Genomic DNA, 144,179 nt, shown 5'->3' with positions numbered 1-144,179 from the left:
AGAGTGTTCTTTCAAAAAAAAGAAAAAAAGGAAAGAAAAGAAAAGAAAAGGAAAAAAAAAAGATTTCTAAAGTCTCTCTGCCAGAAAATTAATAGGTACTTCCCATTCCCAGAAAATCCATTTACTTCCCCCAGGACCAAATGCGTATAGTGTGCTGGAATCTTTTCATGAGCAAACGTAGGTCTGGTACAGAGACAAAGGGTCAAGCTGCGGGGTGGTCATAGAAAACAAATGCTAGGATCTTGCAGGCCCAGAGTCTGGCATCTCCCTCCTTGTCACTCAGCCCAAGGCAGAATCAAAAACCACCTGTACCACGAGAGACGCGTTCAGTGTCACTATTGACACAATGGCAACCTACCACAAAGCTTCCACCCTGGCTCACTGGGGGCTTGCTCCTGAGAAGGTAACAGGAATAAGGACCAAAGAGGATGATTAGATGATCTCATTAAAAATTGAGGAACGTTAAAAAAGATCAAGAGATGAGAGACGTACAATTTTGCTTTACGTATAAGGAAATAAGACCCAAGGAAGCCTTTCTACCTCCAATCAATCTGGAAATCATCCCTCCAAAATCATAAGAAATTTTTTTAAAAAACAGCTAGGCAAGATATAGAGGTGGCAGTCCTATTATACTTAGAGGAAAATGGCAAGTTTTAGGCTCATGTAAATGGGAAGAGAAGCCATCCAAGACAGTAATTACTTTATAGCACTAACCCCATCAAGAAGGCACCACCCTCATGACATCATTTTAACCTAACTACCACGAAAAAGCCCTACTTGCTAAAGGCATCACATTGGGGGTTAAGGCTTCAACATATAAATGGAGGGGTGGTAGGTACAAATACTCAGCCCATAACAAAAACTGAGTTTATGGGGGCCATTTTGTTCAAAACTGGAAAGTCAGCAACATTTGAGGTGCAGAAAGAAATAGTTATCTGCAATGGATAGTGCATAGATTTATGGAAGAAAATAGCTACCTTGGACCTTGAGCAGTGAAAAAGAATGATACAGGAAATTCCATACACCAGTGACATGACAAAGCAGAGAGCGTTCCCTTATCTGCAACTGGCTGAAGGTTCTTATTAATGCATTTCAAAGCAGAGCCCCATTGTATATTACTTATAGGTTGTTAGATATGATTATACTTTACTAAAATGCTTTTTGTTGTCATTCCATGGTGTGGGTTGGTCCTCCTCCATCATTTCACATTTTTATCATTACCATTGCAAAATCATGAGTCTATAAGCATTCCAGGCATTAACATTATTGCATACTGGAACGAACTGAGCCCTGCCTGAAAATTTTAAGTGACATTCTGGTGTGTTGAATGGACAAACCAGGTACACAATATCCCAAACAACCCATGACTTTGGCCAAGCTTATTGCAACTGGAACATCCAACATCCAACACATTAAACTCATATTCAAAGTAAAGCCTTTCAAGATGAACAGAATACTAATTCAAAAGGATTCAAGATGCTGTGAAGATTTGGGAATTCAAGACAATGGGAAATACTAAAAGCAAAAAAGGATCTATTGGCTTGGCCAAAAAGTTTGTTCGGGTTTTTCCATACCATCTTTTTTTTTTTTTTTTTAACATCTTTATTATCTTATATATCCAACATGATGGTTTAAAAGACAAACCTTAGAGAGAACAGATTTTGGATAAGAATGCAAATAAAATGAAATTACAGAAAAGTGTGTCCTCCATTAGAAGGTGGCCCAGGAGACTTGTCCTCCTCTAGGCTTACTGCCTATAATTTAAGAATAATTAACATGTAAATTTAAATAATTATTATGGGGATGTATGAGTGTGGGTCTCTATGTGTGCTGTTTGTGTGCGTGTACCTGCATGTGCATGAATGTTCTTTGCAGTAAAGAAGAAAACACAAAGAGCTCAACATCATTAATCATTAGAGAAATGCAAATCAAAACTACAATGAGATATCATCTCACACCAGTCAGAATGGCCATCATCAAAAAATCTAGAAACAGTAAATGCTGGAGAGGGTGTGGAGAAAAGGGAACACTCTTGCACTGCTGGTGGGAATGTGAGTTGGTTCAGCCACTATGGAGAACAGTATGGAGGTTCCTTAAAAAGCTACAAATAGAACTACCATATGACCCAGCAATCCCACTACTGGGCATATACCCTGAGAAAATCGAAATTCAAAAAGAGTCATGTACCAAAATGTTCATTGCAGCTCTATTTACAATAGCCCAGAGATGGAAACAACCTAAGTGCCCATCATCGGATGAATGGATAAAGAAGATGTGGCACATATATACAATGGAATATTACTCAGCCATAAAAAGAAATGAAATTGAGCTATTTGTAATGAGGTGGATAGACCTAGAGTCTGTCATACAGAGTGAAGTAAGTCAGAAAGAAAAAGACAAATACCGTATGCTAACACATATATATGGAATTTAAGAAAAAAAAAATGTCATGAAGAACCTAGGGGTAAGACAGGAATAAAGACGCAGACCTCCTAGAGAACGGACTTGAGGTTATGGGGAGGGGGAAGGGTGAGCTGTGACAGGGCGAGAGAGAGTCATGGACATATACACACTAACAAACGTAGTAAGGTAGATAGCTAGTTGGAAGCAGCCGCATGACACAGGGAGATTGGCTTGGTGCTTTGTGACAGCCTGGAGGGGTGGGATAGGGAGGGTGGGAGGGAGGGAGACGCAAGAGGGAAGAGATATGGGAACATATGTATATGTATAACTGATTCACTTTGTTATAAAGCAGAAACTAACACACCATTGTAAAGCAATTATACCCCAATATAGATGTTAAAAAAAAAAATTAAAAAAAAAAAAAAAAAAAAGAAGAAAACACAAAGAAAAGTGACCAGAAAGGAAAAAAAAATTGAGAGGCAGAAAATTTTTAACATTTAACAAATCTTCAAATAGGTAAATGATATACAGTCATCATATCTCTTCATTTTGCACATCTGATGACAAAAATCAGTATTATTTGATCCTAAACAAGATACGATCACGCTTTATCAGTCTGTCACAGAAGACTATTAACATAGATATATAGCAGGGTGAAAAATTTTTTCCATCTGGCACCAACATGTTTCTTAGGGAGGCTACAGTCTTGGTTTAAAACAAACAAACAAACAAAACCCTCTGATAAATATTTGGGGAAGGAAGCTAAAAATCTTAGGGCATGGCTTGCTAAAAGATAAAGGATCAAAGCATATACTTAAACTGCTTTTAAGAATAAACAAACAGAGCAGAAATTTCAGGGACAAGAGAAATGGTCAAATGTCTGCAATCAAGTTGGAAGAAAAGACCTTTAATAAAGGCCATTATTAAAATGAATTAATAAATTTTATTGCTTTAGTACAGTTTTAGATTTAGAGAAAAATTGAGCAGATAGTAATAGAGTTCCATATATTCACCCCTCACCTCTGCATGGTTTCTCTTATTATCAATATCTTACATTAGAATAATGCCTAGCATTTGTAATATTTATCATTAATGAACAAATATTGACACATTATTATTAACTATAGTCCATAGTTTGTATTAGGGTTCACTTTGTGTGTTAAACATTTTTTGGACTTTGACAAAAGCATAATGATGCACATCTATCATTACAGTTCCATACAGAAAAAAGTTTCACTGCCCCCAAATCCCCTGTGCTTCACCTATTCATCCCTTTATTCCTACCCTTCCTCCCACCCCCTCCCAACTTTTTACAAGTGGATATGGTGTCTTACTCATCTTGGTGCACCTAGTACACCTAGCACTGTACCTGATTTATAGTTGCCACTCACATGTTCTTAAAATGAATCCAACTCAATTAAACAAATGCAGGCTTAAGGCAGGTCTTGAACAGTAACAGTAAAGAACACGAGGGAATTTGAACACCAAAGGGATCAGAAATTGCTCCAGGTCAGGTCCTCTGGAAAGCAGATGCCAAACCAAGGTAAAAGTGCAGTAGATTTATTGGGAGGCAATGCCTAGAAACGATTGGGGAGAAGAAGCAGAAGTAGGCAGGAAAGTGTTTAAATCACAAAGCAGGTTCATTACCTGTGAGAACAGAGAGAGTAGGAAAGAAAACTAGATAGGAAGAGCCTCAGACTGAAGTGCAGCTCTGGGATCCCAGCTAGCCCAACATGCAGCTCCAGAGCAAATAATCCATCAGAGGATTTCCACATTGCACAGAAATGACCAGGCCCTTTACCTTCACCATGCTTATGCACTGGTTAGCGCTGCTTAGGGAGAGTGTGTCTTTGGCTCCAAAGCTGCAATGGATCCTGAAAGCAATGCAACAAGAGGCTGTCAACTGACTATCCTTCATTTGATAGGTTCTCTCTCGAAAAGAGATCTGAGAGACACCTCACCATGACTGCCGCAGACACTTAGCACAAGAGAGAAGAGCTAGGCAGCTTCGTCTTTATCCAAAGGCAATTCTTCATGTTGTGGTTTCATCATGTTGTTGAAAATACTCTGGATTTCAAAAATTTCAGAATAATACATTCTGAAAGTTGCATATATATAAATATGCTCCTTAACTAAATACGAATGTATCTATTGTTTTGAATTATGACTTCCAACCTCCTTAAAATAGAACATTAAGAGCTACTTGCCTGCCACTCAATTGCCAGGCAGTTTTCCCACCCACACTGCCTGAAATCTACCCATTTATCTATTCCTTCATTAATTTTTATGCGTGGGAACTTCTCTTGGGTGTTCACTTTCTAAAACTGGAGATGCATACATTTACTTGAAGATTTTCAAAGTTGAATATTTATGAAAATATGTCAATGCAAAACATGTATTATTAGCAGGATTTAAACTAGAAAGAATGATTCCATTTCTATTGAATAGATAACATCTCTTAAAGTTCCTAAACAAGGAAAAAAAGAAATCACGTAGTTTTTCCAAGGAAAGCACATGGATAGTGCATGCAATCTGTGAAACTATATTTCTTCTCTTTTAGTACTTCCTACATTTCTGTTTTTCTACCAGCTTTTAAAATACTAGATATGGCTCAAGACACATACCTAACTTAAAGCATTTTCTTACAAATGTTTCAATGGCTGTCATGGAAACTGCTGAGAACAATTCATCGTAAAGATCTGGCATTAATGATCATATTTGAGGTCCCTTGCCCTGGAGGATACTCGACAGGTATCCTCCAGTCGACCTACCATCTTTTATAAAAATCCTCTGAATAGGATCATTTGGTTGAAACAGTTATATAACACAAGACTCTAGCTCATTATACAAACTAAACAAATGATTAAATTAGTCTAAGATCATTTATATTAACTGATCTCAAAACACATATTAAAAAGTAACTTTCTAGAGATAGGTTCAAGATGGCAGAACAGAAGGAGGTGTTCTCACTCCCTCTTACGAGAACAACAAAATCACAACTAACTACTGAACAATCATCGACAGGAAGACACTAGAACTCACCAAAAAAGATACCCCACATCCAAAGACAAAGGAGAAGCCACAAGGAGATGGTAGGAGGGGGGCAATCACAATAAAATCAAATCCCATAACCAGTGGGTGGGTGACTCACAAACTGGAGAACACTTATACCACAGAAATCCACCCACTGGAGTGAAGTTTCTAAGCCCCACATCAGGCTTCCCAAGTTGGGGGTTTGGCAACGGGAGGAAGAATTCCTAGAGAATCAGGCTTTTAAGGCTTTAATTGCAGGACTTCAACAGGACTGGGGGAAACAGAGACTCCACTCTTGGAGGGCACACACAAAGTAGTGTGCACATCGGGACCAAGGGGAAGGAGCAGTAACCCCATAGGAGACTGAACCAGAACTACCTGCTAGTGTTGGAGGGTCTCCTGCAGAGGTGGGGGTGGCTGTGTCGCACCGTGAGGACAAGGACACTGGCAGCAGAAGTTCTGAGAAGTACCCCTTGGTGTGAGCCCTACCACAGTCCACCATTAGCCCCACCAAAGAGCCAGGGAAGGCTCCAGTGTTGGGTCCCTTCAGACCAAACAACCAACAGGGAGGGAACCCAGGCCCACCCATCAGCAGACAAGCGGATTAAAAGTTTTACTGAGCTCTGCCCACCAGAGCAACAGCCAGCTGTACCCACCACCAGTCCCTCCCATCAGGAAACTTGCACAAGCCTCTTAGATAGCCTCATCCACCAGAGGTAAGACAGCAGAAGCAAGAAGAACTACAACCCTGCAGCCTGTGGAACAAAAACCACATTTACAGAAGATAGACAAGATGAAAAGGCAGAGGACTATGTACCAGATGAAGAAACAAGGTAAAACCCCAGAAAAACAACTATATGAAGTGGAGATAGGCAACCTTCCAGAAAAAGAATTCAGAATAATGATAGTGAAAATGATCCAAGACCTTGGAAAAGAATGGAGGCAAAGATGGAGAAGATGCAAGAAATGTTTAACAAAGATCTAGAAGAATTAAAGTACAAACAGAGATGAACAATATAATAACTGAAATGAAAAATACACCAGAAGGAATCAATAGCAGAATAACTGAGGGAGAAGAATGGCTAAGTGACCTGGAAGACAGAATGGTGGAATTCACTGCTGCAAAACAGAATGAAAGATATGAAGACAGCCTAAGAGACCTCTGGGACAACATTTAACACAACAACATTCTCATTATAGGGGTCCCAGAAGGAGAAGAGAGAGAGAAAGGACCTGAGAAAATATTTGAAGAGATTACAGTCAAAAGATTCCCTAACATGGGAAAGGAAATAGCCACGCAAATCCAGGAAGCACAGAGAGTCCCATGCAGGATAAACCCAAGGAGAAACATGCTGAGACACATCATAATCAAATTGGCAAAAATTAAAGACAAAGAAAAATTATTGAAAGCATCAAGGGAAAAATGACAAATAACATATAAGGGAACTCCCATAAGGTTAACAGCTGATTTCTCATCAGAAACTCTACAAGCCAGAAGGAAGTGGCATGATATACTTAAAGTGCTGAAAGGGAAGAATCTAAAACCAAGATTACTCTATGCAGCAAGGATCTCATTCAGATTCGATGGAGAAATCAAAAGCTTTACAGACAAGCAAAAGCTAGGAGAATTCAGCACCACCAAACCAGCTCTACAACAAATGCTAAAGGAACTTCTCTAAGTGGGAAACACAAGAGAACAAAAGGACCTAAAAAACCAAACCCAAAACAATTAAGAAAATGGTAATAGGAACATACATATCGATAATTACCTTAAACGTGAATGGATTAAATGCTCCAACCAAAAGACACAGGCTTGCTGAATGGATACAAAAACAAGACCCATATATATGCTGTCTCCAGAGACTCGCTTCAGACCAAGGGACACATACAGACTGAAAGTGAGGGGATGGTAAAAGATATTGCATGCAAATGCAATGATCCACAACCTATGGGATGCAGCAAAAGCAGTTCTAAGAGGGAAGTTTACAGCTATACAAGCCTACCTCAGGAAACAAGAAAAATCTCAAATAAACAATCTAACGTTACACCTAAAGGAACAAAAGAAAGAAGAACAAACGAAACCCAAGTTAGCAGAAGGAGAGAAATCAAAAAGAATAGAGTAGAAATAAATGAAATCGAAACAAAGAAAACAATAGAAAAAATCAATAAAACTAAAAGCTGGTTCTTTGGGAAGATAAAATAAATTGATAAACCATTAGCCAGACTCATCAAGAAAATGAGGGAGAAGACTCAAATCAATAAAATTGAAATGAAATGAAATGAAAAAGGAGAAGTTACAACAGACACCACAGAAATACAAAGCATCCTAAGAGATTACTACAAGCAACTCTATGCCAATAAAATGGACAACCTGGAAGAAATGGACAAATTCTTAGAAAGGTATAAACTTCTAAGACTGAACCAGGAAGAAATAGAAAATATGAACAGACCAATCAGAAGTAATGAAATTGAAACTATGATTAAAAATCTTCCAACAAACAAAAGTCCAGGATCAGGTGGCTTCACAGGTGAATTCTATCAAACATTTAGAGAAGAGCTAACACCCATCCTTCTCAAAGTCTTCCAAAAAATTGCAGAAAAAGGAACACTCCCAAACTCATTCTATGAGGCCACCATCACTCTGATACCAAAACCAGACAAAGATACTATAAAAAAAGAATATTATAGACGAATATCACTGATGAATAGAGATGCAAAAATCCTCAACAAAATACTAGCAAACAGAATTCAACAACACATTAAAAGGATCATACACCATGATCATGTGGGATTTATCCCAGGGATGCAAGGATTATTCAATATATGCAAATCAATCAATGTGATACACCATATTAACAAATTGAAGAAGAAAAACCATATGATCATCTCAGTAGATGCAGAAAAAGCTTTTGACAAAATTCAACACCCATTTATGATAAAAACTCTCCAGAAAATGGGCATAGAGGGAACCTATCTCTATGTAATAAAGGCCATATACAACAAACCCACAGCAAACATCCTTCTCAATGGTGAAACACTGAGCGCATTTCCTCTAAGATCAAGAACAAGACAAGGATATCCACTCTCACCACTACTACTCAACATAGTTTTGGAAGCCCTAGACACAGAAATCAGAGAAGAGAAAGAAATAAAAGGAATACAAATTGGGAAAGAAGAAGTAAAACTGTCACTCTTTGCAGATAACATGATACTATACATAGAGAATCCTAAAGATGCCCCCAGAAAACTACTAGAGCTAATCAATGAATTTGGTAAATTTGCAGGATACAAAATTAATGCACAGAAATCTCTTCAATTCCTATACTAATGATGAAAAATCTGAAAGAGAAATTAAGGAAACACTCCCATGTACCATTGCAACAAAAAGAATAAAACACCTAGGAATAAACCTACCTAGGGAGACAAAGACCTTTATGCAGAAAACTATAAGACACTGATGAAAGAAATTAAAGATGATACCAACAGATAGAGAGATATACCATGTTCTTGGATTGGAAGAATCAATATTGTGAAAATGACTATACTACACAAAGCAATCTATAGATTCAACGCAATCCCTATCAAGTTACCAATGGCATTTTTACAGAACTAGAACAAAAATCTCAAAATTTGTATGGAAACACAAAAGACCCCTAATAGCCAAAGCAGTCTTGAAGGAAAAAAACAGAGCTGGAGGAATCAGACTCCCTGACTTCAGACTATACTACAAAGCTACAGTAATCAAGACAATATGGTACTGGTACAAAAACAGAAACATAGATCAATGGAACAAGATAGAAAGCCCAGAGATTAAACCCACACACCTATGGTCAACTAATCTATGACAAAGGAGGCAAGGATATACAATGGAGACAAGACAGTTTCTTCAGTAAGTGGTGCTGGGAAAACTGGACAGCTACATGTAAAGGAATAAAATTAGAACACTCCCTAACACCATACACAAAAATAAACTCAAAATGGATTAGAGACCTAAATGTAAGACCAGACACTATAAAACTCTTAGAGGAAAACATAGGAAGAATCCTCTTTGACATAAATCACAGCAAGATCTTTTTTGATCCACCTCCTAGAGTAATGGAAATAAAAACAAAAGTAAACAAATGGGACCTAATGAAACTTCAAAGATTTTGCACAGCAAAGGAAACCATAAACAAGATGAAAAGACAACCCTCAGAATGGGAAAAAATATTTGCAAATGAATCAAAGGACAAAGGATTAATCTCCAAAATACATAAACAGCTCATGCAGCTCAATATTAAAAAAAACAAACAACCCAATCCAAAAATGGGCCGAAGACCTAAATAAACTTTTCTCTACAGATGGCCAAGAAGCACATGAAAAGCTGCTCAACATCACTAATTATTAGAGAAATGCAAATCAGTACTAAAATGAGGTATCACCTCATACCAGTCAGAATGGGCATCATCAGAAAATCTACAAACAACAAATGTAGGAGAGGGTGTGGAAAAAAGGGAACCCTCTTGCACTGTTGGTGGGAATGTAAATTGATACAGACACTATGGAGAACAGTATGGAGGTTCCTTAAAAAACTAAAAATAGAATTACCATATGACCCAGCAATCCCACTGCTGGGCATATACCCAGAGAAAACCATAATTCAGAAAGACACATGCACCCCAATATTCATTGCAGCACTATTTACAATAGCCAGATCATGGACGCAACCTAAATGCTCATCGACAGATGAATGGATAAAGAAGATTTGGTACATATATACAATGGAATATTACTCAGCCATAAAAAGGAACGAAATTGGGTTATTTGTAGAGACGTGGATGGATCTAGAGACTCTCATACAGAGTGAAGTGAGTCAGAAAGAGAAAAACAAATATCGCATATTAACACATATATGTGGAACCTAGAAAAATGGTACAGATGAACCGGTTTGCTGGGCAGAAATTGAGACGCAGATGTAGAGAACAAACGTATGGACACCAAAGGGGGAAAGCTGTGGGGGGGTGGGTGTGGTGGTGGGATGAATTAGGAGATTGGGATTGACATGTATACACTAATATGTATAAAATAGATAACTAATAAGAACCTGCTGTATAAAAAATAAATAAAAATAAAATAAATAAAAAATTTTAAAAAGTAACTTTCTAGAATGAGTTTCACAAAGTAATGAGAAAAATAAGCTTGAGGTTTTATTCAAGCTGGTATTGTGTTAGTACCCACTTTGTTTGTTTAATACTTATAAATAAAAGTTATCTTTGATTAAAATGAAACATATCCCTCAAGTAATTATTAGTAATTATATGAAAGTTGTGTTTACTGATACCCCCCAAACTTGATTCTCTTTTAATGTTTTCCCTCCCAGTAAATGGCATCTCCATTCAGGAATACCAAGTTCTATTAATTTTATCTACAACATATATCACTATCCTCTCTTCTTCACTACCACAACTCAGTCTAAAAAAATATTATCTCTTTCCTGAACTGTTGCAATCATTTCTTAAATAATCTCATGCTCTCTTGCTATATAATTTCCAGATAACAGCCAGAGTGAAAAATTTTTAATGCAAATTTATCATCTCACTATTGTTCTTCAAACGCTTTATGGCTTCTGTTTACAGTTAGAATAATCTGAAATCTTACTCTGATACCATGCCCTGTGTTGTCTCCAGCATCCTTTCCCACCTTTCCAGGTCATCACTGGTCTCTTGACTTGCACCCCATTTTTTTTCTCCTCAAGCCTTTGCCCACCCTATGTTTGCTGCTTTAAATTTCTTTCTCCCTTTCTTTTCTGTAATGACTACTATTTATCTTTTTGGTCTCAAGGTAAATATTGCTTCTTCAAAAAGAAAATTTTCCCTAGCAAGGAAGATTGCATTATTGGCCTTAGCTATTCTTCCCTCTCTGCATCCATGGTCTTGCTGTATCCTCACTGTGGCAGAGAGCATTCCCCTGCCTTTGACTTTGGACTTGGCTATATGACTTGTGTAATAGTGACCGTGCTTCAGCTGTGAGCCTAGGTCTTAAGAGGGCTCAGGGGGTATATCAGTCAGGGTTCTCTGGAGAAACAGGACTACTAGAGACAGAGAGAAATTTTAAGAAACTGGCTTATGTGATTGTGGGGTCTGTCAAGTCCAAAATCTGCAGGCTGGAAACTCAGGTAAGATATGGTGCTACAGTCTTAGCCCAAAATCCATGAGCCAGGCCAGTAGTCTGGAAACTCAGGCAGGATTTCTAAACTGTAGTCTTGAAGCAGAACTTCTCCAGAAAACTGCAATTTTTGCTCATAAAGCTTTCAGCTGATGGTTGAGGTCCACTTATGTTATAAAGATTTTTTTTTATTAGTAGACTTTATTTTTTAGTGTCTTTTAAAAGATAGACTTTATTTTTTGAGTTATTTAGATTGACAGAAAAATTGAGCTGGTACTACAGAGTTCCTATATGCCCCTCAGGCCCTGGTTTTCCCTTTTATTAACTTCTTACATTAATATGTTACATTCTGGGGAAGTTTGGGATTAGCAGATGCAAACTATTATGTAGAATGGATAAACAACAAGGTCCTACAAGGATAAAAAACAAGGTTCCTGTTTAGCACAAGCAGCTATATTCATAGTCTTGGGATAAACCATAATGGAAAAGAATATGAAAAAGAATATATGTATGTGTATAACTGAATCACTCTGCTGTACAGCAGAAAATAACACACCATTGTAAATCAACTATACTTCAATAAAATAAATTTTTTTTAAATGTGCTACATTTGTTCCAATTAACGAACCAGTTGAGGCATATATTTACTTAAACATGAGTTCTCATGTCTCCAACTCTAATCTCTTATCACATGAATCATTCTAGCCTCCTCCCTTTGTTGTAACCTCCAACACCAACAGTGAGAAACCCACCTCCCACCGTCTGCTGTCTCTAAGTGTTCACTTCCAGTATACGTGAACAGCAGTTATCAGAATTGTTAACCTGTACCCCCATGGGAGACAACGTTATGAACTAAAGTGCTTATATGCAGTACTTTTTGCCTTTAGTCTTACAAACTCTGTTTATTTCTAAAATTGCTTAGGTTAGACTTTTTACCCACCCTCCTCACTGAGGTTTTTTCATGCATGTGTAACTCTTTACTGCATTCTTTACTAGAATTGCCTGACCTCCAGGTAATTCTTTTTTTTTTGCACACATTAAAGTTCATTCTTTGTGTTGTACAGTTTTAAGGATTTTGACAAATGCATAATGTCATGTATTCAAGATTACAGTATTATACAGAATAGTTTCACCACCCTAAAATCCCTTACACTTCAACCTATTCATTACCCTCTGACTCCATCCTCCACTGAACCTCTGGCAAACACTGACCTTTTTATTATCTCTATAGTTTCTTTCTTCCAGAATATAATATAATTGAGATCATACAGTATATAGCCCATTCAGACTGGCTTTTTTTCACTTAGCAATATGCATTTGAGTTTCCTCCATGTCTTTTTGTGAGTTGACAGCTCATTTCTTGCCGCCGAATAACATTCCACTGTATGGGTGTACCACAGTTTGTTTAACCATTCACATACAAAGAACATACTGTACTTCCACTTTTTAAGTGATTATGAATAAAACTGCTATAAACATTTGTGTACAGGTTTTTGGGTAGACATAAGTTTTCAACTCAATTGGTAAGTATATAGGAGCACAACTGTATGATAAGACTATGCTGAGCTCTGTGAGAAACTGTTTTCCAAAGTGGCTGACCCATTCTGCATTCCTGTCCGTAGTGAGTGAGAGTTCCTGTTGTTCTGCATTCTTGTCTGTACTTAGTATCATCAGCTTTTTCAGATTTTAGCCATTTGAATAGGTATGTAATAGTATCTCATTGTTGCTTAATTTGCAATTCTCTCATGAAAAATTATGTTGAACATCTTTTCATATGATTACCTGTTATCTGTATATCTTCTTAGGTGAGGTGTCTGTTCAGATCTTTTGCCCATTTTTAATAGAGTTGTTTGCTTTCTTATTGTTGAGTTTTAAGAGGCCATTATATATTTTGGATACAAGTCTTTTATCAGATATCTGTTTTGCAAATATTTCACCTCAATATATTGCTTGTTTTTTCATTTTCTTAACAGTGTCTCTCACAAAGCGAAATATTTTAAGTCTGACTTAATGTTCTCATTGCTATTCAGTATTATGGCAATGGTATTTGATTAGTTTTCAGTTTTGACCTATTAAAATAAAGCTGCTATGAACATTCCTGTACATGTCTTTTGGTAAACACACGTAGGCATTTCTATTGAGTACATACTTAGGAATGGAACTGCTGATTCATAATGGATGCATATGTATAGCTTCAGTAGCTACTGCCAAAAGTTTTTCAAAAGTGGCTGTACCAGTTTACATTTGCCTCTTTAGTGTACAGTTGGCAGTTGAGCACAGGGCTTCATAAAACCTTCCGAGACCTCTAATGTTCAGCCAGGTTTGAGACCCACTGTTTAAGAACTCCCCAGAAGCCTTAACTGATCGATCCAGATTCTCCATTCTATACTGTTTCTCAAGAAATTCCTGAAAATCTCCACATCAATCCTTGGCCTTTCCAATCCTGGTTACCACATAGCTACTCTTTGTCACTTGTCACACACACATACACACACACACACCATCACCACCACCAAGTAGTTATATATTTTTTTAAAGCAGGACAACATCATGTATTTCCTGATTTTAACATCTCTAAGGATCTCCACCTCCATTTATATTTTATTACACCTACGCTGTTTCATGGGTTTCCCCTCAAATCTCTATAGATTTAGGTCCAGACACAGTGTAAATTTTCTAGGAAGTTCAAACAACCCCTCGGTCTGCCACCTAAAGTTGCCCTCAGCTGCCGTAGGCTTTGCCAGTTGGGACCCACTGGCCCTCATACAGATCCTGGTAGACAAGGATTTGCTTGTATTATATTTTAGAAGGGCACAGGTACAAGACTGGATAAACAATCATTGATTTTTTGAAAACAGCATTAGGCTGTGTTCTCCCTGTGGCTTAGCAACAAGACCATGCACACGTGGAAGGAGCATCACATGGAGACTGAAGCCCGGAGCTTGGAGACACAGCTCACGGAAATGAGAAAGAAGGTCAGATGCTGCTCAAACTCCATATAATAAAATTTTGTTTTAATGGTTACATTTCTAGGAATCACATCCTTGTTTTGCAGCAGCTGGGCACCAATCTATTTCTCTGAAGTGAATTAGCAAGCAAAAAGGAGTATTCTTCCTATAGCAAGTGGAAAAGGAAAATGATACGCAGAAGCCCCCAGACCTAAGCTATTTTTCCCCCAAACTCTTTGAGGGGGAGAACAGATAGCTTTTACTACAGAGATAAATGGTATGTTGGAGCTGGAATGAGGTAGATAGACTACATGGAATTTTGTAGAACCAAGTAGTACTGTTCTAGAGTCGAACCTATTGACATCAGTGCAAAAGAACATACAAAATGTATTTATAACCTCATAAGCAAATTGTAAGAGTGTTGTACAAACTCTTGCTCCCAGTTTAGTACAGACCCATAGCTTTCAAGATTGACTTGAATATGAGTCCATCTGCCCTTCCCCTATTTATCCTTCCACCTGCTGTGTCATCCTGTCTCACTATTCACTTTCCCTAAACATGCTATAGATTTCATGACTTTGTGACTTTTTCATGCCATTCCCTTCCATTGGAATGCCTTCCTCCCTCTTCTCATGCTTCATTTTTATTTCCCCCATTTCTACTTTTAAAAACCAGCTCAAATGCCACCTCTTCCAGGAAGTCTTCCTTAAATTTTCTCAGTATTACAAGGCATGTATTTCTTTTTTCCCCAATAGTATTTCTTTACAGTTCTGTTTAGTACTTATTGTATTTGGCCTCAGTTTATGTTTAGTACATTTATAAGTACCTTCATGTATTACATGGTAATCTTTTTAGGGGCAAGATTCTACCTTATTTATTGAAACTTTATATTCCTCATATCACCTGGACAATACCTTGGACATAGTAAGTGCTATACAAACTTGAATTATATTTGTCCAAGAAAAAAGAGAAGGATTTATGGAGGTTAATCGTCTCAGATAATGCCTTACAAAAACAAAAACAAAACAGGAGAACACGAATCATCTATTGGAGTACGGGAATGGCTTCCTTTTATAGTTACTTTCATAACCACTTCCTGTAGCCGTGGGATTTCACCTATGCAGTATTTTTTCTTTCCCGAGTTTCGACTCCATCTCTCACCAAGATCACCTAGTGCCTGGCAACTCCCGATTTCATGAGAAAAAGCTTTTCCCAAGGCTGAATATAAAAAGAGAAGAAAAGCTGGCATGGCTTGAGGAAGGGGTGATGGAGAGGAACTGAGATAATCCAACTTCCCCATGATCAGAGAACACAGAGGGGAGACTTGATCAAATGTGTTTTAATGGGATTTAGATTTATTTTGTCTTGATTAATCCCTGGAGGAAATAGGCTTCCATTTCTGTAAAATAATGATGTTCTTTGCAGCACCTGCTGCCAACCGGCAATCCACACGTGCAAGGACTCTCACATGGAGAATGGCCCACATCTCCTTCACCAATTCACCCCCCTCCACCCTCCAAGTCCATGTGAAAGAACAGGCACCAAAGATTCCATGGCCTAAATCTGTGCTATTTTATTCCAAAGAAGGATTAGGGCAATAGCCAGAAATTTTCCACTGTATCTGGATAAGTGTTAAGGAGAGAGAATTACAGGAGTCTGAGTAACTATTCAGTGGCTTATTTCCTTAAACGTAGGTTTTATTGTCTGCTTTCTCTTGCGCCTGGGAGAGAACATTGCTCATGACAGGGGTTCTACAGAGTTTTGTTAAAAGTGTTGATTTATTTGTTTTTTGAACATTTATTTCTCTGTTGATCTGTGGATCTATCTATTAAATACTCCCCACCTTTGTCTGTCTAAATTGTACCCATTATTCAAATTACTTTTTCTTCATGAAATCCTCTTGCCTGACTCTTAAATCACTTAAGAAAGAATTCTTAGTCCTTAACTGAGCAAATAGAATGAGGTTTGAGGTTCTGTTTGACCTCTCCAATTGCCTCATTTATTTGCCTGTTGCATCCAAACTTTGAGGAAATGATTAATTTGGACCAGTGATTCTCAAACTTGACCACATATTGGAATCACCTGGAGAATGCCAACCCCCCCCCTAGAGTTTCTGATTCAGCAAGTTTGGTGTGAGGTATGAAAATTTGCCTTTCTAAAAAGTTCCCAAAGGATGTTAATTCAGCTGGTCTAGAAACGATTCCTTGAAAACCACTGATTCAGAGGAACCTTGCTACAGCACTAATGTGTGTCAGCTCAATTCTTCTTTTTAAATGTCTCTCTCTCTCTTTTCCTCTCTCTTTCTCTCTCCTGCTTATCAGACCCATAAGATCCTGGATATATATAAATCTTCCTACTAGAGCGTCACATTTCTCCCCAGTCTGGTTACTGCCTACCTTTGCATTTCTGGGCAGATGGTCTCCTGCTACCCTATCCAATCCTACACCAAGCCCTACCCTCTAGCTATGCTGTGCTTTTTGTGGTTTCCTGAACATCTGCAGGGCTATTTCAACTTCTTTGCGCATGCTGTTTCCTCTAGCTGGAATGCTCTTTCCTGCCTGACAATTTCTTTTTTAACCTTCAAAATTCAGCTCTTACTGCATCTTTCCTAATGGTTTTTTCTAACCAGCATCCCTGCCCCACCACCTCCCTCAACGCTGTTCTTTCTGACCCTCTCCACGTTTGCACACATGCAGCTGACTGATTTGCTTCTGGCTGCCACATGAGAGTATCTACCTCCCTTTGCACTCAACACATTATTTTGTCATTTTTTTAAATGCCAGCCGTCTCCAACTGAGTATGAGCTTTGGGGGGGGCTAGGGTGATGTCATAAATTTGGGGGGGAATAGCCAATAAGTATTAATATGAATGAACATCTGAGGTTTGATATGTGTTGCACTCTGCTCTCATGAAATAAGAGGATGAGGGCCAAGGAGTCATGATGATTAATGGGCAAGAATCCTAGAAGGCATGGTTGTGAAGATTAGGCAAAATGTTGACCAACTCCTTGAACACTCATGGTTGTAAAGGATATGGCTATAAAGTGTGAGACTGTGAGAACAGTTTAGAGAAAAGAATAATGCCTCGAAGGACACTGGAAAGAGCAAGGTGCTCCTTGTTCTGTGGAGCTCTGTGATGGCTCCTTAGTAAGCCAGAAGCCCTGTGAACTGTATTGGATTCTCTCCAGAAGTCACCTTTCTTGCTTCACGGACAAGCTTTCCATTGATGCAGTTTTCTTCAAGGGAGGCTTGGCAAGTGCTTAAAAAGAGTGCCCTCACCTTGGCTCCAGAAATCCCACTGAGAGAGGACACACAAAGAGAATAAAGATGGGCGGAGTACACAAACTTGCAATACTGGATTTGGGACAAGGGCTATTCATCTCTTCAGAATTCCCCGGGTTCTTCCAATGCATATTTAATGATATTAAAAAGAACATTTCCAGTCTTTGGAAAATGGAGAGCTTCCAAGTCAGCAATTTTCCTTTTGGTGTGGAAAGTGCCAAAGAAATAACTACACTTACCAGAGGTCCAAGAATTTCCCCTCAGCTTAAGAGAACTTGTCAAAAAGGCAACATGGTCCTTTTGTCTTTTCAGTAGAATCCTTGTTGAAAAACAGCACTCACATTGGAGCCATGTTTGGCTGCATGGCTCATGGCAAGACCAAGACCGGAATGGGGAGGATTTGGCTGAAATGGGGAGGATTTGGCTGGAATGGGGAGGATTTGGCTGAAATGGGGAGGATTTGGCTGGAATGGGGAGGATTTCTGTGGAGGCGTCCACACCCAGTTTGTGGATCTATTCCTGCAATGAGTTTACTAGGACTGAAACACAGTTAAATTCCTAAGCTGCTGCACGCAGTGACCTTTTAATGCATATGCTTTAGTCTGAAGGAAAAATCTGTGCAGGGAGAGCCTGAGAGCAGATTTTAGATGGAGCAGGGCAGAGGACAAGTGAATATAGCTTGGAGAGGAAGAAACACTATTTGGGGGAAAGCTCAACCAGAGACTGGGATTAACAGAGGGAAGTGTTTTAAGTGGTCCTAGGGGTACAAAGGGCCCATGCTTTCTTCTAACATACTCCAAATTCCTATTTGAAAACTGGCGATGATGACCACCCGCTTACCTTTTCGATTTCAGAAAATTTTTTGTTTACACAGGGAATTATCTTCTCCACTATTGCCACCATTTTTCTTCCTGGGACCCAGTTTAACCATTAAGTTCTATAATTCATGATTCTTCAGGAGAAAAAAGCAAAGGAGGAAGAAATATTAAGTATGGGCCAATTCCTTTTGCTTAGTTGAATTTTGGTCATGGTGGGAGTTTGTAGGGGATTGTAAGAGGTACATAGGATATTATAAGTGATAAGGGTTTTAGCTCTGTTCTAATCTTCCACCTTTACATTTTATAGATGGTTTCAGAAAAGTATATGACTTATTCAAGGTGACTGAGTAAATAGTGGGTGCACTTAAACTAGTCAGGGAAAATCTTGGACTCAGTATCCTGTAAGGTTTGCATTAGAACTTTAATTTGTATTGGCTTAGAGCATTCCACAGCAAGATGGCTTTGAGGAATGGGGTGAAGGGACCTACTCTGTCCCATTTGGGTAGTTGTTTCCAAAGCCAGACTTTGCATTCCCTTTGTCACACCCTGCTTCCTCCACTTCAGATGGGACAGCCCTGGCGATGCTAAAGGAAGATGTCATTACAAGTTCACCACTTACAGGGGGTGCTCTCCTTTGGAAAAAGTCCCTTAAAAGCTCTCTTAGGTACCTGGTTGGTATTAGATCAGGAACACTGCTGCCCCTAAATTTCTCCCATGAAAGTAAAGGAAGTGATTAATCTATCTCCCCTCCCATCTTTGGGGTGTTGGGTTGAGGCTGTTTAAAGACCATATAGTTTTCAAGCAGCTCAGAATTCCTGCTCATTTCTCTCCCTTCCCCCTTCTGAGCATCCCTGAAATCCAAGGTAGCTGTACAGGCTGCTATTCTGTCATGATGCACGTCTTCCCTACCTGATTCACCAAAACCCAGTGCCATGGTTGTGTCGCCTGCCGAGTCTGCCACACCCTGCTCTTGCTTGCAAACAGAAACCTGGCTTTTGAGATAGCACAGCTCAGCGTGCTCACACACATACACACACATCTTTCCACAAGGCATGGCTCCTCCAACTTGCTTGACCCTCTTCTTCCAGGATCCCTTTAGGGGTTTGGGAATGGTAATTGCAGTTGTCCAGAATGAATCACAAAGATGGCTGTAACGGGGAGCTGTGGCTAGGGCCCAGGAGTGAGCTATCTGGAGGATCCTGAACCCTCTGCTCAGCAGCCAGGTATAGCTCTGTTGTGCAGGAGTAGAAGAAGGAAGGTGGTTAAGACACTTCACCATCCTCTTCCTTCTTCACCCTCAGGAGTTATTGAAGTTCTCCCACACAGGAAACTTTTCTCAAACTAGGGCTCTAAAGTGGGCCCGTGATATATTTTTAAGATATATCAAAAATATCAAGGGTTAGCAGGTGCTTCATCTGCAATATCAGGAGAGAGCTCATTATCATTGGGGTGGTGCTGGTACTTGTGAGAATTCATCAGAGGAGAAGCTGGAGAATCCCTTCTCCACCGCACAGCTATTGAAAAGGTCTCCCTTCTTTGCCTGAGACAGACCATAAGCACCATGATCACTCCCAGGGCTGCCAGCTTATTTGCCTCTGGCCCACAGGATGACTGTGATTAAATTTCATTATAAGTTCAGTTTCCAGCTCTGGAAGTTTTGGGCTTTAGGTAGGCCATAAGCTTCAGCTCCATTAAAGGGTTTTGAGTAATGTGCACTGGTACTGAATCACAGTAGATTTTCACACATTCATAATTTCTCTTCTGAAGCAGCACATACTCACTGTTATCTCTGGATAAGAGGAGCAGGGAGAACGACAATGTAATTTAACTCCTTTCTTCTAAGAGATGAAAGCAATTTGTGACCTAATTTTTTAAGTATCCTGAACTTCCTTGAGGCCAAAGAAAAGCACACTGTCTTGAAAGGCTGCCATAAGGATCAAACAAAGAAAGGAAATCTATCTCCACAGCCCCCAGACCCCCCCGCCCCACCTCCAAGTACCTGTGAGCAGCACTGCAGGTAAGGGCCAGAGTTTGCTTCACTGTGCTAGGCCTAGTGGTATACGTAAAAATACAAATAATTATGCATATAGGAGAGTTGACTGAATCCTTTTATCATACTGGCTTAGTTTGTTACAAAACAGGTCATTTTGGTTCTCAATATGCCCTGAGTTCCTTGTTAGTGAAAGTAAGCAAGACCTTACTGGGCTTTCCCAGGGACAGGGAAAGACCCCTGTGTCCCTCCCCTCTTTTTTATAGAAAAGCTTTAGTATCCTAGACTTTCCTCCAGTTCCAAAGGGCAAATTTAATCAGAGAAGTGAGAAAATGCAGAAACAAAGAAAGTCAAACAAGACAAAATAATAATAGTTTAGCCATAAAACAAAGTCAAGGACCTTTAGTTCCTCCTCAAGGGCTATGGATACTATCCTGAGCCATACCCTTGAGTTGTTTTGCAAATATTAAAATCCCTGTCAGGGAAAGACATTAACTGCATGATGACCACCAGCACATATACCAGAGAATAGCTGGAATCAAAAGATTGATGGTATTAACTCTTGAAATGCCACCTGGTTACCCCACCACTAACCAATGAGAAGAATGTCCATGAGCTGATCAGACACAACCCTCCCCCCAGTGTTGCCTTAAAAACACTTCCCTGCAAATCATAAAGGAGTCTGGGTCTTTTGAGCATGAGCTGCCCATTCTCCTTGCTTGGCCCCATGTTGGGCACCTTGCAATAAAGACTGTACTTTCCTTCACCACAACCGGATGTCAGCAGATTGGCTTTGCTGGGCATCGGGCAAGTGGACCTAAGTTTGGTTTGGTAACTTTAGGAGGATGTCTAACTCACGTGTCAGTTTCAAATCATGGACAACAAATAAAGGTTAACAATGAAATTGAGTTACCAGAGGAAGCACAAACCCATTTAAGATTTGGAGGAAAAACTTAAAAAGCTCTTCCTAGATCTATGCCAAGCCAGGGATAAAATAGACAGGAAACCTGATATTTCAATGAGTGACCAAGGAAGCCCAAATGATGGAGCCTACACCCCATACTCATACCATTCAATATCTCAAGCCAGACTGACGTTTGAGTAATTGATTTTCCAAACACCTAAATGCAGCAGGGCATTTTCAGCTGGGGTCCATATGATCTTTATTACCCCTCTTCCACATACATTTCCTTCTCAGTTAAGTCTGCTTCTGTTGGTAGACATGGGAGTTTTTGCTGTGTAATGGAATAGAGGGAGAAATTTCAGTTAGAGAAACAGGGGCATGGGAAAGAGAGAGAGAAACAGAGAGGATGGTGTAGAATCTTTTCCTTTATTTCTTCATCCTTAAGAAGGCATACTCTAACTTCATCAACTAAGATTTGCTGTTTTATAGTCAAGGGATATTACTACCTGTAAGGAGGCACTCTAGCAAAATCTATTCTTTTTTTTTTTTTAGGCTGTGTTGGGTCTTTGTTGCTGCACAGGCTTTCTCTAGTTGCAGTGAGTAGGGGCTACTCTTTGTTGTGATGCACGGGCTTCTCATTGCAGTGGCTTCTCTAGTTGTGGACCATGGGCTCTAGGCACACTGGCTTCAGAGTTGTGGCATGCAGGCTCAGTAGTTGTGGCTCACAGGCTCTAGAGAACAAGCTCAGTTGCTGTGGCACATGGGCTTAGTTGCTCCGCAGCATGTGGGATCTTTCTGGACCAGGGCTCGACCCCGTGTCTGCTGCATTGGCAGGCGGATTCTTAACCACTGCGCCACCAGGGAAGTCCCACAAAATCTATTCTTATCTTTCCATTTTGCAGGAGGCCTAGAAAGAAGGAGGACTCCATGAAGGTCAGACAGCTCCTCAGTCAGAAACCAAAGTTAAAAGCATCTTCAGATTTCTACTTGTGAGCCCTCTCTAAGGCAGCATCTCTCTTCTCAGGTGCATTTACAACAGAAATAGGGACTCTTATAGGCCAGAAAATCCTTCAGCTCCAAAGAAATGAAATAAAAACTATGGGAGTTCAATTAGTGACAGAATAAGGCAGAGACATTCGTATTCTGTCTACACTAACGCAATTTAGTAGCTTCTTAACGTGCTGGTGAAATGGCAGCAAAACCCTCTGGAACAAATTGTTCTGTCTCTACCCCTCTTCCACTCCACCCCTCCCCTGGGTGTGGGTGTCTGCAGCTGTGTGTGGACCACCTGGGTGTGGGTGGCTGTAGGTGTGTGTTGCATACTCACCACTCATTCTCTATTTAGTGTTATTAGAAACTCCTTTCTTTCATAGTCCCTACTCCAACAGGGGTGTTAAGGAAGGTGAACCCCAGCCTCTGAGTCAGGACCCTTCACACTAATGTTTAATTGACTATGGATTAAAAGATGTGTGTTTTTACAAAACCAAAATATATACGGCCTGAACTAGAAAACAGCATTTTTGAACCCCACAAATTCTAATAAATTTCATACAAGGTGAGCAGGGATGAAATAACAGATGTGCAGCCAACTAGTTATTTCTACTTGAGGATGGTCTCACCACTCCCTCTCCAAACCAAAACTGTTCAGTGTTAGTAAAGCTAATTTGATCTGAGTTGCTATGGGAACAGAGAAAGAAGTTGCTAGAAATGCAATAATAATTGCTGTCATCTGAAAGGGCAGCTCTCTACTTCAATATCCTCCCATATGTTTGCATTAAGCTGGTATTAGCAAATGGGTTTCAAAAGTCATTCTCATGCAAATTGCTGAAAGGAAAACTTGAAGTGCTGGGTGTTGCTCTACTGAGCTGATTTGCTAAAGGAAAAAATTTCCACTGTTGTTTCTGGATTTGAATTCTTTTTGCAGTCCTGTACGACTGGGCGGCCTGGCAGAGGATCCAAACATTCACCTCTCTCCAAACACGATTCTCTCACAGTCTGGGTCAGGCTAGAAGCTGCACATTTGCATGTGGTCAGAGTGTACAGCTTGGTTTTGCATGCTTGACAGACACTGGAAACTCCACCCACCGGCATCTTTACTCAATGAAATGCTTATAGTTTAGAGGAGGTAGTGGGGGAAAGGGTGCCCATGGATACAGGGTTCAAAGAATCAACAGAACCAGAATCACAAGCCTGAAGAACAGCCTTTGGGGATCAACTGGCCCCTTGCTATTCAACATATGGCCCATGCACCAGCAGCATTGTCATAACCTGGGAGGGGGTTAGAAATGTGGAATCTCAAAGTCCACCCCAGACTTACTGAATCAAAATCTACATATTAACAAGATCCCTAGGTGATTAGTTTGCATATTGAAGCACCGTTCTGGTCCAACTTCTTAATTTTACAGATAAGGCGACTAAAGTCCTGAAAAAGAGAAGTGACTTGCCCAAGTTCTTGCTGAGGACCAGTAACAGAACCAGAACAAAATTCCATTATCTCTAAGGGTGAGACTTTTGCCACTACTCCACACAGCTTCTCAGAGGCTGTGGTTGGGGCAGGATGTTAGAAGTGGCATCTATGAATTTCTAGCCTTGTCCCTAGTTGTACGCCATCCTAGGCAATGTCCCTTCCAACCTTAAATTTGCATGTATTGCTGGTCCTGGTGTACCCAGATTGGCCAGTTTGAACACCAACTTTGGGAGTGCTCCACTGGCCTATGCAAGTAGCTGGTAACAGTTCCATTCAAAACTGAAAGGAGGGCTTCCCTGGTGGCACAGTGGTTGAGAGTCCACCTGCCGATGCAGGGGACACGGGTTCGTGCCCCGGTCCAGGAATATCCCACGTGCCGTGGAGCGGCTGGGCCCGTGAGCCATGGCCGCTGAGCCTGCACGTCCGGAGCCTGTGCTCCACAACAGGAGAGGCCACAACAGTGAGAGGCCTGCGTATCACAAAAAAAAAAAAAAAAAACTGAAAGGAAAGGCTAGCTCTAGTCTTTGCCCTTCCTCTCTCCTCTCTCAAGGCCCCTATTAGGGGACAATGGATAAGTCATTGTGAATTACTCTAAACAGGAACACTTCTCTCATTTTCTGAAAGCTGGAGGCAAAGCTTTTTCCAGATAATAATATGAATAAACAAGTGAAAATGACAAGCATGTAAGGAGGTGTCAAATGCTTTCTGCCTTCTCAGGACTCACAAAGCAATGCTCTCTCTAGGCTGGAGCAAGTCTGGGTTCGTTTTCCATGTTTCCTGTATGAATCAGTTGGGTATCGGTGGGTATACACTGTCATTGTTTTTGCCCCTCCCCTAGCACCCCTACTGCATCTCACCCAAAGATGAGTCTATTAGAAAGTGACATGTATCCTGTTTCTGCATACTAGAGCTGCCTGAGAACATAATAATTTGCTGTAATTCTCAAAGCCTGGCATAAGCTTTGCTTCCTCATTTTTATTGCCCCATTTCTCACACACATTTCTGCATTGACTGTTCTAGCCTAGTTAATCATCACACTATTCCCTGCACACAATTTATTAATTCCCGGTTCCCTACTTTTGTTCTAGTCATTTATTTCTGATATCTATTGCTCCATAACAAATCATCCCAAAACTTAGTGGCTTAACACAAGAAAATTTTATTCTCTCTCATGGTTTTATGGGTTCCCTGGGTCTGCAACTGCACATTTATACTTCACATCAAGTCTGTTGGGTCTGTAGGCATCTGCTGTTTTGACTGGCAGCAGCATTCAAGATGGGTCATTGTATAAGCCTTGGCAAAGGTGGATGGAGAGCTGGGCTTTTTGGAGTGTTGGTAGAACTGGCCATGCCCCCCTCCCCTCTCTCCTCTCTCCCTGTGGCTTCTCCAAGTCTTCTTGCTGGTAGGGTAGGTTTTTTCCATGGTGACTCAGAGCTCTCCAAACCACAAAATTAAAGACACCACACCTTTTTAAGGCTTAGTTCCTGAACGGACACAGCACTACTTCCACCATATTCTGTTGGTTAAAGTGAATCACAAGGGAAGTGCGGACTCTAGCAACCACAGGGTTCTCACAAAGCCCTCTGGAAACACCCAGTTTCCTTCCTTTTGCCAATGGCTGCATCTTACCTTCTTCAAAACTAAGAGTTTTTACAGGTGAATTTCAAGAGAGTCTATCGATATTCAGAAATTGTATTTTTACACAAATTTTGAGTCTTGATGCATATGTACACTTCTCTGAGGTAGGAGCCCATGCTTTCATCAGATTCTCAAAGGGATCCTTGATCCAGAAAAGGCTACATCACAGGAAATCCTATACATCCTTCCAAGAATGAGTCACATCTGATTCTACATACCATCTGCTCAATATTTATGCCTTGATGTGAGTCTCTGGAGGATACATTGTAAGTGTTCATAGTGTATCTCATTAACTAATTTTGAAATTCTACTGGGCAAGAATCATATCTGTTATTTATTCCCAGAATCCCTAGTTTTTAACACAGTCTTTTAAAAGGATAGATGCCATATGAAGGTTGCAGGTTGATTTCCTATGAAGGATTTTTCTGGATCTTGATGTAAGCAGAACATAGATGTAACACCAACCACCACTAGCATCTTTCTTATTGACTATTTGTGTCACTCTTCTCAGTGTAAAAAGCTTTCATCTTTTTATTTTATACTTATCTAATTTGATTCTCCAAGTTCAGTGGAGCAGATGTTATCATAATGTTATTTTGCACTAAGGAAACTGAGGCTTGCATAATCTGTCTCAAGAACTTAGAGCTAGTTAGAGAACAAACAAGTGCTGAAGTCCAACTTTCCTGATTTCCACTCTCCCAGGCTGTGTGGCATAAACCTCAGTGATGAGTAGGAGGAATGACAAGAGAGACAATGTGAAAAGCTAGGAGGGTAAGAATTCAGACGTTTGGAGCAGAAAGGTAACTTTGGAAATTGGCAAGTGGAATATAGTTTAGTCTTCCTAAGAAAAAACAGAGATGGTATTGTGTATGGACAGAGCTGACTTCCCATCCCTTTTCTGCTCCATCCTGGCTATGAGGCCTTGAAATGTCACTTCACCTTTTTGTGCCCCAATTTTCTTAGCAGTCAAGCCAGTGGAATGAACTAGAATAGTGGTTCCCATACTAACTGAGCGACAGAATCACCCAACTTCTTAAAATATACATGTCCAACTCCTATCTCAGAGATATGGAGTATAAGTCCGCAATTGATATTTCTAAAAATCTCCTAGGTGGTTCTGATGATCTTGGGAACCCTGTACAAGATAACTTACAAGATTCCCTTCAGTCTAGTGACTTGAGAAATGTAGAAACCCTGGTGTGGTAGGAAGTGGCTAGCTGTGCACCAAACCCATTTCCTTTTCCTTCTAGACACACAGCTAGTTGGGTTTGGGCCTAGATGGGCCTAGATTATTTCCCAACTTCCCTGCCTTAGCTGCGCTTAGATGTGACCATGTGACTGATTTCTGGCCAGGGAAATTTTGCCTAGTCCACAGAACTCTCCTGGGACACCCTCCACTTTTTATTTCCCCTATCTGCTGACTATCGCTCTTTCCCAGTAGTCAGTGCCCAAGTCAACCCTGGAAGCCATGTATTAAAGGTGGAAGACATTCTGTTGGCCTGGGTCCCTGATTGACTTGTAGAGTTCCTCTGCAACCAACTGGGACTTTTAATGAATAAAAAAAAAGACTTGTGAAATTTTAGTATTTATTTGTTACAGCAGCTAGTAATTAGTTACCTTAACTAATACACAAGAGCATCTTAATATAATCAAATTTTCCTTAATAACTGTTTCGATTTGCATTTCCCTGATGATTATTGACGTTGAACCTTTTTTATGCACCTGTGGCCATTTGTATGTCTTCTTTGGAAAAAAAATATCTGTTCAGGTCCTTTGCCCATTTTTTAATTGGGTTATTTATTTATTTATTTGTATCATTAAGTTATATAAGTTTCTTATATATTTTGGTTATTAACCTCTTATCAGATACGTGGTTTGCAAAATATTTTCTCCCACTTTGTAAGTTGCTTTTTCATTTTATTAACCATTTCTTTGATTTGGGGCCTACCAAGCCTCCACAATTCCTTTATATCTATCTATCTATCTATCTATCTATCTATCATCTATCATCTTCTATCTATCATCTATTTATCTACACATCCTGTTGGTTTTGTTTCTCTGGAGAATCCTGACTAGTTCAGTATCCTTGGTGCCTACTGTAATGTGTGGCCCATGGTAGATACTCAATAAATGTATGTTTGAATTGATGAAATAGCTCATTAATTAACTGTACGACATGGGTGACAGCTGGTATTAGAGCCTCAAGAGGAAGTGGGCAATAAATGGAATGAAAGAGTCATGGGTGAGTCTATGGGATACCCTTGATCAGGAATCAGTTCCAAGGTTCATATGCCTCCACCCTGATAGTTTGGGCCCAGAAAGTTTGCCACACGCCCTCTAAGCTTCACCTCAAAAGCCCTGGCTTGGTATCACATCAGAATCCTGGGGTTAGGCTCTAGATTCCTGTACATCAGTTTGCAACCATGTCCCTGTAACTTTCACTACATGGCCATACCTACCTGAGTGAGTTTCTCTGTTGGTACTTCCCACTTTAATTCTCTATAGGGCTGGAAACTTGATCAATTCTGTCATCTAGGCCCAAACCCAATGTCTAGGTCTTCAAGTCTTTTTCTTCGGTGGATTTCCCTCCTCCCAATTCCCTTAGCCACTAAGTGGGATTCTTAATTAACCCACATGGACCCTCAATCCAAACCAAAAGTCATTATCTACCAGGAGGTAAGTAATGAGACTGGATATCTCATGTCTTCTCAGATCAATTTGATTCTGTATCAGCATACTTCTGAATTTGAGCAAAGGTTGCTAACACAGATCTTTGGACACTGTAATTTAAAATACTGACCTCTCTTTAGGGAATCTCAATTCCTCCACTATAAAAGGAGTCCTCTCTGGGCCTTGGGATTGATATGGTCTAAGCCGGTGGTTCTCAACCTTTAGTAAACATGAGAATTACTTGGAGAGTTTATTAAACAACAGGTTGTAAGCCCCACTGCAAGAGCGTCTGGTTCAGAAGGTGGGGACTGTGGATTTGCATTTTTTGTAAGTTTCTAGGTAATGCATATGCTACTGCTATGGTATGGGGACTACATTTTGAGAGACCCTGATCTAATCTGTGGACACATATGATAATAAAAATTTATCTGAGCCTACAGTTTCCATTTATATTCTGTTCAGTAATGTCCAGGGTATGATGTCATCCATTTCTGTTCTGTACTTTTTACCCAGAAGAGAGAAGTTAGCAATCCCATCCCCCCATCCTAACCAAACAAACACACCACACTTAGATACTCCTCTCTTTTCCAAAAAGAAGGAGAGACTCCTGGCAGTCAAATGCCATATCAGCCCTCTACTTTTCATTGCTATTAGAAAACTATGATGGAAGAGTTAAGCAGAAAGGTCAATAGAGTGGACTTTCCAGAATGGGGAAATGAGTGTAAATGTTACCCCTTTGCCTCTGACATGAAATGGTTGACTGTATCAGAATTTGACAACTGTGCTCATGTCAGATTATTTGGTTCTTAATAATAATTTAACCAAATATATCAAGAGCTAATTTTCTTAAATATTACATCCAAACACACTTATGCACCTGGAACTAATTTTATGCACCTGGAACTAATTTTATTGCCAACGCTGTAGAAGAGAAGGGTTTCTTTATTCCTTAATAAGCATATTTAGTTGCCCTCTTATTTTTCTAAAACTAGGGCTTGCAAATCCCTGTATTTGAATTTTTAAAATTTCCTGAAAGTTTTTTTAGAGGCTTGTAGACTGATAGACTCTTCACGAATAAAAAGGAGGAAGTGAAATGGGTCCAGTGACACGCCATTATAGGACTTTTCCTTTTCAGGCTTAAGGTCATCTTGCAGTGCACAGAGTATGCTTTAGGGGTAGTTATTGTCCCTTGCCCCTTTAAGGGCTCAGACTATCACGAGACTGTTGAAAGTATTTATCATTTGCATTGGGAAAGGTTAATGTATTCCTTCCAAATATAAGCTTCTGTTTATGCAAAAGCATGTCTCTCCCATTAGCCCTGCCAGAGCTCTGGTCCAAGCTTAGATTTGAAAGCTGATGAATTCAGGTAGACATTAAAGGATTTCTGGGGCAGAACATGCTCTGTTAATGCAATAGGCAGAAGTCTTATGTAGTCAAAATCATCTGGAAGTGAATTGGTCTTTATCAAGTAGAACATTTAGATTACTATTAAATGTTCCTGCGCATTAGCGGAATGGCAGTTCTGCCAGATATTTATTCAAGCAGGGACTCTTCAGTCTCTCTTATGTAGGCATCTAGGACAAGGGAGTCTGCCAGACTTGTATGATTGCTTGTTAACAGAGCTGTCAGCCAGCTCAGAATGATTTGTGGTCCTTCATCACACAGGTCCCTTTCCAACAGTCCATGGATAAAGACAGGGGGCAAAGGAGCCTGACACACACTTTACAGATGGGAAAACTGAGGCATGGTGGAACAGAGATGATTTCAAAGCATCAGTTATGATTTAAGATAGAGCCAGCTTCCATAATTTTTGTCAGTTGTCTCTGACAATAAGGATTTGAGAACATGGTCACTTTACAGGCATGTAGTGAAATCCACTCAACAAAGTAAGAAACTAAGGTTTATGGAAATTAATTCACAGTGCTTAAGACATATGGCTGGTTAGAAGTAGAGTCTGGACTAGACCTAGCTGTCTTGACTTCTAATGCAGTGCATAATCATCATTTTTCTTTCTCTGGGCTCAGAAAATGACCACGTGAAAGTTATTCCCAGTCACGAGAAGGACTACTTTATAATTAAACAGACATCTTTATGATGTGATTTAAAGAAGTGCTGGGTAAAACCCTTGCCCCAAATACCTATCCTAATGCTTCTTAGTTCATCACTGGAGTTTTACCCTTGAGGTCTCAAGGCCTTCTGTTCTCATGTCTCTTTATGCCAAAACTTTAGGAAACCCAAGTCTTATCAACTCTTACCTTAATCCCTGTTAATAATCCGTTTAAAGAGCAAGACTCTAAAGGAATAAAATTGGGACCAATGAGGGACACCCAATCAGAGCCCAAAAATATATAAGTGGGGCCCAAACAGACTCTTCAAGTTCTATCAGGATTGAACAGCTCTTCCCTGGTTCAAGCCCAGGAACTTCATGGGATGTGAGAGTCCCTGAGCAGAGTTTACTGTAGACAACTCTCTCCCCCTACATATTCACATACATCCTAGGGTGTAAACTGGTTAAATTATTATCAGGGATATCAAGGGAAAACACTTGCCACTAAAGAGCAACGTGAGCTGTGGATGTGGAAAAAAGAGGGCAGTCTTTTGCTGAAGGAGCTTGACAAGGTGTTTATAGACTATTCAATTCTGTTTTACTACAAATTAACTAACTCCTCTTTTCCCCAGCTGGATGCCTCTCTAAATCCAGTTATCTACAGCAAAAGTGTCCCATCAAGTCACAGCACACAGCATCACCCCAACTGGCTATATGTTGGATTTGCTGGGCACATGAGTGCTCACATATTTCTATAGGATGGATCAGGATGTTAGGGACACCTTTCTCTTTCTGATTAAGTCCCCAAGCATTATAAACATTGAGATGACAGAGTAAGAGGCAAAGTCAAGTAATAATATAAGCATAGGAATATAGACCTGGATTCAAGTCCAGAATCCTCAACTTATTAACTTAGTGATCTCACTCATGAACTTCCTTCAGTTAATTCTTATAAGCACTTAAAATATCAGTCACTGTTCTCAGTACTAGTGCCCAAATTGACATATCTCTGTTTTCTCACGTGTAAAATGGAAATCATTTATCATTTTATTATCACTTTGCATTACCATCTAGGGATTAAATGAAGTAACGTGACATCTTGATCTATAGTAGGCATACAGTAAGTGATAGCCATTATTTTGGTTGGGCACATTATTTCACCCTTAGAAGTGTGCATGTGTGTGTGTGTGTGTGTGTGTGAGCGAGAGAGACAGAGAGACAAAGAGAGAACAGAGAGACAGAGAGAGATAAGGGATGAAACTATCAGAGGAGATATTTGTGGACCCTCCATCAAATTGTCTTCTATGCCCAGGTTGAACATTTATTTGGCAGAAGCCATTAAATAATTCTTTCTAGATCATTGAAGACTATTTTCTATTCCATTATTATCACATGTGATTAACCAATCTGAAAGCCCAAATTGAGGATTTCAATGGGATTGAACTCACTTCCAGATCCCTTGGGCTCTTAATGACTTTGTTTCTGAAAATGGGGACCCAGCCTGCTCATTTCCCATCATCTGACTCTCTGGTTCTTACTATTAAGTAATGAAACAACCTGGGAAAACACCTGTGATTCTGGTCACAGGCAGAAGACATCTGATTCCTTCTTGTTTGGATCACTTTCTCAGCATCCAGTTGATTTCCAGGAGCATATCTCTTCCAGGATGTGCAAGACCCTGGGACAGAGTATTCTCTCTCATCACCCTGCTAATGAGGTAAGTGCAGCAAGTTAAGAGGCAGCTACAGCAATAACAACAAACACTCCAACATGCATTTCCTCTAATTATCCATGTTTGTATTCTTGCCAATTTGAGAGAGATTTCTGTGATGAAGCAAGGTCCCATTGCTTTTCCTCTCCTCTCCTAACTCCAGCCTTCTAAGGAATATCTATAACATTACCTCCTCTACTGGCAGGTTTTTGCCACTAATTAAACCATTTTTTACTGAAGGCATTGTGGGCTAACTTGGCCATCTGGATCCCATCTGCTGGCCTTCCAGAGACCTAGAGGGCAGAGTGGGGGGCCAGAGTTTATCACTGACCTTCATCTCTGATACTTTGCATCTTAGTGAGAAGGTCAGCGATAGAGAGGACACTATTAAATGTCACTTGTGGGGCAGGAGAAGCTCTCCTGGCATTTTTATATGTAATCAATTAACACAAGTTTTTACAATAGTCTAATGTCATGTAGATCCTAAGGGTGGTATAAAAACGATATATGGCATGGGGACTGGCAGACAGAGAGAGAAAAAGAATAAGCGCAAAGCCTCTATGAACAGGGACAAAGCCTCCGAGAACAAGAGGATCTGTGTGGTTTTGCTGCTATGCTCCCTATTGGGCACCTTGTAGAATACATTGTAACAAGAGTTTTACAATATATATTCTTTATTAACACCTATCAAATGCCACATAATTCTCATAGATTTCTTTAATCCTGTAAACCTAAATGTCAGCCCCTGACTGTCTTTCAGTTCTCCAGCTTGATGAATGCTTGTCTTAACATTAAGAAAAAATGACTTGAATATCTATCTTAAGTCTATCAGGAAATTCAGTCCTTCTCAGTATCTCTAAGGATTCTTGAGGTGTTTCTATTTCTTCCTGGTTCTGAGTTCCTTTTCCCAAATAATGTATTTGCTATTGTCTTGCAGTTTATTATGAAAATTAGCAAAAGTATGCAAAAGAAAAGAGTAACAAACTGTCAGGGGTCAATCACCTAGCTTCAGCAATGGCCAATTCTTGGCTAAATTGATTTAATCAATATCCCCCACTTCCTACCCTAACTGAGTCATTTTAAAGAAAATCCCAGCCATAAGATTATTACCAGAAATAGTATTGTATATATGTATAAATATATATATATGTATATATATATAAAATGTTTTATTCAATGTGTGTGGTGAACAGACTCTAAGGTGGCTCCCTTGATTCCCATTTCCTGGTGTTCACACCCTTGTGTGATCCCCTTCCCTTGAGTGTGGGCAGGATATATGATTTAATTCTAATCCACAGAACATGGCCAAAGTGACAGATTGTACATGATTAAATAATGTAAGATTACAATATCCATCTTCCTAGGAGACTCTCTCCCTTGCTGGCTTTGAAGATGCAAGCTGCCATGTCATGAGCCTTCCTGTACAAAGGGCCATATGGCAAGGAACCAAAGGTGGTCTCCAGCTGACAGCCAGCAAGACACTAAGACCCTCAGGTCTGGTGACTTGCCAGGAACTGAATTCTGACAACATTTACATAAGCTTGGAAATGGACCTTACCCCAGGGGAGCCTGAAATGAGACTCCATCCCTGGTGGACACCTTCATTATAGCCTTTCAGAGAACCCAGCTGCTGTATTCATATTTGACCTACAGAAACTGTGAGACCATAAGTGCATGTTGTTTTAAGCCTCTAAATGTGTGATAATTAACACATTATCATATATATAGCACTAGTTAAATAATACAGTATGCATCTCTAAAAGATAAAGACTTCTTTTTTATCACCACAATAACATTACCACATCAAAAGATAATTCCTTAATGGCTTTCCTTGATGACATCTTTCCTTAATGTGATTAAGTATCCAATGCTCTCCAAATTTCCCCAATTATAATTTTCTCATACAGTTGATTCATAACAATCAGGATTTAGAGTCCACATGTTACTTTTGGTGGTAATGTTTCTTAAATCTCTTTTATTTTGGGGATTACCTTTCCCTCTTTTTTTCTTTTCTTGACATTTATTTATTGAATAACTGGGTCATTTGTCCTATACAGTTTCTCACTTTTGGAATCTAATCTCACTTTGGAATCTCACTTTTGGAAGCTAATTGCTTCTCAGCAGTGTTAACATGGTCCTTTAGCCCCTATATTTCCAGTAAATTGACTCAGAGGAATGATCATATTCTGATTTTTTTTTTTTTTTGAGGGTGTAGGATTACTTCCTACATAATGCTGTGTATGTCTGACTGCATCATCTGGGGAAATCATAATGTCTAGAATCCACTTTTTTGTGATGTTAAGAAAAATCACTGGGTTCAGGTGTTGTCAGCTTGATCCATCCATAATAGTTTTTTACCAACATTTTATTTAAGAAGTTTAGCTGCCATTGATGATCATTGCCTAGATTCATTATTGCATTATGGTCACAAAACAATAAAAATAAATTATTGCTCTTCACTCCATTGCTTTCTTTTTTCATGTACTTCTCTTTCCTGCACCACTTTGCTCTCTCTATAGGATACCATCCCAGTGCCTTCATTTCCCATAATCCTATTGACTCAACGTTGTGAGTATGTAAAACTTCAATGAAGTTCAGGGTAAGATTGGTGGAAGAGGAGTTAAATTGCAGTTCAGCAAAGCAAATAGCTTAAAATTAGAAATTAGGTATCTCTGTTCTTAAAGCCTTTGCTGTTACCTTATTCAATGTTTAGTGATGGTCTCAACCTATCAATAACCAGTGTTGTAGTTGGACCAGCCCTTGTGGTTCTGATAATGTTTGAAAAATGCCCTTCAGCAGTAACCATCAGGAAACATTGAAAAAATAGAGGTTTATTGCTTACAAGGCTTGGGGCCACACAGCAAGGTCACAGGTAGAGAGAGCTAGAGAATGCACATGGGCTTGGGGTTCTACTTTTATTGGATTTGACTGTAGGGGAATAGAGTTTCATGGACTCACTCTTTTTTTTTAATTGAAGTATACTTCATTTACAATATTAGTTTCAGGTGTACAAGATAGAAATTCAATGTTATTATAGATTATATTACTTTGTTTAAAATTATTATAAAAATAACTGTATTACCTGTGCTGTACAATATATTCTTGTATTTATTTTACATATAGTAGTTTGTACCTCTTAATTCCCTACCCCTATCATGCCTTTCCCCCTTCTCTCTCCTATCTGGCAACCACTAGTTTATTCTCTGTATCTGAGAGTCTGTTTTGGTTTTGTTACAGTCATTCGTTTGTTTCATTTTTCAGGTTCCACATATAAATGGCATGTTATCATACAGTATTTGTCTTTCTCTGTCTGACTTATTTCATTAAGCATAATACCCTACAGGTCCATCCTTGTTGTTGCAAATGGCAAATTTCATTCTTTTTTATGGTTGATTAATAATCCATTGTATACATATACCACATCTTCATTATCCATTCATTGGTCGATGGACACTTAGGTTGCTTTTATAACTTGTTATTGTAATTAATGCTGCTATGAACATTGGGGTGCATGTGTCTTTTCAAATTAGAGTTTTTGTTTTCTTTGGATATATGCCCAGGAGTGGAATTGCTGGATGGGGAAAGGACAGTCTCTTTAATAAGTGGTGCTGGGAAAACTGGACAGCTACATATGAAACAATGAAATTAATACAATTTTTCACGCCATATACAAAAAGAAACTCAAAATGCATTAAAGACCTAAATGTAAGACTAGAAATCATAAAAATCCTAGAAGCAAACATAGGCAGAACACTCTTTGACATAAGCTGTAGCAACATTTTTTTTGGAACTGTCTCCTAAGGCAAAGGAAACAAAAGCAAAAGTAAACAAATGGAACCTAATTAAACTTAAAAGCTTTGCACAGCAAAGGAAGCCATCAACAAAATGAAAAGACAACCTACTGAATGAGAGAAAATATTTGCAAATGATACGGCCGATGAGGGTTAATATCCAAAATATATAAACAGCTCATACAACTCAATATCAAAAAACAAACAACCCAAACAAAAAAAGGGGCAGAAGACCTGAATAGACATGTTTTCCAAAGAAGACATATGCAAAAGATGGCCAACAGGCATATGAAAAGATGCTCAACGTTACTAATCATCAGATAAATGTAAATCAAAACCACAGTGAGATATTACCTCACACCTGTCAGAATGGCTATCATAAAAAAGACCACAAATAACAATGTTGGTGAGGATGTGGAAAACAGTGAACCCAAGCACACTGTTGGTGGGAATATAAATTGGTGCAGCTACTATAGAAAACAGTATGGAAGTTCCTCAAAACATTAAAGATAGAACTACCATATGATCCAGATCACTCTTTACTGGTGAATTTAAATCTTAAAAGTGGGAAATTAAAACACAGGAAGAGAAAAAAAAAAAAACCAAGTAGTTCAAATGGTCAGTTTTTGAAATCAACCAAGATCTCTTAAAAAAAAAAAAGGGAAACTCAGTGTGGGCATGTTGCTGGCAAAGTGTTTATTTGAGATAACTTTTTTTGAAGTGGATGCCTTTTTGAAATCAATGTCTCAGCAATTAAATCTTAATCAGGCACTTGCATTACACACACACACACACACACACACACACACACAAACAAACAAACAAAAACTGTCAGGACTTAAACTACAATCCACCCTGTGATGCCCAAGCATTAGAGTCAATGGTGAGGACACTAAGTGCCTGGGTAGTTGATATGCTAAAAGCTGGGGTAGGGCATGCTGTAACCTAACCTATAACCTATTTATACATCTAAATAGATTATAGTAGCAAATTTTGTAATAATTATACAGGCAATAGTCTGAAGTCCAGTCTGTAGTCATTGTTCCAAACTTGAAAACTAAGTTAGTGATCTCAGGGGCCGTAGGAATCTAATCAAAGATTTGGGTAACATTGTGGAATACTTTAACATCTTGGGTCATCCGGTGTGAGTAGGTTTGAACCTGTCCTGAGTTAGTGGATCACTCCATATCTCACTGAACCAATCTCTTAATTCTGAGAATAGGTCAGTCTGGTTAAACTTGTGTCTCACTTCAGAAGGCAGTGATGCAGGTGGGCTCCCAAAGTTAGGCATATATGGTAAAGTATTTACTTCAGGTTATTTAATAAGAGGCATTTCTATGGAAACAAACAAACAAACAAAAACAATGGTTAAATGATTGGAGCAGACCATAATCCCAGTTTCTGAGTTCCGAAGGCAGCCAGTTGAGAAGATTTTTAGATGCCTGGCTTGAAGAATTTTCAGATGGAGTGAGGGCAGGCAGTGACAGTTTGATAGACTTCTCTGATATGTAGTTTGAATGTCTCTGGTGATCTCAGTGGTCCACATAGCAACAACCGTGAATATTGTCCATAGATGAGCTATTGTGGAGATTGCTTTGAAGTTTATCTCAAGTTGTTCAACTTTACCTTGCTTGGTTTGGGAGAAATGTAGTTTTAGTTTTTTAGTAATTCCAAGTCAGAAGGTTGGGAGAAAAAAATTGGAAATGTTAGTTTGGATAATGGTAGTGAAATACTGCAGGAAACTAGAAAAATTCAGGACCCAGTCCAATTTACAGGTAGACAATAAAACTTCAAGACAATTAACAGAACTAGAATCTGATACCCCCAAGTGTGCCTTATAGTTTCTACTGAAACACAAGTTTTCTCTCTAAAATTATTTCTATCAAAGATAGCCATAGTAGGACTACTTTGTTTGCAATATGTTTAGTTTCAATAAACTTGGCCTGTTTATTTACATAAGTAGAGCAAGAATAGCTTTTGACCATATAGGATCTTATATTCCGCTTTGTTAAAATTTTTCAGATTAGACTTTTAAATGCCTCTTGAGGCTAGAAAGCCAAGACAAAGACTTGCTATCAGACTCACCTGCAATACCTAGGCGAATTTCCCTCTTTCAAAGCCCCGCAAATATCCTGAGTTTCCTGCACCTGCCAAGAAGTGACCTTCCTTACTCACTTGATAAGGCTGCTGGGAACCCTCTAAGGAAGGTACCAGGCTGTTTTTCCAAGGGGCCTTATGGTTCCATAAAGTCAACCTTAGCTCCTAAAAGCTGTCTGGTCATATCTTAGTCTATGCAAATCTCTCTCAAAAATGACATCCCAAACAAAGCCTTGGTAATATAATCAGTGTTTCCAATTGTGTCCTGTTAATGGAGCAGACTTTTAAGATTTGTATTTGTTCTTGACCAGCAATCTTAAGGAGGATGTGGTTTAGAGTTTGGGCAAGAGAGCCCTTTTAGCAGTTTGTATTTTAAAAGACCTTTCCCTCTCTTTTTTTCCCTTCAATTTCAACAGAGTTTTAGTTACCCCCTGGGGTAACTACATTTGAAAGACATGATAAGATTTACATTTTCAAGGACCTGAGAAAGAAAATGGAAGTTTTCTCCTAGGAGTTTTAGTGCCTTTTGAATGCTTTTGGCAGTCCCAATAAAATGTACTAGGGCCTCTCTGTGACTGGGGGGGGGGGGGGGGCCCTGTAACAATGATTCTCTGAACTCAAGGTCAAATGGGGCCTCTTCAGGGCTGGAAATGAAGAAGGAGTCATTTGGGTCACTATGAACATGGAAATAAGCCAAATTGAACCAAATTGAATTAAATGGGTTCATGCCAATTTTGTGCAGCAGGAGATGGGCTTCATCTTTATGTTTTCCATTCACCGTGAGCTTTAGCAGTGATTATTGTGATGGAAGGATGGTCACATGCCAGGCAATAAATATCCAGGTGAGGAGAGAGAGGGCTCTGGCACAAATATCAGTGGTTCTCAGAGCCTTTGTCTTCCCATTTCTCTCTTCCTCCTCCACTAGAAGCCTTGATAACACTGTCAGCTTTTCCCTTAGCAACGGGCATGCCTTGTGATGTGTGTTGTTTAGTTTTGTCCTATTCAGGGGAAAGCCAGGCTTAGGATCTCTGGTATCTCAGAGGCAATACGTATACCGCTTAAATGGATTTTTCTTTTTTAAGTTATAGACTTTAGGGTCTTTAGAGATACTGGCCAGTTGATGCATTCTGGCAGCTATGCAGAGCCCATTCCAAACAAACAAAACCCCTGCAATAGCTAATTAGTTCCCCTCTCTCCTTCCTGCTGCGTAAAATATTCGACAGGTTTTAATTTCAATTAAAGGATAGTTTCTGATCTTAGTTTCTGTTCTCTGATTTTACCCTGTTACCTTAATCTGATGTAATGTTACTGGAAATTTTTGGATGAGGTCACTGTGAGTCCTCTTTGTAGGTAGCCAGCTTCCTTTCTCAGGAGTCCCAGGATTGGGGTTTACCTACACTACTGTGATATGCAGCAACACAACACGGGAGATTGGACCCACAATATCCCATCAGGTCAGGGCATGAAGAGTGACGGTAGTGAGTGAAGTGGTGACACAGAAACCGTAGACCACTGTTATATTTTTGTGGTGCCTTAGGTTTCTGTCTGCAAGGCTATTTCACTGTTCTGTGTTAGGTCGTATAATGTGGGCATAGCCGGCTGACTCAGTGGTGGCACGTGGAGGTCTCCCATCCTCCTCTCCTATAGGAATCTTTTCTTCCTGACTTTAGCCCAGAGCCTCTCCATGGGCAGTGTCAATAGCTTTGCAATCCAACCCACCCTCCTTAGCTCCCTGTCCTTGAGGGGTGGAGGACCCTTATGCACATTAATAGTCAATCAAGGCATTTTAGGCCATATGGCCTTGATCACACTGATCTGGGGAGATCATGGGACTATTATGGCAGCTGTCACTGTTGGGGTTGGATACTACAGGCAACACGCGACAGAGGCAACATGTAAAAGCAAAGAGCAGCGTGACAGACACCCAGCAAGTAGTGTTCCTTTCCCAGGTGGAGTTGCATGCCTGGGTGAAGTGGTATATAATCAAGTTACAGGTAAAGGGCATTCCCTTCAGTTAATTGCAAGGGCAATGATGTAATCCTGCTGACTACGTCCATTGTTTTGTGCTGGTCTCAGCCTACCAATAATCAATGTTGTGATTAGATCAGCTCTGTAGTTCTTCTTATTATTGTAAGATGCCCTTCATCAGTAACCATGAGGAAACTTAAAAATAAAATAGAGTTTAATTACTTACAAGACCTGAGTATTACACAGCACATCTGGGACCACACAGGAAGGTCATGGAGAAAGAGAGAGAGAGAGAGAGAGAGAGAGAGAGAGAGAGAGAACATGGCCTGGGGGTATGCTTTTATTGGGGTTGATGGTGGGTGCCAAGGGTTTCACAGGCTCACAGTTAGTGAATTTAAAACTTGACAGTGAGTTTTTAAATCATGGGAAGAAAAAAACCGAGTACCCCAAATGGTCAACAATTGAAATCGACCAAGATCTCTAAAACAAAGGAGCTTCACTTGGGGAAGGCAGCCTAGCTCTTTATCTAGTTGTGAGGTTGCCTCTTTGAAATGAGTGCCTCAGCTGTCAAAGCTTAAGTAAGGCACTTGCATTACAAAAATAAACAAAAAAATGAAAAAACAAACAAACCTGCCAGGGCTTACACTACACCCACTTAAGTTCCTAGCTCCTGCCTTGGCACTAAGGTGACCAACTTGTCCCAGTTTTCCTGGGACATTCCTGTCCTAGCACCGAAAGCCCAGAAGCCTGGGAAATCCCTCAGTCCCAGGATTGGTCTTCATACCTGCTGCTGATACCTCTTCTCTCTCCTTTAATTGCCTCTCCTTCCTTTATTTTTTATCCTTATGCCTCATATTCCATTTCATTTCTTAAGTAAGGTTTAGCTATCCTAGTTTCACTCTAGCCTTTCCAAGTTATGTCCAGAGGCTCATCCTCAAACTCCACCCATAATAATCGGCTTAAATTATGAGAGTTCCCACACTAAAAGGAATTTTAAACTCAGCTCTGAAAGTTAACAACTTATTACATTCCTGCTAAGTTGTTAACCATCATGGAATGTGGGTATTTGTGTTCCCATTTTTCAGATGTGTAAACTAATTCAGGTAACACGTACAGAGAAGTGACAAATAATAGTGGGTTCCAAAAATGGTGAATATTTCAGTGCAAAAAAGAAAGTGGCAGGAGATAAATCTACATTAAAATGGATAGTGAAGGGTCTTTTTTTTTGGTGAAGACCCTCTTTTTTGTTAAAGAGTTTGAACTTTACTGCTGTGAACTGAATTGTGTTTCCCCCAAATTCATATGCTAAAGCTCTAACCCCCAATGTGGCTGTATTTGACCATAAGGTTTTTAGGGGTAATTAAGGTTAAATGAGGTCATGAAGGAGGATCCTAATCTGATAGGATTGTTGGCCTTATAAGTAAAAGAAGAGAGAGAGAGAGAGAGAGATCTCTTCCCAGGCATGCACCAAGGGAAGGCCATGTGAAGTACACAGCAAGAAGACATCTGTCTGCAAGTGAGGAAGAGGGCTCTCACCAAAACCCGACCATGCTGGCACCCTGATCTTGGACCCCCAGTATCCAGAAGTATGAGAAAACCAATTTCTACTGCTTAAGCCACCTATGGTATTTTGTTATGGTGACCCAAGAAAATTAAGAAGTCTACCTTATAAGTAATGGTGAATTAATAAGGAAAGTAACATGATCAGATTTGTATTTAGGGAAGGAGGATTGGTGGCAATGTAGAGGGTGAACACAAGTTGGGATGAGTTAAAGGCAAGAAGATAAGTGAGTAGCCTAAACAAACTGGCCACATAAGAGATAGTGGGGCTCTAGAATGACTATGCATCTTTTTCTGAAATGTATCCCTTAGGTAATAGATCACTGGTACCCCACATCCAAGTACTGGGACGGTTAACTAAGGTATCAGAACCCATCTCTTCAACACTTCTAAAGAGAAAATTTGCAAAGATACATCCCATCCACCTCCCTGGACTGTTAGTAGAGATTCAGTTCTCACAAGAAAAACTTCCACAGCATTCACAGCAGCATCTGGTCAAACTCCTTATCGTACAGTTGGGAGAAAAAACACTTGTTGAAGGAAGGGACTAACTCAAAGTTAGAAATTGGAACCCAAATTCTCATTTCAGTTCACTGCTCTCTTTACTGGAACTGTTGTCTCCAGCCTCACAGAAGTTTTGAGGAACAAATAGGTCCACAATAACATCAACAGGCAGATGAGTATGCCTGACCTGGCATCTGGAAGGGTATTTTTAAAGAGGCCAGGAGGGAAGCTGGTTAAAAGGCTCAGGGTTTCAAGCCTATCCTCACTCATGATTCATCACCCTATCATCTTTGCTGTAAGGGGGAGGGTATCGAGAAGGATAAAGGGGAGTGTTAGTGATAAAAAGGAACTTGCACTCCAGCTAATTCCATCCTCCACTTTACTGAGGTTCAAAGAGGTACAGAGACTTATCCTTGGTTTTGTACACAATTTATGGCAGAGCTGGGAATTGTACATCCGGAAGCCCAGACCAGCATCCTTTCTGCACATGCATTCTAGACTGCTCTCTTCCTGTCTGATTCTCGGGGAAGAGATGCACAATTTGAGCTACTATAAATGTGATTGGCATTCAACTTCCCCAGAGAGACTCAGTCTTTCTTCTCTTTTCATGTTCCAACTCCTCATGCAACAAACACACACACACCATGAAGACTGCCAGCCAGCTATTTTCTGTCTTCAAAAAACTTTTATGGTAAGAGCTTCCTGATTAGGGAAAACATTAATTCATACACAAAACACAAATTATTGGGCTCTTTGACTTCTTCAGAAGATTTCTGAATCCACTTAAAAATTGTTCTCTATCGCTAAGTCACTATTATACTATATCATATGCAAGAAGGTGCCAAGAAGTATGAGTTCTTGGTGAATCACAGCTGAATTGAAGACCAGGTGCTGGGCATCTCCCTTCACCAGAGGCAGTTCCATAGCTAGTTAAGTACATGGGTTCTGGTCAGTGGAAACAAAATGCCTGGTTTCCAGCATCCCCAGTTACTAGATGTGACCTTGGACATGTTACCTAAAATCTCTATACTCTAGTTTTTTAACTGTAAATAAGAATGATTTTTTTAAACAATTACCTATCTTCTAGGGCTATTGTAAGGATTAAATAAGATAACCCTTGTAAGGCACTGTGTACAAATTCTGGCATTCAAATCAGTAGAGTTTATTTCTCTTTGAATGTTAAAAAAAAAAAATGCAGAGACAGCTTCCTTCCGATAAGGCCAAGAATCAAGACTGAGTTTCTGTAAAATATTGAATACTTTATATTACTTAGAGAAAGATGTCATGGCAATAAATTTAATACATTTAATTTTAAAGTAGAAAATTGTGTAGGAAAAACATTTATCTTTCAGGGCTTAGTCCCAAAGCTCACATCTTCTCTGAGTATTCTCTAACTCTTAGTATAGGGGGAATTGCCAGAGATGTTTCAACGATGTCATCTATCATTACCATGGTAACCACAAGGCCAATAACTTGAACTTAGGTCATAGCAGCTAAAAAGAAGAGTAATCAGTTTGGAAATAATTAAACTGAAATCCATAGCTACTTGAGACTCGACCAAGATTCTTGAGGATAGTTTAGAATCAGCTTAAATCAAGATATATCCCCTAAAAGAAGAGAGAGTAAAAAATCAAAAACAAGAAAAAAATTAAATCATCCTATCTCTATGGTGTATTTAATATTCCAGTGGGTCATAGGAAAATAGTACCCCAGAGCACAGAGACAAAGACATAACCTAGACTCCTTTCATTCAGTGGGCTTTTGATAAGTCTCAAACCTCTTTTTTTCATTAAAACAAGGCAAATTCACCCATTTTCACGTTGGAAATATTGATACATTATAGTTTTCTTTCTATAGTGTTACAGACTTCAGAATTACAGAATGTTAAAATTAGAAGAACTCTTCCAACATGATTTTATAGATTAAGGAAAGGCCAATATTTGGAAGGGTGATGTGACACGACCAAGGTCCCAGTATTCAGGAAGGATACAGGTGAGATTAGAACTCAAGTAATTTCTGAGTCATAATTTTCTGTCTTTTCTATTACACTAAGCTAACTTTACTGAGAATCTGACATTTCATCATGTTCCGCTTCAATAGAACTTTTCTTTGTAGTGAGGGGGTAGAAGATATTATTGAATCACTTTTCAGCTGCCCCACATCCTGCTAAAAACAAATAGTTGATGTGAGGGGTTGACAGCAGCTCACAGAAGTTTCCCAAGATGCCTATGATCTGAGGGAGGCTACAATCCTTGTTATCTCCCACTCCAGGGTATACTTCCATTCCACAGTTATTCTCCTCCACCATCTAACTCGTGCTGATAGGGGGCCCTTGCAGTTAACCCATTTTCCTGCCAAATTTTCTCTTTTCTCCCATTGCATTTTCAAGCACCTTGCCAAATAGAAATGGGTCCTGCCGTTCAAGAGATGTTGAAAGGCTCACACTTGATTCAGGCCTCTTTCCCCCTGAGCCACAGATGACTCCCTGGAGCCTGCATTCTTCATATGTTTCTTACCTAGTTCTGCAAACCTCAGTTTGGCTGGCAGATTCAAAGAAGACCTTTCTGAAAGCCTCTGTTCAAGATTCACTGAACGGAATAAGAACTAGCCTAGGCCAAGAAGCGATCTCAATCTAACTCCCAGAGGCCTGCCCTGCCCCAACTCTGGCCTGGATTCTGGAGGCTTTATTTTTCATACTTACACAGTACTTAGAATTGAGGCAATATCTTCCCTGATCTCTTCACTTGCAGTCCCTTGTTTGTTCATCATCTCCACACTTCTAATCCATCCATCCCATAATCATTGAAATAGTTTTTGTCAAGCCCGGTTTTTCATTGTCTCTCTCTTCCTCTTTGCTCAATAACTAAAATGCTTCCCAACTCATTTTGATAAAATACAAACACGGGATACACCCCTCCTCCCCAGTGAAGCTTACTGATTTGTTAGTCCCTCCTACCTGGCTCACTACCACACACCCCTTTGCTTTTATCATTCCTTCCAGCTACAGATATCTTCCTAACAGGCCCACTTCCTTGCCCCAGCCTCTCTCTTCAGCTGGGCCCACTTAGCTCCACACAGAAATGAGGATGCTCAGAGTGAGGTTGACAACATTTAAATAGCACTGCCCCACCTCTCCATCCCCCTATAAATCCCAGCAGTGTACTCTCTGATCTGGGCTGATGGGGCTGCCCATAACTCATGTCTTCTCACCTGCCGTATTGGCCCTGTCCCCAGAATTCATCATTTGTCTTGGTCTTTGCTCTTAGGTCCTGGCTGAGTTATCCTGCTCACAAGATTCAGTCACCCCTCATTTTTCCCTGTTCCTCAACTTCAGCCAATACCCAGGGATCTACTGTCTGTAGACTGATCTCCAACACACCAAGTTCCTCCTCAGCCTGCGGACTGTCACCTACCCCAGTGCACTTAACTAAAGCTGTTTGATGCTCACAATAAGGGCTTCCATCCATTGTGTTTATTTGTTAATTTAATATTTCATTTATATTATTTATTTAATTTATGTGTAGATGTTTATTTATGCTTTAATTACATGCTCCCTAACAAGTATTTTATCAACATTATCCTCTTTAAACCTCATGCTAACTCTCATCAGAATATATTCATATTTGAATTTTTCACATGAAGAACTCAATGCTCAGAGAAGTTGAGTAACTTGCCCAAGGTCACACAGCTTATGAGTTATCATGACCTTTTTTCTAATTTAGCCTAAAGTCCACCTCTTAGGTGAAGGCTTTCTCAATTAGTACTTTGTGCCTCGTGTGCTCAGTCTGTGAAGTAATTTTATGGCTTCACTGTTTGACGTGCTTTTACCATTTGTGTCTCAACACTTACAGATCCTCAAGGACAAGTATAAAATAATGTTGACTCCTCCAAAAGACAGAGAATAGATTCATAGGAAATGGTTTTGGCTGACTCGTTCTACCCTCACGCACCCATGGGTGAATTGGGAGGCAGAACGATATGGTGTTCAGAAAGATAGTCTAACCCCCGTGGGTAGCCTCTCTGATCAGTGACTCAAGCTTTATTATTACATGGGCACAGTAATGCCCAAGCCCTTGCTGCCTCATATGGACAGAGGATATCCTACCAGAAAAAGCACACCATTTCTTATTCATGACAGCTTAGGTAAGAACAGCACTTCACAGCCCCCAAACAGGGAAACATTTGATCCATAACAAATCTCTGTGATTGGCCAGCATGTTCATCACCATTTCAAGCAAAGAAGATGGAAGTTCATAGCATTTAAGTCATTTGTTCCAAATCATTCATTAAGAAAGAGGCAGAATTAGTTCTCAAACCCAAATCCCCTGACTCACATCAAGTGCTCTCTGTTACACCACATGGCTTCCTCTCATTGCATGAAAGAATTCAGTGATTCAAGATCCAGATATAAGAGGAAAATCAGCATAAGAAATTTCCATTTCTAAAGATAAATAGATGCCAACAACTTCCAAGTTCCTTAGCTAAAAATACTTTGAAAAAACTGTGACTGGACCACATTCTAATACAGAACTGATGGAAAGATCACAATATTCTTTGGGCTCCTAAACCCGAAGGTTTTAGGGTTTAGGGTTAGTAAATGTGCATCTCCCTTTTCCTTATTTCCCCTGGGTCACAGGAATTATACAGACAGTGGCTGAATGACTGAGGGCACCAGGGATCTATAATAATTCAACTACACTAACATAAGGACTAATTTTAGACCTTCCCAGGATAGTGGGCATTCTGGGGGTCTGAAGTGCTTCCGTTTGGGTTGCTGGGTCTATGACTTTTTGCTAATTATCAGGGTTGGCTTGAAGGTCACCCAGAGTGGTCAGTCCCATCATCTGGAATGGAAGAAGGGCTGGGTAGTAAAAATAACTCAAGCTATGAATTGTATTTGGAAATTCCAGGTTTACTAACAGGCAGAACGTCTATATATCTTGCTGTGTGAGCTCCAACAAAGGAGTTTCATTTGCTAACCCTTCAAAGGACAAGGAAAACCTGTTTCTTAATTGTAGAAAGGGTAAATGAGCCTCTGCTTCCCTGCAAAGGGGCAGGCAGGCTATCACACCAAAAATATCTTACCTTACCTTCACATTTTGACAATGCTCCTACAACATAAGAAGCCAGAACCGTAGTGGTGGGGGTGTTTCTATTAGAAGAGAAGGACCCTATATATACGAATACTTACCTCCAGATAAAGAGGATCTCCAGGGAAGGAGCATACAGTGAACAGAAGGGAAGTATCCACAACAGCCACTACCAGCCCAGCAAAATAAGTACCCCTGAGGAGTGTCAACTCAGGCCATGACAAGTATCCACTTAACACATTTTGTTAAACCTCTATCGTATGACAGAAACTGTAGTGGGTAGTGTGAAAGCAAAAAGAAATCAGTCACAGTCTCTGTCTTCATAGATGGCATAGTCTAAGGGAGAAACCAGATATATACTTCCAAAAAATATTGCAATGTTATTTATAAAATGCTTTGGGAGTACAGAGGCAAGAGCAATCAGTTCTGTCTGGGGTTGGATGAAGAAATCAGAAAAGTCTTCACCAATAAGGGGTCACTTGAACTTGGCATTGAAGGATGCATATAAACTCATTCCAGGCACAGAAGAACAAGGGGAAAGGCAGTCCAAACAAAGGAAAGGTATGAACAATGACAAAAAGATGCAAAAGTACATATTTAGAGGACAATGAGTACTCTAGAATAGCTTCAGCCAACAAAGGGTCCTAAGCAGGAGGAGGCATGGGTTCGGCTCTGCATTTTAGAAATGGGATTCTGATGGTAGTGTGGGAAATGGATTAGAATAAGTAAGCATCTGAGCTAGGGATGACCATTCAGAAAACTACTCTGGTAGACTGGGTGAGAGGAGATGAAGACCTGACCAGGACAAAGGCCATGGGGATGAGTGCAGAGAACTCCTGTCTCATGTAGACACTGGATTCTTTGGATAGATTTTTTTTTTTAATCACAATTTAAAAATGAACTAAATGTGCATGTGGTTTCAGGGTTTGCAAAGCACTTCACTTTCATGATTTTGAAACTGAGCAGGACCCTGCAGGGCCCTCCCAGGTACAAAAACCCCTCTGTGTCTCCTGTTTCTCTTTTTGTAGAAAAAGGTTTTGGTCTCCTATGCCTTCCCTGAGTTCCAAAGGGCAGACTCAAGTAGTCACTAATTAGGGAAATAAAGGAATGCAGAAACAAAGGAAAAGGTCAAGAAACAATAGTTCAATGATAAAACAGTCCTACTTCCTCCTCAAAGGATATACATAACAATCTGGCACATATCTCTGATTTGTTCTGTGGGAACTAAGACCCTTACCCAGGTAGAGGATGGTGACTGCATGCTGAGCACAAACACTAGACCCCAGGCTGGCTGGAACCAGAAGGTTGATGATTAAGATTCCTAAATCACCACCCTCTTACCTCACCACCAATCAATCAGAAGAAAGTCATACACCCTGCAGCCCACACCCCAAATTTTGCCTTTAAAAACCTTTCCCTGAAAGCTATTGGGGAGCTCACGTTGTTTGAACGTGAGCCACCCATTTTCCTTTCTGGGTTCAGCAATAAATGCTGTACTTTCCTTCACCAAAACCTGGTGTCAGTAGATGGGCTTTACTGCACGTTGGGTGAGTAGACCCAAGTTTGGTTTGGTAACAATTTGATATCAGTCATTCCCTAAACTTTTTAAGATAGGCAGAGAAATTATCTAATGATGTTAATTTAGAGAGAAATGCTCAGAAGAAACTGAAAAAAACAAAAGGAAGAGGTAGTCCAAAGCATGGGCCATTACTCCACATAGCCAACCTAAGAGATAAGGACAGAGCAAGGATGCCTCAGGGTAAGGGGATGTGGAAGCATCAGGAGAGCAAAGAGATAATCAGAAAAGAAGACGGGATAAACTTCTTCTGACCACCACATTAATATACAAAGATACTACTGTGTTTTCAATCCTTAAAAGAAAAAAGAAAACCTCTCTTGACCCCACTGTCTCTATGTGCTAGCATTTCATTATCTATACTTGCTGTCTCTAAATCCTCTCTTCCCATTTTCTCTTGAACCTGTTCTAAAAAGGCTTTCTCCATCATCACTCCATAGCAATTCTTGTCAAGGTCAAGAAAATATGTGTTTCTAAATCTAATGATCAATTCTCAGTCTTCATTTCACCTAAACTATCTGCAGCTTTTAACACAATAGATCACTTTCCCCTATTTTGCTCCATTTTCTTCAGTTGGCTTCCAGGATCCCTCACTCTTTGTTTTTCTCCTACTCACTGGTTACTCCTTCTTAATCTCTATTGCCAGTTCTCCTTCTCCTACCCAACGTCTTCATGTTGGAGCAGGCCAGGGCTCAGACTGTGGTCATCTTTTCTACTCATACTCACTTCCCCAGTGATCTCAATCACTCACTTGGCTTTAAATTTTCTTCCTATGCTAAACACTTACAAATTTAAACCTTCTATACCTTCAAGTAGACAGACCTCTCTTCCAAATTCTAGACTCATAAATAAATCCAGCTTGCCATTCAACATCTCTCTTTGTTTTTCTAAATGAATATCTCAAACTTGATAGATCAAAAATTAAACTGCTAACTTCTTTCTTCAAACACTTGTTTCACTTTCAGATAGCACTATTCGTCCATCTGCTCAGCAAAATTTATTAAGGCCATCTTTGTCTTTTCTCACATACTTCACATCTGACCTAGAAGCAGTTTCTGTTGGTCTACCTTCAAAATGCATCCATTTTTCCATTGCTGAACCATTGGTTCTACCTTAAAAATGCATCCATTTTTCCATTGCTGAACCATTCCTCAGCAGCCCCCCTTCTACCACTTACTCTAAGCCTCCACCACTTTTTATGGAGATTACTGCATGTTACAAGTTAAATTTGGCCCCCACTCGGAAAAAAAATATATTAAAGCCCTAACCCCCAGTACATCAGAACGTGACCTTATTTGGAAATAAGGTCCTTGCAGCTATAATCAAATTAAGGTCATTTGGATGGAACCTTAACTCAATATGACTGGCATCCTTGTAAGAAGGGCAAGTTTGGACACAGAGACAGACGCACACAGAAGGAAGATGACGTAGAGACACACAGAGAGAGAATGGCCATGTGAAGACACAGGCAGAGATTGGAGTTATACTGCCATAAGCCAAGGAGCACGTGGAGTTACTAGAAGCTGTAAGACACAAAGGAAGAATCCTAGATCCTACTCTAGAGGCTATGGAAAGAACATGGTTTAGCCAACACCTTGATTTCAGACCTCTAGTCTCCAGAACTGTGAGAGAATACATTTCTATTGTTTAAAGCCACTCTCTGATCGTGGTACTTTGTTACACCAGCTCTAGGAAATGAATGCACTGCAATAACCTCCTAATCGGTCTCCCTGCTTGTTACTCTTTCCCTAAATTTATTCCCAGCAGAGCAGCCCGAATAATCCTTTAGATGTAAATCATACTCTATCACTTCTCTACACAAAACCCTCCAATGGAGCTCTATCTTACTCAGAAGGATACTGAAGTCCTCATAATATGATGATCCATGTGGCTCTACATGTCTCCTATTACCTCTGACCTCATCTGCTCTCTCCCTCCTGTACTCTGATCCAGCCACCCTGCTGTTCTTCAAATACGTCCGGCATTTTTGTACTTTAGCAACCAGGCTCTAGCTGTTTCCTGTTCCTGGAAGATTATTTCCCCACATATTCACATCCTTCAAGCCATGGCTTAAATGTCTCCTTGAAGCGCCCTATCCTGACCATTCTATTTAATACTGCAATCCGTCCTGCCCTCAAAATCCTAACTCCCCTAATCTTAATCTACCTCTTCTTCTATTCCATAACACTTGAGATCTCCTAGCATACTTTATAATTTTCTTATCTATTGCATTTATTTTTATTGTCTATATTTACCTACTAGAATATAAGTTTTAGGAAGCAGAGATTTTTGTTTCCTTTGTTCACTGTTTTATCCTAAGCATCTAGAACAGTACACAGCACACACTGGAGCTTAATAAATATTAGTTGAGGGACTTCCCCAGCAGTCCAGTGGTTAAGACTCCATGCTTCCACTGCAGGGGGCACAGTTTTGATCCCTGGTCAGGGAAATGAGATCCCGCATGCCACACAGCATGGCCAATAAATAAATAAATATTTGTTAAAATCAAATGAATTTTTTGTCTCATTATTTTTCCTAGCGACAGTCCTAAGTTAAACATTGACAGAAACAGTGATGTGTGTGTGTGTGTGTGTGTGTGTGTGTGTGTGTGTATGTGTTGAGGAAGGGATGCAATTAGATTTAAATCCCAATACTGCCAATTTTTAGCTGGATAACTCAAAGTGAGTCACATCAAATGCCTCAATTCCATAATCATAGAATGCACAGAATAATCCCTACATCACACAGCTGCAAAGAGTAAATTAAATAATATGTATGAAAGTACACTAGAAAACACTCTAAAAATACCGTATTTAGTAGCATTTTGTGTGTTGATTTTTTTTTCTTTATAATTCTATTTGTTGTCAATGCTCTCCGATTAACCTGGGAATTTAGTTAGCCAAGAAGACATGATGTGCAAGAAAGGGAATCTGGTTTGGCATTAGGCCTATGTTTTGGCTTATAAACTTGAGCTTGTGGATAGAGCATTTAAAGCCCCTGCCATAAAGGAAGACAATGAGGTGCCTGTAGAACAAAGCTAACTAACTAGGCAACGTAATAGTGGCCTGTGCTTCCTCTTACTTTACCTCTGACGTGCACAGAGTGATTATCTTGATCCTTGTATTTTTTTATAGCACTTTTGACTCACTGGGTATGAACCTAAGCAAACTATTTCTAACTGTGCTTTTACTTTGCTTTAAATTCAGACATTCAGACTAAAGAAACCTTTGGCTGAAGTGAAAGATTCATTTAAAATCATGTGTTCTGAACATTATCTTGCTCAACTATATTCTTACCAGACAAGGGAGAAAGTCATACCGATCAGGAGAAGCAGTGCCAAAGAGTTCCAGACTCAGAGTTAAGATTCTGGTACTAGTTCCCTTTCCAAAAAGTTGTCTTCAAATAATTTGCCCTCTCAGATTAGGTATGTTTGATCTTATTTTTAAGGATGAAAAAAAGGCTATTATCATTTTCTCTAAATCATGAGTTTGCCATGCTGGCAGTAAAGTCCCTTTTTGAATTTGGAATCTTGGCAAATTCCACATGTATATGGCTCAGCTATGTGGGTTGGATAACAGGAACTGCAGGAATATGGTCTAGGCAACCGGCTTTGAGAGACCAACGAGACTTGGCAGAGGGATCTCTGAGCTGGATGACCTCCTGCTCTAAAATGTAGTTCCTTCTTCTGTAAAACAGAAAAGTAACACCCACTCCATTACAGAAGGATCAAATGATGCAGTATGTGTGACATATCCATTACAGGGCTTAGCACATAGCAGGATTCCCCAGAAGGGTAGCAATTATTGTAATTGAAATGACCTTGAACTCACATTTGTAATCACCATTAACCAAAAGGGCCATATTAACTAAAAGAGATAAAATGGTTAGGAATATTTTGTTTGAAAGAGGTGAGTCTTGTATTGGACCTGAAGGTTGTATAGGATTTTTATAAGAAAGAAGGAAAAAGCCCCTTTAGGTGGGACAATCATCATGAACAATGCTGTGAAGGTAGAGAGAACAGCGTCTTTCAGAAAAAAAAGTAGAAAATCAGATGATTTAGAGGGTAAGTCATAGAATCATTAGAAGATAATATCTGATAGTGTAGTAGATATTTACTGTTATTGTCTATCCAGCTCCCATCCCAACCCTTTAGTCAAGTAAAATAACCCTCCTTATTTGTGAAAAACCCATCTCATGCTATTCAGGAAGGAATGACATCTCCCTCAAGTTAAACAGGGATTATAAAATACAAAAGTAAGCAATCAGCTACCACAAAACACTTGAAGAAATTAAAACCATTAAAGAGGCAAAAATTTCCCCAAATTGAAGAACTAAATAGTTGAGGAGACAGAGTAAATATGACAAACTGAAGCAGTCATTAGAATAAATACAAATATCTCCAGAGACATATGAAAGGGTTATATATTTATAACAAATAAACTATAGAGAAATTGGACATTAATAGTTTTAAAAAATGAAAGAAAAAACTCAATAGATAGTTAAAGAGGGAATTAGGGGGTTAGAATATTAAGTGAGAAAAGTCTCTTAGAAGACAACACAAATGATGGAAAAGATGACATAAAAGTGGGAATATTAACCAAACCAGGCCAATTAGAATCATCATTAGAACTTTTCTAATGGAGCTTATAAGAGAGAATTTCTAATGGGTTTGGATCTTGGGGAGGATGAAATCCATAGCTTCCCACTGTCATCTGGTCCATCATATGGAAGATGAAGCCAAACAAATAAAAGGAGGACTAAGCAATACAAAAGGACAACACCAGGGAGAGGGTTCAAGATGGCAGTAGAGTAAGATCCTGAACTCACTTCCTCCCACCAACACAGCAAAGTTGCAACTACACGTGGAATAATTTCCATGGAAAGGGACCTGAAAATTGGATTAACAGAGCTTCCACAGCAAAGGGTAAAAGGACAACATTGAGATGGGTAGGAGAGACAGAGATATGGAAAAACTCACACCCCAGTCACAGCAATCCACCAGCAGGAGGGATCACAAAGACATGGATCTTTTCCCTGAGGAGTGAGGGATTCAAGCTCCACGTCAGGTACTCCAGTCCCTAGATCTTGCACAGGAGAGATGAATCCCCAAAACTCCTGACTTTGAAACCCAATGAGGAATACACCCAGGAAAACTATAGAACTGCAGAAAACAAAAAATCCACTCTTAAGGACTTGTGCACAGACTCACTTGACCCAAAAACCAAAACAGAAATACGAGATTGCAAAGTCCATGGACCATAAGTGAAGGGGATCTACTTATTAATCTTAAAACACCTACCAGAGTCAGGAAGCTCCCTGGGGACTGAGTCACTGGCAGTAGTCTTTTATGCAATCTCAGGCTACCTTGCTAATATTGGCACTGGTGGGCTTCTCTACCTAACCAGTTAGCACTGCTGAGAGCCCTGTCCACCCCGGTACCTTGGCTGGGCTTGACAGCCAGTCAAATGATAGCCCCGCCCACCATCACCCTGCAGCAGCCCTGGCTTCGCCACAATAGGAGGGCACACACAGCTTACACAGGGCATAGCCTTTGAGTGTCTGGCTCTGGTGATCAGGTGGGATTGTGCTTCTGAGCCCCCCAGAACATCTCTTAATCAAGCCCTCTCCTTCAAGACTGGGAAGGATATACCTAATACATAGAAACAAACACAGAGAATTAAGCAAAATGAGGAGACAGAGGAATATGTTCCAATCAAAAGAACAAGATAAAACCTCAGAAAAAGAACTAAACAATAGGGAGATAAGCAATCTACCTAATAAATTGTTCAAAGTCATGGCTGTAAAAATGTTCACCGAACTCAGGAGAACACGACGAGAACTTCAACAAAGAGATATAAAATATAGGAGAGTACCAAACAGAAGTTGTAACTGAACTGAAAAATGCACTAGAGGAGTTTAACAAAAATTATTAAGAATTTCAAAATGGCAACAGCAGAGCATTCCACCAAGTGCAGGGCCCTTCTGAGTGCTACGCTCTGTAAGACTAGGTTGCATACCCACGAAGGTGGCCCTGCTCCCACACATTAGTTCTCTTTTAAAACACTGTGCTTAAACAGGCAAATCTTTGGTCAACAGGGATGTGGCTGGAGGAGAGAAATGGAGACCATCAGGGGAATCTGACCCACAATTCTGAGTGACACTTTACAACACTTACTTCTGCTTCTATGTGTCTGTAACTGTCAGGGTCTCAGAAGAAACAGACAGAATCCTCCCAAAGGGGTGGCTTAAGAAAATTTAATGAAGGGGCTTACACATGAGTGGGGCAGAGTTCAGAGAAAGTGGGGAACCACTACCCTTCCCGGGCCTGAAAGAGCAAGGAGAAGCCATGGTTACTAGAACTCAGGGATGCCTGTAACAGTAAGAGAGGACCAAGGAAATGACCAACTGCATTAAGTAAAGAAATCAAGTCCCTGTCAATCAAAGGCCCTAGGAAGGAGGATCACGAGAAAAATACCCCAACCCCTCTCCCCTCCTGCCCTCAATTTCCTGCCAGGGCTTTCCACTGGTGGAATTAGAAGCAAGAGGGCAAGGGACCTGGACAATACTGCCCATGATGGTCTGCCTTCAGGGCACAGAACAGAAAAGGGCTCTGGAGGGACAAATGGAACCAGTGAGACGGCCAGGGCAAAGGTAGCACTAAGAAGCTTCTGAAAAAGAGCTAGAAAAGAATATCAAAATAACTTCTAGGCCATAATAGTCATAAATCTACAACACATTCTCCTTCCTATCTTAAATCATACCCAATGTCCAACTTAGCTCACCATGAAGGTTATACACTGAGCACCAAATGGCACCAGAAATCCAATAATATAACGCCAGCCGGGTAAAAATGCCCCAGATTTAGACAATACAGGTTCCCTCCCAGAAATAAGGAAGTCAGGGCCTAGAATTAAAAGGCATGGTGAGAGGGAATAGCACCATGGGGACATCCACCTGAGAAAAGGTGAATTTAGGGGCTCTCTCAGTGAGCATGACCTCTTTAAGAAATATTTAAGATGCAAGGATGGCAGAGATTCCCAGTAGATGATTTCAGAGAAGAGTAGTCAATTAAGCAATTCCAGGGGCTTGACATCATTCTGTAGCCTATAAACACTGTCAATGTTCCCCTATGTGGTAAAAATCTGTGCTGAAAAATCGAAAGCAATTACTTTTGTCCTCCCAACCTTTTGAGCACCTACTTCAATCAGATGAAAAGGTTGAAACAGGAGCTGAATATGTCCTTTTGTCACTACGAGGGCAGTGCTGTTCTTGATAGAAGCATTCATGAAGCCAATTCATTCAAGCCTTTTTGGGGACAGGTGACAAAGGTGGTCAATTGGGACACTCAAAAACAGTAATTGCCCAAGGAACTGGGGACAGGAACATTTGAAATCAATATCCCTTGAAAAATAAAGTGCAGCTCGTTGTGTTCCTATCATAATTTTACTTTGCCTCTAAGGAAACAGTAATGACAGTTGAAAAACATTTATTTTCTCATTCTTTCCCCCATGGTATTTTGTTTTGTTGCATTTATTTTGCTGCCTTTTCATCTCTAGCTATATATGGGACATTTTTATTATAAAAGTCAAGGGAAAACATTTCACTGTAATGTCATCCTTTAGCTGTGTGACCTCAGGCAAATCAATTCACAGAAAAATAGCCTTTCAAAGCTGAAACGAATTTTAGCATCATCTCCAAACACTCACTTTACCAATGGGACATGGAGAGGTAGGGAATACCAAAGTCTTCAAGACAGTGAAGATAGAACTTTAACTTTATCCGCTCTAGAATGACCCCCTCTTCAGTGATGACTCGGTTCAACTCATTTTGGTCCAACTCAGTTCCATTTGTTTCAATGCAATTAACATCTAAGGCGCGTCAGTCACACACAGGGTGCTCTTTTAATTGACATAAGAGATTTAACAATGATGAAACAGTCCTTATCATAGTAGAGTAGAAAAGGTGTGGATTTTGACATCCAAATCATTTCCAATCCCAACTCAGCTGCTTATGAGCTGGGGGACTTTTGGAAATGTACTTGATCATTCTTAGTTCAGTCTTCACATTTGTAAAGTGATATTCAAACCACCTACCTCACAGAGTTGTAAGAATTTGATGAAATAATGGATGTAAAATCCCAGTGCCATGCTAAAATGATTGTTTTGTCTAATCCCATTTTCCTCCCTATGGGCCTCCTGGTTGGCCATTCTCTTTATTCCCGTAACACTTTGGGATACCTCTATTATAACATCAGTGAAACCATCTGTCAATAAATCTATAGTGCTTTAAGGAGAAGACGGTGTTTTATTTATTATTGGTGATTGACAGTGATAAGATACATGAAAGTGCTTCATTAACTATAAGACACCTGTGGTGGTTAATTTCATGTGACATGAAACCTTGGACTGGCAAACAGAGGCCTGACGGGGAGGGGCGGTGAGGATGGGGGTTACTGTGCCTTCGTTTTCTCCTCCTTCAACAACTGAATATTTATAGTATCTGAAACCAGGGAGATATTTGATTGCAAAAATGTAGACTTTGTCTCCCTTCCCACCTCCTAAAGAAAGCAGGAAGAAGGCAGGCTGCACCTGGTAGGAACGATGGTTCGTCCCTCCTCCCTCCATCCCTTCTGAAAGTCTCGGGGCCTCAGTGCCTGCAAGAGCTGACTTTGGGCAAAAGAAGGGTAGGTTGTTTATTAAAAACAAATGAACTCTTAAAAATACAACAGTGTATAATTTAGTGCAAAAGCAAGAGACACTGATAATAAAAGCTACAAAACTCAGAGAAGAAACAGAGAAATGAGGACTGGAATGTGCCTCGTGCAACTAATAACTTGTATTGAATATGTTCTGTGGGCCCAGCAATATAAGATAATTAAAGCTGTGACTAACCAGTAAAGGCTTCGACAGGTGAGAGGTTTGAGGTAAATTTGTAAAGATCGAAAATGTTTAGCTAGGCATATAAAAGGACAGTGACTTTCTGAAGAAGTAAAGATTTTAAACCAGCAAACTTATTACAGATTTATGCACTTAACGTATATTAATCATCACTTGGCTAGGCGATAGTACCCAGTAATTTAACTAAACACTAATGTACGTGTTGCTGTGAACATACTTTTACAGCTGTTGTTAACATCTTAAGTCAATAGCAGTTGACTTTAAGGGCATTATCTTCCATCATCTGGGTGGTGCTCATCCAATCACTCAAAAGGCCTTAAGAGGAAAACGGAGATTTCCCAGAAGTAGTAGATGCAGTGTCAGCTCTTCCCTCGAGTTTGCAAACGGCAGAGCTGCCCTACAGATTTAGGGCTTGCCAGTTTCCACTATCATATAAGGCAATTCCTTGAAATAAGTCTCTTGATATGGATATAGATAGATATAGATATAGACATAGATATATATGGTAATCCACATACATACATACACATATACATATGCATACACACATGCATCTATATCCCACTAGTTCTGTTTCTTTATTAGAACCCTGACTGATATGGATAACATCACACAAATATCTGTTGTTACCTAAAGTCCTGTCCTAATCCGTGACCTAATCCTAAATTCAATCTCTTCCCACTTCTTATTACTGCTTAGTAAATCTTGTTAAGACACTCATGTCATAGAATTACCCTCATCGTGCCACAAACTGTATGTATGACTTTTAGCAACTTATTCAAATTTTCAAAGTCTCAGTTTCTTTATATGTCAAATGAAATATAAATAGGATAATGCAGGCAAAGTATTTGTAAAGTGTATGGCCCTTAATGTGTATTCAATAAATGTTTAGCTTATGTTTTATTATTTTTTTTATTGTTGTTGTTGGCTAGGGACAATGGAGTCTGTCCATAGTGTCATCTTTCTGACTCATATTTTAAGCTGAGGATCTCATCTACTAGAAAGAATGTCAGGAAAGATGTGATGGTATGCCAGTACCCCCAATAACCAACAGTAATAATTTGTGAGAGCTTCAGACAGTCACTTAATGTCCTCATAGCTCAATTCCTCAATGTGGTCATTGCTGGCCCCAACTTTTTCATCTCTATTTTAAATAAAATTCACATATGTACCCACACAAACGTGCACAAATGCACAGCAGGTGCCAGACAAACTAAAAAAAACAATCAATAGAGCCGTAAATTAGGCAGCTCCAAGCTCTGTACATCGTGTCACAGGACAGATGTGGTGGAGCCAGGAGTAGAAACAAGGTAAACCCAGAGAATCAAGCAACTAGAAAGACTCCACTCTGCGCCATGGAAGGCAGCTCAGCCAACTGGATTTCTGGAACGTATGACACAGTGGATTCAGGCAAACAGCATCAGGAAAGGGCAGCAAGAGACACAGGTAACATGGAGGTGGATAGAGGGTGAAGTATGGGAGTGGGGAGATAGATGTAGGGTGTTGAGGGTGGGAAGATGAAGGAGGAGGATAGGGAGAAGTCAGTACAAGTTTGAGTCGGCATCTCCGGGGCGTCCTGGCAACAGAACATTAGATTCTTTCCTGAATTGAGAATATCAGTTTCTTTGAGAGATCAGACTGTGCCTATTTCTCTTTCTCTCCCGAGCATTCACTGTCAGCCACTTACCACTCTCACTTTATTTACTTCTCCTGTATTCTCATCTCCTTCCAGAGCGGCAGCTATCACCTACAAGCCCATTGCTCACATAGCTATCATTTCAATCCAGACCTACCTCCTGAGAATCAGATCCATCTAATTGCCTACTGACCATTTTCACCTATAGGTCCTGCAGTCATCTTAAACACACCGTTTGCAGTGCTGAATAAGTCCCGCTTCTCCTCCAACTTCATTTTCTGTCTGTTTGGGCATCACCATCCACCTACTTACCTCAGTCTGGGTCATTGCTATCTACTTCATTTCCTTCACCACTTTTGGTTCCCTCACATATGCACTAGGTCACTTCACCCCCAGGGACATTTCTATTGTAACACTTAATGCACTGACCTATATTATTCATTTGTTTGTTTTTCTCCCTCACTAGTCTATGAGCTTTTCAAAGATAGAGAGTTAAGCATTGTAGCAAGCACTTAATGAGTGATCGCTAAATACAACCCCAGATTTTACTGGGGGCTCTAAATGGCTCAGAGCTGAATTGGTTGACCCTGAGGTGCCCTATGTAACCCCTGATATAGAACAGTTAGGGTTGCAGGATACCATTCCGTCATCATTCCTTTTATCTGCTTGACAACAGACAGCAACGTCATCAAACCTGCCTCTCTAGGTTCCTTCATGCACCAGAAAGCAGGCACCTGACAAGCAATCAGACCAGCAGTGTCCAGTTGAGTGCATAACAGCCCCAGACCGTGTGGCCCCATTCAAGTTCCTAATTAACATAAAACCTCAGGGAGGAACGTGAGACCTGAGGAGTATCTTGTTAATCCAGAGATGTTAGAGTTAAAAAGGACACTTTCCTTAAAATATATTTAGCTGAATAATCATATACACTGGCAACTGATTTGTATTGCTGTTAAGATACAAATCTGTTATTTGCTTCAAGATATATAATCTTACTTTCTTCTGCCTCAATATCCCCATTTAGTAAAAGGAATAATCTGTGCACATTATTTAACCTAGTATTTCCTATCACTTGGTTTACTCTCTTCTATAAGTGTAAGACCAAGTTCAACATCAACTTTGAAACAGACTACAGATTTTCTATGAGTTGGAAGCAGACATGTGGAAGTGTGGAGAAAATGTTTGTCTGCATCACAGTAAGTATATCCTAGAAGAGCTTTCTTTTAAAGGAAAGAAATGTATATTGCTAATAGGAGAGATTTGACTAGGTCTAAGATAAACCTCTCAGCTCTAAGAACCAAGGTTGCTCAACATTCGGGAGGGACTCACCCAAGCCATTGTCAATTTTTGAGGCTCCCAGTATACTTACAATTAAATATATCCAAATAATATTATAAATATTGTGACACTTTTATATTTAAGATTCCAAATACACAAAACGTATATACAAAACGTATAATATCTGCATGTCGAACTGCATTTGATCATATGCTCTGTGAACTTGATAACTGAGTCAAACAGCCCTTCTCCCGCTCTTTCTTAGCTCACTCACTGCATAGGAGGTTCTGCTAAAGATTATTGCATCTTTTTAAAGAGCAAAGGAGTCTGATCCTCTTTTTCTTCCTTATTTAGTTCCCTATTTAAGCCAACTAATGTAGCAAAAAGAAACTAAATTACATGACATTTATTTAAGGTACAAAATTTTTTAAAAATAATTACTGTTACCACTTTCCAGTAGATCTTGAAACCTAGCGACCTCCAGAGAGTTTTAACACCTTTTTTTTTTTTTTTGAGGCCATATTCCTTTTGTCTTTCACATTTAAGAATGTAATCAAGACTTCCTCTCCTGGCTATGATGGAGTATAATGCAACAACCTAATGCTCTCAGAGAAAACAATTAGAAAAGCCAGAAAAACTTTTTAAAAATAGAAAAATAAATCTCTCTTAAAGCATTAGAGGGCTACACCACTAAGGCCAATATCCCAGAGAAGAAGGAAAGCTCATTGAAGTCAGCTCAACTTTCTTCCTGCCACTTTTCTCCTTGGAATATCTGTCAACTTTTGGCGCTGGATGGAAAGCTGAGGAGCTAGCAGAGGGTAGCTGCTAAGAAGCAGAGAAGTAGCAGAGCTTTCAGAAATTGTAGGAGGTTGAAAAGATGAAAATGGGAGCTCTTGGCTGTGAAAAACAATCAGGACTTGAGGGCCAAAATGTCTGAGAGAAGGGAAGTGCAGAAAAGTGAGTCCAGCACTTACCACCAGTTTTCTCCCCGAGGAATTGTGTGATTCTTAAACTATATAAAGCAAGAGATCAAGGCAATAGAAAGTGACTAAAAAGCATGGGAGAGTTTGGGGGGGGAGGGAGTCTCATAGTACTTTGAAGACAAAAATGAGAGCTCAAGACACGTTCCTGAATGGGAATAAATAGCACAGGCTCTCATGTGGGATCCCTGGAGTGCTACATTCTAGCAGTGGGGGTGAACTGAAGCTGACCACACATTAAAAAGATTGAAACTTGGCATTTCTACTTCCCCCTAGGGTGTAAACATAATGTTGCTTCCACACTAACAGCAAGAAAAAACTGAAGAAATTGCAAAGTTACTTTTCCAAGCCCATTATGGTGCTAAGGTCTCAGAGCAAGCAAGTGGCCTGAATTTCAAGGAGGGATAGACCCCTTCAAAGATAAATGAGATACGGGCTGGGTCACCTGTGGCAGAGCATGAGGGGAACGGGTGGCTGAACTGTTGGGCACCAGTGTGGAGCAGCATGCTGGTCTGAAATAGCTGATGGCCTCAAACTCAGTAGGGTTCCACACTCACTCACAGGTTCTTTTTCATGGACCTCCACTGGGTACTCATGGAAAAGATTGGGGAGAAGGGTTGGAGCGGGGCCAGAAACCAGGGTGGTGCAGGTCTGCGGAAGTTAATTGGTTGTCACTTCAGAGCCTCCCTTTGCTGCTGAATTCTTCTCTTAAAGAGAGGAAAATACTTAAGCTTACTTAAGAACTTAAGTTCTTACTTAACCAGAACTCTTCTAGTTATAGATATACATACTATCAAACAATATTAGTAATGCCACTTTGGAAAACTATATCTAATAGAGCTGTATATATGCATTCTACTCTGATCCAACATTCTACTTTTAGATAAATACTCAATAGAAATGGATACATAAAGTGTTCACCAAGAGATATATAGAGAAATGTTCAAAGCCAATTTACTAACAATGACCAAAAAGTAGAACTAACCCAAATAGCCATCAACTAGAGGTCAGTATATTCCATGGTGTATTCCTACAACAGAATGTCATATAGCAATAAGAATAGACAAATTATTATCATATGCAACCACAAGAATGAATCTCACCACATAATGTTGATTAAAGAAGCCAGACATAAAACAGTATATATTATATGATTCCATTTACATAAAGTTCGAAAATAGGCAAAACTAATCAAAAGTGACGGAAGTCATTATAACTTTAGGGATGGGTATGGGGATGCTAGTCATATTCTACTTCCTGATCTAAGAGACTATTACACAGGAATTTACTTTATAAAACTTCACTGAGCTACACATTTGTAATCCGTGCACTTTTCTGGTGTATATCTTACTTCAACAAAAATCTACATTAAAAATGTTTACAAGCAGAAAATAGTATTTATAATTTTAAAATACAGATAAATACTATTTTTAAACTTTAACAAATTTAAATTATGCTTACATTGAGCAGGCTCTATTCTAACTGCTTTATGAATAGTAACACATTTAGTCTGTATAGCAACCTTATAATTTATTGTCTCCATTTTACAGATGAGGAGATTGAGAAATGTTAGAAATGTTAGGTAACTTTCCCAAGTACTCAGCCAGCAGGTGTCAGAGCAGGAATTTGAACCCAGACAGTTTGTGCTCTTAGCACCTTTTGCTGCAGGAGAGACTTACAGCCTCTTACCTTATTCCTGCTCTAAATAACTGTGCTCACTTGAACATTTTTTAAAAGTTACTTTATATATGTGTATATTTAGATTATAATGTCATCAATATTACTAATAGCTGCCATTTGTTTTTTTAATCCTCCTTCATAATATTTTGGATGTTCTGAGATAGTAAGTGATGGGCTGATAAACAGTGAATGGAGGAGCTTCAAGATGGCGGAAGAGTAAGGCGCGAAGATCACCTTCCTCCCCACAAATACATCAGAAATACATCTACATGTGGAACAACTCCTACAGAACACCCACTGAACGCTGGCAGAAGACCTCAGACCTCCCAAAAGACAAGAAACTCCCCACGTACCTGGGTAGGGCAAAAGAAAAACCAGAGACAAAAGAATAGGGACGGGACCTGCACCAGTGGGAGGGAGCTGTGAAGGAGGAAAGGTTTCCAAACACTAGGAAGCCCCTTCGCGGGCGCAGACTGCGGGTGGCGGAGGGGGAAATCTTTGGAGCCGCAGGGTATCGGTTCCGACCAGCACTCACCAGCTAGAGAAGCTCGTCTGCTCACACACCGGGACAGGTCGGGGCTGGGAGCTGAGGCTCGGGCTTCCGTCGGAGCGCAGGGAGAGGACTGGCGGCGTGAACACAGCCTGAAGGGGGCTAGTGCGCCACGGCTAGCCGGGAGGGAGTCCGGGAAAAGTCTGGACCTGCCGAAAAGGCAAGAGACTTTTTCTTCGCTCTTTGTTTCCTGGTGCGCGAGGAGAGGGGATTAAGCGCGCTGCTTAAAGGAGCTCCAGAGACGGGCGCGAGCTGCGGCTAACAGCGCGGACCCGAGACAGGCATGAGACGCTAAGGCTGCTGCTGCCGCCACCAAGAAGCCTGTGTGCGAGCACAGGTCACTCTCCACACCTCCCTTCCGGGGAGCCTGTGCTGCCCGCCACTGCCAGGGTCCCGAGACCCAGGGCCAACTTCCCCGGGAGAACGCAAGGCGCGCCTCAGGCTGGTGCAACGTCACGCCGGCCTCTGCCGCCCGAGGCCCGCCCCACACTCCGTGCCCCTCCCTCCCCTCCCCAACGGCCTGAGTGAACCAGAGCCCCCGAATCAGCGGCTCCTTTAACCTCGTCCTGTCTGAGCGAAGAATAGATGCCCTCAGGCGACCTCTGCGTGTAGCAGAGGCGCGGCCAAATCCAAAGCTGAGCTCTGGGAGCTGTGCGAACAAAGAAGAGAAAGGGAAATCTCTCCCAGCAGCCTCAGAAGCAGCGGATTAAAGCTCCACAATCAACTTGATGTACCCTGCATCTGTGGAATACATGAATAGACAACAAATCATCCCAAATTGAGGAGGTGCACTTTGGGAGCAAAGATATACATATTTTTTTTTCCCTTTTTCTCTTGGTGAATGTGTATGTGTATGCTTCTGTGTGTGATTTTCTCTGTATAGCTTTGCTTTTACCATTTGTCCTAGGGTTCAGTCTGTCCGTTTTTAAATTTTTTTTAGTATACTTTTTGGCACTTATTATCATTGGTGGATTTGTTTTTTGGTTTGGTTGCTCTCTTCTTTCTCTCTCTCTTTTTTTTATTACTTAAAAAAATTCTTAATACTTATTTTTTATTTCATAACTTTTTTATTTTATTTTATTTTATTTTATCTTCTTTCTTTCTTTCTTTCTTTTGCTCCCTTTTATTCTGAGCTGTGTGGATGACAGGCTCTTGGTGCTCGAGCCAGGCATCAGGTCTGTGCCACTGAGGTGGGAGAGCCAAGTACAGGACACTGGTCCACAAAAGACCTCCCAGCTACATGAAATATCAAATGGAGAAAATCTCCCAAAGGTCTCCATCTCAATGCCAAGACCCAGCTTCACTCAACGACCAGCAAGCTACAGTGCTGGACACCCTATGCCAAACAACTAGCAAGACAGGAGTACAACCCCATCCATTAGCAGACAGGCTGCCTAAAATCATAATAAGGCCACAGACACCACAAAACACACCACGAGACGTGGACCTGCCCACCAGAAAGATAAGATCCAGCCACATCCACCAGAACACAGGCACTAGTCCCCTCCACCAGGAAGCCTACACAACCCACTGAACCAACCTTAGCCACTGGGGTCAGACACCAAAAACAACGGGAACTATGAACCTGCAGCCTGCGAAAAGGAGACCCCAAACACAGTAAGTTAAGCAAAATGAGAAGACAGAGAAACACACAGCAGATGAAGGAGCAAGGCAAAACCCCACCAGACCTAACAAATGAAGAGGAAATAGGCAGTCTACCTGAAAAAGAATTCAGAATAATGATAGTAAAGATGATCCAGCACATTGGAAATAGAATGGAGAAAATACAAGAAACGTTTAACAAAGACCTAGAAGAGCTAAAGAGCACACAAACAGTGATGAACAACACAATAAATGAAATTAAAAATTCTCTAGAAGGGATCAATAGCAGAATAACTGAGGCAGAAGAATGGATAAGTGACCTGGATGATAAAAGAGTGGAAATAACTACTGCAGAGCAGAATAAAGAAAACATAATGAAAAGAATTGAGGACAGTCTCAGAGACCTCTGTGACAACATTAAACACACCAACATTCGAATTATAGTGGTCCCAGAAGAAGAAGAAAACTTTCCTAATATGGGAAAGGAAATAGATAAGCAAGTCCAGGAAGCACAGAGAGTCCCATATAGGATAAATCCGAGCAGAAACACCCCAAGACACATATTAATCGAACTATCAAAAATTAAATACAAAGAAAAAATATTAAAAGCAGTAAGGGAAAAACAACAAACAACACACAAGGAAACCCTATAAGGTTAACAGCTGATCTATAAGCAGAAACTCTGCAAGCCAGAAGGGGGTGGCAGGACATATTTAAAGTGATGAAGGAGAAAAACCTACAACCAAGGTTACTCTACCCAGCAAGGATCTCATTCAGATTTGATGGGGAAATGAAAACTTTTACAGACAAGCAAAAGCTAAGAGAATTCAGCGCCACAAAACCAACTTTACAACAAATGCTACAGGAACTTCTCTAGGAAGGAAACACAAGAGAAGGAAAAGACCTGCAATAACAAACCCCAAACAATTAAGAAAATAGTAATAGGAACATACATATACATAATTACCTTAAATGTACATGGAGTAAATGCTCCAACCAAAAGACATAGACTGGCTGAATGGATATAAAAACAAAACCCATATATATGCTGTCTACAAGAGACCCACTTCAGACCTAGGGACACATACAGACTGAAAGTGAGGGGATGGTAAAAGATATTGTATGCCATGCGGCTACTTCCCACTAGCTATCTACCTTACTGCGTTTGTTAGTGTGGGCTCGGTGCTTTGTGACAGCCTGGAGGGGTGGGATGGGGAGGGTGGGAGGGAGGGAGACGCAACAGGGAAGACATATGGGAACATATGTTTATGTATGACTGATTCACTTTGTTATAAAGCAGAAACTAACACACCATTGTAAAGCAATTATACCCCAATAAAGATGTTAAAAAAAAAAAAAAAAAAGATATTGTATGCAAATGGAAATCAAAAGAAAGCTGGAGTAGCAATTCTCATATCAGACAAAATAGACTTTAAAACACAGACTATTACAAGCGACAAAGAAGGACACTACATAATGATCAAGGAATCAATCCAAGAAGAAAATATAAAAATTGTAAATATTTATGCACCCATCATAGGAGCACCTCAACACATAAGGCAAATACTAACAGCCATAAAAGGGGTAATCGACAGTAACACAATCATAGTAGGGGACTTTAACACCCCACTTTCACCAATGGACAGATCATCCAAAATGAAAATAAATAAGGAAACACAAGCTTTAAATGATACATTAAACAAGATGGACTCAATTGATATTTATAGCACATTTTATCCAAAAAAAAACAGAATACACATTCTTCTCAAATGCTCATGGAACATTCTCCAGGATAGATCATATCTTGAGTCACAGATCAAGCTTTCGTAAATTTAAGAAAATTGAAATCATATCCAGTATCCTTTCTGGCTGCAATGCTATGAGACTAGATATCAATTACAGGAAAAAAACTGTAAAAAATACGAACACATGGAGACTAAACAATACACTACTTAATAACCAAGAGATCACCGAGGAAATCAAAGAGGGAATCAAAAAAATACCTAGAAACAAATGACAGTGAAAACAAGATGACCCAAAACATATGGGATGCAGCAAAAGAAGTTCTAAGAGGGAAGTTTATAGCTATACAATCCTACCTTAAGAAACAAGAAACATCTCAAATAAACAACCTAACCTTACACCTAAAGCAATTACAGAAAGAAGAACAAAAAAACCCCAAAGTTAGCAGAAGGAAAGAAATCATAAAGATCAGATCAGAAATAAATGAAAAAAAAATGAGGGAAATGATAGCAAAGATCAATAAAACTAAAAGCTGGTTCTTTGAGAAGGTAAACAAAATTGATAAACCATTAGGCAGACACATCAAGAAAAACAGGGAGAAGACTCAAATCAATAGAATTAGAAACGAAGAAGGAGAAGTAACAACTGACACTGCAGAAATACAAAGGATCATGAGAGATTACTACAAGCAACAATATGCCAATAAAATGGGCAACCTGGAAGAAATGGACAAATTCTTAGAAAGATACAACCTTCCAAGACTGAACCAGGAAGAAATAGAAAATATGAACAGACCAATCACAAGCACTGAAATTGAAACTGTGATTAAAAATTTTCCAACAAACAAAATCCCAGGACGAGATGGCTTCACAGTAGAATTCTATGAAACATTTAGAGAAGAGCTAGTACCTATCCTTCTCAAACTCTTCCAAAATATGGCAGATGGAGGAACACTCCCAAACTCATTTTATGAGGCCACCATCACCCTGATACCAAAACCAAAGATGTCACAAAGAAAGAAAACTACAGGCCAATATCACTGATCAACACAGAAGCAAAAATCCTCAACAAAATATTAGCAAACAGAATCCAACAGCACATTAAAAGGATCATACACCATGGTCAAGTGGGGTTTATCCCAGGAATGCAAGGATTCTTCAATATGCGCAAATCAATCAATGTGATAAACCATATTAACAAATTGAAGGAGAAAAGCCATATGATCATCTCAATAGATGCAGACAAAGCTTCGGACAAAATTCAACACCCATTTATGATAAAAACCCTCCAGAAAGTAAACATAGAGGGAAATTTCCTCAACATAATAAAGGCCATATATGACAAACCCTCAGCCAACATCATCCTCAATGGTGAAAACCTGAAACCATTTCCACTAAGATCAGGGACAAGACAAGGTTGCCGACTCTCACCACTCTTATTCAACATAGTTTTGGAAGTTTTAGCCACAGCAATCAGAGAAGAAAAGGAAATAAAAGGAATCCAAATCGGAAAAGAAGAAGTAAAGCTGTCACTGTTTGCAGATGATGATGCTATACATAGAAAATCCTAAAGATTCTACCAGAAAACTACTAGAGCTAATCAATGAATTTGGTAAAGTAGCAGGACACAAAATGCACAGAAATTTCTTGCATTCCTATACACTAATGATAAAGAATCTGAAAGTGAAATTAAGAAAACACTCCCACTTACCATTGCAACAAAAAGAATAAAATATCTAGGAATAAGCCTACCTAAGGAGACAAAAGACCTGTATGCAGAAAATTATGAGACACTGATGAAAGAAATTAAAAGTAATACAAATAGATGGAGAGATATACCATGTTCTTTCATTGGAAGAATCAACATTGTGAAAATGACTATACTACCCAAAACAATCTACAGATTCAATGCAATCTCAATCAAACTACCACTGGCATTTTTCACAGAACTAGAACAAAAAAATTCACAATTTGTAAGGAAACATAAAAGACCCCGAATAGCCAAAACAATCTTCAGGAAGAAAAACGGAGCTGGAGGAGGGCTTCCCTGGTGGCGCAGTGTTTGAGAGTCCACCTGCTGATGCAGGGGACATGGGTTCGTGCCCCGGTCCAGGAAGATCCCACATGCCATGGAGTGGCTGGGCCCATGAGCCATGGCCGCTGGGCTTGCGCGTCTGGAGCCCGTGCTCTGCAATGGGAGAGGCCACAACAGTGAGAGACCTGCGTACCGCAAAAAAAAAAAAAAAAAAAAAAAAAAAAATCGGAGCTGGAGGAATCAGGCTCCCTGACTTCAGACTATAGTACCAAAGCTACAGTAATCAAGACAGTGTGGTACTGGCACTAAAACACAAATATAGATCAATGGAACAGGATAGAAAGCCCAGAGATAAACCCACGCACATATGGTCATCTTATCTTTGACAAAGGAGGTAAGAATATACAGTGGAGAAAAGACAACCTCTTCAATAAATCGTTCTGGGAAAACTGGACAGCTACATGTAAAAGAATGAAATTAGAACACTTCCTAACACCATACAAAAAAATAAACTCAAACTGGATTAAAGACCTAAATGTAAGGCCAGACACTATCAAAGTCTTAGAGGAAAACATAGGCAGAACACTCTATGGCATAAATCACAGCAAGATCCTTTTTCACCCACCTCCTAGAGAAATGGAAATAAAAATAAACAAATGTGACCTAATGAAACTTAAAAGCTTTTGCACAGCAATGGAAACCATAAACAAGACCAAAAGACAACCCTCAGAATGGGAGAACATATTTGCAAATGAAGCAACTGACAAAGGATTAATCTCCAAAATTTACAAGCAGCTCATGCAGCCCAATACCAAAAAAACAAACAACCCAATCCAAAACTGGGCAGAAGATATAAATAGACATTTCTCCAAAGAAGATATACAGATTGCCAACACACACATGAAAGGATGCTCAACATCACTAATCATTAGAGAAATGCAAATCAAACCTACAATGAGGTATCACCTCACAGCAGTCAGAATGGCCATCATCAAAAAATCTACAATTAGTAAATGCTGGAGAGGGTGTGGAGAAAAGGGAACCCTCTTTCACTGTTGGTGGGAATGTAAATTCATACAGCCACTATGGAGAACAGTATGGAGGTTCCTTAAAAACTAAAAATAGAACTGTCATATGACCCAGCAATCCCACTACTGGGCATACACCCTGAGAAAACCATAATTCATAAAAAGTCATGTACCAAAATGTTCACTGCAGCTCTATTTACAACAACCAGGGCATGGAAGCAACCTTAAGTGTCCATCAACAGATGAATGGATAAAGAATATGTGACACATATATACAATGGAATATTACTCAACCATAAAAAGAAAGGAAATTGAGTTATTTGTAGTGAGGTGGATGGACCTAGAGTCTGTCATATAGAGTGAAGTAAGTCAGAAAGAGAAAAAAATATACCGTATGGTAACACATATATATAGAATTGAAAAAAAATGGTCATGAAGAACCTAGGGGCAAGATGGGAATAAAGACAGACCTACTAGAGAATGGACTTGATGATACGGGGAGGGGGAAGGGTAAGCTGAGCCAAAGTGAGAGAGTGACGTGGACATATATACACTACCAAACATAAAATAGATAGCTAGTGGGAAGCAGCCACATATCACAGGGAGATCAGCTTGGTGCTTTGTGACCACCTGGAGGGGTGGGATAGGGAGGGTGGGAGGGAGGGAGACGCAAGAGGGAAGAGATATGGGGACATTTGTATATGTATAACTGATTCACTTTGTTATAAAGCAGAAACTAACACAGCATTGTAAAGCAATTATACTCCAATAGAGATGTTAAATAAAAAAATAAAAAACAGTGAATGAGTTACTTATATCATTTCAGACAATTCCATCCATCTTAATGCAGAGAGATGGATGTTGATTTTTCATCTCTCCTCTAGTTCTATGATTTTATGAATCATGTCTCAGAGTAGGTCATTCCCAGTGTAAATGAGTTAGGTCGAGTTTGAAATCATTAACTCATTCATTTATTCATTCACTCAACAAATAGCATTTGAGTACCTGCTATGTTCCAGGCACTGTTTGAGGTATGGAGGATATTGTGATAAATGGGACAAAGAGTTTAATCTGAGGAGAGGATGCACTGGCCAAATAACAAACATATAACATAATGCCAAATAGTAATAGCTGTCAAGGAGAAAAATATATCAGAGGGAGGGCATAGAATATGGCAAAGGGATTGTGCAGACAGTGCTAAGCTATTTCATATAGGATGGCCAGGGAAGGCCTCTCTGAGGTAGCAGTCTTTGAGTGGAAGACTAAATAAAATGAGAGATTAAAGCTTTAACCTCTACTCTCAGGTTAGATAGAGATGGATACACAAATCTGATTTGTACAAACATCCTAGATTTGTATCTCCATCTCAATCTCTATCTATCTATCTATCATCTATCTATCCAACTGAATTAAGAGTGGTCCTGCCAGAGAGACCAGAAAGTGCAAAGATTCTGAGGTAGGAAAAACTTGGCAGTTTAGGGAAGCAGCAAATAGTCCAATGTACCTGGGGTGGAGTGAGCTAGGAAGAGAGAGGTGGGATGAAGTTGGAGAAGTTGTCAGAGACCAAATGCTGTAGGGCTATGTAGACTCTGATAAACTTGGAATTTGTTCAAAATGTGATATGAAGCCACTTGGAGATTTTCGAGCAAAAGTGAGGGATGGTCAGGTTTTTATTTCCATAATATGACTCTGACAACTGTATAGAAAATATACTACAGGAAAGAGGCAAGAGGTAATAGCGATGGCTACAGTGATTCATATGGTCACCAGGCAACATCCGTTTGTGAATGTTGTAATATATGAAGTTTAGTTCAACTCCCCTAAATACCATGTTATTGGGCTGATCTCACTCTGTGAACTGGGAGTTAATTCTTTCACTCTATGAGTGAATAGATTCCCTCTTCTCGAAACAAAGCAGTGGTGAGTTCGTCCTTTAAAATGGCACCACAGAGAGCCTTACTATACTAGTTTGCAAGGGCTGCGGTAACAAAGTACCACAAATGGATTACTTAAACAACAGAAATTTATTGTCTCATAGTTCTGGATGCCAGAAGTCCATAATCAATGTATCAGCAGGGTTGTTTCCTTCTGAGGGCTGTGAGGGAAGAACCTGCTCCCCGCCTCTCTCCTCAGGTGTAAAAGGCTGTCTTCTCCCTGTGTCTCTTTACACTATCTTCCCTCTGTGGGTGTCGCTTTCCCTTCACATGATGTTCTTTTCTTTTTTTCTTTTCTTTTTTTTTTTTTTTTGTGGTACGCGGGCCTCTCACTGCTGTGACCTCTCCCGTTGCAGAGCACAGGCTCCAGACGCGCAGGCTCAGCGGCCATGGCTCACGGGCCCAGCTGCTCTGCGGCATGTGGGATCTTCCCGGACCGGGGCACGAACCCGCGTCCCCTGCATCGGCAGGCAGACTCTCAACCACTGCGCCACCAGGGAAGCCCCACATAATGCTCTTTTTATAAAGACACCAGTCATATTGGATTAGGGCCCACATTAATGACCTCATCTAAACTTTACTAATTATATCTGTATCAACCCTATTTCCAAATGGGGTCACATTCTGAGAAGGTTAGGACTTCAACATATGAATTTGGAGGAGACACAATTAAATCCTAACACTTGTAATAGTCAAAGAATAGAGACTTATTGACAGAAAGACCTCAGATGTAACCCCTTCTCTCATGTGCCTTGCATTGCATGCATACAAGACTTGTGTTACTGTCTTTTTGCAGACTGTGGTGGTGAAATCTACCTTTAACATAATCAGTGTCACTTCCATGACTTGAGCACCTACTATTGGCCAAACACTGTACAGTCTTGTACATATATTATCTCACTTAGTCTATACACACTCTCTGTGGGATAGATTATGTTACCTACATTTTACAGATGACAAAACTAAAATTCAGAGAATATCAATAACTTGTCCAAAGTAACTACTTTGGGCAAAATAAAATGCCAGTGTAAATTCTTAGCTACAGCAGTATTTTTTCTTTAAATTTGTCATTAAATTTAAAAATAATATATAGCAATTACAAAAGAAAGCATGAACACTAGATAGAATCATTAAGAATGTATATTTCAAATAATATTAAGCAAATAAGAAATAGAATACAAAATCATACACATCCTATAATAATATTTATGCAAAAAGTATCAGTGTGTCTAAATGAACACTGAAAGGAATCAGAGGGTAAGATAAACTTTGAAAGTATGGGTAGATAGTTTATAGTATGATTTTCTTCTTAATGTCATAAATGCTAATGTTAACATTTTAAAGGTAAAGGTGTAATTTAAATTTTTAATATATTAATCCATTTTCCATGTTAATTAACTAGAATTCAAATGCCAGCATGTACCTCCTCAACGAAATTATTTTGGGCCTTCAAGGATATAAAACTATTTTAATCTCAGCATCTAAACAATTGATAATGTTGTTTTTTCCCTTCACCCTGACCTTAAGGTCTACACTGGAAAATCTAAAGGTCTTCAAGTGTTGCCTGCTCTATGAAGTCTATAAGTATTGGAGATCAAGTCTCATGAATGAAATTGGCATAAATCCACACCTAATTAGATGTTGCAGGGAGGGCAGCCAGCCATCTGGCTTGGATTATACACATGCAAATCCAGCTGAGGTACAGCATCAACTCAGGAGGCTGCCCAGCAGAGTTTGTTTCATCTCTCTTCATCCACCTGCACCCCTTCCTCTCCTCTGTCACTTATGGAGAGGGAGCTTGCAAACAGAAGCAGTACTCCTTTCCGGAGAACTCCACTATGACTGTGTGAAGATCTTTTTGCTGTTCACTGAATATTCATGGAAATTTCCTGAATATTAATATTTATGACAATTCCCTGAATACATGTCTGGTGTGTGACTGTGAAAGAATGATAGAAATTAATTATTTTCTTTGAGTTACCACCCGTTAGATCGAATTTGCATGCTGCAGGAAGAGCTGTTGGAAGTCGGCCTCTGGCAGGAAGCCGCATCTAACACCCCAGGTCTGATTCATCTCCCTTAAGGGTATAAGCTAGTTGTAGTTGATAATGATGTCTCTAAAACTTGGCTGAAGGTGAGCTCCCTTAGCCTCATCTGACCATTGTTTTACAAGATAATTTCTCCTTGCATCAAGGGGATAGGGAAACTAGCATGGTCACATCATTAGGATAAGGAGAAAAGACTCCAACAGGGTATGGGACAGTGGATCATGGGGAAGGAAATGTTGGAAAGACTGAGATGTATCCAGTCAGCCTCAGAGTTGTCAAATGATGAAAGAAGGAACATTTGACAATTCTGAGGCTGACTGGGTACGTCTCAGTCCTTCCAACATTTTCTCCCAACCAAAATGTCAGCCTTTTTCTTCTGCACCCATCCAAATCCCACCCTCTTCAAAGTCTAGGTCACATCCAACATTCTCCTCAAGGTCTCTCCTTATTGCTCTAATCTATACTGAACTCTTCATGCAATTACAGCAGAGGAGACATCTTCATGGAGAGAAAAAGTTGGTCCGTGAGCATGGGTTCAGAACAAGTTAGTGAGTTCCCTTCATGGTTGACAACACTAAGAGCCTGGGACATACATCTTTGTGTGGTTCGTTGCCAATGGGACTGCATTAGCCAGATAGGGCAGCCTATCCTCTGCACTGGGATGGAGACAATATAGTAAATTATTTTTATTTTCTCTAGGCTCCTAATAAACCACTCCATTTCTCTAAATATGTTCTTCATCACATAAATTCTAACTCTTTTTAAAAATCAATTTTTATTGGAATAGAGTTGATTTACAATGTTGTGCTAGTTTCTGTTGTACAGCAAAGTGAATCAATTATACATATACATATACCCACTCTTTTTTAGATTCTTTTCCCACATAGGTCATTACAGAGTATTGAGTAGAGTTCCCTGTGCTATACAGAAGGTTCTTATTAGTGATCTATTTTATATATAGTAGTGTGTAGATGTCAATGCCAATCTCCCAATTCATCCCTCTCCCCCTTTCCCCCTTGGTAACCATAAGTTTGCTTTCTACATCTGTGACTCTATTTCTGCTTTGTAAATTAGTTTATTTGTACCATTTTTTAGATTCCACACACAAGCAGTATCATATGATATTTGTCTTTCTCTGTCTGTGTAAGTTTTAACTCTTGGACTGATGATGTTTTCAAAGTATCACCAAGCACCTTATGCAAAATACTTGTCAATATTATTGATTAGGTTAACTTTTTCCCTCACATTTTTTCCTCTTGGCTCCTTGTGACTATTCATTGTGATTTGCTAAGGCACATATTTCTAGACAGTATCTCAGAGTGAATTATTTTAAGTGTAGCTCACCTTATCAAGAGTTTAATTCTACTCATCCCATTCTCAGACTTAAGCTGATTTTTTTAATTCTGAAGGCATCTTACTCTAGCTCTCTCTTTTTGTGAACTTCTACATCTCTAGTGATTTTATCACTCTACTTAGAACTTGGTTTCATTCTATGCTGTTTTGTTGAGTATTGGTTCTGTACAAGTAAACACCTCCTCAGTTTTATTGTAAACATACAGAGGCAAGGACATGACTGGCACATCTTTGCTTCCCCACAGGGATTAGTAGGCCTGGGCACCAAAGAAATATTTAATAATCACTCGGACTTAGGTTTTTGCCTTTAAGATGGGAGTGCCGAGACCATTGACAAATAGCTCTGGACAAGAGACGCCATTCCAGAAAAGTAAATTAGATTGTGTGAGCATCTCTTTCCTGCACCCCTTTCTCTGTGTACCTCACCTGCTTCACCAGTTTTTATCCTCACCCACATAAAATTTGGAGCATAGGTTTCAGTATGCAACCCTGGCTACACACCATAATTTTACTTCTTAGGTCTCAGCCTAAATCTGATATCTGTTTTTTTCTTTCTTTGTATATCCCTGCTTATCTATGTCGTCATTCTGCTAAGATGCAAATCACACAAGCCATGATACCATTTTTTTAGCTAAAAAGTGAAAAATTAGCAGCTGTGACTGAATCAAGTTCATCTCTTTATTGCCTGGTATCATTACTTGCACACACTGCAGTTCTCCACAAACATGATTGAATAAGCGAGGAGATGAATGAATGATGGGGTGATTATACTGATTACAATTTCCTTAAGATCGGGTCTTTGGGTCCTGAAATCGACACCGTCTCAAACGCACACACACATGGAGTTGTCCTTCTAAGCCATCTTTCCAATGTTCACTGGTCCCCTTATCTTCATCGCTTTCTTATATAATTTTCCACAGCTGCATCCCTAACCTACTTTCTAAAAGTCCATCCTACAACTGTAGATGCTTAATGAGTCTGATTACCCTTTATGCCATCATATGTAAAATGGGACTGATAAAAATGTCTAGTTCTTTTTCTAATTTTAAGGATAAATGATAATTCTTCAAAAATCACTGAGCTCCATTCCTGGCACATTTTAAGTGCTCAAAAGATATTACCAATGCTCTTATTTTTATTAATTTATTAATACCTACTTTATAGATGCAGCTATAACTTAAATCTAATAAAATTTAAAATAAATTCTTTATTGTCCTTCCTAAAGATGGTCTACTGCTTCTCGATTTCTGTCACTGTCCACTCAGACCTTAAAAATTAGCACCACTTTTGATGTTTTCTCCTGCAATTTTAGTCCTCTTATCTCGCAATCCTGCCCTGCCTGGTTTTTCGAGCTGCAGGCTCTATTCCCTCCAGTATATGCTGATATTAGAGCTAATGGAATTTTCCTAAAATGCCACTCTGATTATATAACTCCCTTCCTTAGAAAATTTTCATGGCTCCTCACTGCTAATAGAAAAGTTCAAATTCCTTAACTCAGCATCCTAGTCTCTCCATTATAAGGCTCTGGCTTCCCCATCTATCATCATTGACTCCCCTAAATATTCCATAGTTATAAGAAAATGGACTTACCCTTAACTCCTGCAACAAATTATGGCATGGTCTTTCCCCTGTCTGAATCGATTGTCCTCTTTCCACTTAATCTAAAATGCATTCTTCCCTCAGTAAGCTTTTCTAGTCCACCACAGCCCATACAAGCAATCTGTTTGACCTTAATGCCTGTATTTAGTAACCAAGCACTCATTTGGCAAGGATATTTTACTTCTAGTGTTCTTCTGGGTACAAAAAAAAAAACTCTTGTGATTCATGTCTTATGAGAAGTATTAAGTTGAACATATGAAATTGACATTTATTAGGTCAAAGATGGCCAAATACTGACAATTTCATATGATTTAATACCCAAATGCAATTAAAAATACAAATTTAATTCTATTATTCCCATATCCAGTGCTGCAGACACAGAATCTGTGTTTCTTTCCAGAAACATTTTTTTTTAATTCACCAAACAATCCTTGCAGATTTTCTAACCATATGATGGTGAAAGAGTCTAGTGAGTGCTAATATCTTTTTCTCAACAACCTTTGTTAATCCAATCAAGAAATATATGTCTGTAGCATGCCTAAGTCCCTCTAATCAACACATTATTCTTTGGTTCTGAATTGCCCCTGAATTTCTCTATTCCTGAGGGTCTGCAAAATAAATTTCTCAGAAAGTGTCTTAGTCTGTTCAGGCAGTTAAAACAAAATACTACACACAAGGTAGCTTATAAACAAGAGAAATTTATTTCGCACAGCTCTGGAAACTGAGAAGTCCAAGATCAAGTCATGGTTTCATTTTGAAGGCTGTGCCCTCACAGGTGGAAAGGGGGGAGCCTCTTTTATAAAGACATTAATCACTTCTCAAAGGTCCCACCTCCTATATCATCACACTGGGCATTAGGATTTCAACTTATGAATTTGGGGGAGACACAAACATTCAGACCATAGCAGAAAGTAAGCGTCTTCTCAACATCATCGTTGTCTATTTACAAGAGTCAAAGACCTAATGAAAGAAATGTTAGATCAGACTACTGTATCCCCAACATAGAGGAGGGAGAAATACTGTCACAGCCTTTCATTGTCAGCTCCTTGAGAACTGAGGCTGACACATTCTGTTCCAAAATGTAACACAACACCTAGTTCAAAGAATTTTTGTGAGTTGAAAAAGTTAGTAGCCCTAGAATGGGATACTAAGTTAAAGGACTTCATTGTGTTTCATTTTATTCAATTACTGTGATAAATATACTTTTGATTGGCATTCTTTGATTATTCAGTTTTCAAATTCTGTCTCTACTATTTTCCATTCTTAAGTATACTTGCGTTCATGTTTTTCTTGAATTTTATGCTGTTTCTCAACCATTGGATATTCAGGCTTGTGTATAAGAATAACTTGATAGATTTCTAGGAGTTGAGAAAATTCTTTAGTTAATTGATTGGGTTTTTAAATAACTTTTCTGTACTTGTAGTGATTTTTCTGCATTATAATGGTTTTTGTTTGTTTGTTTTTTGGTTTTTTTGTTTGTTTTTTGTTTTGGCTGTGTGGCTTGGGGCATCTTAGTTCCCAGACCAGGGATGGAACCCACGCCCCCTACAATGGAAGCACAGAGTCCTAACCACTGGACCACCAGGGAATTCCCTATAATGTTTCTTTTAATACCCTAAAGGATAGGAATCATGTAGCATTATATTTTTGAAAATTTAACATAGAATTTTGTTTCAGGTTTCTAGACCTAATAGATGATATTTGAATATTTTCTGCTTTTAGGGGTTATTTTCTTTTTAAGAGACAATAATTTTCAATACTTTTAACTATATATTTTTTAACTTCTACATTCAAAAATAAATCTATTGATCTGAAAATCATTAATGATAATTAAAGCTAGTTTACTGAGCATTTATAAAATTCCAGGCATTGTTCTCAATACTATAATATATATTTATATATTTAACCTTTCTGAGTCTAAGATTTAAAGTGGTTAATAACTAACTCAAGGCACTACAGCTATTATCATCATAGTTTGGGTAGCTCTTTAAATTCAAAAGCTGTTCTTAACTACTCCACTATTCTAACCTTCAGGTGTTGTGAGGGCTCCTGAGGTCTATTTGCTTGCAAAATAGGTCTGTGCATTGTGCAATTGTCCTTGAATGACTTTACTGTGGTTTGTGACTTTCTGATACCCTTTGCCAACAGAAAGCATGGGATTGGAAGTTTCTGCTCCCATGGTCACACAGAGATCTAGTTAAAAATTGTGGACTTCCCTGGTGGAACAGTGGTTAAGAATCCGCCTGCCAATGCAGGGGACACAGGTTCGATCCCTGGTCCTGGAAGATCCCACATGCCGCGGAGCAACTAAGCCCGTGCGCCACAACTACTGAGACCACGTGCCGCAACTACTGAAGCCTGCACACCTCGAGCCCGTGCTCCACAACAAGAGAAGCCACCGCAATGAGAAGCACGCTCACTGCAAGGAAGAGTAGCCCCCGCTGTCCGCAACTAGAGAAAGCCGGCAACGAAGACCCAATGCATCCAAAAATAAATAAATTTATTTTTAAAAAATTGTTACATCTGTTGTCTCACGTAGATTTTGTAGACTTCAGAATTAAAATATGGTGTGCTGAGGAGTACATGAAACTACAGATTATCATGATGCCTCTTTCTAGTTTTAAAAACATTTTCATTTTAAAACACAGATGTTATTTTGTGGGAATGGAAACTTTACACATTTTTTTAAGATGAAACATGGAACTTCAAAGAAATGTCTTGCTCTTGACCTACTCTCTTCCAACCCCCTGGAGTTTCCATTTACTTCCTCTGCAGTTAGGAGAGTGGAAAAGCTTGAGATACGCTCTTTGATCTATTTTAAAGTCTCTGCCATTACACAATGACATTTGGCTCTTAGGAGCTAGTCAATTTCTTTGAGAGAAAAGAGAATATTTATGAACGGAAAACCTCTGCAGGTAAATTGTACACAATTAGCACATTTTCTTAAGTTTTACAAAGCTACTGCTGTGTCCAAAACAAAAAAGTCTCCATCCATTGTACACAGAACAACCTGTTTAAGTCTCAAGCTAAGCCAGAAACATCTCATGACAAGAACTTTTTAGCCCAGGCAGAGAACCTGAGACAAGAGAAATGTTAGCAGTCACAGCTGGTTCTTCTTTCCAAGTGCCATTAACTGGCTTTATGTAGGAAGCTGTGCCAATAAGAATACTCTAGATGGCTATGTCCTTGCTATCAAGTGATAAGGAGAATGGTGAGAAGCAGCAAGGTATAAGCAAAAGCTCAAGGGCTGAAAAGTCACATATGCCTTGATTGAACGCTGGCCCTCCCACTCGTTGTTTATCCTTCAGAGAGTTACTTAACCTCTCTGAACCTCAATTTCCTTGTCTGTAAGATGGATATGATGATAATAATACTTCATAAAGTAATTGGGAATACTCAAGAAGTAAATATATATGAAGTACCTTGATCAGAGCTGGGCACATAGCCAGTTACCAAAAGAAAAAAAAAAACAACCATCACCATCATCATTAATTAGAAGGTATTAAGGAAGACCTTCCAGGTAGTCAGCCAGTTTCCAGTCACTCTCCTTCTTTATGTCTTATACATGAGAGTAAAACGATCTTTTAGCACTTTATCTTCCCATGTCATAACCGTGTGCAAGACCATGAGGTAGATCCCCAAAGGCAGGAGTATCAAACCCAAATCTCAATTTTGACATTAAGACCCATCAGTAACTTCCTCTCCCAATGCTTCAGCTTCTTATTTCTCCCTTTCGAACTCAGTGTTTCTGCTAACCAATTTTTCTTTTTGTCTTTTGTTTATGACTTATTGCTCTACTCTTTTTCTAGTACACCTGAAATTCCAAGATTCCCTTTCTGCCACTTCTGTGAAAGCCACACCCTTTGGGAACAGACTGGGTTGGAATCCATGCTCTGGTCCCTAGTAGCTGTGAGACCATCCTTGTTTAATTTTCCTTTTTAACCTTCAATTTCTTAATACTAAAATGAGAACTGCAATATTAAATTCCACAAGCTTAGGGGACCTAAATGAGATGACATATGTGCAGCAACCAATAGACACATAATAGGCACTTGGTAAATGTTAGTTATATTCACCTTCATAACTATCAAAGCTTAGTGCAAAATTCTTCTCTTATATGAGAACATATGTCCTCATTATTCCAGTCATATTTGTGGTCTTTAGCTCAATGGACTCAACTTGAGGGTGGTGGAAGATCTCCATAGATATTGAAGTTTGAATTTCAGCTCTAGAACTCGTTCATTATGTGTGACCTTGGGTAAGTACTTCAATTTCTCTGAACCTCAATTTCCACATCTGTTAAAAAATTACAAATCACATACTGAAGGTGTGAAAAGTAAGTGAGAGTGCATATAATCATAGCACAATATTTTAGAACTGTATTTTAAAAATAGTACCTACCAGTTATTAGTTTTCACCAAGGATATTTTGATTGCACGTATATATTCTGTCCTTGCAGCTTGATCTTTTCAAAAGTATGGGGTTTTGTTTTACAATTTTAGCACAATTTAAAAATTCTTACAAGTGAGAACCCCAAGTTTTATGGTAATTTTTAATGGATAAAGAGGATATGTTCCATTGAAAAGGATTTTTGCTGATTTAGAACTAAGTAAGGATACTTCTTAGAATACTAGGATACTAGATACTAGAAGGGAAAGTTTATGGAAAAGCCTAGACAATGGTCAGTAGAAAAAGCAAGAGAAGGAAGGAGAAAGCTGCCACTATCCATCCTCCTTGCAGAAGAGATGGGCTGAGGTTCTCTGTCCTCCCAGTCCAGGTGTAATTGCTCTCAAGTTCCTCCTACCAGAATCCCACGACAATGTAGACCTCCTCTTCCAATGCCATCCTTCTTCAATGTCCAGGCCTTCTGGCCGCCACAAATGCAGCTCAGATAAGTGTAGAAGTTTCTGTTTTAGCCTATTGTGTTCAACAGAGACCTAGGCATGCCTGCTCATGGTGGGATGATTGGTCATAGGAGCTGGGCTGAGAAGTTTCCTTGGAAAGAACCAATCTAAAGTCAAACTTCAAGAGCATAGCTCAAATCCTGGGTTAGGGGAGGGCAACGACTGAGTGGGACTGGAAGCAGGGCTGGTTCATCACAACAAATATGGAGATATTTTTTCTCTTTTAAACAGCATTTCTTTAGTACTCCTTTGAGCAAAAAATAATCAATTAAAATCTGAAAATGAAGCTACTGTCACAAGAAGCTTCCATTCTAAGAACCAGAAGATCTAAATTCAGAATCTAGATTCTGCCTCTGAACTTGAGTATATCCCTTAACTTTCCATGGTTCTCAGCTTCCTCCTCTGTCAAAGGAGAGGATTCAACTAGATGGTTTTAAGTCTCTCTCAAGTCCAGTGTTATCAGGCCATAGTCTCTTACTCAGACAGACTAAGGGTAGTTACAGACCTACAGGCCCTATTTGTGGAAATCATGGCCCTGTACTATGCCTCACATTTGCTCTGTGAATTAGTTATCTTGGCTACTTTGGTCTTCCATGATTTTCCTCCTCTCATGTTTGGGCTCAGAGGCAATGCCTTCTGTAGTTGCAAATGCTGATGCCAAATGTGACACTCACATTGCCAGGACCCACTACTTTGCCACGCACATAAAGCTGACAGTGACTGGCTTCATGGACACTGAAATCCCTCTGGTTAAACCACCTCTGTCCCTGTTACCATCATGGGAAACACCTTGTGTTACTGGTGAAGGTCCAGGAACCAGTGCTCCTGATACCTTGGGCTCCCAGGGCACCACAGAGATTTTAGGAAAATAGCTATTTTACCCATACTTTTACTATATCCAGTTCACTCTAAGATTCAGGCTCGGTTCTTTGTGGACTGGGGTGAATTGCAGCCTGCACCTCTCAGAATCATGCCTCTCTCCAACCCTGGCCCTCTGGCCTTGAAAAAGAAGTGGAAAACACTTCTCTCTCTTCTGCCATTCTATTGTACTCCTTCTCCTCCACTTTTATCCCTCTCCTGGGATGACTAAAGAAACATAGCCTGCCTGTTAAGAAATATTTTCTTCTGGAATTCTGAAATATCATAATTTATTTTCTTAAGTATTTCTAAGTAAGAAAACCAACAAACCAATTAGCATTTCATCAATGTTGCTACCACTAGATAAGGCAAGGCCTCTATTTGTCCTGAGCTTCGAATCTCATTAGGATTTACCTTTTCAATGCTAACCAAGTGTTCACTAAAATCAAAGAGCAGTTTCTCTCATTACTCTTTTCGAATTAGTCACTCTTCCAGTATAAATTCTTGATGCCCTCATCCCAGGAGTGCTTGATAATGCCCCTGGGTCTATAGGTTAAAGTGATTCTTAACAAGATTCTCACATTCATCTTTTTCATATTCACCTCTGCTCACTCCCAACATAGCTCCAAAAGACCACACACACACACATACACACACACACACACACACACACACACACACACAGAGATACATACATGGTACATAACATATGCACATACACATAAGTTATCAACTGTGAAATCTTGTGGTGCAACCTTTACTTGTTATTAGAGTTCAGAGAAGAGACACCTCTGGAATACTGGGAAAAATGGAAGAAAATGTTTCAGGACAGTGTGTTCAAGAAACATGTATTACGGGGGGCCTTCAAGATGGTGGAGGATTAAGACATGGAGATCACCTTCCTCCCCACAAATACATCAGAAATACATCTACATGTGGAACAACTCCTAGAGAACACCTATTGAATGCTGGCAGAAGACCTCAGACTTCCCAAAAGGCAAGGAAATCCCCACATACCTGGGTAGGGCAAAAGAGAAAAGAAAAAACAGAGATAAAAGAATAGGAATGGGACCTGTACCTCTGGGAGGGAGCTGTGAAGGAGGAAAAGTTTCCACACACTAGGAAGCTCCTTCACTAGCAGAAATGGGGGTGGGAGGGGGAAGCTTTGGAGCCACAGAAGAGAGCACAGCAAAAGGGGTGCAGAGAGCAAAGAGGAGAGATTCCCTCACAGAGGATTGGTGCTGACCAGTACTCACCAGACTGAGAGGCTTGTCTGCTCACCTACTGGAGCAAGTGGGAGCTGGGAGCTGAGGCTCAGGCTTTGGAGGTCAGATCCCAGGGAGAGGGCTGGGGTTGGCTGCATGAAGACAGCCTAAGGGGGCTAGTGTGCCACAGCTAACCAGGAGGGAGTCCGGGAAAATGTCTGGAATTGCCTAAGAAGCTAGAGACCATTGTTTCAGGGTGCATTAGGAGAGGGGATTCAGAGCACTGACTAAACGAGCTCCAGAGATGGGCACGAGCTGCAGATATCAGCGCAGACATCAGAGACAGGCATGAAATGCTAAGGCTGCTACTGCTGCCACCAAGAATCCTGTGTGCAAGCACAGGTCACTATCCACACCAAACCCCTGGGAGCCTGTGCAGCCCACCACTGCCAGGGTCCCCTGATCCAGGGAAAACTTCCACTGGAGAACACATGGCACGCCTCAGGCTGTTGTAACGTCACACTGGCCTCTGTTGCCTGCAGGCTTGCCCCACATTCCAATTACGACTACCATACCCTTCCTTTCTCCGGCCCTGAGTGAGCCAGAGCCCCCTAATCAGCCGCTGCATAGATCCCCTCCTGTCTGGGCGGGGAACAGATGCCTGAGGGCAGCCTACACACAGAGGTGAAGCCAAAACCAAAGCTGAACCCCAGGAGCTGTGTGAATAAACAAGAGAAAGGGAATTTTCTTCCAGCAGCCTCAGGAGCAGCAGATTAAATCTCCACAGTCAACTTTATTTACCCTGCATCTGTGGAATACCCGAATAGACAACGAATCATCCAAAATTGAGGCAGTGGATTGTGGGAGCAGCTGTAGACTTGGTGTTTGCTGTCTGCAGCTGATTTGTTTCTGATTTTATGTTTATCTTAGTTTAGTTTTTAGTGCTTGTTATCAATGGTAGATTTGTTTATTTGTTTGGTTGTTCTCTTCTTTTGTTTTTTTAAGTTATTAACATATTTTTATGTTAATAATTTTTTTTCTTTCTTTTCTCCTCCCTTTTCTGCTGAGCTGTGTGGCTGAAGTGTCTTTGTTCTCTGGCCTTGTGTCAGGCCTGAGCCTCGGAGGTGGGAGTGCTGAGTTCAGGACATTGGACCACCAGAGACCTCCCAGCCCCACATAATATCAATCTGTGAGAGCTCTCCCAGAGATCTCCATCTCCACACTAAGACCCAGCTCCACACAACGGCCAGCAAGCTCCAGTGCAGGATGCCCCATGCCAAAACAACTAGTAAGACAGGAACACAACCCACCCATTAGCAAAGAGGTTGCCTAAAATCATACTAAGTTCACAGACACCCCAAAACACACCACCAGACACAGCAATGTCCACTAGAAAGACAAGATCCAAATTCATCCACCAGAACACAGGCAACAGTCCTCTTCACCAGAAAGCCTACACAAGCCACTGAACCAACCTCACCCACTGGGGGCAGACACCAAATGCAATGGGAACTAGGAACCTGCAGCGTGTGAAAAGGAGACCCCAAACACAGTAAGTGAAACAAAATGAGAAGACAGAGAAATATGCAGCAGATGAAGGAGTAAGGTAAAAACCGACCAGACCAAACAAATGAAGAGGAAATAAGCAGCCTACCTGAAAAAGAATTCACAGTAATGATAGTAAAGATGATCCCAAATCTTGGAAATAGAATGCAGAAAATACAAGAAGTATTTAAAAAGGACCTAGAAGAACTAAAGAGCAAACAAACAATGATGAACAACACAATAAATGAAATTAAAAATTCTCTAGAAGGAATCAATAGCAGAATAACTGAAGCAGAAGAACAGATAAGAGACCTTATCCACTAAGGTAAATTCCACTAGGATAAAATAGTGTAAATAACTACCACAGAGCAGAATAAGAAAAAACAATGAAAAGAATTGAGGACAGTTTCAGAGACCTCTGGGACAGCATTAAACACACCAACATTCGAATTCTAGGGGTCCCAGAAGACAAAGAGAAAAAGAAAGGGTCTGAGAAAATATTTGACGAGATTATAGTTTAAAACTTCCCTAACATGGGAAAGGAAGTAGTCAGTCATGTCCAGGAAGCACAGAGAGTCCCATACAGGATAAATCCAATGAGAAACATACAAAGAAACATAATAATCAAACTATCAAAAATTAAATACAAAGAAAAAATATTAAAAGCAGCAAGGGAAAAGCAACAAATAACATACAAGGGAATCCCCATAAGGTTAACAGCTGATCTATCAGCAGAAATTCTGAAAGCCAGAAGGGAGTGACAGGACATATTTAAAGTGATGAATGGGAAAAAACCTATAGCCAAGATTACTTTACACAGCAAGGATCTCGTTCAGATTTGATGGAGAAATTAAAACCTTTACAGACAAGCAGAAGATAAGAGAATTCAGCACCACCAAATGAGTTTTACAACAAATGCTAAAGGAAATTCTCTAGGCAGGAAACAAAAGAGAAAGAAAAGACCTGCAATAACAAACCCCAAACAATCAAGAAAATAGTAATAGGAACATGCATATAGATAATTGCCTTAAATGTACATGGATTAAATGCTCCAACCAAAAGACATAGACTGGTAGAATGGATACAAAAACAAGACCCATATACATGCTGTCTACAAGAAACCCACTTCAGACATAGGGACACATACTGACTGAAAGTGAGGGGATGTAAAAATATATTCCATGCAAATGGAAATCAGAAGAAAGCTGGAGTAGGAATACTCATGTCAGAAAAAATAGACCTTAAAATAAAGACTGTTGCAAGAGACAAAGAAGGACACTACATAATGATTAAGGGATCGATCCAAGAAGAAGATATAAATATTTATGCACCCAACATTGGAGCACCTCAACACATAAGGCAAATGCTAACAGCCATAAAAGGGGAAATCAACAGTAACACAATAATAGTAGGGGATTTTAAAACCCCACTTTCACCAATGGACAGATCATGCAGAATGAAAATAAATAAGGAAACACAAGCTTTAAATACATGTTAGACCAGATGGACTTAATTGATATTTATAGGACATTCCATTCTAAAACAATAGAATACACTTTCTTCTCAAGTGCTCATGGAACATTCTCCAGGATAGATCATATCTTGGTCACAAATCAAGCCTTGGTAAATTTAAGAAAATTGAAATCGTATCAATTATCTTTTCTGACCACAACATTATGAGACGATAACAATTACAGGAAAAAAAAACTGTAAAAAATACAAACACTAAACAATATGCTACTAAATAACCAAGAGATCACTGAAGAAATCAAAAAATACCTAGAAACAAATGACAATGAAAACACAATGGCCCACTTAGAAAAGCACAACCTTCTGAGGCTGAACCAGGAAGAAATTGAAAATGCAAACAGACAAATCACAAGCACTGAAATTGAAACTGTGATTAAAAATCTTCCAACAAACAAAAGCCTAGGACCAGATGGCTTCACAGGAGAATTCTATGAAACATTTAGAGAAGAGCTAACACCTATCCTTCTCAAACTCTTCCAAAATATAGCTGAGGGAGGAACACTCCCAAACTCATTCTATGAGGCCACCATCACCCTGATACCAAAACCAAAGATGTCACAAAGAAAGAAAATTACAGGCCAATATCACTGATGAACATAGATGCAAAAATCCTCAACAAAGTATTAGCAAACAGAATCCAACAGCACATTAAAAGGATCATACACCATGATAAAGTGGGGATTATCCCAGGAATGCAAGGATTCTTCAGTAAACACAAATCAATCAATGTGATACACCATATTAACAAACTGAAGGATAAAAACCATATGATAATCTCGATAGATGCAGAAAACGTTTTGACAAAATTCAACACCCATTTATGATAAAAACTCTCCAGAAAGTAGGCATAGAGGGAACCTACCTCAACATAAAAAAGGCCATATATGACAAACCCACAGCCAACATCATATCAGTGGTGAAAAACTAAAACCATTTCCTCTAAGATCAGGAACCACACAAGGCTTCTCACTCTCACCACTATTATTCAACATAATTTTGGAAGTTTTAGCCACAGCAATCAGAGACGAAAAAGAAATAAAAGGAATCCAAATCAGAGAAGAAGAAGTAAAACTGTCACTGTCTGCAGATGACATGATACATAGAGAATCCTAAAGATGCTACCAGAAAACTACTAGAGCTCATCAATGAATTTGGTAAAGTTGCAGGATACAAAATTAATGCACAGAAATCTTGCATTCCTATACACTAACAATGAAAAATCGGAAAGAGAAATTAAGGAAACACTCCCATTTATCATTGCAGCAAAAAGAAAAAAATACCTAGGAATAAACCTACCTAAGGAGACAAAAGACCTGTATGCAGAAAACTATAAGACACTGATGAAAGAAATTAAAGACAATATAAACAGATGGAGAGATATACCATGTCCTTGGATTGGAAGAATCAACATTGTGATAATGACTATACTACCCAAAGCAATCTACCAATTCAATGCAATCCCTATCAGACTACCAATGGCATTTTTCACAGAACTAGAACAAAAAATTTCACAATTTATATGGAAACACAAAAGACCCTGAATAGCCAAAGCAATCTTGAGAAAAAAAAAAAAAAACGGAGCTGGAGGAATCAGGTTTCCTGACTTCAAACTACAATCCAAAGCTACAGTAATCAAGACAGTATGGTACTGGCACAAAAATGGAAATATAGATCAATGGAAAAGGATAAAAACCCAGAGATAAACCCACGTGCATATGGTCACCTTATCTTTGATAAAGGAGGCAAGAATATACAGTGGAGAAAAGACAGCCTCTTCAATAAGTAGTGCTGGGAAAACTGGACAGCTACATGTAAAAGAATGAAATTAGAACACTTCCTAACACCATACATAAAAATAAACTCAAAATGCATTAAAGACCTAAATGTAAAGCCAGACACTATAAAACTCCTAGAGGAAAACATAGGCAGAACACTCTATGACATAAATCTCAGCAAGATCCTTTTTGACCTACCTCCTAGAGAAATGGAAATAAAAACAAAAATAAACAAATGGGACCAAATGAAACTTAAAAGCTTGTACAGCAAAGGAAATCATTATCAAGACGAAAAGACAACCCTCAGAATGGGAGAAAATATTTGCAAATGAAGTAACTGACAAAGGATTAATCTCCAAAATATACAAGCAGCTCATGCAGCTCAATATCAAAGAAACAAACAACCCAATCCAAAAATGGGCAGAAGGCCTAAATGGACATTTCTCCAAAGAAAATATACAGATTGCCAACAAACACATGAAAGGATGCTCAACATCACTAATCATTAGAGAAATGCAAATCAAAACTACAGTGAGGTATCACCTCACACCAGTCAGAATGGCCATCATCAAAAAATCTAGAAACAGTAAATGCTGGAGAGGGTGTGGAGAAAAGGGAACCCTCTTTCACTGTTGGTGGGAATGTAAATTCATACAGTCACTATGGAGAACAGTATGGAGGTTCCTTAAAAACTAAAAATAGAACTACCATATGACCCAGCAATCCCACTACTGGGCATTTACCCTGAGAAAACCATAACTCAGAAAGAGTCATGTACCACAATGTTCATTGAAGCTCTATTTACAATAGCCAGGACATGGAGGCAACCTAATTGTCCATCGACAGATGCATGGATAAAGAAGATGTGGCACAAATATACAATGGAATATTACTCAGCCAGAAAAAGAAAAAAAATTGAGTTATTTTTAGTGAGGTGGATGGACCTAGAGTCTGTCATACAGAGTGAAGTTAGTCAGAAAGAGAAAAGTACCATATGCTAACACATACATATGGAATCTTAAAAAAAAAAAAAATGGTTCTGAAGAACCTAGGGGCAGGACAGGAATAAAGACACAGACATAGAGAATGGACTTGAGGACACAGGGAAGGGGAAGGGAAAGCTGGGACGAAGTGAGAGAGTGGCGTTGACATATATACACTAGCAAATGTAAAATAGATAGCTAGTGGGAAGCAGCTGCATAGCACAGGGAGATCAGCTCGGTGCTTTGTGACCACCTAGAGGGGTGGGATAGGGAGGGTGGGAGGGAGACGGAAGAGGGAGGGGATATGGGGATATAGGTATACGTATAGCTGATTCACTTTTTTATACAGCAGAAACTAATACATCATTGTAAAGCAATTATACTCCAATAAAGATGTTTAAAAAGAAAAAAAGAAACATGTTAGCAAAGAGAGTTAAGTCTGGAGAGTAGAGGTGAGAAGTGGAAAGGCCTTTATTGCTAGGATAAATGTTTGACTCAGGATAAGGGTGTTTGACCCAAGGAGCAATATAGTTCAATTATATTAGGAGACTGATAGAAATTGACTGCATTAATACTGTCTTGTCGTAAGGAAGACCTGAATTAGGATTGCAGCAGGAGCACAGGGGAGATATGTTATAAGTAATCAAGAAAACAGCAGGGGGCTTCCCTGGTGGCGCCAGTGGTTGAGAGTCCGCCTGCCGATACAGGGGACATGGGTTCGTGTCCCGGTCCGAGAGGATCCCACGTGCCGCGGAGCGGCTGGGCCCGTGAGCCATGGCCGCTGAGCCTGCGCGTCCGGAGCATGTGCTCCGCAATGGGAGAGGCCACAACAGTGAAAGGCCCGTGTACCGCAAAAAAAAAAAAAAAAAGAAGAGAAAAGCAAAGAAAACAGGAGGAACAGAAAAAGGAGCAAAACACAGATACCTCCACTGTTTTCAGCCTGGTACTTTAAGTCCCCTCTGAGGCAGCTGCTGTCAATTGTCACATTATAGCCATTCTTGTCTTCTTCCAATAAAGAGGGCTCTTGAGTTTTAGCTACGCACATGACCTGTTAGAGTATAGATTACATTCTCCAGCTCTCATAGGCCGTAGGAGTGGCCATATGATGAAGGTTTGGCCCATGGAATGGAAGTGTAAGTGAGGGAACAACTTCTAGGTCCTGCCCCTAAGAGAAGGATAGTGCCCTCTGTTTCTTCTCCCCTTCCTCCTGTGCAATGGGATGTGACAGAGGGCCGCCGTGGACGTGGAGACAAGAGCTACGCCCCAGGAATGAAGATTAACAAAAGAGGAACCCTGGCCCCTGTTTTTCCCAGAATGGAACCTCCATACTGGCTCTAAGAGTGAGAAATCTAATTTTGTTTCAGTCACTGTAATTTTGCATCTCTGTTTCGTGTTTCTGAATCTATATCCTAACTAACACACTTTTCTATCTCACAGGCATGAAACATTTCAAAAGCTTTTAAATTAATGTAAAAATAACAGATATTGTAAAAACAAGGAGGTTTTATACACCAGGAATTATCCCAGAGATACCACTATCTTATTATGAAATAAGTCTTGAAAAGTGTTACTATTAGTTGGTAAGCCTCAAAATCCTCACCACCCCCCACACACACCAGCTTTTCAGGGATCAGTGAATGCCAAAGCTTCAGATAAGGAGGAAGTTGCTTTTTTAACAGAGAGGAAAGAATCTGGAGTTCTTGGAGGCTAATTCAAGAAGGATAGGTTGGGAACAAAGATAGGAGAGATAAAAGAATTAGAAAGTCAACATTGTGCAATGTGATGCCCTCTCTGTGATTTCTCAGAAAGGGTGATTATTCCGAAAATGTCTGATATGAGTGCCTTTTGGGGGATAGACCTATTCAGAGACTGAGTGTCAAGTCTAGACTGATGCAAAGTGAAGCAGACAGAAACTTTGGGGAGAAAAAGGCAGGAAGCAGAGAGAAATATGAGATTATAAACCCCTGGGTGTTAACAGAAATCTGGGTGAAAGGGCTACGTATTCCACAGTATATGGATAAAAGCAACAACACCTCTGGATCTCTCAGAACTGGTCTTCCCAGCAGACCTCTGAGTCACTCTATAAGTGTAAGTTTCTGTTATTATTATTGATCAAAACAAGAGAAGTAGGCTGGGTTTGGTTCTGAAGTAACGTGATGTAAAATCCAAATAGAAACATCTTAGACACGGGTGAAACTGAAGAACTGGAGCATAAGTGAGGAGGCCCATAGAGCAGGTTTTTCAACTTAGGCGCTATTGACATTTTGGGCTGGATAACTCTTGTTGGGAGCTGTTCTGTGCATTGTATGATGTTTAGCAGCATCTCTGTCCTCTACCCGCTAGCTACAGTAGCCATTGCCCCAAGTATAACAATCAAAAATGTCTCCAAGTGTTGCAAACTGTCCCCTAGGAGGCAAAATGACCCCCAGCTGAGAACCATTGCTATACAGATTTATGGGTCACCAGTATGGAGGTCATTGTTAAAAGTGGGAGTCAGTTTTGTTCATTGGCGGGCAGAAGAGGAAAGGGCAGCATACTTAACCTTGGAGAATTCTTAAGAAGAACCAGCTCTAAAAGATGCACTCTATATTACTCAAAGACCATGCCATGAGATTTATTGCCTGATAGCTTAAGATTATTCTATCTGCAGAAGGAAGAAATGTTAGAAAGAGAGAAGCAACAGGGCATCAGTGATTAAATAGAAAGGACAGAGAACAGGGTTATATTCTACCTGTATCTATTTCTTATCTGGCCAATTCTTTCACATCTCTAGGTGGCCTTACCAGAACCCCATCCCCCAAGCCTATGTAAGGTCTTCCTGCCATGTACTTGTATACCTTTTCCCTTCAATGGAGAAATTATTTTACTTTATGACAACCGCTTATGTAATTATCTCTCATCTAGATCTATGAGAGGAGAAAGCATACCTACTTTACTTACCATTGTATGCCTAAAGATAGCACATGCCTGGGACATCATAGATGCTCAAAAAACACTTTCAAATGAATAAATGCACAAATCAACCACAAAATAAACTAATCTAATGAGATATATTTTACCACCTTCACCTTATAGTTAAGGAAACTGAAACTCATAAAGGTTAAGTGACTTTCTTATATAGGGTTAGGCAAATTACTAGTCAATAGCAAAACATGACTGAAACCCAAGCTTGTCTAATTCCAAATTCCATACCCTTTCCATGGCACTTCACATATGTCCCATTTGTATAATGGCATTTTGAGCATCTCCATGGCCTCTCTACTGCAAAACTCCAGGAGATACAATTCTCATTGAATGCACTGTGAATGGTGTCCCTGCAGATGTGCAGTGCTGGAACCTTAGGCCTCTCACTTTTAAAACCTCCAACACGGGTGTTAACTCTGTTCCTGAGAATCTGGGTCATATCAAGTTCTGCTCTGCTATCGAAATATGACTCACATTCCGATTAAAATTCTGTCTAGATACATAGCTGAGACCTTTCAGGGTATTCTCTTCCCTGAAACTTCCTCCTAACTGAAAATTGGGTTGAGAAGTAACAAACAAAAAGTACAAGCAGTCTGATTAACTAGCTATTTTCCCAAAGGTTATTTAAATGGGTTGTTTGGAATTTAGAATATATTTTTTTTATTTAAAAACACTATTATAAGGAGTAGACAGGTTTCCAGGTTAGACCACTGGAGATAATCTCACACAATAGGAAAAATAAATTTCAATACAAGCCTTTATTCAGGCTCCTGGAAGTTGGAATAAAGTTTCCTAAGTGAGAGAATAGACCTGGAAAAAGCCTTAAAGAAGATATTTGAAATTCTCTTACCTTGTCCTGCCCAGAGAACTAGAATAAAGACTCAACATCTTGTAACAAAACTACTGTTAGAAGGACTTACCACTGACTTTTCTAAGACCCAAATCATAACTTTTAATAGACATTCTCCAAAATGTGTTTGCCCTATCCCAAAGTTCAATGCTACATATAAATGTTTCATTATTTAGGATTGCATTTTGCAAAAAAATTGGCTTGGAAGTTTGGTAAGAATGTTACATCAATTGATGATTGTCCTTCTGACAACTTGCCATTTCACAGGTGTATCTGATAGGCATCTAAAAACATATCAAGGCCAAAACACATTTTCTCCTTAGTCCCCTCCCAACCCCAGCCCAAAATCTTTCTTTCCAAAATCTTCCCCGTTTTCACAAAATGATACATTATCTACTTGGGTTGCTCAAGCCAGAGATCTAGAGTTCAGAATTAATTGTTCTTTTCCTTCATCATCCACTCTTCGCAACCAAAGCATGATAAAGTTCTGTCCATTCTACCTTTAAAGATCTGTTCTTAATATGGCTACCTTTCTTCAAAGTCACTGTTACCAACACAAATACCATCGTCTGTCATGTAGACCATTGGGAAAGCCTCTTAAGTACTTTTCATTACCAATTTTTCCTCTGTTGTCTGTCCTCCATACATCAGCCAGTATGCAAGAACACAGGCTTTGAGGTAGAGGTAATCAGCCTAGGACACAGCTGCCCTTTACTAATTATATAGCCTTAAGTCCTCTTGGCATTTTCTGTTGCTTCCATCTGGCCCAGGGAGATGATCATGGGACCCTTCATTTCATAAGGTCAAATGGTTATAGTCCTGACTCTCATTGAGAGCCACCATCCTTCAGGTTTTAGGCTACTCAAGTGTAAGCAATCTATCAATCCTTCTAAAATATATGACTTAAAGTCAAGGGTGCCATTACTTTTCAAACATAGAATTATCTTCTAAATTCAAATGCTCCTATTATAATCAAGTTTTATAAGTATATTTTGAGGATAACCTGATGAATAAAAATATCATGAAGTAACATTTGATTGGAAGGTACCAGTCTTCACAGAGCAAACTGTTTTAGCCATTCCTTACCAAAGCAGCCTTCTAGGATCTTGCTACAGATCTTGAAGAACTTGGCTCTCATCGACAATTCTGCTTTTTCCACCCTGATAACTTCAGATAGGTTACTCAGACAGGGCTCTACATGGCCCCAGGGACCCAACCTCTATTTCTGGCTTACTCCTTGCCCCACTTACTCAGCCCAGCTTGAGCGGTAAGAGGAAAACCATTTGATTTTCACCAATTAATTTTCACTAAGCTAATTTATCTAAATTTGATTGAATTAATAAGCATTGATGGCCCTTTAACTCTTCCAGGTATATTGATACTTTTAAAGAGACAATCTTTACAACTAGTGGGATCTTAGAAAATATAACAACTTCTCTGATAATGCATAGAAAGTTTTTTGGGGAAGGAAACCATTGTCTAAGCAGCTTAGCTCTATTTAGAATTCTAACCCCGGAGTTAGTTCTGCTAAGACATTTTTTGCTTTATCTTTTGAACCCAGACTACTATGATGTTTGTAACTTACTTTATCATAAGGTTTAGGTGTTGGTTAGTTTAAGTTATGCTTTAGGAGCTATCAGTTGCATTAGTTATCTATTTACCTGACAGCAATCAGCTGATATTTAATTTAAAAGTCCAACCTTCGTAGGAAACTACTACCAATAGTTCAGCTCATTATTTCTTATTAACATAAGAGGCTTTGCTAATCAGCATAACGAATGATAAAAATAAGTTTTAATTGGTGAAAATACTGACATTTTAGTTTGCTTAACAGATATTAGTAATGAGTTGCTATTGATGAAAATTTGTGCTCAAAGCCTCTGGATTGTCTATAATATTCTAGAAATACTCCCCTCACTTGTATGAAATGAGGTATAAGAATCAAATGAGACCTTAGGCATAGTGAGGCTTGCTCCCTAAACAATCCTATGTTGAGCCATTTGTCTGAAAAATTCTGGTTACCTAATGCTGACTATAATCCTGCTTCTAATATTGCTGGTGCAGACACATCATCTAAAAGAACAGAGGCTGGATCCTGAATGAGCTTACAGAACAGGCTTTATGAACTGTTGTTCCTTCTTGCTAATAGAAGTTTATTTAGTACTGTAAACGTGGACAATTCAAGCAGAATTTGGTCTACTTTTTTGCTTTCCTTATCATATTGTAGCATGATTATCAAGATATAGTTAATCTCAACCCCTTCTCACCATTAATGCCTACCGTTCATAGCCAAATTGGCTTAGATACATAGCAATAGAGAGAGTTTATAAATATTTCATGTTAGTCCCCGTGCCCCAACTTCATAACACAAGTAGCACATGAGGGCAGCAGCAAAGGTTCAGGAAATATATAAGATTCACTCTGGTAGGCTGGAGGGTCATATGATAATTTGTAAGTCAAGGACTGTCTGTAGAGAGACAGGTCACTGAGAAGCTAGTGAAAGGCAGGGGGTAGGGAAGCCTGGCTAAAGCTGGTGGTAGAGGCAGAAAGGAGACAAATGTTTTTGAATAAAGCTTGATGAAAGATTCTTTCTGTATGAGGCGGCGGTAGGGGATGCTGCTAAACTGGGGGCTGAGGATAAAAAGAAGAGCGCCTGTTAACTATGACATTCCAGTCATGCACACAGCACTTGTTGAATCAGCCATCCCTGTGACAGAGATCTTAGTGACACTCATGCATGTGCTGGCTGCTCCTTTCAAAGAACAGTAATACAGACGTGTTGTATTGATGTGTTTTATTTCCCAAACAACAAAGGATAGGTACACGTGCTCACGTGGGCCCGAGCTCACATACACACACACACACACACACACACACACACACTCTTCATGCTGACTTTGGCAGAGCAAGCACATGGGTTTGAGCCAAGTTTATGTGGAAGCTTAGAGACCCCTTGCTACTGAAGATTTAAAACAAACCCAAAGAGTTCAGCAAAGTTTTAAGCTAATGAATTTATTCCTTCTCCATCCCCTGCCTTCCACCCCCATTATGGAAAGATTTTCAAATCCTGAGACATTCAGGAAAATAGAGCAGGTCTTTTCTTAGCTTGTGCAATTATTTCTGTGTTTTACCCTCCATGGCACAAACGCTCTCCATGGTAGCCTAGAATCGGAATTCCTGGGGAGAAGGTGAGGTGGAGAACGTGTACTAGTAAAAAGTCCCCCAAATGACTCAATTCGACAAAGTTTAAGAACCAGAGGCTTCTATGTATGCCTCTGAGGACTTGCCTTCGATCCTCTTCTGAAAGTCTTGGGGCAGAGTCAATCAACCTTCTCTCTCTTAGGTCCTTCTCCCCACACAGTCAAAAGGAAGACAGGCATGGATTGCCAAGTTCATGGGAGCAATTAGGAGCCTTTGCAAACCCCTTCACTTGCTCCAGTAGAACCACAGAAGCCACCACTGAGCCCCTATGACCAGACAGATGAAAAGATGAGAGTTGGGAGAGAGGTAGGAGGAAGTATGTGAGCAAAGTTTGGCAGCGGAGAGAAAACAGAATCTGCAGAAAAGTTGTAAACATTTCTGCCTCCATAAAGCTGGGAGTTGAATTCACCTCTTATCAGCACTCTGTTCCTTTGAGAGAGTAACCCAAAGAGGCCATTTAGACACATGAGTTTTACTAGAAATGTAACTTCGCAGTATGGATGAAGTCTGGAAAGTACTGTTTATTATAAAGGGCTTGGTTTTTTATTGAACTGTTTGAGCACTACTTTCTGACATAAATATTTAGCATCAACAATTTAGACAAATGAAGTTTTAAAAATGTAAAATTAACTTCATATTTTATAATGATAAGATCAGCCTCAGAAAACAGATCTAAAACTTTCGCCACCAGTGAAATGCAGAAAGATATTTTTATGCAGGGGGAAAAGGAAGGAGCAGAGAGATTTTGCATTTGGACCCATTTTTACTAGCTAGTCACAGAGCATTACCCAGGCTTTTACAGATATGGAGGAATTCATGAGATAAAGACTCTTTGATAATAGGAACTTCAGTTGTGGTTGTAGATAGTATGGGTACTTCAAAATGGTCCCTAGTGCAGGCAAAAGATGAAATATATCCTAGGCAGAAGTTTAACTGGAGCTATAAAGGGAAGAAGAATGAGGAGGAGATGAGAGAGGAGAAAGAGGTACCTGGTCTCTTGGTGTTCCTACAGTACTAAGTAAATTGTAGAAGATTAAAAAGGAACAAGGAAACCAACATAGCACGTTCAGAGGTTTGGACATTGATAGGCAAAGGGGAGTCATGGAAAGGGTTTTTTTTTTTTTTTTTTTTTTGCGGTACGCGGGCCTCTCCCTGTTGTGGCCTCGCGCTATTGTGGCCTCTCGCGTGGCGGAGCACAGGCTCCGGACGCGCAGGCTCAGCGGCCATGGCCCACGGGCCCAGCCGCTCCGCGGCATGTGGGGTCTTCCCAGACCGGGGCACGAACCCGTGTCCCCTGCATCGGCAGGCGGACTCTCAATCACTGCGCCACCAGGGAAGCCCCCGTGGAAAGGGTTTTAAGTAGGGAAATAGATCGGATTTATGTTTTTGGTTGATTGTGTGGGTTGCAAAGTGGAGGACATCTACTCTCAATTCATGAGAAAAACATTTGGGTCATAAGAATTATTATAGTCTTTTTACTGTTTAATGGACTATATAATTATGTGTGTGTGCACGCACATGCACATGTACGTGTGTATGTAAAATTTGTTTTGTTATATAGTACTTTGTAGTTTGTTAGCACTGACTAGCACAAGGAGTCTGTGATGTAGGCAGGCATTATCATCTCCATTTAACAGATAAGAAAACTAAGACTTGAGAGATTAGTGACTTGTCCAAGATCGCAAATGATGAGGGCTGAAGTCAGGTCTATAAACCAGATCTCTTCACTCCTGGTCTTGCATTTTTCTGTGACTCTATGTTTTCAATAGTGCAGTCTTCTAATATACTCTACTGAACCCTTTAAAATTTACAGAATCAGGAGCGAGTGGGGAATCATTTTGTTTTATCACAGGAAAGAAGTGGATGGGAAACATGTTGGGTTTTTCCAGCTACAGAGGCAGGATGAGCAGAAGCCTCTATGCCTCCATGCCTTTGCACATGTTGTTCTTCTGTCTGGAACACTTTCCTTCCTCAAATATATTCCTGTCCTCCCTGTGGCCCTACATCTCACAGTTATCCCTTCCTCCAGGAAGCCTTCCCAGATCTCCAATGCTGGGAACATGCTCTTCCTCTGCATCTAATAATATTCAAGAGTCACATTTATCATAGCACTCACACCATACTATAATGCTTATTTACTGCTGTCTTTCCCACTAGACTGTGAGCTCCTAAAGATAGGAAATGTACCTCTTTTACTCCTATAACCCCAATTCCTGGCACAAGGCTCAGAACATTTATAAGTACTCAGAAAGTGTTGGTTGGAATTTGTTGAATAACATTTGCTGAAGAAGCTGCATGCAAACTACCAAGGTTAGAAATGAATCTGTTCCTCCCTGAGAAAAATCCCTGCACCTTGCACCAATCCTATCCCTTGTAAGCTCTAATCTCCTACGCATGACTTATCACCAGAGCAACCTTCTGAAAATGCTCTTTCCTTATCTCACAGGGCCATCATAAAAGCTGGTTTACTTTAAGCAAACGGCATTTATTTTCTCCTTCTATTTTTTTTCTCTTGCTATTTTTTTTCCTTCTCTTTACTTATCTACTGGCAACAAGAAAAGAAAAATGACTCTGATTTCTGTTTAGATATTTGATATACAAAATGTTTAGATAGGGATAACTATAAATTACTAGTTAGGCACAATGTGACTATCTAAAACCTGTTCGTTCTAATTTGGATTCCATTTTGGCAGAGCAAAGAAGAAGGGAAAAAACATACACACCACAAATGGGTAAACTTAAAGGTTCAAATTTTTATTATTTCCAAGGCAATGTTGGAGATCATGATCAACATCAATCGCTGAAAGAAATGCATTGTACACCAAGAAAAATTAGCAGCAATCTTCAGAATTCAGTGCAATCAGCCTTGGTTGGGTTGACCACTAACTGGGTGTGTGAGCCTAGGCCAGGTATACGTCTCTCTATGCCTCAGTTTTGTCACTTGTGAAAAGGAAGAATTGGGGTTAGATGAAACCTTGAAAGATCCCATGCCACTTATTTCTCCCAGGAGTCAGCCCAACATGTCTATACAGTTTGATATTCCACTGAGCTATTTGGTGAAATCACATGTTGAGTGACCAGGCTCCAGTCCCATCTCTCTCTGCCAGAGACACCCACTCCTTACCTGGAAATGCTCTGACACTGTTTACAATAAAAATGTGCTTCCAGCAACCTTTCCTTTTTCCTTTACGAAGCGGAACATTAATATTTCACAAATAACCCAATTTATTCTGCATCAGCCACTTCCTAGTCACAGGTGAGCACAGTTTAAGAAACACATTTCCAAAGCTGTAAATCAAATTGATTATTGATTTTTTTTTTAAAAAAAAGGATTCCTTGAAATAACAGCTTCTCTTAGTGCATTTAAAATATTTGATTTTTTTAAATGAGTTTGACTTGTGACATTTGATGTTCACACGGTTATGGAGAGATACATGAAATGCAGGCAAGCACTGACTTTGTGGAGTCCTCCAAAATTTCCATTCCCCAATGATAAATAGGTCTTCCACTTATTCATCCAGAGCTGAATAGCTATTAAGCAGCTCAATTACTCTCCTTCATGCCCACATCTTATGACTCAAAAATGTTCCTTGACCTCTCAGCTCTCGCTTCACAATCTGGTCTTAATCTACTTTCCAGATAGATCTTCTACTAATGCCTTCTCTTTCCACCAAATTGAACTAATCTGTGTTCCCTGTTTTCCTTGCACACTCATCTTTGCTTAAATACCACTACCTCTACCGGTGTTACAGAATGTTGTCTCATTCTGCAGACGTTTAAATGGGATAATGTATATGACCACTCTTAGATCTGTGCCTGGGCTAATGTAATAGGCCCTCTATAAATGATGCGCCTTAATTCACTCATTCATTCATTTGTGGTTGTCTTACACTGTTGACCAACCTAGGCTCTGGTACACAAGGATAAATAAGAACAGAGTGGGCTACTTAATTTGTAGGCCCAGTATAAAAAGAAAATTCAGGCTCTTAATTTTAAAATTATTAAAAAATTTAAGACAGTGGCAGTGGAGCAATACAAGCACAGGGCTCTTCTAATTACAGAGCCCTATGTGACTGCACAGGCTCCATACCCAAAGGTTACCCCTGAATAAGACTCAGGCTCTGACCCCAGGAAGCTCATTATGAGGGTGGAGGTAGTCAAGAAAGTAAAAGCAGGCTTCCCTGGTGGCGCAGTGGTTGAGAGTCCACCTGCCGATGCAGGGGACACGAGTTCGTGCCGCGGTCCAGGAAGATCCCACATGCCACGGAGCGGCTGTGCCCGTGAGCCATGGCCGCTGAGCCTGCGCGTCCGGAGCCTGTGCTCTGCAACCGGAGAGGCCACAACAGTGAGAGGCCCACATACCGAAAAAAAGAAAACAAAGAAAGTAAAAGCAATTGTTATATAATATGATAAGTGCTGTGAATTGTGTAAGTACGGGGTTCAGTGGGAACCTGGCGATGAAGCATTCAACGCCCACTGGAGTAGAAATGGAAAGTGTGAGGGAATCGAGTGAATCTTATGGAAAGAGGCCAGTGCCTAAACTGAGTTTTAAAGCTCAAATCAGAGTTGGGAGGGCAAGAAAGAGAGACTAGTAACACAAGGGTAGCTCAAGAAATGACAGAGCTGAGTCACAAAGAACAGGAGTTCAAAGAAACATGTCCAAATCCTACTCATCTATTAAGGCAATGGCTTTCAAACTTTTTTTTGACCATGAATTACAATAAGAAATGGAAATTTTGATCTAGTATACACGTTGAAATGAAAATTTCAGAACACAATGCTTATTCTTACCATGTGTAGTTTCTCTTCTCTTTCATATTTTTAATAAATTTACAACCCACAGTCTGAAGGACCTGCTTGAAGGACTATCTCAAATGTCACCTTCTTGGCAAACCTCCTTAATCCATTCAACCCTACTGTAGTGCTTTTCTTTGGCCACTTTGCTTTCTAGTGCCTATGATGTGCCATGCATCTCCTATTCAACTATAACTTGAAGGCAACTCAAATGACTTGCTCATAGTCGGGTCCAATAAATGTTTATTAAGTGACAGTGCAAGCAATCCATTCTCTTCTTCAATCCTGACATCAGACATCCTTCTCAGGACCACCAATTCTTTGTCTTACCCTCATTTCCTACTGGTTAACTAACTTTTTCTTGCTCAAGAATTAAAGATGAGTCCTTGGGCTCAAGTTAATAGACCCTCATCTTTGGTCTACTTGGTCACTGACATCAAATCACTCTGATTCTGCATCCTCCTCTCATTGCTTTTCTATTAATCTAATACCAAATTCTGGTTACAGAGTCCTAAGATTTCATTGTGCCAGAGCAGTTTCTATATATACATTCTCTTAAAGCATAATCTCTCTTGACTTTTTGCAGGTTTTTAAATATTTCATGGAATATAACCCTATCTTTATGTAACCAAGTTCCAGGAACTTTCATATACATTTTATCATAAAATCCTTAAGTCAATCTGTGAATCAAGTATCATTATTATTTTTAGTTTTTATTTTATAAATTCACACAGATTTAAAATGTCTGATCCAAAGACCATGCTCTTTCCATGATGCTAATCAAATTAAAGTAGTGACAATTTTTTTTGATCGCTTCTCACTTGGCCAACAAAACAGCTGAACATAGCAGCCAACAATGTGACTCTGGGCATGAATATAAATTTGTCAGAAGAAGACTTGCAGCAAACCCCAGCTCCTACTGTCTGAGTTTTGTGTGAGGTCCAGACCTCCTGCCTCCATCCCTATCTTAGTATTGATGGCCTTGCTCTACTGTTTTGTCATGGACACTGGCTAGTTCCACACTTACACTGCATGGGTCATGTCAGATCTAAAGTTTAGCCATCCTATTTCTGTCACACCACTTTGTTGCTTTGTGGAGTTGGTTTGTTTTATTTCCCCTTTGGTAACAGGAGGAAGAAAGAATTTCCCTGCTTTCCTGGGAGGTATGTATAGGATTTAATGTAAGTTAGAATTAAGTCTAAATGTTTTCAGAGATTTTCCCTTGGCACATTGATTTACACCCACTTCTGGAGAAAAAAGGATCACTTTCCATTACAGAGGCCAAGTCTGCACACTGCTTGTGTCTGCAGATGCAGAGACACCTCTTCAATGTCTCTGCCCCATCAAGATACTTGAGACAGGGCTTCCCTGGTGGCGCAGTGGTTGAGAGTCCACCTGCCGATGCAGGGGACACGGGTTCGTGCCCTGGTCCAGGAAGATCCCACATGCCGCAGAGCGACTAGGCCCATAAGCCATGGCCGCTGAGCCAGCATGTCCGGAGCCTGTGCTCCGCAACGAGAGAGGCCACGACAGTGAGAGGCCCACATAACGCAAAAAAAAAAAAAAAAAAGATACTTGAGACAAAAGTATCCTATAGTATAAACTCCCAAGTAAGAAAAAATTATGGGCTGTAGAAAATGTGAAGCTCATTTCCAATCTATAACAAGAAAATGTGTGCCAGGAGGCAGTGAGAAGAAGTGGAAGGAGACTGATGAGAAGAATAAGGCCTGGTTTCAACAATTGCAGAATGAGGTCTGATTCATACAGATGACCAAGAGGCACATGAAAAGATGCTCAACATCACTAGTCACTAGTGAAATGCAAATCAAAACTACAATGAGGTATCACCTCACACCAGTTACAATGGGCATCATCAGAAAAATCTACAAACAACAAATGCTGGAGAGGGTGTGGAGAAAAGGGAACCCTCTTGCACTGTTGGTGGGAATGTAAATTGATACAGCCACTATGGAGAACAGTATGGAGATTCCTTATAAAACTAAAAATACAACTACCATATGACCCAGCAATCCCAGTACTGGGCATATACCCAGAGAAAACCATAATTCAAAAAGACACATGCACCCCAATGTTCATTGCAGCACCAGTTACAATAGCCAGGACATGGAAGCAACCTAAATGTCCATCAACAGATGAATGGATAAAGAAAATGTGGTACATATACACAATGGAATATTACTCAGCCATAAAAAGGAACAAATTGGGGTCATTTATAGAGATGTGGATGGACCTAGAGACTGCCATACAGAGTGAAGTAAGTCAGAAAGAGAAAAACAAATATCATATATTAATGCATATATGTGGAATCTAGAAGAATGGTACAGATGAACTGGTTTGTAAGGCAGAAATAGAGACAGAGACATAGAGAACAAACGTATGGACACCAAGGGCAGAGGAGTGGGTGGGATGAACTGGGAGACTGGGACTGACATATATACACTAATATGTATAAAATAGATAACTAATGAGAACCTGCTATATAGCACAGGGAACTCTACTTCACTGCACAGTAGAAACTAACACAACATTGTAAAACAACTATACCCTAATTAAAAAAAAAAAAGAATGTGGTCTGATGGATGAAAGTGTTTTCTGCACTGTAGAAGTACCACCACCATGAAGAACCATGACTTATTTTTGACTCTTGATACTGAAAAGTAACCTGGGGAATCATCTGGTCAGCAATCTCATTTTAGGAAGCTGAGACTCCAAGAGGAGAGTGGCCCAAAGGGTCACAGTTGTCTATGACCAAGCCAGGGTTGCAGCCTAGACCATCTGGTCAGACTTCCCATGATGCACATCACCTCTAGGTATTGCTTATGTGTAGCTCATAGTTTCCAGGTGACACCTTTTTCTAGTAAACTAAGGACCCATGTTAAAATAAAAATTACAGTGCATTCAGGCCCCTATACAGATATTTGGGACTCCAATTTGAGAGAACCTGATGTCAGCAAGGTCACTTCCGAGCTTTCAGATGAGAGTCCATGTCTACCTCCTCTGAGAGGAAGGCTCATAGGGACCCATGTCTTTTCTAGGTATTGTGTAATCCGAAAGGGCCTTAAGGGCCTCCTTCCAGCACTCTAATAATGCCAATAATTCCATATCTCTTCTCAGCAGCTAGTGCGCTGCCTCAGCAGGTACCAGCTCCAATGTGAAGAACCCCATGATTACTCCCAAAGTTAGAACCTACAGGAAGACCAAAAGCAGTTTCTTTCTTCCAAAGTTATTGCTTCCTCCACAGACTAATTCAAATTAAGCCCACAGGATCTATAGAAGCAAACCCCACATGGAGCGAAGGCTAGCTTCACGGGCCTGCAGCTTGTGCCCATGCTCAGAAGGGCCCTGTGCTTGGTTTAATGCTCTGCTGTTGCCATCCTAAAATTGATTGTTTTTAAACAAGGCACTCTGCATTTTTATTTTGCACTAGACTCAGCCAATGATGTAGGTGGTCCTCATGGAGCTGAAACTTTCATGTCTTCTGAAAATGCCACACATAACCTCTGGCTTTCCCCATGCCCTCCTGAAAACGATTCGATGTGTGTGGGTTGAGGTGGGGGTAATTACACAAAGTTCTCACAATCCCTTTCTTCCATGACTTAAGCACATTCAGGCAAATGGGCTTCCGTAATGGAAAATATGCAGAAGGACACCAAGTATTCATCCTGGACTAAATATGAATTATTAATGTTGCATTTTCTACATAATTCATCACATTCAGTGTAACTCAGGGATTCTAATTCAAACAGAGTGCATGAGTGTTTTCTGCCTGTCTAGTCATCTTTTTAATGTTTTTTTTTGTTGTGGTAAAAGTCACATAATATAAAACATGCTATTTTAACCATATTTAACTGTACAGTTCAGTGGCACTAAGTACGTTCACATTGTTGTGCAACTTTCACGATCATCCATCTCCCAAATTTTTCACCTTCCTAAACTAAAACTCTGTCCCCTTTAAATACTAACTCCCGATTCCCCCTAGCCACCCTACCCCACCCCCCTAACCCCTGGCATCTACCAGTGTACCTTCTGACTCTATTACATGCTTTTTTTATTCATCAGAATTTCTCACTGAAGTTCCAGTTACAAACACCATCAATCTATTCATTCAACAAATATTTGTGCCAGACATTTTTCCAAGTTTCTGGAGATACAGCAATGAACAAAACAGGCAAAAATTAGTAACAAATATTGTTCAAGGGCCTTTGCTAACCATACAAGAATACAAAATGTAAAAGACACAGCTTCTATCCTCAAGGGGGCACAGACTCTAGGGAGAAACAGATGAAAATAAATCAAGATATATACATCCATATGTACCAGAAGAGAGGTGCAAATTAGTGACGATGTGGAGGGGCTTGAGAGGAGAGAGACAGAAAATGACTAACCTGGTTTTTTTGCTTTAAGGTTTTGCTTGTTTGTTTGTTTGTTTTTGATGTGGACCATTTTTAAAATCTTTATTGAAGTTGTTACAATATTGCTTCTGTTTTATGTTTTGCTTCTTTAGCCATGAGGCAGGTGGGATCTTAGCTCCCTGAAAAGGGATTGAACCCGCACCCCCTGCATTGAAAGGCAAAGTCTTAACCACTGGACTGTCAGGGAAGTCCCACTAACCTGTTTTTTAATGGATAGAAAAATTATCAATTCCTGTGTACAGGTCTGATACTGAAAATCTACCCAGCTTATGCAGCAAGATGCTAATTGAAATGGGAGACTGATCAAATCTTCCAATATTGAATTTGAATTATGCAATTAAATCATGAAAACACACCTTTATAGAAATTTAAGCTGGAAATGCTACTGGATAATTCAGGAAATGGCAATCTTAGGAACAGGCAAGCAGAAAATTTAGGATTATACGTAAATAACTAACCTTATTTTGAGAAAACAACTGATTCATCCACGTAAGAAAAAGCAAGAGGTTGGAGATTCGACACCAGAAAGGGCATGGAGCTCAGATTTAATTGTCAAACTACGTTTGTTATGAGACTGAGCAAGGTTAGATTAGATCATAAGCCTTTTGTGTTCTGAAACCCAATTTCGAATGTGTGTTTGTGCAGGGGAAGATTTCCCACACAATCAACAAATAATTCTCTGGACACCAGCAGGGTGTCCTACAGTTCAACTCAATTCAACTCAGTTCTAACACCATCTATCCAGAGATACCATCAGATTCTACAGGTTAAGGGTTCAGTCCTACTAGGCTGTGCCCCCCACTTCAGACACTAGTGATGGGGTTCAGGGCAGGCTGCCCCAGAATGTGCCACTTTGGCATGTGGATTATTGCAAGCTGAAGACGATCAAGGCCCAACAGACTTAAAAGCTTTTTACCTCTCCCTTAACTGCCTAAAAGACTTTAGACAGGGGACTTGTACCAGGAAGAGAGCTTATTAGAGTTAACTTTCTACATCAGAAAGACTTACCTGCAAGGCATGGCAAACAGTTGTTAACCAAACATTTGCTCTTATCATCTTCCTGTGAATTGTCTTCCTTCCGTTTGAAGCCCCAGACCCCTACTTCCTTCTCCTTAGCTCAGGATGGCATATGGGTCTCAATTGCCTGACTGTCTGGGAACTTCATATCTTCGGGATTCCCGTATGTATGAAATTAATTTTTTTTTCTCCTGTTACTCTGTCTTATGTCAATTTAATTATTAGGCCAGCCAAAGAACCTAGAAGGGAAGGGAAAAATGTTCCTCCCCTACACCAGTCACCAGCCCACACTTTTACCTGTACTTCTGACTGACTGTCTAGGTTCGATTAGTTCAACTAATTGGCTAGAGCAATTCACAGAACTCAGAGAAACATTTTGCTTACTAGATTACTGATTTATTATAACAGGATATAACTCAGGAACAGCCAAATATAAGAGATTTACAGGGCAAGGTATGGGGAAAGGGCACGGAGCTCTATGACCTCTCTAAGTACTACTCTTGGTAAACCTCCATGTGTTCACCAACCCAGAAGCTCTCAGACCCAGTCCTTTTATGGAGACTTCATTACACAGTCATGACTGATAAACTCATTGGCCATTGGTGATTGATTCAACCTCCAGACACTCTCCCCTCCGAAAAGGTTTGGGGCTGGAGGTTGAAGAGGGGGTGAGTACTGCAAGTTCCAAACATCTAATCACTGGTTTGTTCCCCTGGCAACCAGCCCCCATCCTTGGGCCACCCAAGGGTTTCCCAAGTCACCCCATAGTCACCTTTGTTGCTTTTATCAAAGGAAAATCCAAGGGTTTTAGGAACTCTGTGCCTAGAATGAGGTCAAAGACCAAATATATCCCTTACAGGGCACAGTATCACAGTAAGGTAAATCAGATGCTGAACTGGTGGGTTGTACAAATTCAGAGAACATCACTCATATGGATATCTATGTAAATGGCAGAAACAATGTAAACAATATACCTGGACAAGTGCAACACAGCACTAGTGACCAGAAGTGAAGAAATCTGAGACTGCTATGCTTAATTAATTCTGAGCAACAGTATTGTGCAAATCCAGAAATCTTGTAGGATGACCTTTCCACAGAGGACAATCTCGAAAACTGTCTGCTACTATTTTTTAGTCTGTCTATGTGTTGGTTGGTTGGCTGGTTGGTTTCTGTTTTTGATTACTTGGGAATGATTATAAAAACAACTTTGAACTGATAGCTACCTGAGTAAATTTCCCCTGAATAGGAATTTTAAGCCTAACAACCCCTTTGTATATAGTAGCACAGAACTTTTGCTACCCCCTTTAAGCCCACTCATCTGTGTATTAAAATGCTTTGTAAACTGTAAAGAGTTTGTTACTATTATTACCATTAACCAGAATCTAATCAAAAATAGTTTAGAACATTTTGAGAGCACATTAGTAGATGAGAACTACACACACACATACACATACCAGAAAGAAATCAGAAGGTAGAAGCAGTTCTCAAAATGAACAAGAAGAAAACCCAAGACTTACTTCCAGAGGGTGAAGTTTATGTAAGATGGAGCTGTTACAACTGGAGTTTCAGAGGTAATGATCAGAAATGTCAAAATAAAAGGGCAACACCGTGAGGGTGGTCACAGGGGGGCTCACAGGAAGATGGCACATGGTCCTCCTGGGGAAGCTTCTGTTAGGACGGTGCATAGATTCAGAAGCAACATCACACTGCAAGTGACAAAGACCTTTCACAGAAATTGATTTAGTGTGAAAGCAAAACTCCATCTGGCAACCAGAAAATGCAGCACCATGGAAGGTGTGCTTGCAAACATGAGGGATGTCCTGTATGTCCTAGACTTGTAAAGAAGGCAAGAACATTAAATAGGGGGAAAGGTTACGAAAGGCAATGATTTGAATCAAAAAGAACCACGCAATAAACCCTAAAGTAAGTCTTACTATTTTGAGAGGGCCTAAGTAAAAATATTAGTATCTTTCTGAACCATGAACCAAGGCAAAGTTTTTGTGTAGTTTTACTTTTTAAGTGTTCTGTATATGCACATACACAACAATATCAAGCTAGTAAAACAGTACTTAAAGCAGGTGCTACTAAGTTTTGAGTGTCTTTTCTTCACTCCTCCCATTCACTTGTTGAGATAGTCTGGCTTACCCATTACAACATAAATACCCATTTAGGATGCTTTTTGAAGTAAAGGAGGCTATTTCCATCCACTGCCCTAAGGTCTGTGAAATGAACTAAGAACACCTCCTCACCTTCCATTAGGCCTTCAACAACCACCGCAAGTAAACAAACCGAGAATAATTTTTTTTTTTTTTTTTTTTTTTTTTGCGGTACGCGGGCCTCTCAGTGTTGTGGCCTCTCCCGTCGCGGAGCACAGGCTCCGGACGCGCAGGCTCAGCGGCCATGGCTCACGGGCCCAGCCGCTCCGCGGCATGTGGGATCCTCCCGGACCCGTGTCCCCTGCATCGACAGGCGGACTCCCAACGACTGCGCCACCAGGGAAGCCCAACCGAAAATAATTCTAACTGCTTTGACAGTCATTTTGTCACTGCCTTTTGCTGTACCTGGAACGGGGGCCCTTGTGCCTGGTCCTCCTGGGCTGATGTGTTGATGAAGCTGTGGAGAAAAGGGAACCCTCATGCGCTGTTGGTGTGAATGTAAATTGGTACAACTACTGTGGGTATGGATTTTCCCCAAAAACTTAAAAAAAGGACTACCGTATGCCCCAGCAATTCTACTTATGTGTATTTATCCAAAGAAAACAAAAACACTAATAGGAAAAGCTATAGGCACCCCAAGGTTCACTGCAGCATTATTTACAATAGCTAAGATGTGGAAGCAACCTAAGTATCCCTCAGTAGATGAATGAATAAAGAAGATGTGGAATATATATACAATGGAATATCATTCAGCCATAAAAAAAGAATGAAATCTTTCCATTTTCAACAACATGAATGGACCTAGAGGGTATTATAAGTGAAATAAGTCAGAGAAAAAAAAATATCGTATGATTTCACTTACATGCAGGATCTGAAAAGCAAAACAAATGAACCAACATAAGAAAACAGAAATAGACTCATAGGTGCAGAGGATAATCTGGTGGTTGCCAGAAGGAAGGAGGTAGGGGAATGGGTGAAATAGGAGAAGAGGATTAAAAGTTACAAACTTCTATCATAAAATAAGTCACGAGGATATAATGTACAACACAGGGAATATAGTCAATAATATTTTAATAATTTTGTATGGTGACCGATAGTAATCAGACTTATTATGGTGATCATTTCATAATGTATAAAAATATCAAATCTCTATGTGGTGCACTTAAAATGAATATAATATTGTAAGTCAATTATACTTCAATAAAAAAAGAATTACAAGATAACTGGAAATACTAGGAGAAAAAACACAACATTTCAGAATAGTATTCCACTATATTACTTATTACTACAACAATACAATAATCATATTCATTTTAATGGATAAATGTTATTTAATGCTTACCAGAATTTCTAATAAGAAACAAGGTATGGATGAGAAAAAAATGTATAGAATGTTTAAGTGGGAAAGATCTTAGAGATCATTAGTTCATAATTTGGTTCCAAATCTTATCACCAGGAATTCCTCGGAAGTGTCCTCTCTCTATGAAGTAGACACTTTGCTCTGAAAAATCTTATCTGTCTGCCAATATGTGTTATCAATTGCTTGATTTCGTCATTACTGTTTGATCCAAATGTCTACACTGCCTACTGGTCTTTTAATTCAGCATGAGCTAGCCTTTTAGGGTGAGACCTGGACCATATATAAAAAGGAATACTGGTCAGAGCCAGGAGTCTAGGAGAGACATTAAGAAGCTGCTCTCTTCCCCCTTCACACCTTACATAGCCCCCATTTCCATACTGACCACTCTGTGCATGTTTGCAGATGGCTACCTGCCCAGTTCCTCTAAAATTAGCATTAAATTTTTCTGCTCCTTGGTGTATAGCTTCCTCTGGCATACGTTGCAGGTCTTCCTGTAGCCATCTTCTCTGCAGGGACCCTATGCCCTGCTTCCCTGATTTGCTCTTTGGGGCTGTTCTTACGATCAAGACTTCAAGTTCTGATCCACACTTCTCTCTGGCTTGGGCCCCTGAGGTCCAAAGCCCAGCTATGTCCAGTTGAGAGAGTTGATACTTTGATAGAATGTGGTAGGGGATCCTCAGCCTCAGAATAACTGGTTTACTCGATATCTCTCCAATAATGCTGTACAGATTCCTAATACCGCAGTCTTGCTTAGTTTGTTCCATTTTCCCAGAATTCTCTTACCTTTACTCTCTGCCTATCAAAATCTTCCTGAAATCATTTCTGTCTCTTGTACTTAGAAGAGATTTTGTATTTCAGTGAACTGTTACACCACATGTATCACTCAGCTTGCATCTGTCCTTAACTCCATTGGGAGAACTTGTGACATTGTAAAAGGGGCATAGACTTTAGAGCCAGATGAATCTAGATTCACATCTTAAAGTCACCATGTCCTAGTTCTGGGATCACCAGCAAGCTACTTAACTTCTCTGAACTTACATTTCTTTATCTGCAAAGACTGATAATAATACCTAGTTCACAAAGTTGTGAGGAGAATTTTAAAACTACACCTGCTCTGGCCTATCTGGTGCCTGCTGACTATAATGGAGACAATGTGACATTTTCAAAATTAGCTCTTTATTGGTGAGGACAGAACTGTATTCAGACTTACGATGGTTTGACTCATGATCTCTCAGTTTTACAATGGTGTGAAAACGATGTGCATTCAGTAGAAACCATAATTTGAATTTTGAATTCTGACCTTTACCTCAGCTCACAATGTGCAGTACAATACTCTCTCATGAGGCCGGGCAGGGCAAAGAATCACAGCTCCCAGTCAGTCTTGTGATCACGAGGGTAAACAACCAGTACACTTACAACCATGCTGTACCCATACAACCATTCTGTTTTACACTTTCTGCAAAAATTATTTAATAAATTACATGAGATATTCATGGCTAACAATAATCAAAAGAGAGCTGGAGTGGCTAAACTAATATCAGACAAAGTAAGATTTAAGACAAAAATTGTTACTACAGACAAAGGACCCTTTATACTGATTAAAAAAAAAAAGTCAATTTATCAAGATATAACAATTGTTAATATACATGCACCTGACAACAGAACCCAAAATACATGAAGGAAAAACTGACAGAATTAAAGAGAGAAATAGACAATTCAACAATAATAGTTGGAGATTTGAATACCCTACTGTCAATAAGGGATAGAACAAGTAGATATAAGACCAACAAGCAAATAAAAGACTCAATAACATATAAGCCTACCAAACCTAATAGATATTTATAGAGCACTCCACCCAACGACAGCAGAATACACATTCTTCTCAAGGGTACATGGAACATGATCCAGAATAGACCATCTTTAGGCCATAAAACAAGTCTCAATACATTTAAAAGTATTGAAACTATGCAAAGTATATTCTCTGACCACAATAGAATGAAATTATAAATCATGTGAGGCTTGGAGGTGTGTTTATTCTGAAAGATCATCTAAAAATTGCAGATTATATTATGGGGGGGAGGGAAGGAGGATAGATATTGGGGGACATGTATTAATTTCTGTCATATAAGGTTGTTGTTGGGACCAGATACAATAATATGTGATCAAGACTTTGGTTGTTCATAAACCATTATACAAGGTGACTCATTGTTATTGCTCATCTGGTCAGGTTGGCAGGGATACCAGCCATCTCCAAGGCTGAAAGAGTTGTTTTCTTGAATTTAATATTTACTCTCCAAGATTTCAAACTCTCAGCACAAGCACAGAAGAGTATTTCTCCACAAAGTAGATTAGAGAATAGCCTTTGCTGCCAAAAAGTTTCCCTGAAACCCAGGTCCTCTGACCACTGGCTTCCTGGGAGCAGGGAGTCAATTTATAGCAGTTAAAGTTGTGGGTATTGTCAAGCGCTGGGCAATTTTAATAGTCCTTAGATGTTCCTTCTCTCTGATGACCTTGTTTTTATTGAACATTGTCATGATTTCTGATTCTTCTAAAAGCTTTCAGGTAATTTGACTTTGCATGAAAGAGAGGCAGGGAATTCAGCTGACATGGAATTGAATTAATATAAGTCCTGAGCCTATTGATTTATAAGTACAAGCAGAGATTAGAGCACCTGCACACTCTTCTCTTGAACCCATGCCATCTGATTTACGTAAACCAGCCATAAAACACTCCTTTTGTTCCAAATCTGGCATCCACATAGCTCTATTCACAGAGGAGTTAAAAAACAACCTCATGGCAATATCAGAGTCTGAAATAGTTTCTGTATATTGGAGAAAGAATTAAAAATAAATAAATACTCTTACATGCCCTTCCCAGAATTTCCCATTAAAGTGTCCCTATTAAAGTAAATCATATAATATCTCTGGCATGTAACCCAAAATGCTCACCATAAACTAGCAATTTCTTTGGAATCTTATATTTTATTGTAAAACTTTATGTGAATTTTGCATTTTGCCTCATGGTTTTCATGTTAAAGTATTTTAAATTGTATATCTTCAAAAAATAATATTTCAAGGAGAATCACCATATATAACATATAGCTGCAGCCCCTGCCCCACACACGCAGAGCATTGTACCCCTTTTTAGAAGTCTGGGGATACGGCGATGCCAGGGCTAGTGATAGTGTTATGGGGCACTCCCACAGGGCCTTGTGCTGATTATTTGGGAGACGGCACATCTTATTCACCTGTTTTGTTCACTAATGTGTCCTAAGTGCCTGGAACAGGATTGAGTACATGGTAGATGCCATATTGATATTTGTTGGATGACTAATATCTTCTAAGGATCTCATCTGTCAGATCTTTTATTCCAGAAAATGAATAATGTGTCTGATATCACAAAATAAAATATTTAATGGGTGCTATTACTTATAGAGTGCCTATTTTGTACTGGGCATGCAAATATATTTCAACACTGCAAGAGATTTTTTTTCATTCCATCTTTCATGGATGAAGAAAACCGGTTCAGGAGATTAAGTAACTTGATCCAGGTCACATAATGAATGTAAGTTTTGTCCAACTTGAATTTTTTCCACTAGGTCTCACTTACTCCCACTTTCAGAAGGTGCACACATTAAAGTCTAGTTACACAAAGGCACCCTTTGCCTACATGAGATATGTCAAGTGTTATTGCATGGCTTGATCCAAAGTGGTTTTGGAATTTGAATACCTAATACTTAGTCTAGTCTACCTGGGGCTCATTCATTAGTTTCCTTAATATTGCTCTGTCCTGAGGCAACTCTGCTCAATACTCTGTGAGAACCTAAATGGAAAAAGAATTTGCAAAAGAATAGATACATGTATATGTATAACTGAATCACTCTGCTGTACACCTGAAACCAACACAACATTGTAAATCAACTATACTCCAATATAAAATAAAAATTAAAAAAATATATATATATACTGCTCTGTACTGTCCTGTATAGTAGCCACTAACCACATGTCTGACTAAGGAGCACCTAAAACGTGGCTAATCCCAACTGAGATGTGCTATAAATGTAAACACACACCAGCTTTCAAAGACCTTGTGTGAAAAGAGGAATGTAAAATTTCAATAATTTTTATATTGATTACATGTCAAAATGACAATGTTATTAAAATTAATTTTTATTGTTTTATCTCACTTCTTATAATATAGCTACCAGAAAATTTAGAAACTTTAGATGTGTGGCTTGCATTAGGATGAGCTCAAGCTGGAGAAAAAGGGATGATTATCATCTTGTTACTAACGGCCACAAAGAAACACTGAGTGTTTCCCAAACACACCAGGCTGTGGCCACTTCATTCCTCCACGGCTTTGCACATGCCTAAAATGCCCTTCTTGGGCTTGACCACCTACCCTGACCTGCAGCGAGCTCTAATTCCTCTGTCCTTTTGGTCTCCATGGTCTCTTCGGATCTCCCTTCGTTATAGCCTCTAATACGGTATTTGTCTCTTCGTTTCAAGTTGGCCTCCACCAAAAAGGTGAGCTGGTTGAAGACAGGAGTGTGTCTTACTGTATTACTAGCTCCTGGCCTGACCTATATTTGTTAAACAATGAAACTGAATTGGGAGTTGGTGCAGTCTTCCTGGGAATACTCTGCAATTCTATTCCTTCTCCTTCTCCTTCCCCACAACTCAGTTCCAGTGCCTTCCCTTACACAGATATCTTGTACTTTGAGGAAGCTCCAAAGTACAAATTCTTTGAATGGAAAAGTTCAAAGATGTAAGGTTATCAAGAGTCAATGGAAAGAGCTCTGATGGAAGGTGATGGAAAAACTGGGCTCCAGTTCCTCGTCTGCCCTCATGGGCTGCACTGAACGAGTCACTTTATTCTCCTCTGAAACCTGAAGTGAGGTCACTAAAATATAGAATTTCTGAATTTAGTAGAGAACAAAAATTCATTTTAGATTAATGAGCCAAAAAATAACCACTACAAAGTGTTTCAAGAGAGTCTCGAGCAAAATGCTCTTTGCAAATCAAATATATAGAAACACACAAAAATTCAGTGCAGTAACAAACACATCAGACGGATTGTTTCAAGGGAAAGTGGAGGGAAAGGGAAATTAATCTAAAAGGAAGTAAAGAAACAAAGCACGTGGAGGCCCCTGCACAGATCAGTAATGACAGTTTGCCATAAATTAAGGTGTATGTGGGGTCCAAAGAAAGGTAGTGGTTATTATTGATGAAAATTGGCCAGATTGACTGAAGAGGGGGAGAAAACTGGAAGCAGGTAATTAATTGTGACATGCAGGCAACAGCAGGAAGCAGGATGGATTAAGAAGATGAAAGGAGCATATATGTACCCCAGGAAAGTGACAGGATGAAGAATATGAAGCTCAAAGAAAAGCAAGTCCTGTCCAAATCCACAGTCTCCAGACAGTCAGTCCGGTTCCTTTTCCCTGAGCCGGGCTAAAAGGCAGAAAGACCCACCTAAAGAGCTTTCTCTGACTTAACATAATGAGACATTATGTAAAGACTGAACTTAATTTAGGCGCTGGAGTTGACCAGAGCAAACAGCAATAAAGCAGAAATGATTAAAAACACGTCAATCACATTTATCCCTCAGAGCGTACGATGTTTACACAGCCTCCCAATCAGCTGTGTTACTCCAGCCACCAGATCCGCTCACCTGGCCTCCTAGTGTTGAAAAAAATCCAACAGTGAAGGCCTAAGCAACCCTTGCATTTCTGAAAGTACAATAAGAGAGGCACTTCTGTCACCACTACCTGCAAAAAATCTGCTCTTTTTGCAGGTAACGGAAGAACAATCACAACAGCAAAAGGTTATCCTGAAATTTTTTCTGAGGAGACCTGCTATGGATTGAATTGTGTGTCGCTCCTCCATGCCCCACAAACTCATATACTGAAGTTCTAGCCCCCAGTGCATCAGAATATGACCTTCTCTGGAAACAGAGTTTTTGTAGATGTAATTAGTTAAGATGAGGCTGCACTGGAGTTGCGGGGAGGTCCCTAAGCCAATATTAATAGTGTACAGATCTTCCTCTACTTACAATGGAGTTACGTTCCAATAAACCCATGGTAAATTGAGACTATCATAAGTTGAAAATTTATTATACACCTGACCTACCAAATACCAGAGCTCAGCCTAGCCTATCTTAAACGTGCTCAGAACACTTACGTTAGCTTACTGTTGGTCAAAATCATCCAACACAAAGCCTCTTTTATAATAAAGTATGGACTATCTCATGTAATTTATTGAATACCATACTAAAAGTGAAAAACAGAATAGATACAGAATGGTTGTGAGTGTATCTGTTGTTTACCCTTGTGACCACTGGCTGACTGGGAGCTGCGGCTCACTGCTGCTGCCCTGCATCATGAGAAAGAATCGTAGCGCATATCACTAGCCTGGGAAAAGATCAAAATTCAAAATCTGAAATATGGTTTCTACCGAATGCATATCACTTTCACACCATTGTAAAGTAGAAAAATGGTAAGTGGAACCATCATGAATCGGGGACCTTCTGTACTTACAAAAAAGGGGGAATTTGCACATGTGCACACACACACACACTCGTACACATGATGCCATATGAAGATAAAGGCAGAGGCTTGGGAAATGCTGCTACAAACCAAGGAACACCAAAGATTGTCAGCAGACCACTAAAAGCTAGAGAAGAAGCATGGAACCGATTCTTCTTCACAGCTCTCAGAAGGAACCAATGCTGATAACACCTTGATCTTGGACTTCCAAACTCCAGCACTGTGAGACAATACATTTCTGTTGTTTAAGCTACTTACATCCTTTGTTACTGCAGCCCTAGCAAACTAATACGAGTCCACAGCTCAATGAATAAGGAATAATACCTTACATTGGCTGTAAGGTATCACGGCCGGGACCTCAGGGTCTCTGCCTAAGAACCACATTGCCTACAGATAGAACCTGGATCCATCACCTAGAAGCTAAGAAGCCACAGAACATTGCTCAACCTTCAGTACCTCAATTCCCTCAACTGTGAAACAGATATAATAATAGTCCTACTTCACAGGATGAAATGAGCTAATACTGTTTTGTGTATAATATGTACTCAATAAATATTAGCTACTGTGATTGCCATAGTGCACTGTAAATTACAAAGCACTTTCACATATTTCATTCCATCTTCCCTCCATTCTATGAGGGTAATGTTTTTATTTACATTTTACAATTGGAGAGTCTGAAACCCAGATGTTTTAATTAGATAATATGGGGTAGGTTTGGGATTTAGGTGGATCTGGGTTGGAATTCCTACTCTACCACCTTCTAGCTATGTAACGTTGGGCTTTTTTTTTTTTTTTTTTTTTTGGTATGTGGGCCTCTCACTGTTGTGGTCTCTCCCGTTGCGGAGCACAGGCTCTGGACGCGCAGGCTCAACAGCCACAGCTCATGGGTCTAGCCGCTCTGTGGCATGTGGGATCTTCCCGGACCGGGACACGAACCCGTGTCCCCTGCACCGGCAGGCGGACTCTCAACCACTGTGCCACCAGGGAAGCCCTGGGCATATTTTTTAACCCCCTTCCAAATCCCTGTTTTTCCAGATTTCAAATGAAGAATTTTGAGAAAGAGATATGTATGGCCAGTGTCTGCTTTACACTTGGACTTAGATAAATTGTTTTCACTGTTATTAAGTAATTGTCCACAATCACACCAATTATTGGCAGAGCCAGGACTTGAACAAGCTTCACATGTATTCTGCTACACCTCACCATCTCCCTAAGAACAGATGGTAAACATCAAAATCAGGAAAAGTTTGTAAGATATAGAGGAACAAGTTATTGTGACTCAGAGAAGTCGCATATTCCCTGGTCCTAAAATATGAGAACTGCAGAGTTAGTCGGGAGGTAAAGAGCAGAGGAGAGAAAAGGCTAGAAGAGAGGAAGAAAATTAGGAAAATGTTGGGTCTCACCTCTAACTATCATTTGTCCCAATGTATTTGAAGAAACCCAATGGCTGATGGCCAAGCTCCAGTTGAAATCTTAAGATCTGAGTCTCATGAAGGGAGTAGTTGTTTACCAGGACAGCATGTTTTCTTCACATTTAAAAATAGCAATGGAACAGCCGTGAAACTAAGCCAAGTGGGATGGTTAAGAGTCATTAAGCAAACACTGTCTCAAGGTCTTTCTAGTGAGTGGATTCTTGCTCCAAGCTACTAAAAAAGTCACGCAGCATCACCTACTCTCATATTTTTCATTTATAAACCAAAGGGAAGAAGAGAGAAAGGTGAAGGTAATAAAAACAGCATTTATTAAAGGTGTTCTATGTCAGTCATTGTATATATCAGATATTATCTTATTTGATCTTCACAACAACTCATCATTCCCATTTTACAGATGAAAAACTGAGGCTCAGAGAAGTTAAGAAACAACATGGTCACACGTCTAAGAAGTAAGTAGCAAAGCCACAATTTAAATGCAGATGTCTGATTCTAAAGTTCATGCTTAGTCCACAAAACTCTGATTCTATCATGAGCAAAGCATTGAACTTCTGAAGACTTGACTATCCCATTTTTTAATGCAGAAAAAGCAAAAGTAATCATGCAGAATTATCAGAGGCAGGGATATCCTTTAGCAACCAAAATATATAAAGTAATTTATAAATTTGATCACTGTGATGCTTATATGTTTGCAGAGTCATAACATGAGACTCAACATTTGATGTTTTTCCTATGATAACTTATTTATAGCACAGGAAACCAACATGCTCTATAAATAGAGGATAATAAAATCTTATTTTAAATCATAAATTTAAATTTAATTAACTACTAAATATGCTTGTGCTTCCATCAGTGATCAACTATTCACTTAAAAACAACGCAAGTCTGATCCAATAACCAGAGTCAGACCTACAGCAAAACTCTCACATAGGAGAAGGAAGCTGGTGGTGTCCCAGTCCTCGCTCTCTGTGCCCTTTTATCCTTCTAACTGCTCACTGCACTTCTCTATCTCTTTTCCTTTGCCCACCAAAACCTGTTCTCAAGAGGCCTAGCATCAGGTATCTACAATTTAGGATAAATTTTAAACAGTGTGCTACTGGATATTTAAATTATTGATCTCTTTGCTGCAGGAGGTATAGGAGCAGAGGAGAGGAAACGATGGAGGAGGGAGAGGAAACTGGGCTTTGTCCTTTATGCTGGTCGTGGTATTATTGTTAAATCAACCACCAATAGCTGAGAAAGAGAAAGAGAAAGAGAGAGAGGCATAAGCTTTTCTTTTCTGTCTATAGAAAGATGACAGGCATTATTCAAGAATGTGGGCTGAAGACAACCTGATGAAATGGAAGAAACACTAGCCTTCAAGTCCTAAGACCTAGGATTTAGTTCTCACTCTGTCACTCTCTAGTTTCACAGTTTAGGCAAATCACTCTTCCTTTTCAGAACTCCATTTCTTCAAATGAAGATCTAGAAGGCTGAAGTAACAATTTCTAAGGACATTCACACTTTGATTTTCTATGATTCTAATATTTGAGCATCCTTGATGTCACAGTATGTGGATTAGTGACTATTATGTTTATAATTTATAAATAAGTAGGTTTATACAACAAGAAGAATATTTTCATCCCCAAGCTCCAAAAACATACTTTCCTTTTTTGGTACATAGAATAAGTCCTTTTATCTGAAATTAAATTATCATTGATTTTTCACCCAAACTCCGACCTATCAGTACATGTAATTTCCACCACAACCTGGGACACCTCCTTTTGCCCATAGATTCCCCTTCACCTTCCTCTCACAGTGCCTTCCTCTCTTCACTGGGCAATAAAATGAGATGAATTGTTCCTCTTGCCAGTTGCTTGACGTGAAACAAAGCATTGGGACACTGAATATGATAGGGCCTCACATCTCACAGGATTACTGGGGGACTAAATGAGCTCTTGTATGCAAAATTATGTGCAGATTGAAAAACCTACCCAAGGAGAGTTAAGAAGTAATGATGGTGGCACAAGGGAGAAGATATTCCATGAGACTTTTTACTCTTGTTTTCAATAAATACCCCACTCTTATTTAATGTTGATATACATTTTATTAATCTTTTACACATCACAGAGGATTTTATACAATGTTCCTGATCCTTTGTGTCCTTTTATCACTTTTTTCCCCATTATCTAAGATGAGAGCATTGCCTTTGTGTAGAAATTGGGTGGTAGCCGTGTGAATTTACTGCTTGAAATAAAAGCCACATTTGCTTTTTTGATTCTACCAGGCAAATATAGACATCTTACCCCTGTAGACAAAAAGGCTCAGTTATTCTTTCAATCAGTCAGGCAGTGTATTAGGATGCCCTTATCATGGTCCCAAGTCTCATGGAGTTGTTGTCTGATGGGAGAGGAAAAACGAATAAACCAGCAGAGGTGGTAGGAGATGGCAGTGCAGTGTTATATCCCATTTCTTCTCTTCTGATAAGTACTTAACCTCTCTAGGCCTTAGCTTCTCTTCTTCTATAAACTAGAAATAATAATAATATTACCTACCATATAACATTGTGACAATTAAATAACTCAAGTAAAGTGCTTATGAGTGTCTATCACATAGTAAGTACACGCTAACTGTGAAGAATCAATCCCAAATTTTCTTCCTCCTATTGCAGCAATTCGAGAATAATAAGGCAGCAGAATGGCACCAACAGTGCCCAGGCCTCTTGGCTGACCCACAACGTATGTTAAAACCACTTAGGAAGAAATAAGCATCCACCAGGTACTGACCTAAGAAATCCAGATCTTCACCCTCTTCAAGACACATTGTTAACCTGAGTCCCTGACAGCTCTCAACCACAGCCACCTGAAATCTTTCTAAGTACTCATTTCTCCGGGTTCCTTCTTCTCTTGGTAGCACCCCAGACCCCCCTCTCCTTACACCTCATTCTCTTTCTTCCCCTACCCAGCAACTCCAGTCACAGCTGTGAAAGTACAGACTGCTGAGGGAAGGGCAGAACTTGGCTTCTCTCCCAAAGCAAACAATTAGGGAAGCATTAACTTCCCTTAATGGGCAAAGCAACATTAAGCACATGGAAGCCCAGACCCGGGTCACTTTGCCGAGAGTCCAAGCTGTGCTGGGGCTGCCAATGTTTGTATGTGACCTCTAAATTGAAACTTAATTGGCCATTAATGGAATTCATCTAGTTAAAAACTTATAATTAAGCATGAAGAAGAAAAACAGCCTGAATTTTGGACTTGGAGAAAGCAGAAATACATTTGATATGGTCAGTAAATCCATTCTTAAGGGTATATTCAATGATTTCCTGTCTTCTATCATGCAACACTTAAAACACATAAAAAAGCTTACTATTGTACCCTCCACTCCCTGGTTTTACCATTACAATCCAGAAACTTCAAGACAATTAATTGACAATGAGAGCAGTAGTAGCTCTACGGTGTCCCCCAAGAGGTAAGACAAGAACAATACGGAACACCTTTGGAAATATTATGGAATTGCTACAACAGTTTGGAACAGAGCAATTATCCCCACTCTGGATCGCCAAGGCTTAAGGGACCCTTAAGATAAGAATAAGATAAGAATGAAGCTTCCTAAACTTGTTTTTTCTGCATTTCAGAAATGCAAATAGAAATAGCATGTGGCCCTGCAAAAGGGAGGCAAAATTAAGGAAATAGATTCTCAGAGAGGTCAAGTAACTTGCCTAATGTCACAGAGCAGTACCTGGCAGAGCCAAGATTTTATTGTAATCCTGCCTCACCTTTCTCATAGATAATTGGAAGGATGAAGTGAGATCAGGTATGTGAAAACCCTTGTCAACTATATAATCAATAGATCCGATTTTACCTTCTTGGGATGAAACAATGGCATCCCAAATCCATACATCACAGTACAATTCCTAATGTGTATGGAAAGCACCTAGCCCAGGGCTTGGCAGTTACAGGGCAGTATAGGAGAGCAGTTAAGAGTGCAGGCTTTGGAGCCAGAATGCTGGAACACGTTCCTGACTCCACCACTTACCAGCTGTGTGCCTTTGGGAAAGTTACCTCTCTATAGCTCAGCTGGCCCATCTGTAAAATGTGGAGAACAATAGTCCGTAGGATTGAATGAATGCATAAAATGTTCTTCGAACAGGGTCTGGCACATAATGAGGGCTCCTAAGCGTTATGCCAAGATTCGCAAGAAGCCCAGTGTTTCCCCCAGAGCTCCCTTCCTTGATACGTTCCCAAATCTCCCTGTGTGCTTCGTGGCATATATAACAAGATCATTCCTAGCTCCTCTCGCAGCTCAAGAATAGAACCAACATACTCATCCTTGGGGACTGTAAGAGGCTACAATAGCTGTCCCAGATGCCAAAACAGGCCATCTCTGCACTGCCATTGTGGCAAGTGCACCTGCCAAAATGTGGAGACACTATGCTACCCCTTGCTGGTAGCCTCTTTGGATCAGCACTGCCCACCCTCACCCACTCCACTCCACAAGTGGGGTGGGTACCACACCATCCCAAGCATAGCCTGGCCTCACCTAACTATAGTACTATAGCATATGCTTAGACCTGCTTGAGGGTCTCAACAGACATCAGCCTGTCTCTCTCCTTGTCAGCCTATCACACAATGAGAGCCATCATAAGCTTCCCAGTATCTTAGGGTTCACATCTTACATGGGGGGCTTCCCTGGTGGCGCAGTGGCTGAGAGTCCGCCTGCCGATGCAGGGGACACGGGTTCATGCCCCGGTCTGGGAAGATCCCACATGCCGCAGAGCGGCTGGGCCCGTGAGTCATGGCCACTGAGCCTGCACGTCCGGAGCCTGTGCTCTGCAACAGGAGGGGCCACAACAGTGAGAGGCCCGCGTACAGCCAAAAAAAAAAAAAAAAAAAAAAAAAAATCTTACACACGGTTCCAGCTCACAGCTAGGAGGATGCCTAGCCTGGCTATTTCTGTCCCAGGATCAACCCCTTCCAGGGCTGTCTCCATGGGAATGTGATTGGTGTAGTCACACAGGACCCTAGGCTCATAAGGGTCCCACATTTGTGTCTAATGGTCTGTGTTGACCATCTTGAAATTCCTAAGAATATTATCTTTGAATTTATGTTTTGTAAGTGAATTGTGACAGGACAGTGGAGCAAGAGCTGGGTTTGGGACTTTGGGCCACCTGATTATCCTCTCACTTCCCCATCTCCCTGGGACAGATTCTCAGCCATCCTCTTCTCACTCCGGCCCCGTACTGCCACCATCCTGTGCCCAGGGCTATCAGGTCATATAGGCAAAGAGAGGCCCTGATTCTGCAGTTGAGTTTTGCCCCCAGGAGGTCCTAGGCATGGATTAAAGGATAGTAGGGATAGTTGTCTGAGCTGGGGCAAGGCAGCAGCCGTACATCCACACCTGGAATGGCAGCATTAAACAGCCTTTGGGGGATGACTGGGGGCTGGGGATGGAGTTCTTGCCATGTCTCTGCACAGAGTTTGCAATCCCTTGACATCTACCTGTCCATAAGTGTCTGGGGCAATGGGCCATGGAAAGGGGGTAATGATTTCCCCAGCCCTGGCTACGGTTCACATTTTCATTTTGCACTGGGTCTGCAGATTATGTAGCAGGCCCCAAACCTTTCTCAGGATGACTGACCATGGTAATACGAATTACCTATAGGGAAAACCCCACTTCCATCACAGGAATATGTTCAGATTCCATGACCCCAACATGTCAAGGTCCTTAAATTTTTTTTTAGCAATAACAGTAAAACACTTAATGGTGAATTTCTTGGTGATGTTCTCCCAGCTACTGCAATGAATTCCATTTCTTAACTTTCCAAGGAGTCATAGTTTAAACAAACAACAGTCTTGAGCTCTGCTGTCACGCAGCTCTGTCAAGGTCCTTAAATGTTATCTGTGATTACCGTATAACAGATACTGTGCACATATGAAATCACGATTACAACACAGGGTTTTCTATATTACTAAATTCCAAAAAATGACCCTTCAGGATCCCATTGCTTCAAGGCTCCCTTATGACAATAATAATGGTAAGTAGACCAGAGAAACACACATGGTCTAGTTTTGTTGTACAATTGGAAACCATGAGAGAAAACATTGTTCAGGAAGGGTTTTTTTTTTTTTTAACTTATTTATTTATTTATTTTTGGCTGCGTTGGGTCTTCGTTCCTGCACACAGACTTTCTCTAGTTGCGGCGAGCAGGGGCTACTCTTCATCACAGTGTGCAGGCTTCTCATTGCAGTGGCTTCTCTTGTCGTGGAGCATGGGCTCTAGGCGCGTGGGCTTCAGTAGTTGTGGCACAAGGGCTCAGTAGTTGTGGCTCGCGGGCTCTAGAGCGCAGGCTCAGTAGATGTGGCGCACAGGCTTAGTTGTTCCTCGGCATGTAGGGTCTTCCCGGACCAGGGCTCAAACCCGTGTCCCCTGCATTAGCCAGCGGATTCTTAACCACTGTACCACCAGGCAAGCCCATTCAGGAAGGTTTTGATGATAGAGAAGGTTAAGAATACCAGAGTAAGACATATTAAGTCAATAAGCCACGTAAAGCCTTAGAAACATTTTAAGCAGGGGAATAGTTTTCTAAACAGAAAAAGAATATAATAAAAGAATTTAATCAAAGTGAGCTTTAGGAGGTAATTTCTTTGGCCATATTATCTAGGAGGCAGCCTGTAAAGCCATGGAAGCATCACCTCCTATTCTAAAAAATAAACTTAAGACAATATCTCAGCTCGTTTGATTCCCCGGGGTTCTCTCGTACGTGTTTAGGCTCTTGTCTTGTTTACTTACACAGGACATCTCCACTTAAAAATGTTTGTGAATAAAGGCAGCTATCCCTGTAGGATGGGACCGCTGGAGAGGAATCTTGTGCTTTTCTAAAGGAATTGTAACTCAAACCAAACCATCTCATTTCTCTTGTTCCCGTTCATGCCAAGAAGTAAATATTATTATTGATTATCCAGAGGCAAACAATTTCTCATCATGCTTTGAATGGTCTTTAATGTCACTCTCTCAATGTTTACATGTTATTCCTTTTACATAATTGTACTGAAGGTTTTTGATGACGTAAAGAGGAAATGTGCACTGACTACTTTTTCTGTAGCTTTTGGCCACTTCTATTTCCCACAGACCAGCCGTGTGACTCAGGCAGAAAGTATTGGTTGAAGGAATGGAAACACTGCTAGTTGCTGGGAGGAACAGAAGGGACATTGGTTAAAATAGAACTAAATAATCCCTCTTCCCTTTAGACAGTGGTCTCCACTGCAAAAAGAAAGTTCCCAAATTCTACCTATGGAGAAGTTAACATCCTAATAGTCCAAAAGAGGTTGTGGTTATACATTTTACCTGTGGGTCGGACCGTGTACCCGCACAATAGTAGAAAATGCATCTTGTTCATCTCAGTCTCCAGCACTTAGCACAGTGCTGAAATATATTAGGTGCAGAATAAATGCTTGTGGAAGGAAAGGACAAATACACCAGCCATTACAACAAAGTAAATAACATGATGGGTTTTTGTCTCCAAATAGAGGTCTCCTCCATTAGTTTTAAGGAATTTTTCTGAAATTTGCTTTTATCACAGAGATAAACATGGTACTAATTGGAGGCTGCGAGCCTCTTGAGGTCAAGCACCAAACATTTGTAATTTCACTGCTGAGTGTAACGCAGACGCGTAGAAGTCAGCTGTCAGCGATTACTTGTGAAATGAAAATGTGTCACTTTCTCTGACTGCACTGAGTCAGGTCAGGTCACCAGCCCTTCTTTAGCATAACTGGACCTCCTTGTTTGTCCATGATTTTGATTTTGGAAGCAGGACGAGGACCAAATCCCAGAGGCTTCATTAACCTCAGAGTAAAATCTGTACTAGTGAGCCCCCTTTGCCTACTTTGTCAAGAACTCCATAACACTCTGCCTATTGGTGAGCCTTGTAGACCCCTACCTTCTTTCTAGCTGGATGAGAGCAAGAGGTACTGACAAACCAGACAGGATTAACCTGCCTGGAGCAGTGGCCAGAGAGCTCAACCATCTCTCTCAACCACTTACTTTCCCACTCACTGTTTCCTTTGGGGTCTGAAAGATAAGATCTGAGAATGTTAAACACCATAATGATGTGCTCCATAAAGCATGAAGGAAGCCTGGCAACCCCTCAACTCTGCAAATCCCTAATCAGTAGAGACTAAATTCATCAAAACGGTGAACTTGCCCAAACTGCTGATCAGTTTCAGAAACTCTCCTGATTTGGACACGTGGAGGGCAACTGCCCAGTAGATTGAGCTCTGGCCTGTTGGAGAAAGGACACACATTTTTGGATTATTTCTTTCTCCATCAGGCCGTGATTAGAAGGTGGATACCATCAATTCCATCTAGTCTATTTACAAGAAATATCAAAATAGAAAAAAGAAGGAGCAGGTCCAGTTGAACTGGAATCCTTCCGCCACCTGCTCAGGCACCAGAATGTAATTGTTGTCAATAGACTTCCATCAGACCCTGATGGATGTCCCCCTCCAGCCACAAACACTGAGAGAGGAAAACAGCTCCCACCAAGGGACAACCCAGCCGTAAACCCTCTGAAGAAAGAGCTCTGTCAAGATTCCTGAAAACACAGCAAGACATTTAGATTTAGAAAATAGGAGCATTTTCCTCAGCACAAATGCATCTTTGTTATCTACGGGACAATAAACTGGATGTTAGAAACACCAGTCTGTGATACCATTGCTTGACAGATCTCTCACGTCTAGGGGAAAATACACATGAGATAGGAAAGTTCAATTCTGAGTTTTGGAAGGTTTTTTTTTTTTTTTTTTCCTTTAAGGGTCACGTATATTTGTTACTACCTTACAGAGAGAAAAATAGGTAAGAGGTATGACTAATCATTTTTTTTGCAGAAAGATTCAGCATGGAAAGGGTGTAAGGATGATATCAATTCAAGGCAGGGCTCATTCATCCACTTCTGATAACACCAAGGTTATAAATAATAAAGGCCATTGCTTTTGATGTAGAGTGGCCCAATGGTCCTCAAAATGTGGTCCCCACATCAGCATCAATATCATCTGGAAACTTGTCAGAAATGCACATTTCTGGGCCTCACCCCAAGCCTACTGAATTAAAAATTCTGAGGGTGAGACCCAGCAATCTGCGTTTTAACAAGCCCTCTAGGTGATTATGATGCATGCTAAAGTATTAATAATAATAACAATATGAATGCCCACCTCCCACCCCCAGGGATATTCTGATTTAATTGGTATGCGGTGTGACTGGGAGTTCTCTAAGCTCTCCAGGTGACTCTAATGTGCAGCGAAGTTTGGGAACCACTGGGATAAGACTAAAGACTTGATCCCCACGTAGGTCTCTCATCATTTCTTGTACCTGGCATTTGCAGCCACTTCAGTTTTGAAGAATAAACTTTCAAGGAGTCACTCGCCTTTCAAAAAGTTCATACAAACATGTAGGTGGAAGGGCTGCATGCTGCGACCAGGTGTTAAATGATATATTCTCATTAACTGAGTCCATGGGGAACCCTGTGCTCAAACACAAAAGATATTTTACCACAAATTTGCTACTCCTTTTTAAAAAATAAAAATATATTTAACGAACAATGTAAACATCAACAAATATTTCAAACATGATATTAAAGCAACATTTTAACATTTTTAAAGTGATATTTTGGAGCAAAGTTTAAAAGTCTTTGGTAAGATTCAGTGACTTTCTCCTATTTAACTCTTCTTCCATCGACTTATCCTATTTCATTGTTTTAGAATCAAAAACTTTCTCATTTAACTTCAACTTGCAAGTAGCTCAGACTGAAAATGACTCTTAGTTGCTTATTTCTAAGCATACCTCAAAACTCTGTCTGTCAGAGGCAATCCAGTCCATGGTCTATATTCCTCAAGAAAGGGATATACTGTAACGGAAAAGAATCCGAAAAAGAATCACTTTGCTGTACACTTGAAAATGACACAACATTGTAAATTAATTATACTTCAATTGAAAGAAAGAAAGGGATATACTACTTTGCCTCGGGTAGCAGCAAGATGGTACATTCTAAGATGCTGGGCCTGGGAGTGAGGAGATCCCAGAGGAGTATCGCAGGTGTAAGTATCTGTGCAACAAAAGGTCATGGGATGAGTGTGGAGGCCAAATGCCTGGTCTGGAAATGAAAGGCAGAAAGGAAACACCAGAGAAAGTAAAACACCAGTACCAATCAGGGGTATAGACCAGGAGTCTAGACTATATGCAACATTATAGAAAATCCAACAATGATGAGATCATAGGCATTGGCAGACCCAATAACAGGAGTCAAGAACTTAGAAATGGGCCAAATCCAATACTGTATGATAATAAGACATAGGTGTTTTCAGTAAAAAAAAAAAAGGTCCACGATTCAGATTTTGTTTGAAACCAGACTTGGCTCACACCAGGACAAGGAGACAACGGGGAACCAAGTTACAGAGCCCAGGCTGACCAGTGTAGGGGGTACTGCACATAACAGATATTCAATACGGGTTTGTTGAATGAACAGACATTCAAAATTGTTTCTGGTTTTAATTGTGTATTTTTCTTTACCAGTGACCACTGTGTGTCTGCTACAGCAGGCCCTCATGCCCTATTAGAAATGAATCTATCACAGCAGCTGGAGGGTAGAATGTAATTTAGGTGTGCTTTGGGTAAAAAAACACTACACTCTGAGCAGGAAAATGTGGATTTGGTTCCTAGCTCTGCTTCTAACTACCTTTGTAACTTTGGGTAAGTTCTATTATTACCTCTGCAAATTTTCCCTAAGGAAAGCCCCTGTATTCTACCATCACAGATAGGGAAGCAGAAATCAGAGGCTGTGGAGTCAGAGGTTTCATTTTAGCTTTGTTCTTTGCGCAGTGGAGCCAGCGGTGGGAGTCGGGGGAGTAGAGTTGTGGAGAAAAGCATCCCAGACACATGGAGAGTGTGGCGTACACACTCCCTTAAATCCTGCCCTTTTTCAAATTCCCCAGAGGACCAAGCCTGCACCCCAGATAGCTACGTGCTTCACTGCATCCTCAGCCAGATGCAAGTTGCCCCAAGGGGCAGCCATCTGGACTCTGAAAGCCCATTATAGCCATAGCAGGCAGCTGAATCTAGTTACAGACGACAGCCTTTCCCAGCCTGGCTGTCTCAGGCTTGAAATCACACACTTAGGAAACATCCGCTTGGGACGCAAGGCGCCCCTCCCATGGGGACAGAGGGAGGAGAAGAATGTGGGAACACAGGCACACAGGCTGCTAGCAGAGGCAGGTTCCGGGCAAGGTGCAGAGGCTCCTTCCTTTCATCCTGCCTCTGCTCTGTTATCTTCCCTGCTTCGCTTTAAGAAGCACGTACACACACACACACACACACACACACACACACACACACACACATTCCTGGAATCGTTCTTTCAGGGGTATTGTTAGAAATGTGGTTTGGTTTAAAGCAGGAACAGATGAGAGATACCAGAATATCCAGGAGCAAAAAGCTGTCTGCACTGGTAATAATCACGGCTCCAGATTGCCCAATCCTTAGATGAGAGGAGGCTGGTCTGAAGTTCTCAGGCTGGGGTCATGGAGAAAACACTGTTCATACCCTCACAGCCCTTTTTCTGTGACCCTGTAGAAGGCCGTACATGGCAGCAAAAAGGGTGATGGCCACTCAGGATGGGAGGCACAGGATCAAATTCCATCCTCCTGTGCTCCGGAGGGTACAATGCCCAAATGCACATCCCTTCCCCAGGATGGTTCAGGGTTCTGCCCTCAACTCAGGGCAGCCTTGCATCCAAAATTGAAGATTAGGACAACAAATGCCCCGAGAAGTCCTGAATGTCGCCCCATTCCTCGCATGACTGGTTATGCCCCACCACACCTACCTGGGCTTTTGTGAAGACCCCACATATTTTCTTGCTTACTTGGTGAGCACAGCCTGTGCCCTCCTTCCTGGAATGCCCTCCTTCTCTACCCTACCTCTTAAGCCCTGCCTGAAGCAGGAGAGTGGCCCAGAACACAACCTCTGAGTGCCAGAACTCCTGGGTCCAAATCTCAGCTTTGCCACCCTTAGCCAGATGCTTCATAACTTCTCTTCCCTCACCTTCTTTTCCTGTAATGTAAGGATGATGATGGTATAGTGGTTATTTCACACAGTTGTTACAAGAACTAAATAAGTTAATATCTGTAAAGGATTTAAAACAGTGCCTAGTTGATATTAAATGCAGAAGACCTCCCTGATTCTTCTCTCGTCTTCTCTCACCATTCTTCCCAACAATTCCTGATTAAAGTGATCACGTTGTTTTCAATTATTAGTTTAGATACCTGTCTCCTGCACTGGTCTTTGAGTTTCTCATGGAAAGAGATCATGACTTATTCATTTTCACACCTCCAGTACAAAATGTTTGTCATAAAAAGGTATTTGAGGGCTTCCCTGGTGGCGCAGTGGTTGGGGGTCCGCCTGCCGATGCAGGGGACGCGGGTTCGTGTCCCGGTCTGGGAGGATCCCACATGCCGCAGAGTGGCTGGGCCCGTGAGCCATGGCCGCTGAGCCTGCGCGTCCGGAGCCTGTGCTCCGCAACGGGAGAGGCCACAGCGGTGAGAGGCCCACGTACCGCAAAAAAAAAAAAAAAAAAGGTATTTGAAAAAAATGTGTATTGAATAAGTTAGATGAGAAACTAATAATAATACCTTTCATCTAATGGGTGGTAACTATGGGCTAGGCATGTTGCTAAGAAATTTATTCATATTCATAAGCAGTTTCTTTAAATTTCATCTATGTTCTCTTCATAGCTCACAAGTTTGGCTTTCAGAAGCATAAAGGAAAATTGCTATTATAAACTAAAATTCAAGGACTTAAAGCAAAGGAAAAGAACCAACTGGAGAAGAGGAAATAAAGACAAATATTGGTCCTCTAGAGAGAGAGAGATGTCCAAGAATTATCATCTTGGAGTCTATTAGCACAAAGGAAGGTGATCCTGTGTGGCCAACTGAGCCTTCAGGAAGGCAAACCTAAATCTAGAAAAGAGAAATGAACAACTCAGAGGTGCATCTAAAAGGAGTGGGAATTTCTTCAAAATAATAGAAAAGTAAGTAATAAGGGGATCAGCACAAAACAAACCAAAGTGGGTGCGTGGGCTGCTCTCTATATTATATAGATATGGATAGATAAATAAAGATATATATATACCTATATTTCTCTCTGTGTATATGTGTATATATACGTGTGTATATATACATATATGTACATATATTTCTGTGTGTGTATATGTACCCATATATGTATATGTGTACATGCATGTATGTGTATATATGAATGTGTACATATATGTATATATGTAGCAAAAAAATGAAAGGAGCTCAGTCTGAATCCAATATGGCCTGGGACTGTGAGGACAGATATCAAAAAAGCAAAATCCTGGAGGAAGCCAAGGCAGAGGGAAAACACCAATGAGAACAAAGGAAGCGCTTTTTCTCGCGGGGCGGGGTGGGGGGGGGGGGCGCGGGGGGGGAAGAGGTGATTGTCTAGTGTTTGGATAAACAGAAGAGAGATTACCACAGTTTAAGATGGGGTGTCATCTCGACAGATGACCGAGATGAGGCTCTTGTTCACTTTCTTCCTCTCCATTGAGGATAATATGCATCGCTGAATTAGGAAGTGGGAAACAAACATTATCAAGAGGGAACCGGTGACCGCAATAAGTGAAATGATAGTAAGAAATTCCTTAACAAGTTAAAAGAACAATTTAAACCCCTTGCCCAGGCAAATTTTATAATGGCAATCACCACAAGTCACATTTGTTTGGCATTTTATGATTTTTAAAAAGTCCTTTCACTTTATTATTTTACGTATTTAACTTCAAAATGGCTTTGCTAGTTCAGAATGAGCCTTTGGGCAGGACCCTGAAGAAATCATTTTTTAAGTTGATACAGAAAATTCGTCTTTGTTTCACTTTAACATCAAAGAAGAGAGAATTAAATCATGCAGCTTAATGTTATCCTTTAAAAAATATTTTTAAATGTGTTCTAACTCCTCTCATGAAAAATTGGTTTCAGCATAAGTCACATTAAAAAATGAAAACTAAACTAAACAGGATTTGGGGGACTCTAGGACAAGCAAATGTTAAATGTAAAACAAAGGTGAAGGGAAAAAGAGAGGGTCCACTTGTTGGGCCAAACAGGGGCTCGTTCTGAGTTCTCACTCACTCACTGGAGCTCTTGCTCAGGGGCCAGGCATTCCCATTCCACCCAGTCCCAGTTCAGTAGGCCTTAGTGCGGAGTGAGTGGTTTAGGAGCGCCACCCTGTGTCAGATTCAGAAACTACAAGTTTTCACTGGAATAGCTTTAACTAGATGCATCCAACCGAAATTCCAACCATAACCTAATTTCAGGCCTATGGTTATTTCTGTAGCCCATGCAACTTAATGTCAACACAGATTTAATAGTTCTGTATTGTATGATTTTTAAAACTGTCTGAAAGCAAATTAAAGTCATGGAATTGGACATCACCATCATCAAGTGATAGTAAGTACTCCCTTGATCCCACAAGTGGCCTAAAGATTCAGGTGTTTCAAAGTGGAAGCCCTTTCATTCACTGACAATTCAATGCCCTTAATCTTTGTCTTTGAACCCTCCCTATCCGCGTCTTTATGCCCTACACCTCAAAGAATAAGAAAGCCTCACCGGCAAACACTTTTTGTGTCTTGAAAGCTCTGCCCCCTCAGGCATCAATTGAATCACCAAGATATTCTTTTTGGTACAAATTTTGCTGAATTTAGAATCATGAAGGGATGCGCTTTAGTCCTAGGGATGGAGAAAGGAAGTAGAAGATGGCTTAGGGAGTGTTGTTGTTGAAATGGGGAGCGTGGTGAAATGGGGTGGAGAACAGAGAGAGAAGCAGATGCTTCAACTTCAAGGCACCTGTCCACCATATTTCCCTCCTAATTCACCTAAAATGTTAACACAGTTTGCCTCCTCATAAATTCATTTTCATCCAATGACCATATAGACTAACCTGTATATTCCTTGTAAAAACAAAAAAAAAAATGTCTTTAAGTTTACTTGCAAAATAATAACCCTGACCTTATTATGTTAAAAGTAAATTTGATTTCTTCTTTCCTGGGTTTTAATTACAAATCGTCCCCACATTAACTGAGATGCTCCTGCTGATTCCAGAACATATGGTACTTAGGTTCAAGTTATTTCTTTCTGGTCATAATTTTCTTAAACATGTGAATTCTTTTATTTCACGTTCCTTGTTTATAGAATATTTTAAAGTGGTAAGCAAACTTAATTTTGGAGTCTCTTCATCTTTCTACTTCATCTTGCTACTTCTCCCTACTTGATTTTCACTTCCTTAAGGGAAGACTTATTTTTACCTTTCTCAACGTCTCTCCTGATGGCACAGTGTAATGCTCAATGTGTGTATGTCAAATTAACATAGAAAGAATAACAGTTGATGTGGAGGACAATTCTTGACCATGGTGGTGACAGAATTCCAAAATAAATGACCAAAGGCAGGAGCAGAACCCCTGACTATGAGACTCCTTAAGAAGTAAGCAGACATGAAGGCAATAAGTGAAGAATCTTAAGAAAGGACTCTAGCTTCTCAAAAGATAACCTTTTGATAAACAATCGAGGTGTTTGCAGCCTTTGAACTGCTGTTTATGTGCAAAGATGGAGGAAATGAAGATGGGATGGGCTTAAAGGAGAGACATGGCCAGGAAGAGCCTGAAACAGAAATGTCCATTTTCTACAAGTTGGGGGGCACTGATAGGCACTCTGCTCTGGTTGCTTCTACTTCCCTTTGGTCGCTCCCCAAATCGGCTGTTTGCATCTCCAAAGCCATTCCCAGGCTTCTTTTCTTAATGGAGGGAATGCTGGATGGAGCTTTGAAGACAAGGAAATCTTTGAATTGTCAGTTTTGGGAACTGGATTAGATGGGGTCATTAAAAGAAGAGGCTGACATCAGCTTTTCTGCACAGAGTAGTTGAGTTCAAAGTTGAACTTGCCTCCCTTAAAGCAAGTTGTTTGTAGAAGCCTGTGGTTCTTGATGGAAAGTGGGCATGACCCTCCTCTCTGATGCTATTACATCCTGATCTTGGGAGATCTCTTCTAGAAGGTTCACAGGTGCTGCTAATTGGTAACATGTCTACTTCCTTTCTGTCCAGCAGGTGGTGTGATAAGATTCGAGATGGTTTGGAAAATCTTCAAGACCCCAATTCCTCTAAAGACTTGTTTTGGGAGAGGAAGCCTCTGAAACCCAGCTCCCAAATATAAGAAGAGAATTTGTGAAAAATATAGGGCATGGAATGGGCATGTATTTGTTAAGTAAAATACAGGCTGAGACAGAAGGGTTGGGGAAGTTTCTGGTGGCCTGGATAGAGATGTCTTTCATTAGAAACATTTTCTCCTTAAAGACAAGACAGAAGCCTTTCAAAATGTTAATAGGTTGATGAAGTTGCAGATTTTTTTCCACTATTTTCCCTATATTTTTCTGTATTTTTCAAATTTTCTGCACTAAGCAGATCTCTTCATACTTGCCAAATATTAAACATTGCTATAAAAATCTTTTATATTAATAATTATTCAATACCTTTCTAAGTTTTACTGATTCCTGCTGAAGCCGAATGGGGCCTCTATACCCTGACACCGAATTAAATTGCAGAGACAAAGTTTTGGGTTAAGTAGGATAGAATAGCTTTATTTCTTTGCCAGGCAAAGGGGGCCACAGTGAGCTAATGCCCTCAAAATTGTGTGTCCCAACCTGGAGGGGGGAGTGAGAAGTTTTATAGTAATGGTTCAAAGTTGATCACCAAAAATGGTGTTCAGCTTGTGGACATTCTTCTGATGGGTTGGTCGTGAGGTAAGTGGGAGTCAGCATCATCAACCTTCTGGTTCCAACCGGTCCAGGGTCATGTGCTTGTGGGCAGCATACTATCTTTAACTGTTAATTTCTCCCACCTGGAGGGGGTTTCAGTACTTGCAAAACAGCTCAAAGGTATTGCTGTCCCTGATGGGGACCCAGGACCTTGCCGCAAGGCTGCACTACTGTTTCTCTTGACTTTGTTTCTCCCTGGTGTGGCCTCCCCTCTCTTCCGTAACTAGCAACGGCTTGAATCTGCCTGTTGGAACTCAGGGAAGTTCATGGAGGCTGAATGAAGCCTATTTCCTGTAATCTAAGAAATGGGGGACACAGAAAGGCTTTGTGCCCAGGAGCCCCACAGGGCCCCGCTCGGTATCCCTACTTTCTACCTTTGTATGTAGCTGGTGACAAAATTTAACTTTTCTTTGATGATTGGACATGTTGGAGATTATTATGTACATTGCTGTAACTGGAATTTTTCATGCTGCAAATATAATTGTAAGAGATATGGAACGTGAACCCTTCTATCACCCACACCATAGAGTTATGTTTCCCTATCAAACTTGTAAATTCTTTCAGGTTAAAGCATTTGTCTCTTATTTCTCAAACAAAGGCATGTTATAGAAAGGTTTTAAACAATGAGGTGGCATGAATATCAGCCTGGTAGTGTGAGGAGAGACCAAAGTAGAGGAATTAGGAGTCGATTATCATGGTTCGGGCATAAGGAGTCAAAGCGATGATGACAGTGAGTGGTAAGGGAGAAACAGGGGCAGGAGATACTCTCACGGAGGAGTTAGGAGGATTTAGTAATGGATATTCAGTTTACAGGAAAAGAGGAATCGGTGATGTGACAAGGACATGGAAAAATTAGAATATTGGCCTCAGAAATAAGTAAATCAAATGGTGACAATGGTGCAGGAAGACACATATGTTACTGGAAATTTTCCAATAGACTAATAGGATATGTTTGGCCATTAAAATAGTATAACTCCCAATAGAGAATATAATAAACATTAAGATAAGAGCAATGTGTTATGTAAAAATATACAAATTATGTATTTGTAAAAACTGGAAATGAAGATTGGGTAACACTGGCCCAAAAGAAAGGGCTCCATAGGGCTTTTTTAAAAGTTCCTCTCGGGCTTCCCTGGTGGCGCAGTGGTTGAGAGTCCGCCTGCCGATGCAGGGGACACGGGTTCGTGCCCCGGTCAGGGAAGATCCCACATGCCGTGGAGCGGCTGGGCCCGTGAGCCATGGCCGCTGAGCCTGCGCGTCCGGAGCCTGTGCGCCGCAACGGGAGGGGCCACAAGAGTGAGAGGCTCGCGTACCGCAAAAAAAAAAAAAAAAAGTTCCTCTCATGGGTTGAATCATGGTCCCCGGAACAATGTGTTAAGTCCTAACAACCCCTGGTACTTATGAATGTGACCGTATTTAGAAAAAGAGTCTTCAGTGATGTAATCAATTTAAGATCAGCTCATACTGAATTAGGGGGCCCTAATTCAATATGACGGTGTCCTTATAAGACAAGAAGAGACACAAAAACAGACGCTGAGGGAAGATGGCCATGAGAAGATGGGGGCAGGGATTAGAAGAATTACGCTACCACAAGCCAAGGAATGTTTGGAGCTACCAGAGGCAAGGAAGATTCCTCCTCTAGAGGCTTAGGAGAGAGCTGGCTCTGTCAACACCTTGAATTTAAACTCCTATCCTCCAGAACTACGAGAGGATAAATTTCTGTTGTTTTAAACCACACAATTTGTGGTACTTTGTTGTGGTAGCCCTAGAACACGAATATGGTAGCCGTCTTCAGCACTCAGAGCAGGAGAGGAGAGGTAGATGTTTAGTTTTGTAGGTGGGGTAGATATTACGCGACTATGTCACTATGGAAATCCACTTACTGTGTAAAGTTACCCATTAAACAGATGGGGAGATTAGGAGTGTGTTGGTTCAATAACTCTGTGTACTTTTTCCTTGACAAAGGTGGCCGCTGCTGTGATCTGATCACTGTATGATGAAAACTGAGCCTCATTACCAGAAATAAAGAGGTTGTCCAGCCTGCTTTCCCGGCATATCCCACTCCCACTAGAGAAACACGTCCTCTGGGCACCTCACTGCATCCCTTCCTTTCAGGCAAAGGCTGCTGGTTTTCAGAAAACTGATAAGCTCACAAAATGTTTATTTCAATAGAAAACGGAAAGACAAAGGACAAGAAGCTCAGCTATAAATCTAGAAGGAGCCAGCTGAGGGAGCATGTAAGGAGGAAATGAGTCAACTTACAACTAATATGGTGTAACATTTACAAGCATGGGTATACCCTGTAGGCTATGAATTCATACCCAGCTCAAAATATTAATAAGACATTTGGAATTATTTTATTTTATTATTCATCTTTTCAGTCTGATAAGAGAAGAAGCAAAGTGCTCTTGGTTATTAATTTAATAGGTAAGTTAAAAGTTTGAGCTGTGTAAGCTTTCAGGGGAGATTAACTTGCTGACTTTTTTTTTTTTTTCTAATTTATCATTCTCAGCAAACATCTATTGAAAACTTTATCATGAGCCATGCACTGTGCTACAAGCTGAAGGTACCAAGAAGAGTTTTTATTTTTGATCCTTTCTTTCAAGGATTTTGCACACCAGTGGAAGAAATAGACAAATAAGAGTACTTCGGTTTTTAAAAAGTGCAGTGTAAGAATGGTTATTGTTGGAGGACATAATAATAATGATATTAGTAATAATAATTTCGAGTGTACTATATGTTTTACATGTATTAAGGGAGCAGCGAGAAACGTGTGCCTAATTCCCTCTGGAGAGATAAGGATGCCTGCCTGCCTGCCTGCCCTCTATTCTTCTAAGGGGGATAAAAGGCCAAGGTGGGCTGAATGATGGGCCAGGGAAAGAAAGAAAAGTCTGTGCCAAGACCTCGAGCCTTGAGAATTCATGCTGTCTTTGGAGAAATGCAAAGAGCACAAGGGAGATGTGGGAGAGTGTGGAAGATGAGGTGGGAGGCATATCTTGAAAACCTTTGTGTTAGTATCATTCTCTGTGCCGCCTCTTTTCAAACGGTGTCCATAAATAGAAGGGGAGGGAGTTTTAATTTCTCTGTAAGAATGTATGCATGCATGTGTATGTGCTTGGTTTCAAATACAACCTAAAAAAAATCATGTTAACATATTCTAATATCTGGATGACCACCTTGTAATTACTGCCACGTGACTTTAGAGGTTGCTTTTGCATTTATAACGTTTGTACTGATTAGTGCTTATTTGATGGTAGCCTGTCACATATTAAAGAGCATTCAATAACTCAGAGCTGCCTGTCCCTGTGTAGGAGTATCTGTGGCAGAGATTACTGGCTGTCTCCTAATATACGTTTCTCCTTCTTTCAAAGTAACGAAACCCCGAAGACTTAAATGAGCACATAGATGTCCAGGAAAAAGAAAAACACCACGTTGCCCAGTTTCCCTTGAAGCTAACTGTGGCCTTGTGAATAAGTTCAAGTCAATGAATTATAAGCAGAAGTGTCTTGTGGCAGCTTCTGAAAACCTTCCTTAAGAGCAAGGTGATTTCCTATATATGTCCATGAAGATGAATTTGCCATTGTGTTTTTCAAATATCCCATGTTCTTACTGATTCTTAACTGATTTTCTTAATTACTGATATAGGCAAATTAACATTTTCCACTGTGATTCTGGATGTATTTTTTTATAGTTATTTCAATTTTCACGTTATATATTTCAAGTTCATGATTTGGGGAGCAATTTAAAATATTTGGATCATCTCAGTAACATTTAATTGAGAAATTTCACATGATTTCACTGTTTCCATTTGCATTTATATTTATAACCATTTTGGTTTCAAGTAGCACTCCTTAAATTCAATCTGACAATTCTAAACTTTTAACTAGAGAATTTAGTCATTTGTATACATACTTACTGATGTGTTTGGACTTCCATCTTATTTTGTACTTTATGATTTCTCCATCTTTCTCACTCTCTTTTCAGATTCATTATTTTTTTGCCACTTCAATTCTTATCCTCTGCTAGTTCGTAAATCCTACCCTCTTATTTAATCCTTTTAGTAGTTACCCCAGAAATGATAACATGAATCTTAATTTATGGAAGTATAATGTTAATTAATGTATTTACCCTTCTCTTGGGCAATAAAAGAAACTTAGAACACTTACCTGTTCTATTCCTTTGAAGACTCTGTGCATGAAACATTTTATTTTCCAGATCCCAGTTTTATACAGCCAGCATTCACTTAGATGTACCCACTTATTTACTACTTCCTTTGCTCTTTGTTCCTTCTTGCACCTCAGTCCTACATCTAAGAACCTTTCTTTCTGCCTTAAGTACACCCTTTCGAATTTTATTTAGTGGAGAACAAACTCTACTTTTTGTTTATTTGTCTGAAAATGTCTTTGTTTACCTGTGTGTAGAATTTGAGGTTGACACATTTTCTTTCAGGGTATTGAAGATATTCCACTGTTTTCTGGTTTTTATTATTTCTGCTTAAAAGTCAGATAAAAGTATAATTGTCACACTTTTGAATATAAGTTTTCCCTTCAATCTGACTTCCTCCAATTTTTTTTTAACTTCTTATTATGGAGAATTTAAAGCATGTGCAAAGTTAGAAAGAATCATCTAATAAACCCTCTTGTGTTCATATCCCAGCTTGAACAATTATCAACATTTTGCCACTTTTGTGCCATCCATTCCCACATACACAGACTCTTATACACCTGTTTTAGTATTTTATTTTATTTTTCGCAGGAGTATTTTAGAGCCGATACAAAAATACTATATTACGTCTTTTCATCTGTAAACACCTCGATATGTATCTCTCTCTCTAACTGATAAGGACTTTATTAACATAAGCACTAAGCCACCAACACAACCAGTGAAATTTTTTTGGAAAGATTTTTTTTTTTTTTTGATGTGGACCATTTTTAAAGTCGTTATTGAATTTATTACAGTATTGCTTCTGTTTCCTTATGTTTTTTGGTTTTTTGGCCACAAGGCACATGGCATCTTAGCTCCCTGACCAGGAATTGAACCTGCACCCCCTACATTGGAAGGTGAAGTCTTAACCACTGGACTGCCAGGGAAGTCCCACAACCAGTGAATTTAACAACTTGGTATCTTCTAATATCTATCCTCTGTGCAAATTTCCACTTGTCCCAAAGGTGCTTTTTGTAGCTGATTTGTGGGAATCAGGATCTAGACAAGCCCACACATTGCTTTGGTTGTTACTTCTGCTAAGACTATTTTATTACAAGAGGTCCTGCCTTGATTTTCTTTTTCCCTTGTTATTGATTTATCAAAGAAACCAGATAATTCTCTAGAAAGATCCACTTTCTCAAGAATTGGCAGTCAGACTTAGAGGTTTGATTAGATTCAGGTTAAAAATATTTTAGGCAAGTATACTTCTTCAGTGTATTAATGATGAATAAAATGTCTGGTTTTCCTCCCTTCAGTGACTCTAAGATTGATTGATAGGTTCAGGTGTTGACAAAATTCAACACCCATTTATGATAAAAACCCTGCAGAAAGTAGGCATAGAGGGAACTTTCCTCAACATAATAAAGGCCATATATGACAAGCCCACAGCCAACATCATCCTCAATGGTGAAAAACTGAAAGCATTTCCACTAAGATCAGGGACAAGACAAGGTTGCCCACTCTCACCACTCTTATTCAACATAGTTTTGGAAGTTTTAGCCACAGCAATCAGAGAAGAAAAAGAAATAAAAGGAATCCAAATTGGAAAAGAAGAAGTAAATCTGTCACTGTTTGCAGATGACATGATCCTATACATAGAGAATCCTAAAGATGCTACCAGAAAACTACTAGAGCTAATCAATGAATTTGGTTCAGGTGGTGACAGCTGCAGCCTCCATTATGAAATTTCCCTCAACCTTCCACCTAAGGTTTTAATAGCACTGAGGACCGTTTCCTAGATCCACAATTGCATTAGAGGTTGAAAAATGATGATTTCTTCTTTCCTTCTGCCTCTATTAGCTGCAAGTCTTATAAAAGTCTTTCCCTCATCTACTCTTTACTCACCATGAAAATATTGTTTATACAGGAAAGACAGGATAGATGCTTGATTCTTTCCCTTGGTTAATTTTTAGCATAGTGAGCTGTTGCTTAAGCCACCTCCAAAAACAGTTGGCCCGTGAAGACTTTTCATAATGATTCTTGTGCCTTTTTTAAAAATCCAGCATTACTGAGATACAATTTACATCCAATAAAATTCACCCATATTGACTCTACAGTTAGAAGAGTTTTGGCAAATGAAACCATTCATGTAAACATAACCATGATCAAAATACAGGACATCTCCAGGACCCCAAAAAACTTTTCTCCTCTCCCTTAAAGTCAGTTCATGGTCCTCACTCCAGTCCCAATCAAGTGCTGATCTGCTTTCTATCTCTTTAACTTTATCTTTTTTAGAATTTCCTGTAAATGAAATCATACAGATTTAGTCTTTTGTATGGGTATCTTTCTCTTAGCATAATGCTTTTGAGATTAATCCATGTTGTTTCACGTATCAGCAGTTCTTTATAGTGTGGAGTAGTTTTCAATCTTATGAATGTACCACATTTTATTCATTCATCCACAATTTTATTGGACATTTCATGCCTGAAATGTAGATCAGCACTTAGCCAAAGGGACCCCTCTGCAGATCTTTGGAGCCCATTCCCCCCTCCCTGTCTCTTTCTATGTGTGTATTTACCTCTTATCTGGTACTCTGTTCTACAAATTCCAGCCACCTCCACCTGCTAGAACTCCATTCTCCATATGGTCAACCCAAAGAGACAGATGGGCTCTGTTTTGATTCTGCCTCCCTGCACCACAGCCTGAAAACTGCTTCCAGGTACTAATTAGGGGCAATCATAGAGCTCACCTTTTATGTTTCTTATCAAAGGGATCACAAACCTGCATTGCCTGTTTTTCAATGTCTGAAAAGAAATGTTTTTAAAATATATTTTGTTTAGTGTTCTAGTTTTTTGAGGCAGGAGGGCAACTCCCATAGAAGTCAATCCTTCATGGTGGAAGCAGAAGTCTCCTGCATCTTTTTGACAAGATAAAATTGGAGGTGTTTTTTCCAATCAACCTTCTGAAGTATAATTTATATACTTTAAAATTCACAGTTTAAGTCTATAGTTTGTTCATTTTGACAACTGTATGCAACATATAATCACCACCTCTATCTCCCGCAGGAAGTTTCCTCAATCCTTTTTGCCATCAGGCTTCATTCACATCTCTCAATCTGGGCAACTACTTATCCGATTACTGTCAATATAGATTCATTGCATCTGTCCTAATAGTTCAAATATATGGAGTCACTTTTTGTTTTGTGTCTGGCTTCTTTCACCAGTATAATGTCTATAAGATTCATTCATGCCATTGCATGTGTCAATGTTTTGTTCTTTTTATTGCTGAGTAGTATTCAATTGTATGGATGAACTATAGTGTGTTTATCAATTCATTTGTTGATGATCATTTGGAGAGTATTCAGTTTGGGATTATTATGAATAAAGCTGCTATGAACATTCCTATACAAGTCTTTTTATGGGTTTCATGTTTTCTCTTCTCTTCTATCTAGAAATGGAATTAGTCATATGTAAGTATATGTTGAATTTTATAAAAAATTTCCAAACTCTTTTCCAAAGTGATTGCACCATTTTACATTTCTAACAGTAATGTTGAAAGTTCCAATTGCTCCACATTATCACCAACACCGGGAGTGGTTTTGCCACTCCTTTTAATTTAATTTATGCCAGTGAGTAGAAAGGGATATCTTGTTGTGGTTTTCATTTGGGATTCCTGATGACTACATTAAGTATATATTCATTTGCTAATGGGCCATTTGTATATTCTTTTGGATTGTCTATTCTAGTTTTCTGCCCTTTTGTTGAACAGGGTTGTTTGTGCCCTTACTAAGTTGTAAATGCCATTTAGATAGTATGGATACAGGTTCTTTGTCAGATATATGTGTTGTCAATATATTCTCACAGACTTTTGCTTGGAATCCCACTTCTGGGTATTTATTCAAAAGAATTGAAATCAGGATCCCAAAATGATATTAGCACGCCCATGTTCACTGCAGTAGTATTCGCAGAGGGTAGATCTTATGTTAAATGTTCTTACCATAACAAAATGAAAATTTTAACTTTTTTAAAATAGTTTCACTCATTATTGATTCCATTTTCAATCTGGATACATTTTTCTTTTTTATTTTGTATTATTGCCCTTGCTAGACCTCTGGTGCAATGTTGAACAGGAGTGATGAAAGCAGACATCCTTGCCTTGTCCCTCATCTTATGGGAAAGAATTCAGTCTTTCACCATTAAGCATGATGTTACCTTTCAGCTTTTCATAGACACACTTTATGAGATTGAGGAAGTTCCCTTCTAGTCCTGAGTTGCTCAGAGATTTTATCAAGAATGGATTTCGGATTTTATTATATCCTTTTCTTAAACCTATTAAGCTAATCATGTACTTTTCTTTTTTAGTCTGTTAATATGATGACCCACATTGATATATGCTCCATGTTCTTGGATTGGAAGAATCAATATTGTCAAAACGACTATACTACCCAAGTCAATCTACAGATTCAGTGCAATCCCTATCAAATTACCAATGGCATTTTTCACAGAACTAGAACAGAAATTTAAAGTTTTATTGATCTTCTCAAAGAGTCAGCTTTGATTTCATTGATTTTCTCTATTGTTTTTCTGTTTTTAATTTCATTGTTTTATTTTCTTTTCTTTATTATTTCATTGCTTCTGCTA

This window comes from Aethalodelphis obliquidens, unplaced genomic scaffold, assembly GCF_003676395.1.
Source record: "Aethalodelphis obliquidens isolate GAN/ISIS:26980383/991018 unplaced genomic scaffold, ASM367639v1 scaffold109, whole genome shotgun sequence".
Lineage (NCBI taxonomy): Eukaryota > Metazoa > Chordata > Mammalia > Artiodactyla > Delphinidae > Aethalodelphis > Aethalodelphis obliquidens.
Note: the sequence above shows the minus strand (reverse complement) of the source record.